The 144,179-nt window shown below is 45.2% G+C and overlaps 1 protein-coding gene and 5 long non-coding RNA genes across 6 annotated transcripts; 3 read left to right on the top strand and 3 right to left on the bottom strand.

The window, feature by feature from the left end:
• Positions 1 to 44,356: 44,356 nt before the first annotated feature.
• On the bottom strand, positions 44,357 to 87,669 carry LOC310681251. Its single transcript, XR_014513168.1, has 5 exons — positions 87,597 to 87,669; positions 56,666 to 56,725; positions 50,137 to 50,242; positions 49,610 to 49,714; positions 44,357 to 46,431 (listed from the first exon to the last, which is right to left on the bottom strand). It is a non-coding gene; the product is annotated as an uncharacterized lncRNA (long non-coding RNA).
• On the top strand, positions 77,745 to 95,109 carry LOC310681273. Its single transcript, XR_014513192.1, has 2 exons — positions 77,745 to 78,854; positions 92,958 to 95,109. It is a non-coding gene; the product is annotated as an uncharacterized lncRNA (long non-coding RNA).
• LOC310681259 lies at positions 81,567 to 84,650 on the bottom strand. The gene is made up of 3 exons (XR_014513176.1): positions 84,578 to 84,650; positions 83,632 to 84,232; positions 81,567 to 81,859 (listed from the first exon to the last, which is right to left on the bottom strand). It is a non-coding gene; the product is annotated as an uncharacterized lncRNA (long non-coding RNA).
• Positions 88,285 to 89,904, top strand: LOC310681285. Its single transcript, XR_014513204.1, has 2 exons — positions 88,285 to 88,411; positions 89,557 to 89,904. It is a non-coding gene; the product is annotated as an uncharacterized lncRNA (long non-coding RNA).
• FOXA2 (forkhead box A2) lies at positions 95,110 to 99,592 on the bottom strand. Its single transcript, XM_083448763.1, has 2 exons — positions 99,184 to 99,592; positions 95,110 to 97,252 (listed from the first exon to the last, which is right to left on the bottom strand). The coding sequence occupies exons 1-2, from the start codon at positions 99,268 to 99,270 to the stop codon at positions 95,963 to 95,965; spliced, it is 1,377 nt and encodes a 458-aa protein (XP_083304889.1). The 5' UTR covers positions 99,271 to 99,592; the 3' UTR covers positions 95,110 to 95,962.
• Positions 99,593 to 100,768: 1,176 nt separating this feature from the next.
• On the top strand, positions 100,769 to 102,352 carry LOC310681822. Its single transcript, XR_014513648.1, has 2 exons — positions 100,769 to 101,526; positions 101,798 to 102,352. It is a non-coding gene; the product is annotated as an uncharacterized lncRNA (long non-coding RNA).
• The last annotated feature ends 41,827 nt before the right edge of the window (positions 102,353 to 144,179 follow it).

The following is a 144,179-nucleotide window of genomic DNA, read 5'->3' on the forward strand; positions in this document are numbered from 1 at the left end:
TTTGGTAGACACCTCCAGTTGGATGAAATTGGCTGGACCACTTGGATACAGACCATGATGTGGTTTAATGGTTTTTCCCTTTTCCCAGGAACTCCTGTGAACTGTAGCTCTGGGGATGAGGAAACAGAGTTGTTAAAATAAAAAAGTTCAGCACCTCAACAATACAGTCAATAATTCCTAGGACCCTGTGGGTGAAGCCATGATTTTGAAAGACTGGTATGCTGTAGGACTCCATAGCCACCGTCCAGAGAAAGATTCCATTAGAACCAAGTTTGGGCTAGTTTGCACCATTAATTATAGCATTTCTTTGACGACAACAACCCTTTTTACCTCTAGGGGTCAAGTCATGACCTTTTTAAAAAAAATCCCAGGCAAAGAAAGAAGGGAAAAAAGAAAGAAAGTTTCTGCCTTTTTTAGTCCTACTTCTGCTTGTTTTTATATGGATGTTGGTTTTATGTTGTTTTATAGTTATTTAATCAATGTGCATTTTTAAATTTTTATAACCCACCTTGTGCATTGTTTTTAAAGTCAAAAGATGGGGAATAAAACTTTTAAATAATAATTAAATGTGCCATGTGTATCAAGCAGCATATTCCTCTGGATCAGGACCTGTGAGTACCCAGAATTCCCTTCTCCAAAAGGAACTGGACCTGTTAAGCCGACCTCCTAAGACTTGGGAAAGAGCTCACTTCACAAACTGTGAGGAGGAGCCTTGCACTGGGAGGTGTTTGGGAGGGCAAGTAGGGGTGGGAGAGAATTGTGCAGTCTGCACTTTTGTGCAAAACTACCCAATTCACATTTCCCTAAACCAGCGGTTCTCAACCTGTGGGTTGCGACCCCTTTGGGGGTCGAATGACCCTTTCACAGGGGTTGCCTAAGACCAGGGGTCGGCAAGCTTTTTGGGGGGTGGGCTCCTCTGCCACCGACAGCCTCTGCCACTCGCAAGGGCAGGCACAGGAGCCACGCTTAGCAGAGCAGCAGCGGCAAACAGCTTGGCAATGCCCTCGGCCAGCTCAGCCCAGCCCCCTTCCTCCTCTCAGCCACGCACAGCTGCCACTTGCCCATTGGCCAGGGCCTCAAACCTTAGCAGGCGATTGGCCGGTGATTTGCTGCACTGGGAGGAGGGGGAGGTTCCGCCGCGGTGAGGGGGGGGGGAAACGGAGCCCGGGCCGCAAAAAACAACAACCACGGATTCCCCTTGCCAATCCACGGAACCGGCCATTCTACACCATGCTTCAAGACAAAATTTCATTTATTTGTAATTAGAAATAAATATTTCACAATATATAATTACATATTGTTTTGTGATTAATCACTATGCTTTAATTATGTTTCATTTGTAACAATGAAAATACATCCTGCATATCAGATATTTACATTATGATTCATAACAGTAGCAAAATTACAGTTATGAAGTAGCAACAAAAATAATTTTATGGTTGGGGGTCACCACAACATGAGGAACTGTATTAAAGGGTTGTGGCATTAGGAAGGTTGAGAACCACTACCCTAAACAATATGCAAATTTAAACACAGCTACCCTGCAGAATTTGAACTTATCAAACCAAAATGTGTAGAAAACGTGCTTAGGGTTGCCGTATTTTGAAGAGCAAGAAAGATGACACATTTGCCAGCTTCTACTTTTAACTATGGATCGCTATGATGACTCTCATTTTACAAACCTATTCTGAAGACAACATGAAATTCCAGTAAGTGCCTGGAACCCCTGAAATTTCACACTGCTCAGAGATTAGGGTGGCATGCAACACCACCCAAAAAATAATTTGATGCTGGGGAAAGGGAAATCTCCAAAGCTGGGGAATGAGCTGTTATCCTATCTTCTGTGTTTAGGGATCAGAAAGGGAAACTCTTAATGGTTGCTGGCTTACATTTCAAGCCACTGGGCTGCTGTTTTTTGCAGCATGCAAGTTAACAGGGCCAAGAGGCCTGCAGGTGGGTGTCATTATTGATCACTGCTGCAGATTAGTGCTTTGAATTTGCATAGCTCAGGCAGAAAAGAACAGCACTTTTTTTATAAAAAAGCATGTTGTGACTTTGAGTCAGATTATCCACACAGAAAAAAGTGCCAATGCTGAATTGATTGGAGGCAGTCCTTCTCAGGACCATGTATGAATAAGCCAACAAGAAAAAGGAAGATCTAACCATGAAGGAAGCTTGAAGATCAGATCAGAAAATGTCCCACCCCAGGGTCTTCCTGGCAGTTTCCTTTGTGTTCTGGTTAAGCGCAGAGAGAGGATCACAGACCCCATCACAGGCCTGTTTACTTAGGGAACAATCAGTAATGTATGAATAATAATGGCACCTTCTGACCGTGACTAATTGAATCACAGCATGCTGGTGAGGCAGGGAGAAGGCTTTGCGAGCTGCTAGTCTATCAATGTTGTTTTTCAAGCAGCAGCAATGACTGATGGATGTATACGCATTTCCATACAAGTCATTTTAAATATTGCAGCATGAGTCTGTCGTTAAAAGAGGGGGCGGGGGTTAAGAAATCCTGAACTGAACAGCAAAAAGGAAGCAAACAGTGGATGTCAAATAAAGAATCACATATACGTTCTGGTGTGGAACGCTCTGGCAGATTTGTACAGGGAGAAGAAGGGCCACATGCTGGATGAAGCCAGAGCCAAAGTATTCCTAGTAGATCAGAAATTGGTTAAAAGAAAGACTATCCATAAATGATCTCCTTATATGGTGGAGAGAAATGAGATGGGAGCATAATAATTTGGTCTGTTCTTGCAAACACAGATTGGGATGGTTCAGGTAGGCAGCCGTGTTGGTCTGACGCAGTAGAAATATAATAAATAAATAAATAAATGTCCATTAGCACCTTAGAGACCAACTAAGTTCATTATTGGTATGAGCTTTCGTGTGCATGCACTTCTTCAGATTGGGATGGTCCTCTTTCACAGCTTCCTTTTTTTAAATGGGGCTAATCCATAATTCTTAACGTTTTAGGAAAGGATATACGAAGCAAAGTGACAGCTTTTGCAGAAATTACTAATTTGTTTCAGATGGTACCAATTTTGATTTGTCCAATGCAAAGTGTGATGAGTTATGAGAACAGATCCATGCCTTCAAACCTTCTAGACCAGAGAATAGAAAGGGAAGGTGGAAAGGAGATGGGTCCCAATCATGGCAAGAAGTGTTTTACTCCTTATATATTTGAAAACCTAGATTTAGAGTGGCACGTAAATAGAAGGAAGGAAGGAAGGAAGGAAGGAAGGAAGGAAGGAAGGAAGGAAGGAAGGAAAATAATTTTCATGAATCATAACATGCACAATTGGTTTGTTTATATCTTGGGTCATGTGAAACTCCATGACTTTGCATTTTAACTACCCATTTAAACTCATCAATTAAAGAATACGAACAGAGTTGAGTTATGCAAGTGCTTTTCTCACTCGCACTGAACATGTTGTCTTAGGTTGTTTGGATTGGCACCTACTCTGGCTGGAACCTCACGCTGTCTTTTATTTTATCTAAGCTTTTTACACATTCCTAATCCCCCTTGCTGGCATTCTAGAAGTGGATACTAAAAGCAGAATGAGAAGAGAAACAAACTGACCTGTGCTCCTTTGTTAAGAGAATTCAGATCTAGCATTAGCAGCCCAAAAAAGCTGGGCTCAATTTCCAGAGCAGATGAAGCATTACTGTATCTCCATCACTTACAGTAAAAGGCAAAGGACCCCTGGACAGTTAAGTCCAGTCAAACTTGACGATGGGGTGCGGCGCTCACCATACAGTGTTGCCATCTGTATCACAGACATGAATTAAAGCAGTAGCTTTGAAACTGTCTACCTATGATAAACCTTGTCTACCTTGACACTTCTGCCAAGAAACCCCCATATACCGGTACATAAGTTGGCATCTCAGTTTGACCTTGAATGTCATTTTAAGGAGGTCTCTGATGAGAACTAATACAGCATAGTGGTAAAAAGAATGAGCTGTGAACCAAGAGATCTCTAACCCAAAAATCAAATCAAAGCAGCCTTTCCAGAGCCAGCCCAATACATTTTGCTGCCTGGGGCAGAAAATCCCATGTGCCTCTCCATGGCAGTAAAGGTACAATAATAATAAATGATACGTACCAATATTTTAAATGAATAATTTTGTTGCACATTCACAGCACTCCCAATCACCCTGTCTAATGGCATGGCTGATCATTAAAATATATATATAGATAGGGACACTTGCCTCACTTATGAAGCTGCTGTAAGGACAGCTGAGATCAAAATCTCTCTGAAGTGCTTTGAGAAAGTATGGAGAGCACTGCCTAAATTTCAAGTACATCATCTTGCTAAAGGTAAGCACTTTTAAATCCCCTTGATTTTCAATGGGAAAGATTTAAGCACATACTGAAGTCAATGGGACTTGAAAGCACTTAAAATCTGCAGGATCTTTCCCTAGGTATTACTACAACTATTACTACTATTACTACCATAACTATTCTGAACCCCTTTCATGAGCCAGAGTAAGGCATTAAAACGTGTCCCTGGAGGCGCTGGCTCAACAATTCTAATGAGTTCCAGGCTATAAAGCATGAGACACTTAGCAGTTCTTGAAACTGGCACTTCGTGTGAAGGCACCAATCCAGCACCAGCCTTCTGTGAGGGTGATATTTTATTTGATTAAGAATAGGATAGGAAGTTCACTAAATTCTGTGTAAACCCTTTCTTTCTCAATACTGTTAAGGGAAACGTTGTGATTTATATCCTCTTTGTGCACTCAGATTGTCAGAGCAGAGGTGCCAGCCGCTGGAATCTAGTCCAAAACAGCAAGCGTGAGGTCTGGGTATAAGTCAACAGAAGCTTTGTTTATACAGTGGAAGCCAAATGAAAATCCTTCATGCTGTGGACCAGCTCTAATTGATCATTCTTCAGAAAGGAAACTGCCTAGTCAAAGTCTTTTCTTCATCCGTTGGCAAAATATGGCAGCTGATAGTGAGGCTTTAGTGATTACCTGGAACAGCAGAAGGCTTCAGGCCCCAAGTGTGTAGATGGCCCATCCAATAACATGATGGACACCATGTTACACCACTGTGTCAAATTGCTTTCCCCGACTCTTATCCATGCATTCAGATCAATCAGAAATCTGTTGCATACAGCAATCCACATGTTGATTCCTAAGCCAAGACTAGTTTTATCATAAACTGAAAGATAAAAGCTTGGATTTTAAAAGGGGGGTGGTTATTCACCATGGAACTGCATTAAGTCTTCCAAGAGGAAGTGCTCATTAATGGTTCCTCATCAAACTTGAAAAAGTGACAAGTGAGCTGCCACAGGGTTCTGCCCTGGGCCTGGTGTTGTTCTACATCTTGATAAATGACTTGGAAGAAGGAACTGAAGGAATGCTCATGAAACTGGCAGGTGACACCAAACTAGGAGAGGTAGCTAATGCCACAGAAGTCAAAACTGGGATGCAACATGACCTGAACAAATTAGAGAACTGGGCCAAAACTAACAAAATGAATTTCAAAAGAAAGAGCTGCACAAATATAAGGTGGGGGACACCTGGCTTGCCAGTAATACATATGAAAAAGATTGAGGGATCTTAGTAGACCACAAGCTTAGCATGAGTCAACAGTGTGATGCAGCAGCAAAAAAGCTAATGTATTCTAGGCTGCATCAAGAGAAATATAGTGCCCCAATCAAGGGAAGTAATAATATCACTCTATTCTGCCTTGGCCAGACTACACCTGGAATACTGTGTCCAGTTCTGGGTACCTCATTTTAAGAGGGGTATTGACAAACTGGAACACGTGCAGGGGAAGGCGACCAAGATGATCAAGGGTCTGGAAACCAAGCCTTCTGAGAAACAGTTGAGGGAGTTGGGCTGACAGTGGAATGGACTCTCTTGGGAGGTTGTGGACTCTGCTTCATTGGAGGTTTCTAAGCAGAGATTTGCTGGCCATCTGTCATGGATGAACTGAGATTCCTGCATTGCAGGGGGTTGGACTAGATGACCCTCAGGATCCTTTCCAACTCTACAGTTCTATGATTCTATGTTTCTACGACATTATATTATTCAGATCTGCCACCACCAAAAGGATTTTGATGCCTTTTATCTTAGGATCTGCTAGCCTGAATCCATGCCAGCCTGTCTGTCCCTAAGATCTCTGTCAGCAGATTGCAGTGAGATTTCATAGTTTCACTGCTATGTTTGACTGAATGTTTCTTTGAGGTATTTGATTGATTATTGATTGTTTTGTGCTGTAATTGCCCTAAAAAGCATCATTTTTTAAATAAGCAAATACTCACACTTGCTTACCAGAAATGACTGCTGCTCTCGCCTTGGTTACTCCCATGTCATAAAAACTCATAAACTATTATACACATGTGGGAGCATCATGGTTAGCAAAGATTTTTATCGCAGGGGAAACAACATCCAGTCATCAAACCACTAGACAATACTACTGAGTTCAGATACTGTTCAATTATTATTTTTTTAGCCAGATTTATATGTGACTTAATCAAGAAAAACCTCTTAAGAGGTTTACAGAAAACTGTTGACTCTGTAAAGAATATTTGGCAGTATTTAATAGTGTCAAAATTTGACAGTGTTTGATAGCTGACAGTCGTTGGCCATCAAAAACATGTATAAATCTAAGATAGCTTATCAAGATTTGTTGGTATCACATGAATTTCCAACACTATGTCTTAATGTCTACTTGCATCTATGGCTCCAGAAACAAAGAAAATGCATGATACACCTAATATAAGTTCATGTTTTTGAAGGAGGACCCCTATCTTAGTGGCAGCACAGACTTAGCATTCAGGTTGTTTGGGGTACTGGGTTCAATTAAAGGCATATCCAGTTCAAACATCCTCTTCTCAGGTGGCTGGGCTGTTTCAAAACCACTGAGGCCTTGGGAAACCACTGTCCATTGGAGTAGTCCAGCCTGGCTCAACCTTGTGTCCTCCTTAATAATAGAAGAGCCTGTTGGATCAGGCCAGTGGCCCATCTAGTCGGGCATCAAGTTCTCTCAGTGGCACAGCAGATGTCTATGGGAAACCCACACGCAGGTTTGGGACTCCAGATGCTTTGGGCTGCGACTTCCATCACCCCTGGCTGCTTGCGCTGACTGCTGGCTGTAGCTTTCAAAAACACCTGGAGGGCACCAGGTTGGGAACAGCTGGACTTGACAACCAGTGGTGTGACTCAATATAAAGCAGCAATAATACCATTTTTAAAACACATCTTCACATCTCAGTCTTGTCAAACAATCCACCTCTTCGCTGGGTTTGTAATTAGTTGGTTTTGCAATTTGTAGGCAATCCCTAACATGATACCATTCATTCCAAGCAGTGAAGAGTAGAACTTAATACTGGCCACTAACTCAGTTTATTGTTTTTGTTGGGTTTGGACCTTAAATGAATCCATACGGGACCAGAATGCATGAATCCAACATCCCTTGCAAACTGAAATTTTCCAGATTATTTTTTATGGTAAGTCTGGGAAAAACATACAATTTGTTGGAAATCAGTCCTGGGTAACCTCCCTTGAAATAAATATAAGTTGTGCAAGAGTCCCAGAGGACCCCAGTGTATCTCCTGTACATTATGTGGGACTGGCTTTGCGCCCCACATTTGATGTCTGTGTAAGCGGCCTTTTGCATTGGCTCCAGGAAAGAAACCTTCTTTGCTGTTCCATTTGAACATGGCCTTGTGGAAACTCAGGACGGCAGGGCCCTAACATCATCTCGACTATATGTACACTTGGTCAGGCTGTGTAAACTTTGACATGTGGATGTCAATCTTTCTCATATTTGCAGATGGCTTTATCAGAGTGTGATTAGTTTCCAGAACAAATTTGAGCAAAAGAAAACATTACCTACAGTATGTAAGCCAACAAGACCCGCTAGTTTTCAGATTTGTCTATTTACATGGGCACTGGTTGTTTTGCTAAGGCTCTCTAAAAGGGATGGTAATTGAATGGTGCCAGTACGTTCATGGAAGCTGATGAGTTGTAAAGGTTTTATAAACAACCAGGGTGGATTTGGCCATAGCCTTTTTTCTCTTGTAATGTTTGTTAATCCCATTGAGCAAGTCGGCACCTAACGCAGAACAAATACTCTAGAATTTGGAGGTGTCAATAGTGTAACTTTGACTGTTTGTAAAATCGTTCTCCGATATCATCAGTAAGTTTACCAAATGTCCCATGGCCAAATATAATAAAAGTGTTAAGTAAGCGCTTGCGGAGATATAAGGGGAAACATCTATTGCTATTTTTAGTTCAGCTGCTGTGTTTGTTAAAGGATCATGGTAGATAAATGGGGCAATGACTAATAAATTCAGTCATTATCCTTATAAGTTTGTTGATGTTGTGTGTGACTTCCCAATTCATTGAACATACAGTGGGGAGTGTATTTACTTTCAATTGAGAGCTCATTCTGTTCACTGTTAGACCATGTATAAATGGCTCCAGGTTTTTGGGGCACCCTGTCAAGGAAGAGAAAAATCATGTTCAGAAACCAGCTGCAGTTTTTTCATTTACAAAAGACTCAGAAGTGCATAGAAAGTATGCCAAAAGTTTGAATTTGAGATATATATGAGACATGGTTTTTAATTAATCTATAGTTATACCTGCCTAATCACATCTTTGTTGAAGCATTTCAATCAAGAAAAATAAATTGGTAATTGAAAGATAGATTAAAATATTTAACAACATGCAATGAAAGCATCCAAAGACTTGCAACATTGATGCATAATAATTCAGAGCCAGACAAAAATGGGTATAGAAAAAAATATTGGCCAAAATCAGGCAAAGGTAAGCACATTTAAGTCTTGTTGATTTCAGTGAGTGAGTTAATTGGCTTAATTTTGACTGGATTATGCCCATTTTTGGTTTGTACAGCACTATCAATGTGCATGGTCTGTTACAGAGTAAGGAGCTTACAATACAAACTTCAGAAAGGAGGGAGAGGCAAAATGTAAATGAGAATAAATATAATCATATGTATGTAGGCTTCAGTAAGGTTGCACAAAGGCATGGAAATGATGAATTTTAAGGAAAGTTTTGAAGAAGCACCGGCCCATCCTAGAGTTCTTCTAGGCACAAAGGAGGCAGCAAGAAGAATGGCTGCACCTATTTGAGGAGAAACTGCAGGCATGGCCCACAATCCAATGGCCCTGTGTGGGAGCTGAAAGCAAAACTGCATGCGCCTGGGGGGGGGGTTGACCACCTTCTGTCCCAGGTCCATTACTTCTTCATGTTGCATCGGGGGTGGCTCTGTGACAGTTGGGAGTTGTCTGGGCTGCACAGGGAGCTGAAATGGAAAAGCCCCTCCCCCAAAAGCCCCCTTACCAGAAGCATCTGCCTTGTATCTGGGTGTTTTCTTTCCCCTTTCCTATTTGTACATGTGGTGCTCTAAGATCAGACCTTCCCACATCATAGTTTTTCTTTTCTTTTTGCTAGTGTAAGATAGGTCTGTAAAAGAAACTAAGAAAACTGGCAATTATGGGCTCAATCTAGCAGAATGTTCTGTTGAGCAAGCCCCACCCAAATGAATGGGTGTAGTATGGTTGTAGCATGGGAGAATTTCTCAGTGGATTATACCTTTGCTATGTTTCATTGTGGATATATATATATAGAGAGAGAGAGAGCACTAGCTATACATGTATACACACAAACATACTCAATTTAAAAATATAAGCATAGTGTTTGCTTGGTGAATACATGTGTATGAAGCTGTTGACAAGAATGCGGCTGCTGGGGGTTAATAAACAGACCCTGCCGTTTGCAGTATTGATGGCAAAAGGAGATGAAATGGCTGTGACATTTAAAGGAGGAATTTGTGAACCACAAATATGAGCATGAGTGACACAGCATGGCAGCACATAAAATCAATACAAATAACCTAAACCTTAATACCTTGATCCCAGGGAAGAGTGCTGCATTATCAGAGACGGCAGAGCAGCATCAGTCCTGGATTTGACTGTGTTGTGTGTTATTGACAATCTCACTCAAAGAGGCCCTGTGCCAGTTAACAATTAGGACCTCCTTTATTGGGAGACGGCCCCGTTTCTTTGATTGGAAAGAGATTTCAGGCTCCTATTCAGTAGCTGTGAGGATATTTCCCAGTTCTCAACCATCATCAGGAGAACAAGGGTGATCTATGTGGGGGGGGGGGAAACATTTTACAGTGGTACCTCAGGTTAAGTACTTAATTCGTTCTGGAGGTCCGTTCTTAACCTGAAACTGTTCTTAACCTGAAGCACCACTTTAGCTAATGGGGCCTCCTGCTGCTGCTGTGCTGCCGGAGCACGATTTCTGTTCTCATCCTGAAGCAAAGTTCTTAACCCGAGGTACTATTTCTGGGTTAGCGGAGTCTGTAACCTGAAGCGAATGTAACCCGAGGTACCACTGTACTCATTTGTTCTGATCATGGAACACCCTGTCTATGGTCACGGATGCTGCGGTCCCTGGTGTATGATGCTTGTGGGCACAATGATGACCTTGAGGTCTTCTTCTGGCACCCACAAAGCTTCTGGCTCACTGTCCCCTTGGTCATGAGATGGTGAGGGTGGCTACCTTTTTATCCCTTGAAAAATACACAGAGGTGAAGTTGGTAGAGTGGTGCTCTTCCAGATCTTCTCTTTCACCTCTATGTACTTTTCCAGGCTCCGAAGTGAGTGTCTGTTTGCCTTCTCTCTGACTCTCATGGGGGGAGGGGCTGATCTAGGGGAGGGGGAAGAGAAGACACCAAAGAAAGAGCTTAAAGCCAAAATCACATAAAGTCAAATCACACTCTCCCTGCACCTCCAAATGTTCGCCCATAGAATCATAGAATCATAGAGTTGGAAGAGACCACAAGGGCCATCGAGTCCAACCCCCTGCCAAGCAGGAAACACCATCAGAGCACTCCTGACATATGGTTGTCAAGCCTCTGCTTAAAGACCTCCAAAGAAGGAGACTCCACCACACTTCTTGGCAGCAAATTCCACTGTTGAACAGCTCTTACTGTCAGGAAGTTCTTCCTAATGTTTAGGTGGAATCTTCTTTCTTGTAGTTTGGATCCATTGCTCCGTGTCCGCTTCTCTGGAGCAGCAGAAAACAACCTTTCTCCCTCCTCTATGTGACATCCTTTTATATATTTGAACATGGCTATCATATCACCCCTTAACCTCTTCTTCTCCAGGCTAAACATGCCCAGCTCCCTTAGCCGTTCCTCATAAGGCATCGTTTCCAGGCCTTTGACCATTTTGGTTGCCCTCCTCTGGACACGTTCCAGTTTGTCAGTGTCCTTCTTGAACTGTGGTGCCCAGAACTGGACACAGTACTCCAGGTGAGGTCTGACCAGAGCAGAATACAGTGGCACTATAACTTCCCTTGATCTAGATGCTATACTCCTATTGATGCAGCCCAGAATTGCATTGGCTTTTTTAGCTGCCGCGTCCCAAGATGAGTGCAGTGGGGGGGGGCGCATGGGCATTTTGCCAATAGTTCCTTTATCCCCAGTCACACACACCCCACTTTTTATTTTTAATTTAGCCAAACACATAAAGCTGAATTTGTACAAGTTAAACATGTGTAAGTTGCAAGTCAACTGTACAGTACAGTGGTACCTCGGGTTAAGTACTTAATTCATTCCAGAGGTCTGTTCTTAACCTGAAACTCTGAAACTGTTCTTAACCTGAAGCACCACTTTAGCTAATGGGGCTCCCACTGCTGCCGCGCCGCCGGAGCACTATTTCTGTTCTCATCCTGAAGCAAAGTTCTTAACCTGAAGCACTATTTCTGGGTTAGCGGAGTCTGTAACCTGAAGCGTCTGTGACCTGAAGTGTCTGTAACCCGAGGTACCACTGTATAGGATATTGCAAACATCTAGTGTTCAGCCTCCTAAATCTTCAGCCGTGGTTTACTAATTCATTATTTAGCTAATCTCGGATCTGTGACTCTGGTATTAATTTGGCATACTAATACTGAAGAGGAGGTAAGGGGGCTTGGCCACAAAGCCTTCATGTTTTGCACTCAGCATCGCGAACGCTGAAAGCCAGAGTCCTGAGAGCAGGGAAGCCAGAGCTGGAGGCACTGGAAAGGTGAAAGCCGCCATCATTGTTTGAGTTCTGTTTGTTAATGTGTGTACAGAGGAACTCTGTTTGTTTGTAGGTCCTTAGTAGAAGTGTGTCTAATGTTGACTTTCAGAGTCTAATATTGTTTGAATTTTCTATCATGAGCCACATCGCCAGAGTGCTCTTTTCCTTCGGTGTTTGTACATTCATTACCTTTTTGAATGTCTTGAAGTAGTAAACAGTTAATTCTCCAAGCTATGCCATTGTTAGAGAGAATGCGATTACAGGCAGCGGGAGAAGATTCCATCTGTGATCCCTTCGTAATAAATAAGTTGGTCATTTAAATCGCACATTCCAAACGGCATTTAACCCAGACTATATAATATGACTATAGGAGGATTATAGAAATACAAAGGTTGGGAAGTCATCACTACAGATGGGGCATTTTGATCCTATGTTTCCAACTTCGTAATTTATTCTTAAACTTTATAAGTGGCTACCTCATTCCTCCCATTCAGAAACTTTGTAAATAAAGTATTTGGGCCAATGTATATGTTGCAATTACAATTGCACTATTAAGAATGTAGGAAACTGCCTTCAGACCATCTAACTCCGTGTCATCTACTCTGACTGAATATCTCTCCCGGATTTCAGATCAGAGGTCTCTCCCAAATCTGCCTCACTATCCCTTGAACTGAGTCTAGACTTTCTGCATGCTCTGCCCCGGGTCACAACTTTGAAACCCTGGAAGTTCAGCCCAGATTGGGGGAGGGGATGATGTTAAAATAACCTTCCCTCTTTTGCCTTGGAGGATAGCGAAGGATTTCAGGGGTTGTGGAGCAACTCTCTCCAGCATTCCTGCAACTTATTTTACAGTGCCGGTGGCCATTTTTATTCTCTCAAAGTGCTCCAAGTGTTGTGCAGGCCTGGTTTACACTCTACAATATACTCAGGGGTGGGTGGGTGGGTGTGATTATTTTTGTTTGTTTGCAATGCAAGCCTATACAGTACATATCTACTCAGAAGTAAGACCCTCTGAATTCAATGGGTATTGTACATGTGTATAGGATTGCAGCCTTCTTATAAGCCGCCTTTCCCAGACTCAAGATAACAACAAACATACTACAATGAAGCAGCAAATTCAGCAAAAACAACAACAATAAAATGTGATTTCAGAACAGTCCCCAAAGCTGCTTGGGAAAGGTGGGCATTGAAGCCCTTGTGGAATGTCCTCTCCGGCCTCTTTAAAGGTGTAATTCAGAGCAACTGCAGCAAAACCCATGCTCTTAGGTCTTGACATTTTTACCTCTCCTAAATACCTTCCAACATATCCCAGTGGAAAACCAGGGGACACATCTTCCGGGGCCGTGCTCCTGTGCAAGTCATGTGGCCCACGTGATATCATGGCACCCCAAAATGTATGTGCTTGGGCACTGTACTTTCATGCGAGATCACGCCCAAAACTGGATGTCCCGATTTAATCAGGACAGTTGAGGGGTATGCACCTAATCACAGCAAATGAGAACAGATTAGAAGTTCTCAACTGCCCCAGGGACTCAATCAGGGGAAGACCATCTCCTCTAAGGTAGCTTGATCCCAGGCCACCAAGGGCTTCAAAGCTAAGTATAATAATAATAATAATAATAATAATAATAATAATAATAATAATAATTTATTTGTACCCTGCTCACCTGGCTGGGTCTCCCCAGCCACTCTGGGCGGCCTCCAACAAAATATTAAAATACAGTGGTCTGTTAAACATTAAAAGCTTCTATAAACAGGGCTGCCTTCAGATGTCTTCTAAAAGTCTTGTAATTGTTATTCTCTTTGACATCTGGTGGGAGGGTGTTCCACAGGGCAGGTGCCACCACCAAGGCCCTCTGCCTGGTTCCCTGTAACTTGGCTTCTCGCAGTGAGAGAACCGCCAGAAGGCCCTCGGCGCTGGACGTCAGTGTCTGGGCAGAACGGTGGGGGTGGAGACGCTCCTTCAGGTATACTGGCATAGCTGTCAAAGTTCCCCTTTTTTAAAGGGAAATTCCCTTATTCTGAATAGGATTCCTCGCAAGAAAAGGGAAAAGTTGACAGCTATGTATACTGGACCGAGGCTGTTTAGGGCTTTAAAGGTCAGCACCAACACTTTGAATTGCGCTCAGAAACGTACTGGGAGCAAATGTAGATCTTTCAAAACCGGTGTTATGTGGTCTCGGTGGCCGCTCCCAGTCACCAGTCTAGTTGCCGCATTCTGGTAAACAGCTGCCCTGGACACAGAATTGACCTGCACCTCCATGGACAGCTGTTAGTCCAAAATGACTCCCAGGCTGCGTACCTGGTCCTTCAGGGGCACAGTTACCCCATTCAGGACCAGGGAGTCATCCACACCTGCCCACCTCCTGTCTCCCAAAAGTAGTACTTCTATCTTGTCAGGATTCAACCTCAATCTGTTAGCCGCCATCCATCCTCCAACTGCCTCCAGGCACTCACACAGGACCTTCACCGCCTTCAGTGGTTCTGATTTGAAAGAGAGGTAGAGCTGGGTGTCATCCGCATATTGTATCAGCATATTGTATCAGTATCAGCACCTTGTATGGAATACCTTGAGGAAATCTACTTGGTAAAGTAGGAAGCTATGCAAATATCTCATATAAATTTATTCTAATACTTTCTCATGAGCATAACGGCCCAGCATAGGTTCATTTTCATCAACCTCTCAAGAGCATTTGTCACTGTAAGGTAAATTGGGAATTTGGCATGGATTGAAGGCAACCTGTTAATCTCAGTGGTTTCAACCTTTGCTGCAGTGATATTCCAACTGCCTTTAATCCAGCAAATTACACTTGGGGTAGGGAGAAGCTTTAGTAAATGGATAAAAATGTCAATAATCAGATATTAAGGTGTCCCCCCTCCGGTCCTTTTATGCACTGTGGGGAACTTTTATGAGAAGCTGGGATTACAACAACAACAACAACAACAACAACTATTTTACCAAAGGTGTCCTGGGCTTTGAAGACACTCGACCTCAGGGCGAAAGGGAGAAATGTGCTAAGAGGAAGCCACGCTTGACAAACCCTCATCGTGATCAACTCCCACCCAGAAACCAATGTCCCCACTGTGGAAGGATGTGTGGATCCAGAATTGGCCCCCACAGTCACTTACAGACTTATTGTTAAAACTGTGTTTATGGAAGACAATCTTACTCAGCTACGAGTGATCACCAAATAATAATAATAATAATAATAATAATAATAGTTGCTGTTATTATTAATTTGTACCCCTCCCATCTGACTGGGTTGCGCCAGCCACTCGGGGCGGCTTCCAGCAATATAAAAACATAGGTAAAGTTTAAAAATTTCCCCCCTCTTCTCCTGCTTCCAAGGAGGGTTTTGTAACTTTAATCGATGAAAATTTAGTACTTTACAAATAGCTTTCCAGACTTTAGCTTGTAATGTCTTGCTTCAAACTATTTACAAAAGCGGAAAGGCAGACTTCCTGTTTAGACCTTCCCGCGCCGGTGCCAAATTACGAAATTTAATAATCCAGTTTTCCGTTCTACTCACGGGTACTTGTTTAGAGTCCAATTTGTCCACAGGAAAAAAGTTAACGCTCTCCGACAACAGCAATGCGGCTTCACTCCGTGAAAAGAGCAATCGATTTGAAGCACCACGCCGCTCACCCCACATCGCTCTGGATCCCCGAAATCGGGTTTCCCCGCGAGTAAGGGAGGCGCAGAAGGTGCCAGCCGAATCCCAGGTCCACAGGCTTCTCCCGCCTGTGGTTTCAATGGGTCTCCGCCTCGCCGTGGTGGTCCAGACCCTAATTTTCATGGAGCGGGTTCCTCCAGATCAGAGGAAGCCCAGGGAGAGAGGGAAAAATAGTGGAAGTGAACAGCTGGCTTCGCAAATGGTGTAAACAGGAACGGTTTGGATTCTTAGATCACGGACTGCAGTTTCTTGAAGATGGACTTCTGGCAAGCGATGGGCTGCACCTCACAACGGTTGGGAGGAATGTTTTTGCCAAAAATCTCAGAAACCTCATCAGGAGGGCTTTAAACTGACTAATGTGGGGGAGGGAGACAGTGCTCCTGAAGGTAGGAGTCTATCAATTGATGAAGATGATCATCCAAATGTCATAGACCAAATGGAGCAAACAGCACGCAGACCTAGTGGTGGGAGGAAAAAATCCTTAAATAAGAGACACGGGGGAATGATTAATGGACTTCAATGTCTGTACACTAATGCGCAAAGCATGGGAAATAAACAAGATGAGCTTGAGCTCTTGGTACAGCAAACTAAATATGACGTAATAGGCATCACTGAAACCTGGTGGGATAAGTCCCACGATTGGAATGTAATAATGGAGGGATACAATCTATTTCAGAGAAACAGACCAGACAAGAAAGGAGGAGGAGTGGCGTTATATGTCAGGGGTGTGTATACCTGTGAAGAGATCCAAGATTTAGAACCTCAAAGCCAAAGTGAGAGCATTTGGGTCAAAATTAAGGGACAGAAGAATAACAGTGACCTCATTGTGGGAGTTTACTATAGATCCCCAAGCCAAACGGAGGACATAGATGATGCTAATTGTTTTAAAACTACAACCCTTGTTTTGCATCAGGGGTGCCAAGTAGGGGGGCCTGGGGGGTTTTGGCCTCTCAAAAATTTTCAGTGAAGGGGTTGGGGCCCTTAAAAGGTCTATGGCGGCCATGCATGCAAGCTGCAGAGCGTCCTTGCATCTGGCACGCAAGCTATGGGGTGTCCGCACAACATGTCAGCACGCCCCATGGCATGTGCGCATGGCATGCCGACATCTCGTGGCGTGGGTCCCCTCAATCATAGGGGCATGGCGGTGCACATGTTTTGGATCTCATTTATAGACAGAAAAGGTAGTGGATTCAAAAGGAAATGTTTTTCAATCTTACGTTAGATCATTTGGAAGTTACTTACAATGATTCCTTTTTCTGAACCCAGTGTGACAATGTCATTGGAGAATATGAGCACACAGAAAACAGGAAGTTGAGGGAGAAAGTAGCCAGTTTATTACAGATGAGATAATGGAAGGTTATGGAAAGGACAGCAAGGGTTTAGTAGACTTTCATCTGTCTTGCTAAGGAAGGGATAACTCCCCTATGTACAAACACATACATTCACACACATGTATGATGGCTATCTAAGCTGTCTACCCACAGCAGGTGTTCTTTATTCATGGTAACTGATTGCAAAGAACAAGTAAAACAGGTATAACTTAATTGACAATAGTTGGATCATGTTGCAAAAAGGGCACTCTCACTATTACTTTGATAGCTTTTGAAACTGAATGGGCCGTGATTGACCACATGATAGTGCTGCTGTCAGTTAACCATTCCTATTCCACGCATGCTACTCATTCATCAGACACTATTCTCTTTATCTTTGTCCTTTCTGTATAAAGGCCGACTTTTCTGTGTTTTTTCAATCCATCTCCAGGCTTCATGTGCTCATAAAGCTTCCAATATAGGCTGGGAAGAGCAAGGTTAGTTCAGATCTGGAGGCAAACTCAGGAAGGGATGGGGCATAAATACCCGACTTGCCATATGCTATAGAATGACATCCAAAACTGAACTCGGTGAATTTCACTGATGTGAAATTACAGTCAGAAATGGGGTGGGGATAGGATTTATAGAATCCATTTTGGTTGCAATGTGCACATGTACAAACTAAGATTTGTGCAGCATTAAGAGTACAAAATCCTCAATGCAACATGGAATGAAGTGTGAAAGTTGATATGTTTCAGGGAAAGAAAGGGAAAGAGAAAATCCAACAGAGCCTTGTTCCCACCTTCCCCCAACAGCTGATTTCCTATTGCAAACTATCACCTTGCATATGTTTTGACTCTATCCAATATCCAAAGCTCTGAATGGATGAACTATTTTCCTAGCACACAATCTCAGAGCACTTAGGTGCACAGGTCTGTTCGGTTGGTGGTGATGGGGGAATCAGAAAGCTGTCATAGGTATAGAAGGGGTATCTAGTGTCAAAGCTGTCATAGGTCTTTGCATAATTGGCACAAGTTCAAAGTTAATATTCTAGTATAGGGGGCTATCCTATCAAAATCTTGAAGATAAATTTCTGAGCTAAGAATTGACCATCTAAAACATGGGGGTCACTAACCTATGTCTCTCCAAAGGCTGCTGAATGACAGTTCCCTCCAGCCTTGGCAAAAATGGCCAATGGTCAAGGATGATGGGAATTGTTGTTCATTAATATCTGTAGAGCCCAATGCAAAGGAGGTCCCAAGAAGCTCCTGAACCAGCAGGACTTGTCCAAGGCACATTACTGTCTCACGTCTGCCCTGTGCGACCCAAGAGATACGCTCCCAGAATCCTTTATTGCTGGGCCAAAATTCAGAAATCACACACCACTGAATGGACACAGGCCTATAAGAGGGCAGGAGATCCTGGGGCACCCTTCTCTAGCGCCATGTTCTTTCTTTGGCACCCATAAATGTATGTTGCTGCTGACCTGGGTAGCCCGTGCTGTTGCGCTAGTCCTGGTAACAGCAGTTGCAATCTATGGGGATCAGCTCAAGGCAGCTGATTTGAAGCAGCCAGAGTCAGTGTACTGTAAAGTTTGCTTGTTTGAATAAGGAAATGTGGATATCAAGAAAGTAAATAACAGCTGTTCCTGATGCAGAGAAGGCTGTAATTATGGTGATATATTTCTCTTGCCTGGTGCCTTGTCTAAAAAAGATACAATATTGGGGTCATAGTCGTGTTAATATGTCTCATAGGTTAAAGCAACTTGGTGGTCAACAGTCCTTTCCACACAAGGTGAAAACATAGAGCTGAAACTGGGACAATAGGGACATGGCAGCAATTTCCATTGTGTGCTTAAACAAAACCTGCCGGTTGTAAATTACTGTTGTTAATAAGAGGAAGGCATGAGCTCAGAGAGCAGCTGTCATGTAAAAGCCAATATTTAAAGGCAATATGTTTGCATTACAATTATATTTACCTTTAACATCTTCTGGGCATTATTAATTTCCTGCATTATTGCCCAGTTTCACATTTTATTTTACATAATGAAGCTTTTTACTCCTCAGTGAACCCATAATTGCTAATTGCCACAGACAAAACTTGGTAGTGTGGTTGTGCATAGGAGGATCACAGATGCTGAAGGTTATATTTCATAAGCTCTTTTTAGATACATTTAATTAAATCAAAAGTATCTAATCCCTTGTGATCCTCACAGGACAAAGTAAAGAGAGATTGGTAAAGAGGACTTGAGGATGACACTTTTAGAATTATAGGACAAAAAAGGATATGTGATTTCCTAGAGATCTGCATTGACCTTTTTTAGATTCTTGAACCAGCACTGGCTGGTGACGTTCAGGCAAAATTCACCAGACAAATGTGAATTTTTTATTACAAAAACATTGGTTTCAGCAAACTTGAGGTCCATAACCAAAGTTCATTTAAAGAGTTTCAGGAAGAAGGATCAATAGAAACACAAGTACAAACCATATACAGTGGTACCTCAGGTTAAGTACTTAATTCGTTCTGGAGGTCCATTCTTAACCTGAAACTGTTCTTAACCTGAAGCACCACTTTAGCTAATGGGGCCTCCTGCTGCCACCGCGCCGCCAGAGCACGATTTCTGTTCTCATACTGAAGAAAAGTTCTTAGCCTGAGGTAATATTTCTGGGTTAGCGGAGTCGTATGTAACCTGAAGCGTATGTAACCCGAGGTACCACTGTACATCCACGGAGGCTGGTCCAGCAGGGCAAATGGGACACTAAGGCAGCCCCCACCTGCCTGACCTCTTCCTTACATCTAGTCCAGGGAAGGGCACTGTCTGTCAGCTTCCTCCCCTGTAGTCTCTGTGTTCCGCTTGTTGTAAGTTACTTTGGGTTGCCTTGGGCAAGATAATGTAGCTAACAAATTTTAATAATAATAATAATAGTGACTAAGCAGAGAGGAGAATTAGTTGTCTCTGCATTGACATCTGTGTCCTGTTTGGGCTCCCTGCTTTCTGCTCTACCAGTCTCAGTGGGCACCACCTACATACATTAAGGAGAGAAATGTAAAAAGCAGAAGCGCCCAGTGGATGTGTCTAATGATCAAGACTTCCGTGCCACAGTCAGATGGGCTGATGCTTTAGGACTTGTAGATGACAAGCTTTCTTGAGAATATTGATTAAAAGTATCAGGCTTTTGGAACTTTGCTTCCTGCGGATCTCAGCTCTTCTCCCGGGGTCAGGGGAGGGCCTTAAATGCATTTCGCTACCCTCTCTTCTCCCCAATGTCTAGCAAACACAGGGTAAATTATGCAAGACAGTAAAACATTGCAGAATTAATTAGGCATAATAAAGAATCATGCTAATTGGCTTAATCTGCATAATGTCTACACAGAATTCAGGTTGTCTTGGCACAGAGTTTTGGTTTACTTTTTAATCTCAGAGAGTACACATAGTCTGGGTCTCCATGCCACTGGCAAGCTATTACCCTTTCTCTACGAAGGAGGGAAAGCAAGTTTCCATTGGAAAATGGCAAATGACAATTAATCATTTCCACCTTGTCTACTGGAGGGCTGACACTGTAACTGCTTCTGTGACTAATGCCTTGAGCCTTATTGAAATCTACATTGAATAAATGGCTGATAACGATCCTCTCTCTTCTGTTTGAGATGACCTTTCAGGGGAGGGGGAACCTGGTGAAGAAATGAAGTCCTCCGATCCTTTGCTTGACACAAACACTTCCCAGCAAATCTCTAAGAACTCCAATCTATCTTCATTTATAGGTTAATTTGCATTAAACAAATGTCCCCGTAAGCAAACGGCAGTTAGCAAAACCATATGGGCATTTGCCTACCAGGGTTATTAATGTTACACATTCCATCTGGAAGCATCCATTTGGAGAGACAATAAAGATCCAAGGTCACATTAAAACACAAAGTTGATTGCAGACAAGGCTCACAATGTATGGGATGAAGGCCATAAATGTTATGACAATTATAAATGACACAAATGCATAATTCATAGCCCTCTTGTAACATGAACGCATGTAACAAAAGAAAATACTGTTTTAGTTGTCAACTATTTTATTACAAACTCACAGTGAAGGGAATAATTCACTGGGGTCTCTCAAAGATTTGCACTGGATTTATTTGTTAATTGTCTGGAATCAGGGGTGAGCAGTGAAGGATCAAACTATGTGGAGATACCAAGTGAAATATCAACCAGACTGTAGGAAGCTCCAAAAACATCTCTCCAAATCAGATGAATAGGCAACAAAATGTAGTTGTGGGATTATGCACGTTGGAACAAAGATGCTAGCCACATACAGTCGTGCTTTGGTTGTTGAACGCCTTGGTACTCGGACGTTTTGGCTCCCGAGTGCCGCAAACCCAGAAGTGAGTGTTCTGGTTTGTGAATGTTTTTTGGAAGCCAAACGTCCTACACAGCTTCTGATTGAGTGCAAGAAGCTTCTGCAGCCAATCGGAAGCCACATCTTGGTTTTCGAACTGTTCTGGGAGTCAAACAGACTCCTGAATGGATTAAGTTTGACAACCAAGGTACCACTGTATAAGTGGGTGGTATCTGAACTAGCATTGGCTAGAGATTACTGGAAAGAGATTATGGGACCATAGATAACAGTTCTAGGGGTGGCTTCCAAGATATATAAAAATATAATTAAACATCAAACATTAAAAAACTCCCCTGTACAGGACTGCCTTCAGATGTCTTCAAAAGGTTATATAGCTATGGTACTTATCTCCTTGATTCGTGGGTCGCATAACTACACACCCTCCAACATTTATCTGATGAAAATAGGGACATCCTAAGGGAGTCTAGGACTTGCTGATCAGAAGGTCGGCGGTTCAAATCCCCACGACGGGGTGAGCTCTCATTGCTCAGTCCCTGCTCCTGCCAACCTAGCAGTTCAAAAGCACATCAAAGTGCAAGTAGATAAATAGGTACCGCTCCTGTGGGAAGGTAAACGGCGTTTCTGTGTGCTGCTCTGGTCCACCAGAAGCGGCATAGTCATGCTGGCCACATGACCCGGAAGCTGTATGCCGGTTCCCTTGGCCAATAAAGCGAGATGGGCGCCACAACCCCAGAGTCGACAACGACTGGACCCAATGGTCAGGGGTCCCTTTACCTTTAAGGAAAAGCGAGAAACCAAGATGACTTCTGTAAATCCAGGACTGTTCCCAGAAAATAGACACACTTGGAGGGTCTGCATATTTGTGACTCCTAGCAACAGATATTCGAAAGTCATCATGCCCCTGATACTGGAAGCAGAAGTTAGCCATCATGACTAGTAACCACAAACTCTTTTCTGTCCCAACGCATTTTATACTTCCATGAATTTACGGAGGCTTCCAGTCTACCACTCAGCCAGTCTTAATCCAATAGTATAGGAAAGGCAAAGAGGTCTCTTCCATGTGTCTCTGGGCAGAAAAACCACATGACTGATATTTGACTATTAGGAGGTGTTTCCTGCTTGGCAGGGGGTTGGACTCGATGGCCCTTGTGGTCTATTCCAACTCTACGATTCTATGATTCTATGAGGACTGAAGGCTTTTAAGCCCCTGATGATATATTTTGTGTCTGTAAAATAGGGATGTGAAACCTCAGGTCCAGGGGCCAAATGTATCATCCAGGCCTTGTCATCTGGCTCTTGGGACTCTTGCCAGAACACACACATCACCAGCCCTACTTCATGCCCTCACATGTTTTTGTAGTGCATTCTTGAAGTCTAATAACAACTCTTGAGAGCCAGTGTGGTGTAGTGATTAAGAGTGGTAGACTCGTAATCTGGTGAACAGGGTTTGCTTCCCCGCTCCTCCACATGCAGCTGCTGGGTGACCTTGGGCCAGTCACACTTCTCTGAAGTCTCTCAGCCCCACTCACCTCACAGAGTGTTAGTTGTGGGGGAGGAAGGGAAGGGAGCTTGTGAGCCGCTTTGAGACTTCTTAGGGTAGTGAGAAATCCAAACTCTTCTTCTTCTTCTTCTTCTTCTTCTTCTTCTTCTTCTTCTTCTTCTTCTTCTTCTTCTTCTTCTTCTTCGTTCCCTGGGTGGAGGGTGTGTGTGAAAGAGGTCAGTCTGAAAAAAGGTTCCCCACCCCCACTATAAATGAAACACATAGACAAATAAATTGCACAATGTCTTCTTCCATTACAGTAAACGCCTTGCCCATTTTTTACTGGCATAAGGCAATATAAAATTCTTACCAGTAGCATCGTACATGAAAACAGTGTTTAATCTTGCCCCATATGAGACTTCACCACACTCCTGGAAAAAATGCCAAAATCTTATTGCTCAGTCTCTTAGACGCAACATAGGAAGCTGCCTTATAGCAGATCAGCCCATTTCTCCATCCAGCTCACTACTGTCCATTCTGAAAGGCAGCATCTCTCCCCGGTCTCAGGCAGAGCACCTTCACATCACCTGCTACCTGAACTTTAGCTGAACATGCTAGGGATTGATCCTGGGACCTTCTGTATACAAAGTACTGAGCTGTGGTTATAGAGAATAAATGGAAGTGAAGCACACTAGACTGGCTTATCTGTGCACACCATAAAAAATAGGGATAGGGATTTATTAGGGAAAGAGAGAGGCTGTTGGAGTACAGAGATAGTGCCTCTATTTTGTATATTTTTAAAGAGGGAAATACAACTCACATGTTTACCACTGTGTTTCAGATACAAGTTAAACCAGGTCAACAGCTTAAATGGCTTCTGTGCAGGTGAGCACAGAAAAGAAAAGCATAAAGCCTCCAAAAGTCTGTCACCAGATCCCTTCTGTTTCCTCAAATTCCTCCAACGTTGTGCTGCATATTTTGATAGAAACAACAAAGAAACCATGCTAGCAGGATGTATTTGGTTTTCACCATTCCCATACCCTCCAAATGTCCTGATTTTCCAGGGACAGTTCTGGAATTATGAAAGCCATCCCAGCTTCTGATTTGATCCTGGGATGTCCCTGTTTTCCCCTCCAGTCCTGCTGCTGCCAGCTCCCTCCCTTGGGCAGCTCATAGCAGCTGCTGGACAGCAGGCAAGGAGGAGGAGAAGCTGCAGCCGCCAAGGCCCAGCCAGGTGTGAAGCAGCCGCTCTGAGGGCAGAGGGCAAGGCCGCCTTGGGACGGGGGGAGAGAGAAGTGGAGCAGAGAGCAAGGAATCTTGATTTTTTTTTATTAAAAAAAGTGCTTTGTGTGTCCATGTCACATCTACCAGAGAATAAAATAAAATAAAATCAGGATTAAGGGGTTTTCTCATGAGGGTGGAGGGTGTATGTGCTGGATCCCATTGGTGTACTGGTGATGGCACTCGTCCTTCTTCTGATTGGACATGCTCTGTGGTGGGGGACAAACAATGGGGGCTGAGGAGGATCAGTTGGGGTGAGGGAGTGAGAAACGTCCCTCTTTTCACCTGAGGAATGAGGCGCAAGGGGCTGCTGAAGAATCCAGGGTGCCTCCCTCTCCTGCTGAGACATGCTCCCCGCCCCCGGTCTCCAATAACACATAGTTATAAAGAGGAGAGCACAACAGAGACTAGACGTGTGTAGACACAGCTTGAGACTGCTTGGAAAACATGTGGGAGAGAAGGAGCCTTTGAAATGGTGGAAGGCAGGGCCCGCCAGTCCTGGCAACTGTTCCATAGGGGCAAGACCTACTGGGAAGGGTTGCTGAGTTGTATGGTGTCTCCTTGAATAAAGAGTTAACTTCACTGGCAATGGAGTCCTGTGTATTTCGTGCTGACCTGTGTCTGACTCCAGCCCTGACACTTGAGGTATTGCAGTAGTTATAAGGTAGACAACATTTTGGCAGAAGTAGCTTATTTATTATTATTTATTACATTTCTATACCACTTTTTTCTTCCAAGGAACTCAAGGTGGTCTGCATGGTTCTCCTCCTCCACATTTTATCCTCACAACCACCCTGTGAGGTAGGTTAGGCTAAGAGATGGTGACTGGCCCAAGGTCCCCCAGGGAGCTTTGTGGCTGAGTGGAGATTCAAACCCTGGTCTCCCAGGTCTGGTCTCCCTGGTCTTCTTTGCCTCAGTCTTCTCCGATAAAGAAAACAATGCCCGACCTGAAGAATTTGGAGCAAATGATTCAGCAGAGAAAACACAGCCCAGAATAACTAAGGAGATAGTACAAGAATACTTGGCTAGTTTAGATGTATTCAAGTCTCCAGGGCCAGATGAACTGCATCCAAGAGTATTAAAAGAACTGGCAGATGTGATCTCAGAACCACTGGCAATCATCTTTGAGAATTCCTGGAGAACAGGCGAAGTCCCAGCAGACTGGAGGAGGGCAAACGTTGTCCCTATTTTCAAAAAGGGGAAAAGAGAGGACCCAAATAATTACCGCCCAGTCAGTCTGACATCAATACCAGGGAAGATTCTGGAGCAGATCATTAAGCAAACAGTCTGTGAGCACCTAGAAAGGAATGCTGTGATCACCAATAGTCAGCATGGATTTCTGAAAAATAAGTCATGTCAGACGAACCTGGTCTCATTTTTTGACAGAATTACAAGCCTGGTAGATGAAGGGAACGCAGTGGATGTAGTCTACCTTGATTTCAGCAAGGCATTTGACAAGGTGCCCCATGATATTCTTGTAAAGAAGCTGGTAAAATGTGGTCTTGACTCTGCTACCACTCAATGGATTTGTAACTGGCTGACTGACCGGACCCAAAGGGTGCTCATCAATGGTTCCTCTTCATCCTGGAGTGCTCTGATGGTAGAATCATAGAATGATAGAATCATAGAGTTGGAAGAGACCACAAGGGTCATCGAGTCCAACCCCCTGCCAAGCAGGAAACACCATCAGAGCACTCCTGACATATGGTTGTCAAGCCTCTGCTTAAAGACCTCCAAAGAAGGAGACTCCACCACACTCCTTGGCAGCAAATTCCACTGTCGAACAGCTCTTGCTGTCAGGAAGTTCTTCCTAAGGTTTAGGTGGAATCTTCTTTCTTGTAGTTTGGATCCATTGCTCCGCTTCTCTGGAGCAGCAGAAAACAACCTTTCTCCCTCCTCTATGTGACATCCTTTTATATATTTGAACATGGCTATCATAACACTCCTTAACCTCCTCTTCTCCAGGCTAAACATGCCCAGCTCCCTTAGCCGTTCCTCATAAGGCATCGTTTCCAGGCCTTTGACCATTTTGGTTGCCCTCCTCTGGACACGTTCCAGTTTGTCAGTGTCCTTCTTGAACTGTGGTGCCCAGAACTGGACACAGTACTCCAGGTGAGGTCTGACCAGAGCAGAATACAGTGGCACTATTACTTCCCTTGATCTAGATGCTATACTCCTATTGATGCAGCCCAGAATTGCACTGGCTTTTTTAGCTGCCGCGTCACACTGTTGGGTCATGTCAAGTTTGTGGTCAACCAAGACTCCTAGATCCTTTTCACATGTACTGCTCTCAAGCCAGGTGTCACCCATCTTGTATTTGTGCCTCTCCTTTTTTTTGCCCAAGTGCAATACTTTACATTTCTCCCTGTTAAAATTCATCTTGTTTGTTTTGGCCCAGTTCTCTAATCTGTCAAGGTCATTTTGAAGTGTGATCCTGTCCTCTGGGGTGTTAGCCACCCCTCCCAGTTTGGTGTCATCTGCAAATTTGATCAGGATGCCCTTGAGTCCATCATCCAAGTCGTTGATAAAGATGTTGAATAAGACCGGGCCCAAGACAGAACCCTGTGGCACCCCACTAGTCACTCTTCTCCAGGATGAAGAGGAACCATTGATGAGCACCCTTTGGGTCCGGTCAGTCAGCCAGTTACAAATCCATTGAGTGGTAGCAGAGTCAAGACCACATTTTACCAGCTTCTTTACAAGAATATCATGGGGCACCTTGTCAAATGCCTTGCTGAAATCAAGGTAGACTACATCCACTGCGTTCCCTTCATCTACCAGGCTTGTAATTCTGTCAAAAAATGAGATCAGGTTAGTCTGACATGACTTATTTTTCAGAAATCCATGCTGACTATTGGTGATCACAGCATTCCTTTCTAGGTGCTCACAGACTGTTTGCTTAATGATCTGCTCCAGAATCTTCCCTGGTATTGATGTTAGACTGACTGGGCGGTAATTATTTGGGTCCTCTCTTTTCCCCTTTTTGAAAATAGGGACAACATTTGCCCTCCTCCAGTCTGCCGGGACTTCGCCTGTTCTCCAGGAATTCTCAAAGATGACTGCCAGTGGTTCTGAGATCACATCTGCCAGTTCTTTTAATACTCTTGGATGCAGTTCATCTGGCCCTGGAGACTTGAATACATCTAAACTAGCCAAGTATTCTTGTACTATCTCCTTAGTTATTCTGGGCTGTGTTTTCTCTGCTGAATCATTTGCTCCAAATTCTTCAGGTCGGGCATTGTTTTCTTTATCGGAGAAGACTGAGGCAAAGAAGGCATTGAGGAGTTCAGCCCTTTCTGTGTCCCCTGTTTGCATTTCACCATCTTCTCCTCTGAGTGACCCCACTGTTTCTTTGTTCTTCCTTTTGCTACGAACATACCCATAGAAGCCTTTTTTGTTGCTTTTAACCTCTCTAGCAAGCCTGGTGTTTCCTGCTTGGCAGGGGGTTGGACTCGATGGCCCTTGTGGTCTCTTCCAACTCTATGATTCTATGATTCTATGATTCTATGATTCTAGGTCATAGTCCAACACACTAACCATTATGCCACTCATGCAGGGCTGAGGAAAAACCACACCTGTTGAAATGTCCTCTTCTATGAAACCATTAAAAGTTCAGGAGCCCTGTCTCCTTCATATATGGTCACCTTACTCATAAATGATACTCTGTAGAGGTCTAATGGGCAGTGGAAGACAGAAGTGCCTGGCGTGCTCTGGTCCATGGGGTCACGAAGAGTCGGCCATGACTAAACGACTAAACAACAACAACAGAGCTCTAATGAGAGGCTTAGATTGTAGAAGGGGCTGTGATGCCTATTGGGAAGTGAGTGAGACTGACTCTGTCTATGCCCAGTCTCTGACGAGTGATGCTCTGTTAGAGGTGATCCTTGTTATACAGCACTCCATCCTTTCAGTCATAAGTAGGAGGCATTCACTCCAGGTTTCAGGCTAAAGCAACAGCTGCAGATCCGTTCTGTTGGGGCCTCACAGGCCAGACAGCGAGTGTTCCTCCCCAAGACTTTCTAAGTTGCTTAGGCTGAGTGCCAGCCCCACCAAAAGGCGAGCGCCACACAGCATAGCTGTTCAATGCCACAGGCAGCTGCCCCATGTCTGTGCTGTGTCTGAAGACACAAAGAGCCTAGATGAATGGCCTCGGCCTGAATTTCTTGAGTCGGTCACAAAGCCCTGGAAATGCTGGAGCTGCTATGAAGCTGAGTGGCTTTTGGGAGAGCAGGGGTATTATAGTTCATTACTGAGATAATGCATCTGAAGCACCGTGAATATGGTAACATTCTGTATACACTTTTTATTATTGCTTTCCTTTTTTTCTTTATTTCCACATTCTGAGGCTGGGAAAGAATGCCAAATTTAACACCAGTCACCAACATATAGTTTCACCTTCCTGTTGCTATAGGCTGCACCACAGATTTACAGTGTGGTCCTGTTTAATGTTCCTTCAGAAGTTAGTCATACTTGGTTCAGTGGTGCTTTTTCATCCGCAACAGTGTTTAGGATTGCAGCCCAAAACTACTTAAATGGACATTCCCTTTCCCTAGGAAACCCTGGAACCTCTGAAGGGGGCCTGCTAAGGATTTTAAAATGGGTCTTTTTAGCACCCTCGTGGTACTATAATTCCCAGGATTCTTTGAGGCAATGCATGGCAGTTTAAATGGTATAAAGCCATTTAGCAACAGGCTGCCTGTGGGACATGTCTTATTGTTCACTATTAATAAGTCCACGTGTTATATGAAGAGGGTCTCAATGTGATCAAGGTGATATGATAGCCGTCTTTAAATAGAATCATAGAATCATAGAATCATAGAGTTGGAAGAGACCACAAGGGTCATCGAGTCCAACCCCCTGCCAAGCAGGAAACACCATCAGAGCACTCCTGACATATGGTTGTCAAGCCTCTGCTTAAAGACCTCCAAAGAAGGAGACTCCACCACACTCCTTGGCAGCAAATTCCACTGTCGAACAGCTCTTACTGTCAGGAAGTTCTTCCTAATGTTTAGGTGGAATCTTCTTTCTTGTAGTTTGGATCCATTGCTCCGTGTCCGCTTCTCTGGAGCAGCAGAAAACAACCTTTCTCCCTCCTCTATGTGACATCCTTTTATATATTTGAACATGGCTATCATATCTCCCCTTAGCCTCCTCTTCTCCAGGCTAAACATGCCCAGCTCCCTTAGCCGATCCTCATAAGGCATTGTTTCCAGGCCTTTGACCATTTTGGTTGCCCTCCTCTGTACACGTTCTAGTTTGTCAGTGTCCTTCTTGAACTGTGGTGCCCAGAACTGGACACAGTACTCCAGGTGAGGTCTGACCAGAGCAGAATACAGTGGCACTATAACTTCCCTTGATCTAGATGCTATACTCCTATTGATGCAGCCCAGAATTGCATTGGCTTTTTTAGCTGCCGCGTCACACTGTTGGCTCATGTTAAGTTTGTGGTCAACCAAGACTCCTAGATCCTTTTCACATGTACTGCTCTCAAGCCAGGTGTCACCCATCTTGTATTTGTGCCTCTCATTTTTTTTGCCCAAGTGCAATACTTTACATTTCTCCCTGTTAAAATTCATCTTGTTTGTTTTGGCCCAGTTCTCTAATCTGTCAAGGTCGTTTTGAAGTGTGATCCTGTCTTCTGGGGTGTTAGCCACCCCTCCCAGTTTGGTGTCATCTGCAAATTTGATCAGGATGCCCTTGAGTCCATCATCCAAGTCGTTGATAAAGATGTTGAATAAGACCGGGCCCAAGACAGAACCCTGTGGCACCCCACTAGTCACTCTTCTCCAGGATGAAGAGGAACCATTGATGAGCACCCTTTGGGTCCGGTCAGTCAGCCAGTTACAAATATCTGAAGGGCTGTTACATGGAAGATGGAGGAAGCTTCTTTTCTCCTGCTCCAAAGGGTAGGACTTGAGGCAATGGATTCAAATTACAATAAAGGAGATTCCAACTAAACCTTAGGAAGAATTCTCTGCTGGGAAGAGCTATTTGACAGTGGAATGAACTCCTTCAGAAGGTGGTGGACTGTCCATCACTGGAGGTTCCTAAGGAGAGGTTAGATGGTCACTTCTCAAGGGATTATTTAGCTATGATTCCTGAACTGCAAGGGGTTGGACTAGATGACATTTAAGGTCACCTCCAACCCTCCAATTCTATTATTCTTAGGAGAAATGAAGCCATGCAGCTGGCCACACTCCTGAGGTCCATGTGTTAGGTGTCAGGGTTAACTCTTAGACAAAGTAGGGTGGCAGGTGCTGCCTCCAGCAGAAGTTGACTGTTCCTCCTGAACCACCTGGTCATTTGTTGGATGGCAGAGCTGTGTATGTCACAGTGCCTATCCTGGACCCTCTAAACTATCCTCCTGCCTCAAATGCACTAAAGAAAACAGCCCCATCACCAGTGCTGAAGTAAAATTCAGCTGCCAGTCAGATGGCTTCAGGTGGCTTGCTTGTCCCTTCAGGCAGCAAAATGTCTAGGGATGGCCCTTTTAGGTGAGGACATTTACATGGATGCTACGTGGGCCCAGTAATGTGTGGTGTGGGCTTCTGACTGTTCTTCAATGCTCCAAAGTGGTTGCAATGAATTTGAGTGCATCTGAATCATACGCCTACATAAATATACGCATGGCCCTATTTAATTACAGTGCTAGGAAGTCAGAATAATTTTTGAACTTTAGTATCAGTGATAGTAACATAAAAAATTTTAAACTTCTATTGAAACAACTCAAGTGCTTCACATTTCATAATAATGTGAAAACTAAGGTCACAATCCACCTGGAAGTTCTTCTGTGCAAATCCCAGTGAGGATTACACAGGAGGGATTCCTTGTGTCTTTCGTTCTTACATAGTTTTGCTTGCATGTTACCCTTCCTCTCTGACTCAAGGAATCAACTTGGGAGAAAAGACTCCCATTTCATGTATGTTGAGAAGTTACCATATGAACTTAGAATCACCGAAATAATTTCACTTGAGAAGTAGAATGGGGTGGGGGGAGCAGCACTCAATTCAGTTTGAGTTTAACAGAAAACACTAAATTAGTTTACCAGCTTTTTTGCAATGGCTAACCCTCCCCCTCCCCATCAGCTGATTTTTAAAAGCAGAAAGTTGTCTGTGGGTTTCTTTTCTCTTGGGGAGTGGGGTGAGGATATGTGAATAGCTTAAAGCAGGAGCAAAAAATGCCTGGCTTGAGACAGTGAGAACTCCAGGAAGCAAAGATAGAGGCAAACAGAGGGGTTAATTTAACCGAGCATAGCTGCTGCTGTTTGTGGTTGTCCCTGACAGCACGGCTGACTCGAAAGCACCTGTGTTTGCTCTCTAGCTTTCCCCAATCTGCTAGAAAATAGCCTGAGCTTGTCACATGGCTGCCAGATAGGCCAAGCACCATGGGAATACAAAAGCCGGAGCTTTTAGCAGAGTTAATCATTAATGCGCCTTTTCTTTGTCCCATTCAGGAGTGCTGACAAGCGCTTTGATATTTCATATTTGCCATCAGGTCAATTTCAGTCATAACCAGGTACTAATTGAACACACTGACTCACAGCCCAGTTCTACCTGAACTGGAGGGTTTCTCTCCATCTGGATTCAACAGCTTTATTGCAGGGTGGGGCTTTATGGGGCTTTTTAGCCGACATTTACTTTTATGAATCCTGCACTCAGATCCAAAGTGAGTGTATATCAACATATTTTTTTTAATGATACTTATTTGTTTTGGAAGATGTGTTAGCCTGCTTTCTGTTTTTTAAAAATTCTCAGAGTGGTGTACAAGATTAATTTTTAAGTAATTGTTTATTATCCTTTTTATGATAATTACTTTATATAAATCTCATATATATATATATATCAGCTGAATCATCTATGTATAAGAAAGTCTTGTTTGAAAAGATAGAATTTGATCCTTGTCTCTATATCATATTACTCTTTAGATTTAATAATCTATCCTAAAATATGTTAATAAAGACCATATAAAGGGGCACAATCCAGCCAAAGTCAAGCACTTTTCAGTCCCATTTACTTCAGTTCAAGACAGTGGAGCACAAGCTTCAGCTTCCCATTCAAACCAATGGGACTTGCAATTGCTTAATTTTGTCTGCCCCAAATCTCAAATCAGCCACAGTCAAAGCAGCCAGAGCAGAGTTAAGCCTCAGGCCCAACATTATCTGGGAGAAGAGAATTGTTTTTATGAAACAGCTGCCTAAAATTGGGCAATGTAGGTACTTGGTGGGCCCTTTGGGGGACGGTGTTCTGAAAATAATGCCAAAGCAGCATTATTCTGATCCCCACAAGCTCCGATTCCCCAAAAGATCAGAACCTTGAGCCAGGCGTCTGTTGCCGGTAGATGCCAAAGTTCTATGAGGTTCCAATGGGAGAATGACATTGCAACAGAATTGCTCAGGTGGCCTGGCCATTTAGGACTATATAGTTAATGAAGCTTGCATTTTGTAAATATAATTGAATGAAGTTTGGGCCGCTGAAGGAAATTAAGCATCCTTGATGAGTTCAGTGGGGGGGGGGTGAGTGAGATTTCCCCACTTGCACTCCAGTCTCAGACTCATGGCAGGGGCTGAAACACTTTGGACTCAGAGACTCGGTGCATCTCAAACCCATTGGAATTAATGGGCCTAGGACAGTTGTGGTCTACTCTGAGTATGACTACTATTGGATACAGCCAAGAGAACGAATGTGGCATTCCGGGTTAACCACTAAGCCAAAAACAATGATGGTCTTATACAAAAGGGAAGGGAAAACAAATTCACCCACAGTGCGAAGTAGGGGTCAGATGAGGGAATTCAAAGGAAACCTTGTGCTACATCCTCACCCCCCCCCCCAGGTGTGGAATTCCTAAGGGCCAGGAGGTGGGGGGTGAATTTCTTCCTCTTCTCTCTGCCCCACAATTTCCCCCTAGCTTCCAACTTGTTTTATATACTTTCTCTCTGTGGGAGTGAGGGGATTTTTATTTTTATGAGTTTTGGAGACATGGTCTGGTTTTACTGCTCTCGTTTTTGTTTTTAAAATCTGTAAACAGCTGTGATATATCTGATGAACAGCTGCATAGAAATAATTTTAAAGAATAATAGATAAACAAAATAGAGCATTGTTGCCATTGAAAAGCAACTTTTATTCTTTTATCTTTTCCTTCTGCTGTTTCTTAGTGTTTTACTGTTATATTATAATTTTTTCAGGAAAATATATTGTTGGTTGCCTAGAGCTCTGTTGAGGAAATATGAAATATAAATGTCTGTTGATAATAATAATGTGCAAAAAGTGTAATTTGCTTGGGCTATGCTTTTCTGACTGTTGTCAACCTTTCACTCCACTCTTTAGGGAAGACAGCCCACAGAGCGTAGCTTTCTGCTGTTCTTGGTTCTTTCTTCGCTTGCCCCAGAGCTGCCCGGCTATCTCAGCTATATAAAATGCATCTTTGCAGTGTTTGTGCAGCACCTAGCATGCAAAGGCACAGATTTAGCCATTGCATCCAGGGAGACTGCCATAACTTTATTAACAATAATGATCTAGATTGGGAAAAATGAATCATTTGACTCTGGCATTTCAATAACTTGTTGTTAACATGAATATTCAAATGCCATCTGTATTTTGTGCTTATTTGCTTCCCCTCCAGTTTTAATTTCATAGTATGAAAGAGTCCCATTGCAGCCATACAGACAAACACAGAATTCACACCCCCTATAAAAAAAGTTTTCCCAGCATTAAACCATTACAGAAGAGGACATTCAAAGTAATAAGTCTTCTTTTAACAATGATACAGTGCCTCATCTCAGATTAATATTTCAGATAAGTAGATAGAGACTCGTTGAAGGAGGACATGGTTTAAACAAAGGTTTCTGTTGAGCAGGAAAAGGTGAAAGACAGATGGGTTGTTAAACATTGTCAGCATACTTTACGGGTGCCATTCAGCGGTCATTGCTAATGTTAACAAGGGGCATTGTACACCGACTCCATTTGCTAATTTCTAGGACTGAGCCAAAACAGGGGGAAGCATGTTTCTCTCCCATGAAAACTGCTCATTTTAGGCATTTGAGAAGAGAGACAAAGCAGATAAATATTCTCATTGCAACACCACTGCTGTACTCCTCTGCACTTTCTCTGAGGTGACAGCAAGACTCCAAAGTGAGCCTTTTCTCAGCTCTGATCTACTGCCACTTTGACACCATTTCTTTGTTCAACTCTGTTTTCTTCTTCGGAACAGTAGTGCCATCACAGGGCCAAGGCGGGGGGGACCATAGACAGTCACATTTGGCTACATAGACAGATGTGTCACTGACCGCAGTGGCCTCACTCTGAATGAACTTTATTTCACCTACTTGAGGTAGCCAAATCTGAATGGCTGCATAACAATATCAGTGTCTGCAGGAAGACCATTTTGAAATTTAAAAATGGCACCTGGCTGGGTGTTGAGATCTTCCAAAGAGGCACTTCTCTGTCTCCACCAACATCTGGTATGTGTTTTGTGCACCCAGACTTTAGAATTCCCTAACAAGGGATGCTGGTCTAGTCCCTGCATTGATGGCCTGCTATTCACAGGCAAAATCACTTTTATTGAAAATGGGTACTTTGCCTACCCAGTTCTTTTATTATTTTCTGCTGCTCTTTGTTTTATTTTGTACTGTATTTTTAATTTAATTAGGATTTTAACTGGCAGCAATTTTGGGGGCTTTTTATCTGCTCTTATCATGTTCTGATAGTCTTATTGTGTTGCTGCTCTTTCTGAAATGAATATTGGCTATTTTTAATTGTTAGCCTCACTGGGCATTTTTTTATGGGGAGGTAAGAAATAAAGGTTTAAAATGCATGTCACATCCCCATGTGATCTAGCCCCTAAATAAGCAAATGCCTTCCAGTTTTGCACAGATGAAACAGGAGCCCTCTGTGCTTCTTAACCCCTCTGTGTGCTTCTTAACTGTTCTCACACCAAGGATCATGGCCTGAGCCTCAATGCTCCCATTCTTGTACAACTCTAAGGCTGTTTACCACCTGCTGTTCATTTACTCTGCAATAGCTGTCCTGCTGCGGCTTTTGAAGCAAGCTGTGTTTGTAAACTGATCCTCACAATTAACATTGTCTTTATCACTTGTAGTTTTGACAGAATAGCTGCAACTCAGATACATTGGGCAACATTTACTAGCTGCTGGACACACAATTGTGGAAGGAGATTCTATGGTATTCTGTGTTCGGATGTGTGCATCCATCTGCACTATAATCATGAGGCATTCACTGCACCATCATTCAGAGGTTAAGGCTCTGCATACATGCTATGAATTTGAAGCACATTTGAAGCATACCCCCCCCCCCATGAATTCTGGCCGTTATAGTTTGCTAAGTTTGATGAGAATTGTACCTTTGTGACGGGTAAACTACGGTGTCCAGAATGTTCTTTAAAGGTATTGTGTGCACAAAATATTAGAGTTCAATCCTGTATCCACTTACTGAAGTGTAAGCCACAGTGATAACAATAGGACTCACTTTTGGGTATACATGGATAGGATTTTGCTGTAAATTTCCATATACACAGAGGCTGGGGGTGGACCCCCTCTAGTACATATAGTGGTACCTCAGGTTACATACGCTTCAGGTCACAGACTCCGCTAACCCAGAAATAGAACCTCGGGTTAAGAACTTTGCTTCAGGATGAGAACAGAAATCGTGCTCCAGCGGCGTGGCAGCAGCGGGAGGCCCCATTAGCTAAAGTGGTGCTTCAGGTTAAGAACAGTTGCAGGTTAAGAATGAACCTCCAGAATGAATTAAGTATTTAGCCCAAGGTACCACTGTACATGAGGGACGCGGGTGGCGCAGTGGGTTAAACCACAGAGCCTAGGACTTGCCGATCAGAAGGTCGGAGGTTCGAATCCCCATGACGGGGTGAGCTCCCGTTGCTCGGTCCCTGTTCCTGCCAACCTAGCAGTTCGGAAGCACGTCAAAGTGCAAGTAGATAAATAGGTACCGCTCCAGCGGGAAGGTAAACAGTGTTTCCGTGCGCTGCTCTGGTTCGCCAGAAGCGGCTTAGTCATGCTGGCCACATGACCCGGAAGCTGTACGCCGGCTCCCTCTGCCTATAGAGCGAGATGAGCGCTGCAGCCCCAGAGTCGACCACGACTGGACCTAATGGTCAGGAGTCCCTTTACCTTTACCACTGTACATGAAATATAATATTCTCTCTCTTTCTCTTCAAAGTTTTCATATCTCAGTATGGAGATATGAATTAAATAATCCTTATAGCAACCCTGTAAAATAGGTTGGGATTATTCTTCCCATGCAGGAGATAGAAGGCCAGGGCTCAAAGTAGATGTTATATGGAGTTCTGATGTTTCCTCTCCTCTTTAAACCCAAAACAATCTGGGCAAATGGTAGCAGAGCTGAAAAATGGCAGTCAGGGAGAAGCTGCTCTTTCTCCTCTGATCATTTTGCAGCTCAAAATCACCTTGTCCCAGCTATTCTTTGTTTTTCCTTTTATATATGGTGGAAAGACGGTGGAGGAAATACCAGGACACTGCAACACACACACACACACACCGCCTTAGGGTGCAGAGGATAATTTTGAGCTGAAAAGGAACAGCCCATGGCTCAAAGTGCTTTGAGTTAAACACATATGTACGTATATGCACATGTACACACATGCAGCCACACACAGGGAGGCAGAGAAGAAGATTCCCAGAAATTTGTGTAACGTGTAGTTTTGAGGCTAAGATGTAAACTCCTAGCCCAAAGTTTAGTCTCTTAGCCACAGTGCTATATCCACTTTTAATGCAAAATAAATGCAGAATTAGGGGGGTGGGATAGTTGTTTCAGATTAATTAATACAGAATGAAGAGGTGTGACCTGGTGGACAAGCCCTTTGACAGCTGCCATTTAATGATAAGGGGAGTGGTGGACATGTGCAATTAGGTCTGGGATGAGAACTGTCACTCAGTAATGCAGGAAATGGCCAGAAGATGGATTATTTCTAGCGTTCAGAGTGGCAGCGACGGCTGGCCACCATTCCCTCTCCTTGCTCACTGCTTCCAGGAGAGATGAAGGAGGAAGAGCTTGAAAATCTGAAACAGCATTTCAGAAAAGCTTGAATCCAAAGCTGGTTGCTTTCCTTTATTACACTGGTATTTATTTATAGGACGTAAGGACAGATTTTCTCCAAGTTTCTCAACTGCCTCTCCACTGAAGGCCAAACTTCATGTGGCATTAAATTATCAATTAAAAATAAAAACTGTGAATCTTTTTTTTGAAATGGTGGCCATCATCCATGGCAGGAGACAATGAGGATCAGGACCACCCTTTCTTTACAGTCCATGATCGCAATGGAAATCTCTCTCACACGTCCACACATCCTTTGGACCACACCAGCAAGGCTGAGAGGTGGGTCTGGTCATCTGCACAGCCCTGGGCATGCCTACACACTGCCCAGGCTTTTGCCCCAGGGAGGTCACTTTGGTGCTGCTAACACAGAGGTTTGACTTAGTGGTGGGAGGAAAAAATCCTTAAATAAGAGACACGGGGGAATGATTAATGGACTTCAATGGCTGTACACTAATGCGCAAAGCATGGGAAATAAACAAGATGAGCTTGGGCTCTTGGTACAGCAAACTAAATATGACATAATAGGCATCACTGAAACCTGGTGGGATAAGTCCCACGATTGGAATGTAATAGTGGAGGGATACAATCTATTTCAGAGAAACAGACCAGACAAGAAAGGAGGAGGAGTGGCGTTATATGTCAGGGATGTGTATACCTGTGAAGAGATCCAAGATTTAGAACCTCAAAGCCAAAGTGAGAGCATTTGGGTCAAAATTAAGGGAGAGAAGAAAAACAATGCCCGACCTGAAGAATTTGGAGCAAATGATTCAGCAGAGGAAAAACAGCCCAGAATAACTAAGGAGATAGTACAAGAATACTTGGCTAGTTTAGATGTATTCAAGTCTCCAGGGCCAGATGAACTGCATCCAAGAGTATTAAAAGAACTGGCCGATGTGATCTCAGAACCACTGGCAGTCATCTTTGAGAATTCCTGGAGAACAGGCGAAGTCCCGGCAGACTGGAGGAGGGCAAATGTTGTCCCTATTTTCAAAAAGGGGGAAAGAGAGGACCCAAATAATTACCACCCAGTCAGTCTGACATCAATACCAGGGAAGATTCTGGAGCAGATCATTAAGCAAGCAGTCTGTGAGCACCTAGAAAGGAATGCTGTGATCACCAATAGTCAGCATGGATTTCTGAAAAATAAGTCATGTCAGATCTCGTTTTTTGACAAAATTACAAGCCTGGTAGATGAAGGGAACGCAGTGGATGTAGCCTACCTTGATTTCAGCAAGGCATTCGACAAGGTGCCCCATGATATTCTTGTAAAGAAGCTGGTAAAATGCGGTCTTGACTATGCTACCACTCAGTGGATTTGTAACTGGCTGACTGACCGGACCCAAAGGGTGCTCATCAATGGTTCCTCTTCATCCTGGAGAAGAGTGACTAGTGGGGTGCCACAGGGTTCTGTCTTGGGCCCGGTCTTATTCAACATCTTTATCAACGACTTGGATGATGGACTCAAGGGCATCCAGATCAAATTTGCAGATGACACCAAACTGGGAGGGGTGGCTAACACCCCAGAGGACAGGATCACACTTCAAAACGACCTTGACAGATTAGAGAACTGGGCCAAAACAAACAAGATGAACTTTAACAGGGAGAAATGTAAAGTATTGCACTTGGGCAAAAAAAATGAGAGGCACAAATACAAGATGGGTGACACCTGGCTTGAGAGCAGTACATGTGAAAAGGATCTAGGAGTCTTGGTTGACCACAAACTTGACATGAGCCAACAGTGTGACGTGGCAGCTAAAAAAGCCAATGCAATTCTGGGCTGCATCAATAGGAGTATAGCATCTAGATCAAGGGAAGTAATAGTGCCACTGTATTCTGCTCTGGTCAGACCTCACCTGGAGTACTGTGTCCAGTTCTGGGCACCACAGTTCAAGAAGGACACTGACAAACTGGAACGTGTCCAGAGGAGGGCAACCAAAATGGTCAAAGGCCTGGAAACGATGCCTTATGAGGAACGGCTAAGGGAGCTGGGCATGTTTAGCCTGGAGAAGAGGAGGTGAAGGGGGGATATGATAGCCATGTTCAAATATTTAAAAGGATGTCACATAGAGGAGGGAGAAAGGTTGTTTTCTGCTGCTCCAGACAAGCGGACACGGAGCAATGGATCCAAACTACAAGAAAGAAGATTCCACCTAAACATTAGGAAGAACTTCCTGACAGCAAGAGCTGTTCGACAGTGGCATTTGCTGCCAAGGAGTGTGGTGGAGTCTCCTTCTTTGGAGGTCTTTAAGCAGAGGCTTGAAAACCATATGTCAGGAGTGCTCTGATGGTGTTTCCTGCTTGGCAGGGGGTTGGACTCGATGGCCCTTGTGGTCTCTTCCAACTCTATGATTCTATGATTCTATGACTTCTACCCCAGAGGCCCACTCCATTGTCTCGCAAGATAAACGAATGCCAACAACAAGACTTACAAGCTGCTATTGGGCACAGAATGGAAACTGCCAGTCAGATTAGCGCTATTTAGGAAAGAATTAATAGTTTGGATGTATACACCCTTCTAAGCAGGAAAATGGCCAGAAAGACATCTCATTCATGCCCGAATGATTAGACCTTATTCAGGCACAGGGATCTTACAGGGTTCCCACTGTTTGGACATGCATCTGCCCAGCCACTTTGTCCCCAGACAAGACAAGACACAAATGGGGAAAAGTAATGCCCATAGTAGTCCTAAGTCAGAGGTCCTCTGTCCTAGGTATGTTGCAAGAGGCTGGCTTATATTTGGATGCTATGGGTGCTGTAAATTCTTGCACTGAGCAAGGAGATGGATTAAAAAACAAAATATCCTTCCCAACTCTAAAACTTTAAAGGCTGGATCCAGACTAAGTGAACTTAACTTAGGTCATCATGAAATTAATGGGAGTTAAATTATGACTAACTTCTTCCAGTGATGTAAGTCCAACTCCTTTGGAACAGAGTTTGGAACAGTATGGTGGTATTCAACTAAGTTTTACTCATAGTCAGAGGCACCAACTTCTCAAGATGACTGAGGGGGCCCAACACGACGTCCTGACGTCACACGTGCGCTGTCACAAGGAGCCGGGGGCAAATTTGAACACCCTCTGAACAGTGAGGGGGCCTGGACCCCTAAAAAAATCATGGGGGTGGGCAAAAGACACACTTAAATTAATGATCATGACTAATTTTCAGTAATTTCAATGGGTCTGTTCAGAGCTGGCTTAATCACTAGGCAAACTAGGCAACTGCCTACAGTGGCAAATTTTCAGGGGTGCCAAAAAGGGGCAGTAAAATTCAAAATCTGGCAAACAATGGGAGGGAGGGGGCCACTGCCAATCCCAGTCTTTTCCATTAACTGAAATGAGGAGCTGCCACCAGGCTGACTCAAAACAGATTTGGGGGAAATGAAGTCAATACCCCTCTCTCAGTGCCCAATATAGGCTCAGTGCCCAATACAGTCATGGAGGACCCAGTACTGGCACCTTAGACCTCAAATCCATGGGGGAGGGGAGATGAGGTGGAGTCTGGCGTGGCAGCTCAGGGTGGGGACTTGCATCCAGCCCCCCCCCCAAAGCAATGGTCTCTCCACCATTTCCAAGTTTGAGCAATTCATGCTATTCCCATGTTCTAAGGGTAGTGGGCAAATTGCTCTAGAATAAACAGAAGAACTATTCATAAGAGAAGAGTGGGGTAGAAACTCAGAGATCACCTAAGGCCCTTATGCGAGCACTGGGTCTACTCTGAGTAAAACTGCTGAATATGACCTGGGTAAGTTACACTGGCTCTCTGTAGTCAAGATTGCTCTTATTGCCTGGTTCCAGCTTCATGAGTCAGTGCTCATCAGTCAATGACTGCAGCATCAGGTGGCAACTTGCACAGGTGAATGAGCCACCGCAGAGCAAACATCATCTCACATCACACCCAGCTTTTCTATGGAGTCAGATCACACTTTCAAGGGAGAGCCAGCAAATAAGCACTCAAGCAATCCCCCGTGGTTAAGGAGTCCTATTTTCATTTTAAAATTATGGTAGTGTAAAGGCTTATTCTATCTATCACAGTTAATCTGTGGTTCTTGAACAAGACTCTTTTGTTGTTTTCTCAACAATGGGAGTAATAGAATGACTCCTTGCAAGTTTTATTTGTGGCAACCAATCCAAAACTAGAAGATAAAAACATCCATGAGGTGTGCTGCATGTGTGAATAAGCCAACACAGATCATACTTCAAGTAAAGAACAAACTCTGAACAATAATTAGTCTGAAATATGAATATATAAGCGGAGTGTGCATTGATTGGGGGGCAAATAACGAGGTGAATCATGGTGATTCAGATGTCTATCCCCTCCTGAGTCAAAGTGCAAAATACAATTTGCCCCCAAGTCAGAGCAGAGCTCCCTCAAGGCTTTGTCTTGCTTGTTCTCTGCTTGCACTTTTCTGTACCAATAGAGCTCTATGTTTCCCAAAGCTCTGAGCACATGTGCTTTGCAAGAAGTGAGGTGATCCAAAATACCACTTGTGGGCATTGAAAAGATACTTACCATTTCTGCTGAAAATTCATGAGCTGCTATTACAAACCATCTGCCCGCAGGGCACCCAAGAATGACTCCCATCCTTTCAGCTGTGTTACACCAGGTTCCTGTCTTTGAATGAAAGCACCATTGAACCCAATGAAACTTACTTCAGACTAAACATGCATAAGAGATTGGGTTTTGAACCTTTGATTTGGTCTATGATTCTTTGAGGCACCTTCTGTTTTTGCTTTCTCCAGTGTTCCCACCATTTCTTAAAAGAACAGGCTCCTATTCAATATCTCCTCCCCACTTGTTCGTGATGTAGATCTTCACTCAACCCTTCTTCCCTGGGGGTGGGGGGTGCTATTGTGTAGTTTGCCACAGGTGCCAGCCCTACAAACAATGCTGTATTGTGTTGCTGTTCTAACAAAAGCAGATTTGTCTTTCCATGTTCAACAGTAAAATGAATAGAAATCAAATTATAATATTAGCAAATGTTTTTCTTTATTTTAAGCAAAGAAGCCATGTCACCTAAAGGGGGGGGGGGAGACACTTAATATTGTATTGAAACCATAGCTATTCATATCTAGCGTGTGTGTGTGTATATATATATATATATATCTCAAATGCTTCCACCAGCATACAAAGTCATTGTGGACTATTTGAACAGTGATCAAAACATTGTTCAAACCCAATGTGTAAGGTAAAGATTTTCACCAGGAACTCCAAACCTTGCAGCCTGGGCTCAAATCAAACTTGGACACAAGCAAAGACCCTCCCCCAAGGAAAAGGTTGCTATTAAACTGCTGGAACAACCTTGGGGCGTGAAGTTTTGCACTTTGGGGCTCTGCTTGTTCTGGTCACGAGCACAAAGCAGGTCACCTTTCATGGGCATTCCCATTTAGTTTCTGAAACATCATTCAATTGCCAGGTCTGTGGTTCAAGTAGCAACTAAGAACAACAACAAAACCACACTGGGAAATGGAAGGTGAAGGAGCCGCCTTGCAAGTCATGGCTCAAGCCTATTGTTGCTTTGGAGGCACCTTGATTCTGCTTTGAAGTCCTTCAGGCAGACGCCTTGCCTACTTTCTACAAAGCCTGAAGGTCATGATTTAGGCACGGAACAAATTGTTCAAAAGCAATAGAAAGGGTTTGGCAGGTGGGAAGGGAAATTAAATTGCAGAATTTATTGCAAATTGTTTTACAATGGACATTTTCAGTTGTCTTTTATTAACGTACTTGAATTGAAGAAACAATTAGAGCAAAATAGTTGCTGCCTTTGATATCAATGTGGGCTGTTCAACGTAAGGTACAGTGTTTCCCAAACATCTGCTAAGTGGGGCACAATTTTTTCTGAGTTAAAATTGGAGGCATGTTTTAGTTGCACTCCTTCAGAGTATTTAAAAGTATGAGCCCATTTCCATTTGGCTTCCCTATGTGCTGCAAACTGGGCAACCAATGAATCAGAGATGACTGACTGACCCAATATACGCACACCCAGAGCAGTGGCTCATACTTTCTTTGCTTTCCCCTGCTCTTCCACATGTACTGTTTTGCTATTCTGTAAATGAAGTTTCTGTAACGTAAGTTTTCTACACACCTCAGTATGCAGAGGTATTTGCAATCCCATAAATTGGCGGGTGAAATATGCAGATAAAAGGAACCATCAGCTGCAATCCATGACGCATGTGCCAGGAAGAAACGCCCAATGAACATAACGCAACTTACTTCCAAGTAGACATGACTAGGGTTGCACAGTGAGTTTCTTTCCTTGATGTAACTCTTTATGCCCTGGGAAGTTGAATTGACAGAGAGGTGTGGCATGGCAAAAAAAATGAAATGTGAATTTAATCATGGAAAAGAGTACCTTCAGAGCAATAGGCATCATCTATAGCTCCACAAACAGTGAAGCCAGTCTGGACTTTGCATAGCACAGCATTTTGGATGTGATGCGTCTCTAGGTCTTTTAGTCCCCTTTAATCCCAAAATGTTAGTTGACCAGACATTCTCTCCAACTCATCAAAGGCTGGGATAAACCAAGCTTTCTCTTTATATGACAGACATCCCTAGCAGTTCAATTATAGAAGGTAACCTACAGGAGAAAAAATACTGCCAGCATAATTTCCTTGAAAAATGAGGGAGGGCTGGTTATTCATTTTAGATATAAAAACAATGACTTTGAGCTACTTGAAAGGAGCTCACGTGGGACAGATGCTTCAACAAGCACTCTAATCAGAAATGCCAGATTATCTGACATTTTTAGACTAGGAATTAAGTCAGACTTATTCTTGGCTGCATATTAGTGTGGTGCAGTTGTTCCACACCACTGCATTTTTAATGAAGGTGCAGAACGGAAGGGAACGGCACAGTGGTAAGCACAGGAAGAATATATATGAAAGAGGGTTTGGTGGGGTGAGGAAATGGAAGGGGGGAGGGGAGCAGAGATCAGGAGACATATGCTGGAGCAGAATAACCTCTGGGACGCAGAAAAAATAAGCGGGGTAGTTGAGAAATGGTGACACAGACAGACCTGTGGAGAATTGGTGGGGTAGAGACTTGGTAAGGCTGTGAAGCACAGAGAAGAGACCAGGCATTATGGAATGGGAAGAGCAGGAGGGATGACTAAGCAGACAAGGGGGGCAGGCAAACATTTTGTGAAGTAGTGCAGAGAAGGAATCAAGTGTGTGCTTTAGGGTGCAGAAAGATAAAGAGGGGTAGCAGAATGGTTTAAAAGAAAAGACAGAGGAAACACTGCATTTTTAAAAAGGCTTTCCAGCACTTAAAATATTTTATTTGTTTCATTCACAAATGTATACCCTGCTTTCTCTCTCCACAAAGGGGTTGCTTCAACTAGTGTACAAATAAAAAGCAAGCATATAAGCTCCAAGGATCCAGCCAGCCCTCTCAAGTTAGCTAAAGTACGGATGTGACTCTCTGGGTGATCTGAGCTGGGTGCTACTGCAAGTGCAATAAGCCATTCTTAGGGCTCCAGAATATGCTTGACTATTATTCCTCCCAAGGAGGAGAGCAGGAAGCTGTCACAGAGCAATAATCTGATGATGAAATAGTAGTAGCATGATTCCTTGTGGATCACAAGGACCTTGTGGAAGAGCAGCCTTTACCACTAATGAGCCTTGAAGTCTAGCCCAGATCTTGCATTATATGGTCAACTGGCAGAAGCCAGAAGAGACTGCCATACACACTCCTAATATATTATCCCTTTGTGTTGAATTATAATTGCAGTGTGGTGCTTTGGGAGCTAATCTGGGCTGAACAGTGCGAGTGTAATTTAGGACTACAGCAAACACTTCACAGCTGCCTGAAGATGGCAAATTCAGGGAGCAGCCAGCTTGTTGCCTTGTCCTGGGGTATTAGGAACCCCAAACCAGTTCATGTGATGCAGAGGTGATTTCCTTAGCAGTGAGCTGCAGAAACATCTGCTTTTCTGTTTATTTAACATTTTAATGTGTGGTGGCAGGCTGCTCCTATCTCCACTCCAACACTTTGAAATGAAACAGTGGCCATCTTTCTGCACTCCCCGTTATTTCCGCTCTCCCAGAGGATGCCGTCTGCTGCTAAGGTCATGCATTGTGAATGACCACTTGCTCTACCTGAACCAGAAATTCAGTTGAGGCCAGCAGCACTTGCAATAGCCACCTACCCCTGTTTTGGAGGAGGGGAAAGTAGAGTCAAAGTTCTGCAGCAAATGCCAGCGCTTCTTAAAGTGCCCCCAACCTAAGTGTTCTCTGTAGAGAAAGTATTTTCAAACTTCCCCTCTTCAGAGAACCCTTTCCATACTGACTTGCCTACTGAGGAACCCCCAACACATCTGTCCTGTGCTGCCCAGGATTTGGGCTAACATTCCTAAGCACGATTCTTGTGAGATATTGGCCAGGCCTGTTATCCATGATGACTGAAACCTAGAACACACCCCAATCTCCTCCAAAGCTGCAGTTTGTGAGGGCAGATTAGTAGGGGTGGGCAAGCAGTTATTAAGGGAAGATTGTCGTTACAGGTCTTTTGATTTAACAGACCTCTAAAAGCTTACACACTTGATCACAAGATGCAGTGCGCAGGTCCTGGCCCACTCAAATATTTTAGGGGGGGGCAAAGGCACTTGGCCCCAAGGAGTTGGCTCCAATGCCCCTCAAAGCCATAGTCTGGAAACCACTGCTTTATTCCACATGCTTTATTCACAAGGCTCTGTACCCCAAAGAGGCAGGAGGATACATGAAGGTATGTCATTTTGCTTACAGTATAAAACAGAATGTCAGCCTCTGTTAAGAAAACCTTTCATGGCTCTAAATGCACAGCCTCATCCCCTGGCTCTCTACCATTCTCTTCAAGGCTCACAGTGGGAGACCCTTGAAGAGTTGAGTTCCTGACCCAGAAAGGGCCACCTTGCCCAACCGTTAAGGCAGGGCAGCCTTCTGCCTGTCAGAGGTGGAACAGAGTTGCAATGGAGGCTATAAATAACTTGCCTAAGGGTCATGTAAAGGCTTGTGCGCTGGAATTGCACTTGCATCCTCAAAGACAATGGGGCCGTTGCAGTTGATTCCATTGTGCTGGATCAAACCCAAAAGCCTGTGATCACAGACAAGCTTTGAACCTTGTATTTTCTCTGAAGTCCCAGGTGCTTCATCTGGAAGTCACGTGTCTTTTAAGAGACCTGAATGCATTTATTCCATCAACTGTGTTTGTGAATGAGCACCTAGAGCTGGCAAGAAACAGTACAGGTTTGTTTTCATGAAAGCACCAACATTTTCAATTACCGTATTTTTTGCACCATAACACTCACTTTTTTCCTCCTAGAAAGTAAGGGGAAATGTCTGTGCGTGTTATAGAGGGAATGCCTATGGGTGGCATGCCTACGGATTTTCCTCCTCTAAAAACTACGTGCGTGTTATGGTCGGGTGCGTGTTATACAGCGAAAAATACGGTACTTTATTCGTTTTCTTCAGTATCATTGCCACCCAGTGTAAGAGGGCAATAAAGTCCACAGCACTTTTTTGTTCCTGAGGCTTCAGTAGTGGAGATGATGTTAATTCTTTTCTTTGCATTCTCATTACAAAGCTTGTCAACAAGCCAACTACCAAAACCACAATTGTGACTGTTTGTTTGTCCCCCAGGTTGATAGAAATGGGTTAAAATGGAGCAAGAAGAATTTTAATCATATTTCATATCCACAGACTGAAGGATTCTAATGGGACAACAGTGTTGTGTCAGTAGGGGTTGCTTCACTCTCAATTAGCTTAATTCACATTTAAAAAATGAGTGGGGCATAAGAAATGTTTTGAAGGAAGTGTCATTTCCACCTGCTGGATCCAGTTGATCTTTTCCCTCTCACTCTCTGCCCTCCCTCTTGATCCGGCCCTCTCATACCATTCCCTCTGACCTTTTTCCTTTCAACCATTCCCTCTCCTACAGCCCATCTCCCCTGGAGTTTGCCATTCTCTCTCGTTTGGATCCCCATTCCAGCCTTCTCCTTGTTCTGCAGTTTGTGTGGAAAACTCTTTTAGACTGGCCCAAAAACCAGAACATCCAGCTTGTCTTTCTAGGAGCTGCACAAACTTGTTCTATGTTGCACCATCCTAGAGAAACCAAAGATCCTAGAGAAACCAAACCTGAAGAAGGGGAAGGGCTGTAACATGGAAGTGGTATTTGGTGCAGTGGAAAAGAAAAGGAAAATGGCAGGTCTTTCTGGTGATTCCTCTTCCCAAGGTGCACATAAATCTATGCATTGACTAGGTAAAAGGTAAAGGTAAAGGACTCCTGGATAGTTAAGTCCGTCAAACTTGACTATGGGGTTGCAGCGCTCATCTCACTTCAGGCCAAGGAAGCCGGTGTTTGTCCACAGACAGATCCAGGTCATGTGGCCAGCAGGACTAAACCACTTCTGGTGGAATGGAACACCGTGATGGAAGCCACAGAAATGCTGTTTACCTTCCCATTATAGCAGTACCTATTTATCTACTCGCACTGGTATGCTTTCGAACTGCTACGTTGGCAGGAACTGGAACAGAACAACGGGAGCTCACCCCGCCCCGGGGATTCGAACCCTTCTAAAACATACATAAGAGATTTGGGCTGTTCAGTGTCACAGGAGGTTTTAAGAAGGAATCACACCACCAGACATTTTGAGCATGAATTTGATGTAAAGATAAAGTAGAATTTTAAAAAATAATATAAATAAGAAGCTTACTCTCCTCATGTCTCAGTAAATAAGCAAGTTTTGCCTTGTCATCAACTAGCTCTTTAGAATGATACGGTTGACATACCGGTCACATGATTCATGGCTTTATTTTCTACCTAACCCTCTATCAAAAATATAAATGTGCTGATACAGGTATCCTTCCTTATATTCAGGGCTCATAAATAAGCATGATCTTGTCATGACAGGATTAGAAGGCACACAGACTTCTCATAACTTTTTACATAAGTATCTATAAGGGCTGAGGCAGAGGAGACAATTTCTATATTCCATCACAGGGTTGAAAGGCACCTCTCCTTTCAGTGATTTCTTGACGTTTACTGTGAAAGGGCAGATAAGTATTCACTTATTCCAAGGATATCAGCATGGAGAAAAATAAGATTGGTTATGTTGCTCTGTTTCATCATCATCTTCACCATGTGATCTCTCCTTTTCTAGAATGGTGACCTGAGAAATGTCAGGTGAGAATTCAACCTATGTGTTACCACCAAACTCTGACTAAAGGAATGAAGAAACTGCAAGAAGACTAGCCATATCAGCCAAGGAAAATCCCATGCATAAACAGGCCTCAGCTGGTCCGGTGATACTTCCCAACTATAAAAAACAGCTTCCAAATCAGATTGCCCCTCCAGCCTGAGCAGAGGTGCCAACTCTATGAGGCCCCCAATGTTGAGAACAATCCATTGCAGAGGAGGCCTATCGCAGAGCCAAGTACAACAGGGAGAGCCTGGTGGCCCCTCCTCTTCCTCCTGCTGCCATGGGCTGGTGATGGTGGGAGGAGGAGGAGGAGGAGGAGGAGGAGGAAACTGAGCACCAGAAAAGACAAGCCGCCAACCATTGAAGCCATACTGCCCCTTGGCTCCTCCAACACCTCTGCATCCCTGCACCATGTGTGTGTCATCGCGCATGCGCATGCCCCCCATCTTTTTCTCAAGTTGGCGTTTGTGAATTTGAGAGACTAGACAAAGGGAGCCCCTTTTCAGTTTGCAACATGGAAAACAAGGGAGCCGGCCATGGAGGAAGATCACTCTTTTCTTCCATGGGAAATTTGCTGTGCTTCTGTGCTATGCGCTGAGAAAGGGGTACCTTTATAATCAGGCAGCATTAAAGTCAAATATGTGTATGCATGAGAGAGAATGTGATGTGTCTATGTATATGTTAAAGGGGGGTGTAAATTGATCAGTTAATAGTCATAGGAATGAGCCATTGTATGAATTCACCAAGCCTCATGGGGAATGTGCACTTAGTCTGCCCATGAAGAGGGAATCGTGCACATTTCCTGGTCAATATACATAAAGTGTTGTGGAATGTGCATAGCTTGACTGAATTTTGTACATGCTCTGGGTAATGTAGAGTGTCCATTCAGTATGTACGGTCTCAAAGAAACATGACTTTTTTCTAGCTATAGTTCAGAATTGTGCTTTCTAGAGCAATGTGGGTTCCATCTTCGAGTTAGATATACATTTTCTTACAACCACTGTGACATTTCTCATGTGTAAGGAATGCAGGTAAAGCCCTCTATGACACATGGTGCATCATCTAAAACCAAAGTCTTGCTTTAGGACTATTGTTTTTACTCATATGCAATGGTGGAAATATAACTGAACAATCCATCAGCAAAGCCGCATTTGATTACAGTGTGCTGGAAACATTCTCTCTCAGAAATCACATTGACGTTGCATACCTTTGCTAAGTTCAAAAGTCAGGTGTGCTAAGAATGGTACTCAAGACTTGGCCTCTTGCTGCAGTCCTTGACTGTGGAGCCATCAATGCCACTTCAGCTTACTTCCTAAAACAGAAAAGGCACATTATATCATAAGAAAGTACAGGGGAGCCCTTTTTTGGCAGTACATTTGAAGAAATTGAAAGTATAAATGCCCCATTAAAAAAGCAAAGAGACCCCCCCCCCCAATCAGGAGTTTAATCTGCTAGCTGATGGAGGCGTGGCATTGGTAATGAAGCCTCTGGCAGTAACTGATTGGCTGAACTTCTCCAATCCTGAGATGATCAGAGTAGAGAGAAAGCTCTAAGGGAAAAGAGGTACAGGTGTGCCAACGTGGCCCCACAACTGTGGGTGCCTGGGGCCGTGGGTGCCCAGCCTCTTCATGGGGAACTTTGTGGGTGCTCAGGCACACAGGCCCTCAGGGAGCTGGCACCTATGAAGGGGTGGAAGAAGTCAGTACCTTATTTCAGAGGTAACTCTTCACTCACCCCTTCTTTCCTGGCCAGGGAAGGGGGCACCATTTTGTGGTTTGCCCCAGGTGCCAAAACGTCTTCAGCCAACCCTGGGCAACATCATGAGCTGCGGCAGGAACATCTTATGGAGTGAAGAAAGGAGACAGAAGACCATTTGCTTCTCTAAGCTTCTAATACCCCTTTACCCTTAAGGGAAGGGAGCTAGGAGCATTGCAGTTGATACAGCCTGAGTATGGTTTTTGTCATTAACAGCACCTGGTAATCTGAAGAAGGTTGTTAAAGAGGCTGCTCATCTCCCTTGCTGCAAGAATCCTCTTGGATTAGCAGGATGTTAATACTTCTCCCGTGTCAGGATATGTTTCATGGGATTTGTCAATCTCTGTCGTTACCCACATTTAACTCTGATCTTATTATTGAATGATATAGATTGTGTGGTATACAGATATTGTAAAATTAAATGCATATAAAACATCCACACCATAGTTTAAAGCCCATGGCTTCCCCCCAAGAATCCTGTGAACTGTTGCTTGCTCCCCTCCACAGTGCTGCAGCACCCTTGACAAACTACAGTTCCCATTGTTCTTTGGGCGAAGCTACATACTTTAAAGGTGCGGTGTGGATAGCCATAGATTCTGTGCCCAGTCCTGCCTATGCTAGCATGGAGCTGAAACCAGCATTCCAGAGGCCAGTCTGGCATGTTGACTATGCAGGGTGAGGCTGCTTTATATCTTCAGGAAGTGAGGGGGGGGGCGATGCGAGTTTCCTGCCAAACCTGTTGATGTCCTTTCTATTAGGAGGGTTTCTTCCAGCCCCCTCTCCAATCCTTTTAGAGCTTATATGGGTTTTATCTAGTTTAACCCGAGTGGAAATCCTGATTAAAACCCTATCCTGATCATATTTATTAAACATACACTTGTCATAAGTGTCACCCCTAATTTAAATGCTGCATAACTGTATTTGCTCCTTTAATTCAATCATTAGGGACTCAGCAGTCTCTCATTGCCTCCTGTTTTGGAAATTAGCATCATAAGTACTACCTATAATCATTATGTCTGGTTAATTAAATGCCAGGAGATAGTTCTGCTTATTCTTCCTGAGAAAGTTCAGCAGCCTTTCTGAAGCTGATTTGCTTCTGAGGAGGAAAGAGTCCTTTTTTTAAAAAGCTGCAAAAATTAATATTAGATGCTGCCATTGGTTCACCACTACGGTTAGTATTATTAACTTGCAAAATACTATCGCAATACACACCACAGAATCATAGCATTGTACAGTTGGAAAATACCCCCAAGGGTCATCTAGTCCAACCTCCTGCAATGCAGAAATCTCAATTAAAGCATCCATGGAAGATGGCCATCCGACCACATTTTGTTAGTTTTGGCCCAGTTCTCCAATCTGTTAATAACATCTTGAATCCTGATTCTGCCTCTATGGCATTGTTACTTCTCCCCCCAGTTTGGTGCCATCTGCAAATTTGATGCGCATCCCCTCAATTCCTTCATCCAAGTCATTTATAAAGACGTTGAACAGCAACACCCAGGACAGAATCCTACATCACCCCACTTGCCACTTTTTCCCAGGATAACGAGGATCCTTAGTGAGTCCTCTTTGGGGTCAGTCAGTCAACCAGCTACAAACCCACCTGACAGTGACCTGGTCCAGCCCTCTTCAAGGTTATCATGGGGGACTTTGTCAAAAGCCTTAGTGAAATCAAGATATACTACATCCACAGCCTTCCCCTGATCCACCAAGCTTGTAACTCTAGTTTTCAAAAAGAAATAAGATTCGTCCGGCATGACCATCATGGCAGATAACCTCTATGCTGCAGGGATGTGGGAGCATACATGTGGGGCAGTATATATTGCACTCCCCATGAAGTGTCTCTCAATGAATGCTGGACCTTGCATTATCAGCTATGAAGTGTGGGTAGGAAGGAGTGGGCAATGACTATGGGCCCTTCTACTAGTTAGAAGAGCAGGTTTTGACACAGTTTTGCCAAACTGAGATAATTTCATCTCATGAAACTTATAGGGAGCCACTAGGAATGAGGGCTGGTCTTAGCATAGACATCTAGGGTCATCTTTCTTGGTCATGGTAGAGTGACTAGTATGAGGTTCTAATATGGTCTCCCATCCAGGCACTTGCAAGATTAAAGTCACGTAACTTTAGCAGGGTTGCTACACGATTGAGGGATTGCATATTGTTATGAATGGGGGGGGGGGGTTAAGGCTATATGCTTGAGTCCTCTTCTTGGATTCAGCACAGATTCAGTTCTAGAATAGCCAGGCTACTTTCCTGGTGAGGTAACATCCCTCTAAGTATGGGCCATTAAGGTAACAAAGGAAGTGGCTATGTGCCAGACAACACATGAGTGGGCCTCCCTCAACTCACTGGTAGTTAGCAAGAAAAAGGCCAGAGTTGAGAGTTGATTTACAGTATTTGTGCTAGAAGTTAGGAGCTGGCAGGCTGCAGGCTGGGCAGCTGGAGACAGAACCATGCCTGATTTCTGATGGAATCCAAGGCTGCGGCTATGAGAGAAGCAAGACCCACTTCGGGTGTTGATGTTGTGAGCTCCTCCATCATAGGTTGCACTATTGTGTAAATAAACCTTATATCATAAAGACACCACAGTCTCTGCTGTCCCTCATTCTGAAGAAAACAAAACATTTATAGTACAATTCATAACTGCAAACATAATTTGGACATAATGCCACCAAATCAGACACCAAATTCATAACTGCAAACATAATTTGGACATAATGCCACCAAATCAGACCATTAGTCTATCTAGCCTGGTGCTGTCTACACTGGCTGAGGCCCCTCCACACGTCCGTTTGTCCTGTGATTTCAAGTGATTTCAAGTCATGGGTCTGAGGGGGTTTGCTTTTTGTTAAAACATGTATATGCAATCCTTCATCCTATTTGGATTTCAGAGTGGTGTACAGTGTAGATAAATACAATAAAACAGAATTATTGGAAGCAAATGAAGATTTGCACAGATAAAAATGCCTAGTCAAATAAAAATGCCTTTGGCTGGCACCAAAGAGATTATTGTGACGCTGGTGCTGAATAAGCACACTCTCTCTACTGGGAGAAGGTATAATTATTCAAAATAATATATAAAGATAGACACAGCAAGATAATGGATATGCAATACATGCCGCTGTTTGTTGGTGTTTTTTGCTGGTAAAATCAATTTAATCTTCTTGTTTTTGGAAATAATGCCCAATCCCATGTACTTCCACTACACTTGATTAAATAAAATAAAAATAAAATAAAAAAATCCTTCCAGTAGCACCTTAGAGACCAACTAAGTTTGTCATTGGCATGAGCTTTCGTGTGCATGCACACTTCTTCAGCTGAATTTTTTTTATTATTTTGTTTCGACTATGGCAGACCAACACAGCTACCTACCTGAATCTTGATTAAATAATTTGCGATGCCACCATCATCCCAAAACAGGTATGGTGCCTTCAAGGGACTCCTTCCTCCCTTATGGTGGAGCTACATATTACTCAAGACATGGAGCTGTTGCTGAAAATAGCATCCTTCTGTCAAGCTCTCCTCCTTTCCCAGATAAGCGGCACATGTTAAGGTTTTGTTATCATTTCAGGTATCCCCGGTCCCCAGCAGCAGCAGTTCTGATGTGGAGGGGGAGGGGGAAATGGTACCTTGCAGTGACATCACATGAATGATCTGCTATATTAGGAGGGAGAGAAATCACATTGAAATCCCCCCGCCATAGCAGCCTCATGTTTTGCGTAATGTGAAATTCTGTCCTTTAGTGAGAGAAGCAAAGGACCTGACTAACTGGTTTCTACATGTGGATCCCCTTGATGAATGAGAACCCCCTGCTCAGACTGGAGGTGTCTTCAGGACTACTCAGGATGTGGTGACAGAGACAGAGTGGGCAAAGATTTCCAGCCATAGTGGAAGTGAGCATCCTGAAAGAATGTCTTGATCAGTGTATGACTATATCTGGATCAGGGCTGATGTGGGGGTTTTCAAAGCACTTTTAGAGATACTCCCCCCGCCCCCGCCAGCCAAGGACCCTCTCTCTGTGGGGGTAGCTTGGTGCTCATAGAAGCAGGGGATAACTGGAGATAAACAGGTGCTTTCTTCTTTTTAGAGGCACGTGAGGTCAGCTGTTAAGACACAGCAGAGGACAATAGGAGTTCTTTTGCCTTTCAGCCTTGCCTCCTGACCACCCAGTAGAGGAAAAATCCCTGCAGTTTCAGAGGTTTCACACTGGAAAAAGTGGTGTGCAAACATTGTGTTTCCTGTGAGGTTACACATTGACTGAGAATGTTCAATTTGTTCACAGTAAATCACTCTCTCGTGTTGCTTTTAAAAAATGACTTTCTACCTCATTCTACACTCATTCAAGTTTAATTAATCTTCTAACTAGCTATCTGGGATTTAAATTTGGAGGAAGAAGAGCCCTATGCTTTTCACTGATGTTATGCTGTAAAGCACTGTACATTGGTGATACTATAGAAGTACAGCTTTAAGGTCAAGACATGGAAACCTATGCAAAAATCAGCACAAAGGCTTCTTATGTTGGTTTACATGAAAGGCAATTGCCCTGGTTTTCATTCCACATAACAGATCATTAGTAGCTTTAGTATTTAAGCACTCCATGCAGATCTGACCAGAAATCAGATACTCAGTGAACTGGAAGTTCTGGACCAAATATAAAAAGCTAACACAGAAGTCAGACCACTTGCACAAGTCCGCTAGTGCAAACAGTTCACATGTTATATTTTAAACTGTGGTTAAGAAAATACCAGAAAGAAAACAGCAAAATATGGTAACAACTATGATAATACTCACACGTAACCATTTACATAAACGTGAATGGTTGGGTTTCCCCAATTGTGGGTGGTGTACAGATACTTTCATTACTTTTGGTTCTGCATTATTGTGGAAGAATGTGCCCATATCACACTGCAGTGGCATCTTTCATGGAAAACAGCGTATAAATCTTTTAACGTAGGAAAAATATGTAAATGCACACATACCATTCATTCACAAACAGGTGGCACTGTATGTGTACTTGGGACATTTACATTTTTAATACCCCAAAATCAATTCAGTTTTCTATATGTGAACCCTGTGTTTTTTATATAACCCTGTGTCCTCATGTACTGTATATGTATCTGTGATAAGTTATTTTGCATATGTGGAAGCATTATATGTGAGGGATCTATAAAAGTCTGTGTGCATATATAAGCTATCGTGTGGGTGTCTTTTATGTGCTGCCAATTACTGAGCAGGAGGGGGGTCCATTTGACACCCTACGCTGCATGTTTCACACCACATATGATGATTATTCCTCAGGAGAATTTTATCTGATTGCCATATAACCACCTCTGAAATCTCTTCACTTTTTCAATGAAGCACGAAATAGGGCACTGCTGAAAACCCATTGCATTCCTATTCAGTATGGTAGACTGGCATTGAAAGTGTTTTCCATCCTACAGACATTTTTTAGCACTAAACAAAGAAAAATTAACTGGAATCTTGAGGACTTAAACCTGCAGTCTTATGCACATTTCATGAAATGTTCTGCAGAATGGGCCTGATCCAGCCCCAGGTAAACACTGTAAATGGCGGAGACTGTGTACTACTCACTCAAAATCGACAAAATTGATATTGTTTAATTTTGGCTGGAACACTAACTAAGCAATTTTAGTTGGGGATCTGGTAAAAACCTCTCTGTGACTCTTTCCATCTCTCTAAGAAAGCAAAGGAAATGGGAAGTAGCAGAAATACGACAAGAAGCTGCAAAAAAAAATATTTCTTTTTCTTTTACAGAATATAGTTCTCATTTCGGAGTGGGAAAATGAAACCTACATTTCAAAAAAAAAAAAAAATAGGACAGGAACTTATGCAGCAAATAAATACAGTAAACATGAATGGAGACTTCTGTGAATAAAGCCAGGCCCAAAGTTAGCTGGACTCTCTGCAGCTGTGTTCTTATCTGGCCGAAGGAAGTAGCAGAACAACAAAAGAGGCTAAGAAGCCCTGGCTGATGCATGGGAAAGCCATTGGCCGGCAATTGTGGCTGCCCTTCTGCTGAGCAAATAGTTCAAACTGTTCACTCCCATCTCCCATTCTCTCCCTGGGACATTGTTTGTGTCCTTGCATTTCATTCTGCAATGAAGATTGCTCTCTGGGCCTATAAGCAAACAGTCCAGAAAAAGAGCCAACTAGCCGCCTCTTTTCCCTGGAGAACTAGCATTTTTAGTCCCAGCTCCAAGCTGTCAATGAGCTAGAGAGTTAATGTCAGTATCCTGAATTAATTGCTTTAAGCTGCAGCAGCCAAAATGTGTGCCACCAAATGTCCAGAAAATGTTTTCTAATAATGTTTCCTTTCATTTCTGTTTGGGGTTTCTGTTGTTGTTTTTGCTCCAAGCACACAGCCCCTCCCTCTCCACTGGAATTGCCTCCCCAACTATAGGTTACGCTGTCTAAAAGCAAAGCACTTATGGTGAATTACAGCGAGGCTCGCAAGGTATCATCAAATGGAGAGAGAAACACTTACGTGTTCTGGGCTCGCAGCTGCCGTTGTCATCCTATCAGATATTTCACATTAGAGCCTTGACTATAGGAAGAAGGTGATGGATGAGAGAGTTAGGAATAAACAAGAGCATGTTTACATGTAAATATCTTTGAAAATTAACTTCCCAAAATGGTGTGGAAATTACAAAGGGGAAAAAGGCGTATGAATGGTAAATCAATTTATGTTTAAACATGCTATATTTTAAAGTGCTCCCCTGTGCGAATGGCCCTCTTTAAGAGAATGAAATAATAAACCAATTTATATACCAATAGAGAGCTGAGATCCTGAGTGCCGTTGTGTAAATTTTCCCCCTTGACTTTTCATTATCTACCTGTGCAAAATCAATCTATATGTATGGGATCAACATACAATTGGAGAGATAAAAGGCGAAATAAAATGTGCTTTGCATATCCCCAAGATAACAGGCACCGTTCCTCATTCTCCTTTGGTTTCCAGGCAGATGCTTCCCCACCACCACCCTTTTTTAAAAAAAAAATCAGGTTGTAAAGGTAAAGGAAAATGGGGGCTGTGTGGTAAGTGTTTACTTCTTCCCCAGAAATGAACTGTGTTAAATGAACTATGATTAATAAGTAACCAAGGAAATACCAGGTTAATTTTGCACATAATTGTACTTCAGGAGAGTGAAAGGTATCTCGTATTTTAATTTTACAGGGTATGCTGCATGTGTTTTAAAGGAAATTTCTATAAAACACAAAGCAAGGGAATAAATCACTATTAAAAGAGCCCCATCTACTGCAACAAGAGAAGTTCAGCACATGCTTAAGTCACTACGCCTGAAATAGATTTGACATAAATCTGCACAAATATAAGATGGAGAACACCTGGCTTGCCCATAGTACATGTGAAAAGGATCTAGGGGTCTTGATGGACCACAAGCTTAACATGTGTGATACAGCAGCAAAAAAAGCTAATACTATCAACAGAAGTCTAGTGTCTTGATCAATGGAAGTAATAGTACCACTCTATTCTGCCTTGATCAAACCACACCTGGAATACTGTGTCCAGTTCTGGGTGCACAATTTAAGAAGGACATTGACAAGCTGGAGCGTGTGCAGAGGAGGGCAACCAAGACGATCAAGGGCCTGGAAACCAAGCCTTATGAGGAACGGATGAGCGAGTTGGGCATGTTCCAACTAAACAACAGGAATACCTTTATGACAGTAAGAGCTGTTCAACAGTGGAATGACTTTTAAACAGAAATTGGATGGCCATCTGTCATGGATGCTTCAGTTGAGATTCCTGCATTGCAAGGGGTTGCAGATGACCCTCCAGGGTCCCTTCCAGCTCTACAATTCTGTGATTCTATTCTGCTGGATTCTGTCCTCTGTTACCTATGCACTCACAGTAATGCTGTGTTCTCAGAGGATGGGGAAACACCATAGGTCCATTGTGTTCAGGCTCCTAAATTTCTTGGCCACTTTTGAAGGTCCATTGGGCACTGGGAACAGGAAACACTAATAATCAGTTCTCACGTATATGTTCATGTTTGGTAGTAGTTGTTGTGTAAAAGAGCATTCACAGATCGAGCACCAGAAAGGAGTGAGTTAAGCTGCAAGGCAGCAAGCATGCAATGGCTAAAAGATACATCAAGAGGTGTATAAGCATTTGTGAACCATATCATTATTTGCCCCTTAGAGTGTGTATGAAAATAACTGAATGTGAATTAATTACCTACTTAACACTCTAGAGTGTGTTTTTAACACGCCCCTTCTTACGGCTGGGGGAAAGCGGGTTCCTCTGGTGCACAATTCCACAGCACTGAGGTCTGGATCTAGATATGAAGCCTCAAAGTGGAGTCAGTCATCTTGGTCCTTCCCACTCAAACACCATCTTCCCTCTCAGCAGGACAGCATTTCAGAAAGACATGTGCAGCTGGTGGCTCCAGTATTGCAATGTACTCTGGCAATACTATATCACTGCTGGGATTTATGAATCAGGCGGAGTACAATCTGAGTGGTTAAAGCATGTTAAAAAGAGAGAGAGACCTTTCAGTTAAGAGGTAGGAATTGTTACATTTGTGTTAAGATGCAAAGGTGAGACCTTATGCATGTAGCCAAAGCTCCACACTCGTACACCTAAAAATATTAGGAGACACAAACTCACACAGGAGATTATAAATATTTCAATAAAATAAATAATATAAAATAGAGTTGTGCCATTTATTAAGCTCCACGAGCCAGAAGTTGCCCCCACATAGTTTGAAGTCTGCAAATCTTTCCATTTAATTCTAATGGGCTGAGATCTTTATTTTCAGTGGTTTCAGATTCCTCCTACACTGGGCTTTAAAACTAGAACACTACATGCATCACCCAGTACTTCAGCATTTGTGAAACTCCTTCCATCTTTCTTATTTGCTTCTTTAGTCTGCAAACCTGCTTTGTGTCAGTCTGGGGTGTGTGGATTGGCTCCCTGCAAACTTCCATCAGCCATCATCACTTCTTGGGCTTGGAGTTTCTCATTCCACCTGCTGAATGTGTGGGTGCAACTACAAAAATCTCTGAAGTGGGACATGGTTGGGAATGACTGAGCCAGCCTCACTGCCATCACTGGGCAACATCAGTCTTCATTTGGGTCCTATTGATACACAGCTATTTGCCTGCCCACTTACCTTCTGACCGGGCCGACATGAGTGATGGGGCTGCAGGCGTAGTAATTTCTCCACCAGTCCGCCATGCCCCACCACTGCAAGGCCAGGGCTTGGGTTGTCCTGCTTCCTACTGAGGGTGGAATCCAACATAGTGCTAAGGCAATCATTCTATCAGCTCAAGGATTTCTGCTTGCACAGCTGAATGTTCTTCCCTTCTCCTCCTGCTGTGCAGCCCCTAAATCTGTTCTGGTTGTTCCCCCAACCCGCTGGAGAAGAACTGGTGGTTTGGGGTGCATGTGCAGGGAGGGGGGGGGACAAGGGAAGGTCCCTTTGCACAACTAGAAATCTTTGCTCTGAGGGAGCAGGTTAATAAAAGACCACCCTTAATTTGTCCATCAACATATGCTCTCTGGACTGGAATGAGAGGCGACACTCAAGTACAAAAATACACCAGTTAAAAATACAAAGACAATAAAATGCAGCATAAGAACTTCCATTTCTAGTGAAGGGGGGAATAAAAGAAGCCAGCAGCTTGGATTATAGACATGCCACAATGGGTGGCATGTTTGGTCTGCACAAGCATTTCAGCTTGCCAAGTGTAAAGATTTCCCCTCTCCTCCCTGTGCGCTTTTTGTGGGTTTCTCCTGACCCCGTGAGCCAATTTGGGTGGGACATGGAGAAGGAGAGGGAAGAGCTCCATTGCACTAGCAGAAGTCCTTGGGCAGGGCTTCCATCGGCAGGACATGTCACGGGAACCCAGTGGAAACTCTGAGAAAGAAGTTGTGTAAAAGTGCTGGGTAAATAAGAATGTCTTTGCTGAAAAGTCCATGGAGGAGAGCCTCATGGGGGAGGGGGCTATGCAATGGCCAGGATGGCACCACGGAGAGGGCCTCTCCCTAATGTCTTCCTGCCACTGTGGGGCAGACAGATCAGGGCTTCTGAAGAGAAAGTCTGGGTAAGCATGTGTGGGAGAAGGCACCCTTTCAAGTAACCTAATCCTAAAATGGAAAGGGGCTTCAAGATTGAAACAACAGCACTTTAAACTGAGCCTGAAAACAGATTGGGAGCCAGCACAGCTGATAAATCAGTGGCGTATTATAATACGAGGTCTCAGTCTGCAAACTTTGTGGCTCCGTTTTGAACCAACTTGTGGTTTTCAGACTGCTTTGAAAGGCAACCCAACAACAAAACACATTGCAATAGTCTCAGCAAGGGATTGCCAGAGCATGGGTGACTATGGCCAAGCTATCTCCATCCAGATATGATTGCAGCTGGCGTGCAGCTAATAGAAGGCATTTCAAGCCATGATGTTTCTGCTGGAAGACCTACTGCCCTGACAATGGACTTTGTGAAGCAAAATACACAAGGAGTCTCAGGTGTATTAAGGAAGAAGCTTTCATGGGCTACAGCTCAGCATCTGGTGAGGTGGGCTCTAGTCCACAAAAGCTTCTGCCAAAATAAATCCAGAGGAAGTTGTGCTGGCCCAATTGTGTGTGCCCTCCACAGCCTGGGATGCACACATGTATTTAATGCATTTATTCATTCATGAAATTCATCTCCCACCCTTCCTCCCAAGGGAGCCCAGGGCAACATGGAGCCTTGTCAGACAATGGGCAGTTGTGCTGATCAGCTGGCTGGTGGAGAAGTGGGGCACAATCCACAGCTAGGCAAATGACTGCTGGTTTTCTGCTTGGGGAAATATGAGTGCAGCCGGAGCATCTGGGTGGGGATTTGGGGTGAACTACGCAGGCAAAACCAGTTTGCATATAAAGTTCCTTTTCCAACAAGGGATAAGCATGTCAAAAGCCTGTCTCACATGATCTGAAACTCAGGCAACCACTTTTACTTTCTATTGTTTTTTTACTGAGAGACTTACGTGGGGGGGGGGGTGCTTCTCAGCTCTGCCCCTGATATCAGGTGAATTTAAAAGTGTCAGACTTTGCTCATTGTTCTATTCATGTCTATTTAGAAGGCAGACCTGTTTATAAATTTAATGATGAGAAGCTGAGGCTGGAGAATTTTGAACCACACCATCTCAGTCTGCAAGTGAAGGTCACATTTCTGAATGCTTCTTCCCTCTGTAAAATGCCTCTTGCCTTGACCAGCACACCAAGGAGACACCTGGACGAAGCCCTGCCTCCTAATTTTCTACATGCAGCGAGGTTTCATTTTTAAAAGTTCAGCTCTCTATCTGTGGTCTGAAGTGGAATACTCCAGAATTCAACTACCTTATTCTGTATAAACGGTGGATATGGCTCTACGAGTAAATGGGCATAGAATCGCAGCTTCAAAGGTCAAACCCTGCACTTTTAGATTCTCTACATAAAATAAAGGTTACCTAGAGACTCTCCTTCAATATCTGCCCCCAAGCAGCCACCTGCCACTTTATGGATCGGATGAAATTTTTAAACCCGTTTTCAAGAGCTGGCCCATTTTAGATGTTTCTTAAAATCTTATGCATCCTGCCTAAATGACAGTGACTGAAAATCACCATGCCTTTATTGTAGTGCAGACCTCATTAAATTCATTCCATTATTTATCTGAACTATTTATATAATTCATTTAAGGGTTCAAACCTGTCTTTAAATTGTTGTATTGAAAGGTTACATAAATTGGGGCAAGGGAGGGAAAGATAATTAGTTCTGGAATGGAAGGAGTTTTGCAGCTTCACAAATCAGACTGACGGGTTTGTACCATTTGAGAAATATTCCCATTCCAATCCAAAGCCTCAAAGGCAATAAACACAATATTTTCCTTCCATTCTACATCCTCTTTTGTGGTTATTTCTCCACATGATCATGTGTATTACTGTGCAATTATGATCCTATTATGATCAAGCCTTCAGTTTTGTGATTTCAGAGTTGACACCCTAAAAATAAAAAGCCTAATCAGCGCTGCAATTTAACTTTTGGAAATGTGGCGTTATCACTTGTCCAAAGTGCTATAACAAGGGTTTGGGTTTTTTTGTTTAGGTTCTTTTTTGGCAGTAATTCAAAGCTGAGAAGCTTTCAATGTGAAATATTATTCCAAAAAAATCAAACTGGAATGCTTTAGACTTGATTGCATCCCTTTGTTTGTTTGATTTTGGCTGCTCCCAGTTAAGTCCTGACAAACCCCAAATGCTTGCATGTCAGATTTCAAATGCTGCCAGTTACATACAACTAGTGTATATTAACTATCAGACCTGGTCAAAATACTACATATCATATCAGGTATGGAATGTAGTTAGATGCTTGGTGCTACTGCATGTCAGCTATCAAATATGGGCAAGTGCTAAATAGGTAGTTAATGACGAGGCTGGAGATTTTTGAACTGCAGCATCTCTAGGGTCATGGTGGTTTAAGGGCCTGACTCTGCAGAATGTCAATCAATGAGTTGTAGTTTCTTTTACCATTTACTTGCAACAGAGAAGATTACACTCTCATGGTTTTGCTTGTTTGCCCAATTCAGCTGAGCGGATGCGATCCTCTTCCTCTGTCAACCCAGCTACCAAAGCAGAATCAAATGCATCTTATCTGCTGTTAACTCAGGCTGTGTTTGCAATATCTGGAGCCACACATCCAAGACATGGGAGGGAGAATCAAGATACAGCAGGTGGGATTGCAGCCCAGAGATACAGCTAAATCCTACCCTCAGCTATAAACTGTAAGTTGCAGGAGGGGCAAGTTGTTCTATAGCCAACAGTGGGAAAGCCCTGGCTGTAGAGTTGCATGACTGCAGCCTATAATGCCTTCTCCACGCAGGGCTCGGCCACCCTTTCTCCTGGTTTATTCCATAATTTCTAGGCACAGGTTCAAGAAGCTTTCTTTTGTCCCACCACCTTCCCCAGGAAAACCCACTCCTTACTGCTGAAACAGAACATACGTCAATCCTCAAAAACCTGATTGTCATTTGTTCCAATTCAGCAGTAAACAGCAGGCTTTTCCTGGGGAAAGCGGCAGGACAAAAGAAAAACAAAAGAAATACCTGTGCCTGGAAATCATGAAATAAACAAATAAACAAACAAATTATTATTATTATTATTATTATTATTATTATTATTATTATTATTATGTAGAAGTGTGGGTGAGCCCTCAGTATACATTTTTTAACACTTTCCCAGTTTATTTAATTGTATTGTGATCCCAGTCTGGAAGTCTTGTGATTCAGTAATGGGGTGTGGGATCTGTAACAATCAAAACCTTGGACTGCCTGATCCCTTACATCCCTGCCCGATCTCGTAAGATTTTTAGGGGAATCTCTGTCGGTGGTCTGCCATGCGTCAGAGGCATGCCGTGCAGGCCTGAGATTAGACAGGCCCCCTCTTTGCTGAACTTCAGGCACATGGCAAATATTTCAGCAGGCATTTTCAGACAGTATTCGGGTTCCGCTTTAGTTTTATGAAAAAAAATCATTGTTTTATTCTCTGTATGGTTTATTTTTATGTACTCCACTTAGAAATGCTAAGTGGTCTATAAATGCCTTAGCTAAATTAAAATAAACTGTTTTCCACAAAATTGCAGTTCCTAGGGCTTAGGTGGGAGCCAGCTGGTCTCAGACCAAAATCTGTGTCATAAGAGCTTGAATTTCTACCAAGAATTTTCAGCACCTTCAGAAAAACCACAATTTTCACTATTCTTGAAAAGGTGTCTGTGACAGTTACACTGGTTTCAAATGAGTTTTACAATGTAAGGTCTTACTCTTAAATGAGAACAGGACAATTTGTTAGTGAAGCTATAACAAATGCTAAACCTGCTTGTTGGTTTTTCAGTATTTGCATCCCACCTTTAAAACAAACAAGCAAAGAAGTAAATAAATACCATGGCTGATTACGATGCATCATAAGCACACAGATGAACTGAGCCATTGAGCAGGATTTATGCCTCCACAAGCACAGCCCAAGTCTGCAAGGGCACTGGCTGACAAGAAGGTCAGGCGAAAATGGGACACTTTTGATTAAGCAGCAGGTTCCAAAGTCAAATGGCTGGTACCCCCTCCTCAAAGAGATGAAATAATAATAATAATAATAATAATAATAATAATAATAATAATAATAATATCTTTATTGTCATTGCCCCCTTCGGGGACAACGAAATTACTTGGTTACTCCATAAAAACACTAATTAAAAAATATAGTAAAATACAGCAGAGGAGATTTGATGACTTTCAAAGTCCGGTCTTCCCATTCAGGGCCGAGATCGCTCTGGAGAAGAAGCTGTTCTTAAGACGGCTCGTTCTAGTCTTCATCGTCCTGTATCTCCGTCCCGACGGCAAGAGCTCGAAGAGACAGTGACCAGGATGCGATGGATCTTTTACTATGTCCAGTGCCTTCCTATGGCACCTTGTGGCATAAATCTGCTCTAAGGTGGAAAGTGGGCAGCCAACAATGCTCTCTGCTGCCTTCACAACCCTGCGCAACCCCATCCTGTCCTGGGTAGTACAGCTTCCGTACCACACACATAGGCCATAAGTAAGCACGCTCTCAATGGCACAGTGATAGAAGGCAAGCAGCAGTTTCTGCGGAAGATGGTTTTTCCTTAGTATTCTCAAAAAATACAGTCTCTGCTGCGCCTTCTTCACAAGCCCCCTTGTGTTGACACTCCAGGACAGATCCTCTTGTAATTCAATGCCCAAAAATCTGAACGTTGTTACCCTCTCCACACAGACCCCATCAATCAAAAGTGGCTGGACATTGCTCTTCTGTCTCCTGAAGTCCACCACAAGTTCCTTTGTCTTCCTTGTATTTATGAGCAAGTTGTTAGCTCTGCACCACTCTGTCAGCAGCTCCACCTCATCTCTATAATCCATTTCACCCTCCCTTTCAGAGATGAGCCCAATCACGGTTGTGTCATCTGCAAATTTGACAACCCTATTACTAGGGTGAGTAGCGACACAATCGTACGTGTAAAGAATATAAAGGAGCGGACTGAGTACGCATCCCTGTGGTGTTCCTATGTTAGTCTTAAGCATATTAGAGGTATAAGGGCCCAACCAAACCCTCTGGGGGCGGTCTGACAAAAAGTCCAATATCCACCCACAAAGTGATAACGGAAGCCCCAGATCTTCCAGTTTAGACATCAGACGTTGTGGTAGAATGGTATTAAATGCCGAGCTAAAATCTAAAAAAAGCAGTCTGGCATAACCCCCCCCCCGCTGCTCCAAATGTGCAAGGACGGCATGGAGGGCAATCGCCACAGCGTCCTCTGTCGATCTTTTCGTTTTATAAGCAAATTGGAATGTGTCCAGTCCCTCTGGTAGGCAGGCAATGACATAATTTCGTACCAGCTTTTCAAAGCACTTCATGATTATAGGTGTGAGTGCTACTGGACGAAAATCGTTCAGATCTTCCGGGTTAGGTTTTTTTGCTATTGGAACGATAATAGAGGACTTTAGGCAGGATGGAACAATAGCCTGGGCTAGGGATTGATTTAAAATCCCAGTGAAAACTCCTGCTAGTTGATCTGCACAGTCTCTCAATACCCTTCCAGCTACCCCATCTGGCCCTGTGGCCTTCCTTGGGTTGATTCCCTTCAACACCTTCCTCATCTCTTCTTTTTCCACAGAGACTACTACATTCCTTTGTACTGATGATGGTAATGGTGGTGATGATGGCAAAGCCTTCACAGGGAGTGGTGGTGGTGTTGGTAAAGCCTCAGCAGGTGTTGCTGCAGATGTTACTTCAAAACGGGCAAAAAAGGCATTCAAATCCTCAGCGAGGGATGCCCCTCCCTCGTCTGCCAGGGAGTCCTTGGATTTATACCCTGTTAATTCTTGTACACCTTGCCACACCTGCCTGGTGTTGTTACTTTGTAGATGATTCTCCAGCCGCTGTCTATACGCCTCCTTTGCTACACGGATACCTCTCTTTAGATCGGCTCTAGCTGAGCTGTACAGCGACTTATTTCCACTTCTGAAGGCAGTATTTCTTGCCTTTAGCAACCCCTGGACCTCCCAGGGCATATAATTCAAATCAGAAAGATACCCCGATCAGCACCTTGTTTTAAAATGGGGGGCGAATGTGCCGATACAAATGTAGGGCTATGCACTGTGGCATCACCTCAATAGTGTAACAGGGTGGCAAATATGTGGTGAACTGCCCTGGGATCATCAGATGAAGGGCAGAATATAAATGTAATTGATTAATTAATTAATTAATTAATAGCTTGCCAGGGCTGCGGGCCTTGAAGTTCCCTTCCTTCTTGAACCACAAGCATTGAACGCCACTCTTTCCCCCTCTCTGGCCATGCGTCTTGAGGAAACATGTCATCATCATATTATATAATACAGAGTAGTACCTTGGAGCAAGTACAGAGTGCCTGTCCTTCACACTCGTAACAGAGGAGCAAAGCTTCCTTCCGGAGGTAGCAAGGCTCCCAAGAGGTCCTGTAACATCTCTCTTATTTAAACAGGAAAACTCCACTTGGTAGCCTTCTGCAAACACTGCCCAGATATTCGAACTTTGGCTGCTGCTCTCATAGCACTGCTAAACATCATGTTGTTGCTCCATACCACAAGACTTGCCAGGGAAGGCATGGACCCCAGGCAACTCACCTCTCTGGAACAGCCCCTCTCTGACATGACTGGAAGCAATTTATTTATTTAACAATATAAAAACACAATACATACCATAAAGGTAAAGAAACCCCTGACCATTAGGTCCAGTCGTGACCGACTCTGGGGTTGCAGCGCTCATCTCGCTTTACGGGCCGAGGGAGCCGGCATACAGCTTCCGGGTCATGTGGCCAGCATGACTAAGCCTCTTCTGGCGAACCAGAGCAGCGCACGGAAACGCCGTTTACCTTCCCGCCAGAGCAGTACCTATTGATCTACTTGCACTTTGACGTGCTTTCAAACTGCTAGGTTGGCAGGAGCAGGGACCGAGCAACGGGAGCTCACCCCGTCGCGGGGATTCAAACTGCCGACGTTCTGATCGGCAAGTCCTAGGCTCTGTGGTTTAACCCACAGCGCCACCCGTGTCCCTCAATACATCCCATAGTAACAAACAAAAACAATACCACAGCGGGGGGGAGCAGAGTTTAAATGGCTTAGGATGACAATACATCAAAAATCACTTCCTCCATGAAAGTCCCAGAGGGTGGCAACAGAAGATTAGGACCTTTTCTGCATTGGCTCCCTGTTTGTGGAATGCTCTCCCCAGGGAGGCTTGCCTGGCAGTCTCGGAGCAGCATGCTGCAGCCCCCAGCATGGAGAACAGGCATAGGCGTGGCTGGCGCGCATCCCGGGGGCATGGTGTGTCGCCTGTGGGGGCAGTCATGGGGGCACCCTTTCCCCAAGTTGTTCTCAGCGCAGGTCGCTGCCCCGCCCCCTTCGTATACCAGACACCTGGCACCTTTGTTACACAATTTTCGGCTAAATAAATAATCTATGACCTTTATCGTTGTTGTTAAAATTTGTATCCAGCCCTTCATCCATAGATCTCAGGGCAGTTCACGGCATAAAAATACAAGATAAAAACAAAATAAATAGTAAGAACAAAAAACCATCCTACAAACACATTTAAAGGGTATAAGATGTTAATCAGCCCAAGGCCTGGCTGAAGTGGAACATTTTTACCTGGTGCCTAAAGGTATACAATGAAGGCGTCAGCTGAACCTCTCTTGGGATTGTAGAATGAAGTGGGAATTTGCATGCTTTAAAACTTTGGGGTGGGGACCACCATGGGAGGGGAAAGAGGAAGTACAAGGTCTGGCTTACCTGGTAAACCCATGCCTAGGGTGTAACTACTTTCCCATTTCTGGGAATCTACTTCAGGCTACTGATACACACACACACACACACACACACACACACCTGCACATAAAAATTAGCACTCCATGAATGGGCTTTGACTTACTTGCTAGTTCTCTAAACAGAGCTGGGGGTTTTTATGGAGGAGTATTTATTTGTGTGAGACCTACCTGTAGTAAAAAAAAAAAAGTAAAAGTAAATGACCCCTGGGTGGTTAAGTCCAGTCAAAGGCATCTATGGAATTGCAGTGCTCATCTCGCTTTCAGGCTGAGGGAGCCACCGTTTGTCCACAGACAGCTTTTTGGGTCATGTGGCCAGCAGGACTAAACTGCTTCTGGTGCAACGGGACACCATGACGGAAACCAGAGTGCATGGAAATGCCGTTTACCTTCCTGTCACAGCAGTACCTATTTATCTACTTGTACTGGTGTGCTTTTGAACTGCTAGGTTGGCAGAAGCTGGGACAGAGCAACGGGAGCTCACTCCATCGTGGGGATTTGAACTGCTGACCTTCTGATCCGCAAGCCCTAGGCTCTGTGGTTTAGACCACAGCGCCACCCACGTCCCCTTCTACCTATAGTATGAAGTGATGACCCAGCAAAACCACAGTAAGAACTTGGCCTAAGCTGAACCTTTCTCCCCAGCCTGCATTCCACAAAACCTCTCTGGAGAAGCACTATAACCATGTGATGCTGCCTGAAAAGGGATTTCGCTGCTTGAATTCAACCATGCAGCCTGATTCTATTGACCATGTGTAGCCCCCCTGTGCCCTGGTCTCTGGGCAAATCAAGTCTCACACTCAAAAGAGATGCAAAGAGACTGCATAGAAAGGGAGGGGCATGAAGGCAGTGCTGATCCTGGTGGCCTATTTGAAAATGATTGGGGTGCTGTAGCTCACTTGATAATGGAAAGCACTTTTATATTCCATTTTTATTTTTTAAACTCTGATAGTTTGTCACAGTGAAACTCCTGAAGCAGCTATCCTAGGCATAGCTTATTTCAAAATAAAGGACTCGAGCAGTTTCTTGCTAGCCTGGTGCATCTTAAGGGGAATTCAGAGACTGTATTTTACCATAACAAACTTCAGACATGGACAAAAGGCACAGAAGGGTGGGGACCATCTCCCGCAGACCATCTACAACCAGGTAAGATTTATTGCAAAGAGCACTGTCCTCTCAGGTCTTCTGCACCTTAAGCAAGAAAACACACTAAGGACACTTTATTTAGCACAGATTAGGGAGGCCTTAATTGCTTTTGCTTTGTTAAATTTAAGCACCTGGGTAGACAAGGAGGTTTCCATTTTAAAATTAAATAAAGTAAACCTGGCAAGACTGAAATCCCACCACCCCTAGAGTAGACCATAAACCTGCTACACTGAAGGCACACCCCTAGGCATATTTACTAGGATGCACGTCCCCTTGGATTCAGTGGGGCTCCCCCTCCCGCGCCCCAAAGAAGTCTGCATAGGATTGCAGCTTTAAACAGGTATTGTCTTTCTTTTCTTTTTCTAAAAAAAACAGGGATCGAAGTGTCTGCGTGAAAACTATCTGAGCCCGTGCTTAAGTTTTCGCTCGTGTCATCCTTGGTGGAGCACGTTCGCGGATGTCAAGTCAGTTACTAATGAGCTAAACAATTGCGCCTAGCAATTAGCCTCCCGGTAATTAAATCGCGTTTATGGGATTAACGCCCCGCGGTTCGAAACAAAGCCGAGACATGATAGGGAAATGCGTGCGTCCCGAAGCCTCGGCTGGATCCGAATCGCCTCTTGTTTGCTTTGAAATCAGACAAAGGATGCGGACAAGAATGTCAATTTCCCGAGACGCCTCTCCTTTAAATGCTGCGCCGTTTCCAGCGAGGCCAAGCGCCCCTTCCGCCTCCTCCTGCGACCAGATACCAGAGGCGACGGGGGGCAATAAACCGGGAGATCTCTGTTTTGCAGGCTACTTATTACTACTTCTGGCTGATAAAAACTTCTACTTTCCACTAATTTCACGGCGGGGACCGCGAGGGAGGCTGCGGGGGGAGGGGGCAAGAAATGTCAACACAGAACTTCCCGGGAAGACGCGAAAGTTGATTCAAACGGAAAACGAGGAAGTTGGGATTGCGAGAAAGAAAACGGTTCCGCTGTAGGAGGAAGAGCGATAAGGAAAGGAGAATTAATAGCGGCTGCTTCTCCGGGGAGACAGAGCTTCTTTCCGATGGACTTCTTGCCCAGTATCTCCAACGATCTCCGCTAGGATGGAAGCAATCATTTAAAGCAAACGACTCTTCTGGCTGAGAAATGAAGGGTACGATCCAGCCATGGCTGAGCATTTTCAATTGCCGAGGCGTTCAGTGGAAGAGAGAAACAAGCGTCTCCGCGCCTCCCACCGAAATCCGCTGAGACGCGCAGCCCGATCCTATGCGTGTCTCTTCAAGCAAATCTCGCCGGATTCCACGCAGGTCGCTCCCAAGTTAGGGTGACAGGACGTGGAAAGTGCTGACTTGCGCCCCAAAAGGCATTGCGATTAAAACACCATAGAACTCTGATAACAAAATGGTGCGGAAATCTAGACGTCATTAAACCGTTCTCAATTCAGCCGAGATGTTCGGTTTCGTTGTGAACTTTGAGCGCTGTGGAGGATCTGTCTGAATCCCTCCCGGGCCCGTGTCAAAGGAGAGCACAAGCTTCCATAAGAGATGCATGGATCGGGAAACAGCAGGCCGGGAGGAGGGCTTTGGCACTTCCTCGCCCTTTCCCCGCGCAGGTCACGAAGGCAGATGGAGCCAAAGCGTGGTTACTGGTTGCACGAGCGCCAGCGCTGCAGAATGCGGATTCATTGACCTCTGCACACCTGGGCCTTGACCCGCGCGGCCTTGGCTCCTCATTGAGTTGCGGGGCTGCTTTTCAAAAAGGGAATTTGGAGGATAGGTTTATGGTCAGTTACAAGTCACAGTGGTGAGTAAAGGGATCCTGCCACAGGCAGAGGCAGAGCCATACTGAGGCAAATGGCAGGCTTGCCCGCTCATGGGGGGCATCTGATGAGCCCCCGTTGGAAGAGCCAGCAAAGCCACCCCTCTTCTGCTCCCAGGGATAAAGGAGGAATAAAGGACGGCCTTCCTTCCCCGGGCCTTCCAACACCTTCGTCTGAGTGCATTCTAATCCGCGTGGAAGACCGATTCACACAACTCGGGGTGGGCATAAAACCGATTAATTACATGGCAGGAAGAGAGAAATCTCCTCCTAAATGCCTCTTCCTGGGGCGACATTATGCGTGTAGAACAGTCTTCCTTTAAAACAGGGGTGTCAAACTCAAATTCATCGGGGGCCGCGGCGCTGCTAGAGGGCAGGCGTTCTCTGGCTCGTAGGCTGCCGCGCATGTGCTGAAGAGGTGTAAAAAAAAAAAGCGAGAATAAAAGGTGAAGGCTGGCGGCCGGCGGCGGCTACACGGGCCACATGACGAGGTCTGGCGGGCCGGATTTGGCCCGAGGGCCTTGTGTTTGACACCCGTGCTTTAAAACTATATTAAGGCAATACCTTAATGGCTATGTCAGCTATGTCAGCCCTCTTTGATAGGGCTCTCCAAGGCTTAGTAGCTGGAGGCGTGTGTGGAATAAAGGGCAGGTCTGTAACAGTTTGCCAGTCCTGATAGAACCTCCCTGTACCCCTGAGCAGGGGACCCTGGGGACACAGAAAGGGTGGGCTTTTACCTCCATGCAACCCCTGTAGGCTTCCTAGAGACATCTGTCCTCCTTTGAAAACAGAATCGCTGCTTGGGTGGCCCTTGGCTCTGACTCAAGTGCTTCCGTTCATCTGTAAACTGCCAGAGATCCACTGACAGTCAACTGATGTCCTTCAGCCATGTGGTCCCCACTGCCAACACAGAGCTTAAGGTCCACAGGATTATGAAAAGCCTCATCCTGCAAAGCAACTACAGATGAGGCAGTCAACCTCTACTTCGAACCTTACATGATGGAATGTCTCCTTCCCTGGCAGATGTATAACTAGCATATCTGGTCAGAAGTCTCCCTGACATGCTTATTTTCTACCTACAGGGAGTCGCTTTCCAACACAAGTGCCTCACCTGCAGTCTGAAGTGGTATAGCCCTGGCGGGGGTTGCCAACACCCACCCACCCCCAATCTCCTAGTTGTGAGAACAGAGAGATAAAATCCAACCTGTAGAAGTAAATCTAAAAGATCAACACTGTCGCTCAATCTAATTTGACAAGCAAATTGAATTAAAGTGGACTGTGATTCACTGTCGCCAGTTAACAGGCTTGGGATGGCAAGAGAATTGTTGCTCTCCGGAGGGCAGTGAAGAAAAATCAGGAAGAACCTAATGAGGAGAAAGACACCATAGAAGAACTTCTTCATCTAGATGATTCCCCACCCCCTTTTCCCTGTGTAGTATTACTATTTCCAGAATATTCATACCCTACGAGATACTTAAAATTCCTTATTCATTTAAACATGAAAGGGATCTTCTTATTCCAGATGCCAGAATATCTCCCATTTGTTGTAATTTCATCAGGAGATCCTAAAACAGTTGTATACCATCCTTCATAGTTTGGGGGATATCAAGGTGGTATACAATCAATAATCATAATAAAAATAAATAATAAAACAATTAACTACAGCCTCCGTGATAGCTGTAAATCAATAATAAAACAATAATCACAGCCAATCAAAACCAGCCTAGAACAAAAGAAGGTGCCTGCATCAAGGAAAACTGGTGCTGGAGGGATTAAGTGGGCATTATTAGACTAATGCCCCCACTTTCTTCTATGGAGCTTAAGGTGGCATACATGGTTATCTCTTCACCAGTTTATCCTCACCACAACCCTGTGAAGAAGGTTAAGCTGAGAGTCAGTGACTGGTCTATGTAACCCAGTAGACGTTTTTATGGCTGGATGAGGACTTGGACCCCATCTTGCGATTACATGGCAGCTCTTGAAGGGGTGGTCCTAAACTGGGGTGCCACGCCTGAAAAAGCATCCTCTTTTGTTGTGGGGCACTGTTTCCTTTCCGATAAAGGAGGTACCCAAAGCAAAGCTGCAACAGAAGATCTCAAAAGCGTGTCAGACAAACCAGAAGAAACATGCCGCTCCAACCTATACAAGGCCCTTTTTGTTCAATGCAGCTTATTTCAAAGTGTGGGTAGGGTTGCAGCTGTAGGAAAAGGAGCTGTTTGATTACTCCTTTCCATCAGTGGTACTCATTGAGCATTGGGCTACCTTGGAGACAGCATGAGACTCTTAATCTCAGGGTTGTGGGTTCAAGCCCCATGTTGGACAAAACAGCCCTGCATTACAGGGAGTTGGACTAGATGACATTCACAGTCCTTTTCAACTCTACAATTCTGTGAAAGGTTCCTTCCACCCTGTTACTGATTAGAGAAAATGATTTCAGAACATCTTCTAGCTATTTCCCAGCCAGTCTTCTAGCTATTTCCCAGCCTTATATTACAGGTTAGAGTAAAAAAACAATAGTAATGAGCTGTTAACTTCTCCTGGGTGAACATGGTTTTCAACTATGAGATTTGAATTGTGGTTGATCCTCTTTTTGAGCAGAAAGTGGAAAAGAACCATTTGTTTTATTAATCATTACATTTATATCCCATCCTTTTCTCTATGGGGCTCAAGATGGCATACATGATTCTCACCATCCTCTTTGAACACCCACAACAACCAACATGAGAGGTAGATTAGGCTGGGAGGCAGTGACGGGCCCAAGGTCACCCCATGAGCTTCATGGTCGAGTAAGGATTTGAACTCTGGTCTCACAGGTCTCCAACACTCTAACCACTACATTACAAACATCTGCAATGCAAATGGACATTCTGGGGATTATTTTCCCCATTTTCATTATAAACCATATTATGTGATGGCAGTGCACATGTTTGCTCAATAAGATATATAGACCACAAAATATGTTGGTATTAAGCTTTGTGTGAGAATACACCTTTGTTTCCAGCATGGAACATTTGGGCCACCATCCAACTCTGTAATATTATACACAGTAAGTCCAATTGGGAATGAAGTCGAAGCAGACTTAGGGTTCCATTGTTAGTTGCTCTCTTTTCTCCCACATGCTTAATGGAAGATGTACACTCATGAGAAACTTCAACACACAGGTACAAAAATAATGTTGGAGGGCATTTCAGGTGTTAATTCACCCTAAGGTGGAGGAGCTGTCTCTGTGGTCCATCAGAGGTGCTTGGACTGCAGCTCCCAAGATCCTGAACCCTGGCCACTGGAGCTAAGGGATGCTGGGGTCTGACAATCTCTGGAGGACCATGTTAGCTATTCCTCACTAAGGGCAGGGCCGGCCCACCCATGAGGCAGGGTGAGGCAACCACCTCAGGCAGCAGGATCCACAGGGACAATAGTTCCCACTGAATATCATAGAATCATAAAGTTGGAAGGGACTCTGAGGATCTTCTAGTCTAACACCCTGCAATGCAGTTGTCCCATAAGGGGATTGAACATGCAACCTTGGCATTATTGCCACTGTGCTCTAACCAACTCAGCTATCTTCATTCTCCCTTTGTTTGATGTGATCTTCATTCCGTCTTTCTTCTCTGGAGGGGAGGCACCATTTGGTGATTCACCACAGCTGCCAAAATGTCTTGAGTAGGCCCTGCCTAAGGGATTGGCCTGGAGGCTTTTGGGAGCAAATGCCCTGGAGATATTGGCAGCCTGTAAGTGAGCTAACATTTTTAGAAACATCACTCAAGCCCCCAGCCCAACCCTAGCTGGTCGCTCTCCCAAGGGAGACTATAAAGGAGGCAGCTCCGCTTTTTAAGAAATTGAGATCCTGTGCACACTTATTAGGGGTGGGGGTGGGTGTGGGTGTGCGTTTCTTTTGCAAACCATGGAAGTTAACTGGTTATTTGCAAGTAACTTCCTTATGACTGCTGATCTCAACTACCTGTTTCTCGATAGACTTCCAGAACTTGGCTTATGGTCACAATGAGCAAGAGGTTAAAAGTCTGTCCAAGGGAGTTAAATTAGCTTCGTTTGACCTGGATCATCCCATGCCTAGTTTTAAATAGACTTTTCAGAGCTACCATTTAACATTTAACTTACTCTTGGGGACGGCGCTTCTCAAACCTCACGAGCAAAATGTCAACGTTATGTTTCCTTTCTCGCGAGAGCTCCGCTAGGTTGCTGCACCTCTAACTGGGTCCTCCCTCTGCGGCTTCAATTGGATTTGCATTTGTTAAAAGAAATGGTTAACATTCAATTTCATGCTTGATTTCTACTGTAAATACTGAGCCCCATCTTCGCTCCCCCTCCGTGCTCACTGGGCCTGAACAAGCCGAAAAATGCTTTTCGGAAAATCACGTTTCGGAGTCTGCAAACGCTGCTATCAGCAGACTCCACCTGAAAAATAGTTTTGCAAGACGGAGCACATCCCCAAAGACATAGTCCTCCTCTCGAGCGTGGCTGCGCGCGGCACTTCTGCGCAAAGCGCTTGGCCGGCGGCGGGGGGGGGGGGGTCGGGATCGCTCTTTTTAACTCTTCGGTAGTCTACGGCTGGGATTGAGTCCGGTCCAACCAGGGGCTGCAAATAAACCTGCATCTCTCCCTCTTGCCCGCGCTTGTCTACGAAAAACTGAGATTTTAAGGTTGAGTTTGCTTGGAAGGAAGGCCCGGGGACACCACGAGAACCTTGCCTCCAAGGAAGCTTAGGAGCGCCCACTTGAAGCTTCATTGGCAGCAGGGGTGCCAACTTGAATAAATTAGCGGGGGCAGGTAAGCTCCATCCCGCATAACTGATCACATAATTATGCACACGCACACCATTTGAATGGCAATGCCCATCAACTGGGGGGAGCGAACCCCTCAAATATTTTATTGGGGGGGGGCTGGGTCTTCATAGGAATTGGCTCCTACTCTGCGCAGTAAACAGCACTGCCCGCTCGTCGAACCTTTCCACCTGGCACAGGCGAGGCCTTCGCCACGGCCAGCACCAGCCTTTGCCCGGGGGCACGTCCGTCAGCTCTAACTGACCGAGCCAGCTAACAATGCACGAAGGCAGGATCCCCGCTGCAAGCGAGGCGGAGAGGAACATTCTGGAAAGGAAGGAGAGGACCTGCAGTGGGCAAGCGTCGAAACTGACGAGACTGTGCCTGCGCTTTAGGAGGGGGGACCCGCCTTTTGGGAAGAGTAATAGGACGTGGACAGGATGGCAATTTCTGTGCATGCCATTAGTAGTTTTGGAGGAGAGGGCGTTTGGGCAGGGACGACCTATCTGCTCCTCAGCAAGTTGCGGTTGCGGTTGGTGTTATTTATGCCCTTTCTAGACAGACCGTCGATCCTCAGATTCCTCTGGGAGGGGCTCCAGAAGTCGATAAACCACACAGATCGAATCGATGAAACAGTGTGGAAATGTGAATGTTCAGAGCGAAAAGAGCCTTGCCCTCAAGTCCAGACGAACCTTTTCCTACTGACAACGAAGTGCATTTCGAAGCCTGAGCGCCGCAATTCATCCCTTGAATGGAAGGGGTTTCAGAGCTGCCCCTTTCCACCCACGGGCGAGAGCTCATGCAGTAACAGGCCACGGAGTACCCGCCCTTCAGAAAGGACTCTGCAGCATGTTCACTCCGAAGGGGTTGGAGAGCTAGCGGGGACCAGCGATGCAGCTGGAGCTACGCTGGGCAAGTCCAGGCCGCCCTCAGTCAAATGACCTCCCAGAGATGCTCGGGGGCAGCCGCCAACACGCCCCGGGGCAGCACTTGAGCTGGCCGTGCCGGGGCTGACATGATTCCTGCAGCACCTTTTCTTCTTCCTTTTTAATAACGCTTCCGTTTTCAGTGGGCAGCAGACAGGGGGGCACGTCCACATAGTTAGAGATGTCCCTCTTATTATGTTTGCTTTAAATATACATTTCCTCCTGCTTTTCTCCAGCAAAATGGTGATTCTTCCCAATAACAAAAACCACCAGTATGGTCCTTCAGCCCTTGTGGCAGCCCCCGCCAGCACCGCCTTCTGTGGGTCTTGCTTCAATAGAAGCGGACAACTCCTTTTTCAGTCCGTTGAAGACTGGCGGAGAACGAAATGAGCACCCTGGAGCGAAGAAGCAGCTCGGCCCGGTGCCTGAGAACGCAGATGTTAAGTCCCACCGACTTCCATGCAGGGTCTTCGCCTCCCATAACGCCCACCGTCAAGACTGGATTCTAAACCATTGTTCATTTATTAAATTTGTATACCGCTCTTCATCTGGAGATCTTAGGGCGGTTCGCAGCACAAAAGTACAATATAAAAACACAAAATACATAATAAAAACAAAACCATCACCCCCCCCCGCCCCCCACGGATGCTTTGGTTAGTTGTCTTCGGTCTGTCTCGGGAGACAATGGAAGAAAAGTGCGCCTTCCGGGGTGAAGTCAAACTGCTGGAGAGTTAGGGCACTTTAATGGGTCGATTAATCAGCTAAATGTCCTGATTAATCGGAGGAAGCCAACCGGCCAGGACGAATTTTAATCCTTGGCTCTCGGAATGAAGCGCATACCTCTGATGATCCCTAGATTCTGTTGTGTTGCTTGTGAAAGCAGTGAAAAAGAAGACACTAAAATGATTTTTAAACTTTTCCCTGATAAACAACAAGCTCACCCACACGTGGCTTAATATGCCTGAGGCACCTATATTTTATTTAAAATGTTTGCATACCTTTTCTTTTTAAACCTTTTAAAGCTGTATTGATTAATGGGATTTGAGCAATATGCTGATATAAAAAAGAAAGAAAGAAACAAGCAATTATTATATTGCTTTAATAAACCGTAAAGTATTTAGTTGTTAAGAGCCCTGGACACTTTGACGCCTTCCCAACCCAGATAACCTCCCCACACAAAAAGTTCCACAAAAGTGAGTACCCAAAATGCTTCAACTATTTGTTATCATCATCATCATCCTCATCACCCTTCTACAGTGGGTTTGGTTCATCCTGACTATTACAGCTCCCTCCCTGGGTTAGCAAGACCCGCTGGGATTCAATATACGTAACAGGGCTGCAGAATTGTCCGCTTCTCTGGCATCAGCACGCGCGCGCAAAACACGCGGAGGACCCCTCGATTTTGCTTTTTTTCTGGCTGCAAACGCTCCTTTTGCAAACCTGCGGGCCCCCTCCCCAGCCTTTGGAAGTAAGCTGGAGAGCCCATGAACGTAACACCTGCCAGTCAGGTGTCAGAGCACCCGCAGCAGCTCTAAATGCCCACCTGCTGGATCTCTCTCTCACCCACGCACATCCATGCACCCCTCTTTGTCCTTAGGAATTCGTCGCGAGACGTTTTAAGAGGCAGCGACCTCTCGGATGAGGGGAGGTGTCGCTTGCTGCAAGTGGCTCGGCTGGGGGGGGGGGGACGAGGCCAGCTCCTTGGCGATGTTTACCCAGAGAGGGTGGAATCTAAAGGACGCTCTCGACAATCAATGGAGCCTTGTCTCAGGTTACCGAGCTGAGCTCCCCTAAATGAGTCCAGCAGGCTGATAACCGCCGGTTAAAGGCACCTGAGATAAACGGCTTCCAGTGGCTTGATGTCAGAGAAGATAAGCAGGGGCGGGGGGGGGTGCTTTTTATCTGCTGGAACTAGAGCAGGTTTTATTCACCGGGTGGCGATTAGAGAAGGATGAGAGTCTTTTGTAAGGTTGCATAGGACGGAGGCCAAGGAAGGATAGCATCGCAATTCTCCCTTCTTCTTGGGGCTCCATGCAAGTGAGGTGCTGGAAAGAGTGGGCTGTCCTCCTGAACTACAGCCCCCCACTCCCTGCCTACTCCTAGGGGCCGAGGTCCCTTGCTCCCCCAACAGGCGACAGTCCCATGGGAAGACCCTGGAAAGCGCCTGCCGGTGGTGCGAGTAAGTGAACTCGATCAACCCTTGGTATAAGACGGGATCATACGTTCATGATATTTCCGAAAACCATGCTATGGAGCGCTTGGAAGGAAGGAGATGAATCTCTTGAATCACTCCCATGAAGTGCTCAGACCTGCGCCAACTAGCCTAAGGGTGTCACACTTTTAGATCTCGCAACGACCTGCTTCAGCGTTCAGCAAACAGTACCTGCGCGCAATCCTATGCATGTTTACTCAGTGATTAATCTCATTGGCTTTGATTGGGTAAGGGCTTCATTAACAACCCTTACCCCAAAAAGTTGTGGGGTTTTTTGCCTTCTGCTCAGGGTTGCAGATGGCTGGCTACTGAACCGGCTAGCGCCTGCCATTTACTCCGAAGCAGACGAATTGACTTTGGATCAGACGTCACTTTGAAATGAATAGCTTTGCGCGTCGGCGCTTAGCAGGCCCTCTATTAAAGTTACGCAGACTTACATTACTTTAAAAGATTCAATCAAAACATGTATTTCCTCAATAAATATCTGAACTACAATAACGGTAGTAGTTATAATAGCCCACCAAATATAAGAATTGTTAAGGCTGTAATACTATGCACGCTTACTTGAGAGTAAATCCCAATTGATCTCACTGGAGTTTACCTTCCAGTAACCATGCGTGTCCAGTTTATTATAACCTTGTTGTGTCCAACTCTTATATAATTGTATCAAGTGGACTTAAGATGCTTGTTTTGGGGTGGGATGTGGCCTTCAGCATCTAAACTGCAATCCTGTGCACACAAACCTGAGGGTAAGCGTCATGGGACTCTGTGAAGCTTACTTCTGAGTAGACTGTTGGTCATAATCTGGTTTGTCCTGCGAGGCAAAACTCACTTGGCTTCAGGAATTTGTGTCAGATCCACATTTGTGGATTATCTTCTCCCCACCACCCGAATTTCGAATTCTAGTGAAAGTCAGCCAGATAGGGGCTGATGTTTTTTCGGAAGCAAATCCCGCTGAGATCCGTAAAATTCACCTTCAAGTCTATAGGATTGCTGCCGGTATTGTTTGTATATACCAAATATGGTATGAAACCTACAGAAAGATGGGATGGGTTTACCACACCTAGGAGCTAAAGCATAACTTCGAAGCGATCCATTGATTTCCACGAAACATTCTTCCCTATTAACTTGCTTAGTCTCCCAGAAAGGCGAAGGCCCCGCGCAGGTGGAAGAGAAAGTGAGGGACAGCAGAGCCGAAGCTGGATCTAGAACGCAAATGAATGAGTGGATTATTCATTCTGAACGGCATTGTTAATTAAGGCTTCCAACTTAAACATACTTTACCAGAAATTAAGTCCCACTGAACGGCTCCTGCATGCGACTCAGTCCACAAATCTGGACTGATGCTGCGGCCACAGGCTACATAATATTTCATCGTGATCGTGTGTGAGGATGCCAACTCATCAGTGGGCATCTGTACCTGCACTTTTAACAGCAGTTCCGTCTGCAGCAAATTGAGATGAATTCCTCTCACCTCCACGAAAGAGGGTTGCAGATCAAGCCGCTGTTAGAGGCACAGCAACCAGATCTGATTGCAAAGTTGGCTGCCATTTATATATGAGATTAATTTTGCTCTAGATAATTCTTGTTCTTTGGGTGCTTGTTTGGCAAGGCCTCTTCCCTGCTGGTAGGAGAATTGCTTCCCTTCTGAATTTTAACTTTTCAAAGATTTGGGGAAAGCAGTTAGAATGAAAAAGTCAGGACAGACAATCATGGCTTTGAGTGCAAATTAACCCAGCGCCTCCACCTTTAAAAATGGTATCAAATTGCACATGGCCCTTGATTTATTGTCTCTAGCCTGGGGTTTTTTAATGCAAAGCTCACTATGTTTTAATTTTGCACCTGTTTGTTTGGGGGTCTAGAGGACTTAATGCTGGAATGCAAACTTTTTCTTTTCTTTTCTTTTCGTCTTCTATCATACCAAACTGACAAAGCGAACTGGCTAGAGGTATCAGTGAAATGAAATTGCTTTTTTTTGGTATTGATAAGGATTAAGCAATTGGAGGGAGCGAATATGTATTTTCATTATTTACTTTCTAAAATATATGAATTTCTATGTTTTTATTGCCAATTTTGCTAAAAATAGTAAAAAAAATCATTTTAAAAAATCCTCGTAGCGAGTTAGCGAGTTCAGTATCATGTAGGCATGTAAAGTATAACTGCTGAAACCAGTTGGCCTTACTTCCGAGTAGGAGTAGGAAGGATCAGACTTCAAAGCTAGCTGACCACTTGCTTCAGTGGGATAGGAAAGATTCCTAAACCTGGACTGGATAGCAGGGTGCGAACCTACATACACTTTCCAAACAGTAAGTCAATGCGGCTTACTTGCAAGTAGACATGGGTAGGATCGCACTATTGCAATACACTCGTATGCTTATCTGCTGAGAAGTAAAACAGAATTAAGTTCAATTAGACTTACTCTCAGGTATATGCGTATAAAACCAACTTTACAACGCAGCTCTATTTATCTGTTCAAAAGAAAGGCCGATTTAGTCTGCCAAATAAGTCTGCTTAAACCAATTGCCATGTACACTAACTCAGGAGTCAGTCTCACTTTGTTCAAGGGCGCGTATCCATTTATTTTACTAATTAGATACATCCAAATGAATTATTGTATTTTCACTACACACGCGCACACGCACACACACACATTAGTAGCAAACTGCTCAAGCCCTTCTCAAATTGACAGAACAAGAATAAGGCTATCAAAAGAAAAATTCTCGCTTCGTTCATATAATAAAATAACAGAGCAAGGGACCATAAATCACCGAACGACATATCTCCCCGTTTAATTTTTACTTTTTCGAAGGTTAGACGTTGCCGAGGTAGTTAAACTGGTGGGGTGAACCCCTTTTCTTTCCGCCCACCCAACCCACAATTATCCGGCTTCCTTCTATGAAGTTTCTAGATTAATATCGGTGGAGCGAAAGGCGAGAGAATTCCGCGCTTGAACGGCAGGATTAGGAATATTTCTAGAAGAAAGAAGAGGGTGTGAATTGACTTTAGCCTGCAATCGTCTAAAGCGGAATTACAGCTTGTAAAATAGGTCTCCATCAGTCTCCCGGGAGACGGGCTCAGTTCGACTTGGGTGTTCCAGCTCCTTCTTACCCCTCGCAATAATTAGCTCCATCTCAGTCCCAAGCGTGTGTCTTCCCCACCCCCACACCAGGGTTTCCTCATCCCCAATAAATGTTGTTGCTGTTGTGCCCGGCCCCCAAGTCCAACAAACTTCTGGGGCACCCAAGGGACTTGCCCTGTTTACGAAGGGGTGGCGGCAAAAGATGCGAGATGCGAAAAAGAAGAAGGTTTTGGGTGCCCAACTCGGAGCTTGCGGCCGCCCTTGGGGGCTGGTGGGTTTGCCTTTAAGAAAGGAGAGAAGGGAGGGGGCGAAAGTGAGGAGTGTGACTTTCTTATCAAAGTGCGGGAAATGTCATTTTCTTTGTGCTTTGATGTCTGGTTGTCTTTCAGCCCATCCTTGCATGTCATTACCAGACTCCCAACAGAGAAAGAGGTGTGGGGCTTTTTTTGGTTTGGTTTTGTTTTGATGGGAAGTAAAGAAAAGAGTTGGTGGGGGGAGGAGAAGACGAGGATAAAATAGGGATGCACAATTAGATGATTTCTGCCCTTCTATTACAGCGGTGAATGGCAGAATTCTTGACAGAGTAGCGAACCGGCGGGTCTATTCTTAACTGGTTGAGTTAACATGTACGGGTGTAAAGCGCCAGGGGCGGGCGGGCGGGCGGGTGAGGTTTCTTCTTATTTCCACCCCACCCCACCCCCAGGTCTTTTTCCTTTAGAGAAAGTCGACTTCTGAAGCAATTTCATCCGTTAAAAAAAGGAAAGGAAAGGGGAAATAGTCTGTTAGATCAATATTGAAGCAATGTTGCATGAAACCAAGTCAGGATTAGTCCAGGGAGCCACGTTGTTTCTGTGGGTCCAATTCAGCCACCCCCAAATCCCAAAATATTGCTAGTCTCGCAGATTTCCAAAGAACTAAATCCCCTCCCTTTGGGTGCAAGTTTACCCGATCAAAACCGTGATGAATTTCAGTTCAGATCAGTGGAGCTGACTCCTCAGTTAGGACACTTGCTTGGGAGTAAACTCGGTTGAGCATAGAGGAGCCTACGTCTGCGTAAGCATGCATAGTTTGGGGCTGCGAAGCGGCAGTCCTTCTTCACCCACTAACCTGCGACTATTGACCTCAAGAGGCATTGCATTTTTGAGTCCATATGCTTACTTGGGGCTAAGCCCAGTTCCACGGGGTTTCCTCCTGAGTAAACACGCATCAGTAGAGGCTGCGTGTCAGTTCGACTTCTCTTTCCAGAAAAGGTTTTAAATGTTCGAGACTGCAAAGCTGCCTGGCTAATCCCCTGGCAGCCGAGCTTTCTGTATACATGGCATTAAACACATTGACGCAGCGCAGCCGCAACGCTCTTTTCTCCTTCAGGATTAATAGGTGTTCTGGACACTTGGACTTAGGGTGAGATGTGTTGAAAAGGAAATAAGACTCATAAACCTCTATGAAAGTTTGAATCGCTGGATAATGAAGAGAACAGGACTCCTGCACCTTCAGTTGCTCCACAGAAAAGGGAAATTTACTAACTATAGGTTGCATGATAAACCCTAGCAGCTGAAATGTCCTCTCTCATGCAGCAACCAAAGGGGCACGAGCGCTGCCTTCTTGGTTCGCCTGACCATTCTTATTACTAGGGAAGTGCATCCCATTGAAATCCATCTAACTTGCCTCGAAAAAACTGCGTTTCCCATCTGGGGTGCGTCTTTTGTGATTCAGGGAACTCCTTCTTTGCCAAAGTCTTCCGCCACCTTACGGTGCCGCGCCGGGTCCCCAAAAGGAGATCCCTAGGTGGGTGGGTGCTGTGGGGGGTTGGGGTTACCCTGAACTGTTCATCGAGGAAAGTCTCCAGGCAGTTAAAGAGGGTCAAACGCTGCTTACACTTGTGCCACCTAAACAGAGAAGAGCAGGAGGCCGAGGGGCATCGGCGGGGAGATGGACAAGGAGGGGAGTCCTGAGGACGGAATGGACTAAACTGCCCTAAGAAGGGAGGCGGTGGCTTTCCGCTTTATAGACAATGCTAGACACGGTTGCCATAGCGGCGAGGACGCCTCAGCGTATGGATGCTTCTTAACGCAGCAACGAGGGCGCAGGGGGGCACCGAGGAGGAGCGGGGCCGGGGACGCAGAGGGGAGTCGGGGGCCTCGTCCTCCTATCCCATCTACGGTTAGCTAGACGAAAAAAGGCGCAGCGCGCTTTCTGGGTCTTGGTTGATCCACGTCGCCTTTGCAACTAAGCGCCCTCGCCTCTGGAATGCAGCGTCGGATTGTTCCTTTGGTGGATGGAATGGAAATGTTTCTTTACAATCAGCCTAGACGTTCCCACCCCCTTCCTCGTTCTACCCCCCTTGCAAAATGCCGCCTTGCGAGCTCTTAACCCTCATTGTATGTCTCCTGTGCCTGCCTTGCCCCTCCTAGGCGCGCCTCGCGCCTCTCGCCTCTAAATTTAGGACAGGGTTCAACTAAAGATAGGCTCCCGGATCCACCTTCTACCACAGCAGGAGATATTTGGGAGATCTGGTTCTCTTTGGCTTGAATGGGGCAGAGGCGCAGCATCCGGTACTTGTAGGCCCCCTGACCATCTCCGCCGCCCCCCACCAAAAATGCTCTAAACTGACCTCTTGGAAGCCTCCGGGCTTACAAGTGCTTAACTTTGGCTTGGAAGTAAAATTGGTGGGAGGGGAATGAAATTTAGATGGTAACCTCCTTGGGGTGGGAACCTAATCCCCTTTACTTATGTGACTCTTGGTCGCCATCACATTATGACGTAAGGGTTAAAAGGACGTGGGGGGGGGGGGTCGAACCACAGTTTGCTTTGGTTCCCTCCAGAACTAGAGGGGATTTCTAGAATGAATAGCTCTGTGGTGTCTTCTGCCTTGACAGCTCTGCCTACTCCACCTCACGCCCCAGTCCTCGGTATGCTAGATGCTGGTTGTGATTATTCAGTTCCTAGAAAAAACAGCACTCTGAACATACTCAGAAGTGATGTGAGCATGTTCCAGAGCGGAGCCCAAATTCAATAATTCGCTGAATTGTCCGAATTCCATTTTATTAATAATCATTAAAAAGGCCGGCGGGGGGGGTGTTGCCAGCCCTGCTGCTGTGCTTTTAAACTGTAGCCTGGCGCAGTCAATTTTAGCGAAGTTTCTTGGTCTGGCTGCACAGGAGCAGTAAAAGAAAATGTTGGCAATCTTGCTTCGAAGGGGAGATTGGTTTCTGCCTAGACGAAGTATATTTACTATTTATGCACTCATTTTCCTTTTTAAAAAAATCTTGCCAAAAGAAGGATAAGGATCGGAAACACAAAATTGCCCATTTGGCAGATTAAATCTATTTCCAAGCGTCGGCTCCTGGCGCTTCCTGCGAGACTCTCGCCCGACTCTTGCCTGCCTGACCGCCTATCACAAACACCGAGCGCCTTTCCCAGCTGAGATCAGGCTGCCTGAGCTTCTTGGAGACGAGGCTGGAGGTGATTTTCTTCCCTCAGCCCTCTATCGAAAGACCCGAAGGGAAGGACGTGGATAGACACTCATTTAATGACAAGTAATTGACAAATCCGAGAGGCCGCATTACGAGTGGTCTAGGGGAGTATTAATTATTGAAAAACCATTAGCCTCTGTGTGTGTCCTGCAGAGATCCCATCTTGTTCGGGAAATATAAGCTGTCACGTCAGTTTAGATGGAGGGGAAATCAGATGAGGAACTCCTCCCCCCTCCCTCTCTCCGCTGCGAGCCCCACCCGCAGGGAATCGGAGACCACAGCGCCAGCGCACAGGCTTCCTACCGAGAAGACCTCTCGCTTTCTTTCCCGAAGTAACTCCTCTGGATCTGCTCGCCTTTCCCCCGACACTGCTCCCCAACAGCTGTCGTGGCCTTGGATGGCGTTAAGGAGGGAGGGGGAAAGGCCTTGCGAGTCAAGGTCACCGAGGCAAGGAGAGTCAAATCCACTGAGGAGATATGGCGTGTCGCTCCACTTTTTCCTAAAATGCCGCCGCCCCCCCAAATAGAGATTGCGATACAGAAAACAGCTTGTCCCCTCTACATCTGATGTTCTGAGGGGCAGAGATTGGTCGACCAATTTAAAAGCTACTGAAAGACGTGGGTCCTAGCTGAGGTTTTTGGGGAGATTACGACTTCACTTCAGTTTTGTATCTGTAAAATGGGGGGAGGGGTCTTTAATAAAGATATATGATAAATGGGCAAAGGGAGCAAAAGCCGAAGTTAATCTCCTTCAAGTCAACGTTGCCTGAATATGCTTGGCTGGGCTGGACTGAATCTCGCCCTTGTTGTCCGAGCTTTCCCTCCGTGCTCAAAGCTCCTTACCACTCGTCTCTCCGTTACTACACAACGTACGACCTTCGGGTGGTGTTGTGGGGCAGAAATAATTCCAAAGCACTTTTCACACACGCACACAAATTGAAAAATACACATTTAACTCTCTTTTTTAACCGGAGCTACTTCGCAAAGTGGTGTAGAAAATTTGGAAATGCCACCGCCCTGCCCAGGGATCATGGCGGCTTCGCGCCAAAGGTTCGCTTCTCTGTACTGTATAAGAAAGAGCACGATCCGGCGGGAAGTTCTGAGCAAACCGAATCGGAATGAATGAGAAATGGGCAAAGGTAGCGCAGAGAGGAGGGCTTCTCGGTGCGCAGCCGAGAGTCACAGTGCATTGCAGACTACGCATTGCCCCAAAGGCCCACGTGTCCAGGGGTTGCGACCTCAGGCTTCCGCGGCCACACAACTGTCCCATGAGCCGCCTCCATCCCGTTCAAGTCCTTTGCAGTCTTGGGAATTTCGGTTTAAAAAACCCAGTTTTTAAGAAGTGTTGTAACTCTTTTCAAGCCATTTCCCTGCGGTGTGATCCTATGCCGGCTTACTTGGAAGAAAGTCCAAATGTCCTCATCTGGGCTCACTCCCAGGTAAGCCTGCACAGCGTGGCGTCCTGCTGCTTCTGAAGCATCAAGGAAGGAAGGAAGGAAGGAAGGAGTCGGCCGAGGGCGGGTGGCTGGCGCAGAAGCCGAGAAGAAGAGCACAGCTGTTAAGACCCGCCAGCTGCTCCGAACGGCAACGAGGTCGATTCCGACAAAGGGAGAGGCGAGGCGGGTAAAAAAGCTCGCCTCTCCCAAGCAAAAGAAAAACCTGCTGGATCAGGCCCAATGGCCCGCCAGAAAGCCCACTGAGCTCAGTGGCACTTGCTTCCGAGTAAGCCTGCATACTCATGCTGCATGATAAACCAGCACCTCTCTCTCATCCGCTTTTTCTGTTCCGCACCCACTCCTTCCCACAACTCCAGCCAGTAAAACTTAAGCAGCCCAGGAGGCCGCTTGAGAATCAGGTCGCCAGGACCTTTAGGGGACGATCCCGGCTTCCTGATGACTATGGGGCAGCCCCCAGCTCACATTCCTCCGCTGGGGAGGAAGGTTTCTCGTAGCCACGGGGAACCTAACGCACATTTTAAACCTGTGGTTCTGGGGTCGGGGGAGATGACCGCTGCCCCCCCTCCTCTAGGCCTGATTCTGACCGGGGATCAGCAGCAGGTAGGAATCAGGCAAGACTCTCAGCTACCTCTCCCGCCCGCTGCCAGCAGCGCAAAACAACAACGACGCGCACCAGCACCACCAAACTTAAAAGTCCCTACCTGATGCCCTGGAGCTGCCGGTGGCAGAAGCGACGGTGACGAGCCCAGACGCCCCGCTGACTGCAGTTCGGCGGCAAGGCATCGCGGCATTTATTGGAGCGACTGTTGACTTTAGCACAAAGCAAAGATTTCACTGCCCGCTAGTTTAAAAATGAATATTTTACCAAGATATCGATCAGCGTTATAAAATTCAGTTAAGCACAATGGCTCGAAAGGAGCAGAGAAAACACACGCACACGCATGCACGCACACGTACACACAGGCAGAAGCGTTCCTAATATCTGTGTAAATTTGCTGAAGAATGACGTGCTGCGTGAAGTTTCCCTCCTGGAATTTGGCGTTAAATATTTAGTTATTTATTTTGTTGTTGTTGTTGTTGTTGTTGTTAGTTTACTGGTTTTGCCTATTCGCAGATGGCGGGGACTTAAATCACCAGCGGTTCAAAAAAAATAACGGGAGGTGGGGTTGAATGAGGAAGGCAGACCGTGTGGTCCTTTGCAAAGCGACCCCGATCTAACGCGTGAAGAGGATGTGAAAGGAGGCCGAAGAGGAAAGAAGAGACCTCGACTCTAAACGACATCTACACGCGCGCACACATTCCTCCCTCTCTTTTTTCCTTTTTAAAAAGGTCTTTTGGCAGAGGTATATATCTTATCGCTCGGGATCAACGGAGTGGGAGACAGCTAAGTAGTTTAAAACGACCGCAGGCGCGATGGGACCGGCCAGGTTAGAGCATCACATTCGCGTCCCATTGTCCGCGCAATCGCTGCCATTCCAGGCCTCCATTCTTCTGCGCGACGGGAGCCTTTTATGTGGTAATGAACACACATTTTCCGCTTTGCTTCACAACGTGTGTGTCCTCGCGGGACACAGGCGGGCGGCGGGGAAGCGCGGCCGAATGGGGTCCTCTCCACCCACAGGCCTGTTTTTTTTAAAAGGTGCCTTTTGGGGGCCCCCCGTCTTCCCGAAAAAACAATGAGGGGGATTTGAGAGGGATTCGCAAGTTTAGATCACTTCTTAAATCTATAAACGTTGTGCGGGGGGTGGGGGTGGGCGAGGAGCGGACAGACTGTTGTCCGGAGCGAAACCAATTGATATTTTATTTAAATAAATACATATTTATTCATTTAAATAAATAAATAAATATCCAAATAAAGCTGCTTCGACGATGCAGCCCGAATTAATGAAATTAGAATGTGGGAATAAGGTTGGCCGACGGGCCAGCTTTCTATGCCCTAGAGAAAAATACTGGCGATCACATTTTAGTTTATTTTTGGATTTCAAAAGCAATCGCGTCGCCTCCTGCAGATTGAATCTGAGGCCTGTAGAGGGAAGAGTCGAGAGAGGTGTGATCACTAAGGTGCAGATGACCAAAGTTTTGATATGATATGACGGGTAGACAGGCAAATATTAGGGCAGAAGAGAAATTTACTAGTAGTCTTCAGTCTGAATGTTCCCTTCATTCCTTTTATGGTAAAAGAGCATTAACCAGGTTGTTGGAGTAAATGTAAAAATAAAAAAAAGTTTATTTCTCACATTTCAGGCTAGGCCTTGTACAGTCCTAAGACATTCTGCTGAACATCAGGATTCACCATATTTCTAACTGTTACCTTAAATGTACCCACATCTATAGATCAATATCTATAAATTTGGGCAAACAACTACACAGGTGGAAATACAAAACTTCACAAACTGGCATCCAGGTAAGAGTGGCACTTTCCTGACAAGGTATGGCTTACTGCAGCCATCCAGGTAGGCCTGGAGCACCCGGGAAGGCTACATTTATGAGGGCCGGTTGTGGTTTTATGGGCCGGTTTTTGTTTTGTTTAAATGCAACTGTGTTACAGTATTTCTCAAGTTTGGGTTCATGGTGTCAAGTCATTTACACCTGCTTTGCATTTAGTCAAAAATTCCAGCAGTAAAACTGAAGTACTCAAATGTCAAATCTTCCCCAAAACAGGGAACCTGTGCACCAGCTGGGTTAAGCCACTTGGTTAAGCCAAATTCTCCTTTGCAGTCAGCTTTCCTGCAGAGTTACTTAGAAGAAGTTGGTCGTCACCTCACTGGAAATAATCTGTTCAACCAGGCCTTGGGCTGATTAACACTCTATGTTTTTTAAAAAATGTGTTTGTGGGAGGGGGTGCTTATTTGTTCTTGTTTGTTTTATTGTGTATTTTGTATTTTCATGTTGTATTTTCATGTTGTGAACTGCCCTGTGATCTTTGGAAGCAGAGGAGTATACAAATTTGATTAATGATGAGCAAGATGTCAATTAAAACAAGTAGGGGCATACTCCCCAGAAAGTTTACTGGCAAATATATGTATATTGTTCTGTCTGCATTGGAAGGTGAAAACAAACAACTATTACAGGTTATTATTTGTCTATTTATGCCAGGGTGGCTCATAATAATTTAGGGAGGTTAGGGCAAATGAAAATTTGACTCCACACAAGTTAAAAAGTGATGGTGGTGGAAATCTGTAAATTACTTGATTCTGTATGTTGTGATGTACACTAGAACAACCTGGATCCATGTGGTGCTGTCACATTTGGTGGTGCTGCAAAAGTGTGAGCAGGCTTTGGATTGGAGTAAAACCAGTGGGACTTACTCCCAATGGCATTTTCTAGAAGAGGGTCATAATCCTCCACAGGCTAAGAGCAGACTTTATGCATAGTCGACTTGAAGACTATGGAAGACTACTGGAACACCAGCCGCTGGCGTGTCTCGACTGGCACCATAGAGGTACATTTCCAGGGGTTAGGAAAGTTAAATCTGTGGTGTTTGATTTGCAGAGGTTCGCAAATATGAAGCTGTCCTCCCCACTTTCTGACGAAGAAGACGATTATTTCCAAAAGGCGATCTTATTAAATTCCGTGAGAATTACTTCCAAGTAGAGATGTAGCTTCCAAGTCCTGGGATGGAGATGCTTTTTCTGAAATAGTTCTGTGCACCAAGTCTACTACTGTTCGTTCTCTCTTGTGCGCCACACATCACCGTCTCGTCCCAAAGTGGAGCTATGATTGGCATGGGGAAATCCGACGCCCACACATTTGTCAGGGAAGGATTTCACCTGCAAGTGAGTGTTGTATATGAAACAACCTTTAGCGAGAACGCAATCGGATACTGATCTTTCAGAATGCACTCCGGAGGAAGCTGGAAGGCTGCAATAGAGCTCTCATTTGCTTCCCATCCATTTATTCGTGAAGCAATTGACCCCCTGCGAAATGAGTTTCCGGATCCTAAACATATCCAGTTTAAAAGACACATGTTCTGTTTATACATCCCACTTTAACCAACCACCTTTAGACTCCCAGCCCTATAATTACCGGTACCTATCTGGAAGACACCCATTGAACTCAGTGGGATTTGACATATGTAGGATTGGAATGCAAACGTTCAGCAGAACAGCATTGTGCGAAGCGCTCTCTTTAATGAATTTACGCGGCGCTCTAAGCCTAAATACTCGGAGGACGACTCATTTCCGTTAAAAACTGAAATTCTATGCATGTTTCTTCTGATGGCGTTCAGACTAACTTCTGAACAAACATGCAAAGGGCAGGATGGGCTACAATCCTAGCAAGACTTTCTGGTAAGTCCCAATGAACTCCACGAACGGGGTCGGGCTGTACTGTGGGAAGGGGATAAACGTCGCCAATTGTGTATTAAAATAGCACCTTGTCCTAAATCGTATTTATTCGCGTGAAGAACGTTTCACCAAATTCAGGAGAGGGGTTCTTCTTTCTCTCTTAAAATAAGTTTGCAACTCTGAAGACTGCAGGGACCAAGGCTTCAAAAACTCACCCACTGATCTGGGAGCAAGTCCCACTGATTTAAAGGACACTCATTTGTAGACGATGATATTTAGTGGCGCTCTCTTTGAGTAACTGTGCTTAGAACCTTTGTTCATCTGAGCTCCAGTCAGGGAGCATTGGAAGAAGATCTCAACTGGGTTCACGCAGGCGCTTGCCTGAATGCATGTAATGGAATCTTTGAGGTGGTAAGGAGGAGTTGCTGCGGTCCGAGTGGAGGCCACAGTCCGCACATGCAAGTCGTCACATGATGAACGGAATCAAAGCCAATCCTTCACTTCTAAGTAGACGTCTGAGTAAAGGTTTCCGTACGCTCTGTGCATCCATCCATTAGGCTGCCCGATTTTGCATTTTCCTCCTTTTGTTCGCGCTCCAAGTGAAATGTCTCAGAACATCAGTCTCGCGCCCTACAGATGTGGCAGAGGCAGAGCACAGTGGCTAGCAAAAAGAAAAAGAAACAAAAAAAACCCCTCAACCAATACGTGTTTATTCGGTAGCGAATTGCCTGACATTCAGTGGACCTTACTCCCCGGTAAGTGCTCATATCCGAGCAGCCTGAGGTAGGGATGAGGACCTCCCCTCTTATTTCTGCCCTGAATTCCTTAAGTGGCAACTTGTGATGTTAGGATCATACTGACCTACCTTGCCAGGCTGGTGTGAGGATTACAAGACAGAGTATTATGTGAACTGCTTTAGAAACTCTAAAGTTATTCTAGAGGGCTGGGGTTAAACTATTGAGTCATGCGCCACCGGCGGTTTCTGCCGTTTGGGGTCCGGAGCGCCTTGGACGATAGCCTGGGAGACCAGGGCCAGAATCCTCACTCAGCCGTGAAGCTCCCTGGGTGACCTTGGGCCAGCCACTCCCACTCAGCCTAACCTGCCTCACAGGGTTGTTGTGTGGCTAAAGGGGGGGGGGGAGCCATGCTCACCACCTTGAGCTCCTTGGAGGACAAGGTGGCATATGAATGTAGTAAATAATAATAAATAGGAAACGAAGTTTTGTTTGACTTCCGTTGGCCAGGTAATCTTCTCTACCTGAGTCTAGTTGGAAACCTTGGGATTCAACCGAGGTTAGTTCCCATGAACTGACCATGAACCCTACACCTGCTTCTTGGGAAGGATGCCCCGTTTATTCCAAGTGGATCGATTCCCCATCCAGTGAGCCTTCGCTGGAAGCCTTCCTCCTCCTAACCAGGCTCAGTGCTGCGTCTTTGAGATCCTGCTAAGCTATGCCCTCGAAAGGCCAACACGAAAACCCCCTTCCTATGGGGGAGCTAGCATCAAATGTCTTCCTTCCGGATGAGCCTTCTGAGCAATGGCGCGGCAGCCTGGCTAGAGGTGCGGCACAACGCGCAGCGCGCGTACTCAGAAGTATGTCCTCCGCAATTCAATAGGTCTTACTTCCAAGTAAGTATCATAAGATATTCAAAAGCCATTGAAGACCTTACTCCTGAGTAAAATATGCATAAGGTGACGCGCATCAGTTTCACTGAAAATCAATTAAATTCTTACAATACTCCGAAGTTAAACTTACCGTTTTCAACTGTTTTCAGGATTGGTGTGAAAGGGAAGAATATAGTTGGCTGCCTTTGAAGAACTGGTTCGAGATCCACCACCGTCCACCACAGGACTGGGCGAGAGTGCTTGTAGTCAGTCGAGAAAATCCACTCTGCCGCAAGCGAAAGGAAGCTCGTAACTCCCCTTCGCCTTCTGACCAGCTCCTGCCACAGGCAAGGCCTCTCGTGTGTATGTGTTGTCACTGTTGCGCGTGTGTTGTGCGCAGATTTCTGCATGAGCAAGATGGGGACTGATTGGAATCCCATTTACTCATCCCTGTTCTCGCGTCGCTAAGAGTCTCCAAAGAGGAGCCCCGAAGTTTATCCAAAGACGACTTAGAGGAAGAAGACAGGCCTTCTCAGTGAAAACGGCTCTGGAGGGCGGACAGAAGAGGAGGAATATAGGAGCATCGAGCTTTCAAACGACTTCCGAATTGCCCAGCATTAGGTTAAAGCCGTCCTTCTTGCTAACTGCGTTTCAAGTAAGCTAGAACCCAAATCTTTAAAGAAAAAGAAGCTACAATTCGAGTCCATCTAACCAATTTGTTTTAAAAGTCCCGAAACTCTTAACCCAACCAGGCGTGTTTTGGTTTCCACTAGGCACTTGAGGCTTCACGCGCTTTCTCTGATGCAGAGAAAGGTTCTAGCAAGCCCCACTCAGTTCATACTGAAAGGCAAGAGTAGTCTCGGTGGGTGATAGTCAACGTTCCTAGTACTCAAGAGTAGACCCACTGAAACCAATGATTTATGCTTTTCAAGCAGCCACCTCCCGCGTGGAGTATGATAATGTGGCTTTAATAGTAGTTGTACTTCAGGAATGCTATATTGGCTGCGATTGTGTGGAACGAGGCTGAATATCAGGTACAGTCAAAGATGAAGCACTTTTAAGACCGGAGATTGAATGAGATATGCGGTTAACATTATAAGTGAAATCAATGAGTCATAAAAATACTTTGGCTGAATACTGTACTATTATGTAAATGATTCCACTATTATCATGATGCCCAGATGTCGAGAATACCCCTTTTAACAGAGGTTGCAATCCTTGTCGTGGACGGGAGTCAGCGGGGATGTCTAGGCAAGTATAACCCGTGGGAGCCTGCCCGATTGCAAATGTGTAAGGTAACCGGTGGGTTTTCCTATCAAATAATGTTCACAGGATCAAATAAACAAAGCAATATTTAAAGTCAAGTAGGCAAAGCAATAATATACATACATAGAATAGGCAGCATCTATATATATAGGCCTCGACTGAGAGCCTAACAACCCAGTCGCGGAATCGTAGCATCGCAGAGTTGGAAGGGACCACGTGGGTCATCTAGTTCAACCCATTACAAGGCTGGAGTATTTTTTTTGTCCAACCTCTGCCGACAAGAAAGTCCCTATTTTCAGTCCGACTTGCCCTAGGACTTCCATGGGCTGCAACTCAGGGAGTTGGCAGACTTTAGGCTTTTCTGATCTATTTTGCTTTTTACTAGAATCGCAAGATCTACCAACCAGATTCTAGTGCCTCTGAGCCCATTCTGGGCCTAGGAGTTGGTGGGCAGTATCAGAACTGAGCTGAGCTTACAGTCCTTTCGCACAACCCCAAAACACCCCCCCCCAGCCCCCTTCATTTCAGCAGTTTACTTTGGACGAAGCGGGAAGTAATTTTGCTAAACAGTTGGGAGTCTGAAACCAAACTGCTTGTGAATCTAGTGCATTTCAGGCAAAGATTTACCATAGATTCAGCTCTGTCTTTACTTGAGAATAAAGTGTATATTTGGGAGTAAAGTTGCAGTCCAATTCACAGTTTAGACGTGGAATGGTAAGCGTGCCAACAAGATTTGATGATGTATGAAACATGATACTCCAGGTTCATATGTGCATTTTAAATACGCATGTTATTCATACAGGCCATCTTGGAGGGGGCCTACTCTAAGCGCAGTAAGCCCCCTGGCAAGCAATATCAAGAGCTAAAATTAGTTCGTTATCTTTCCCGCATCTCTTTGCATTATACTGGAAAATAACAGACAGGTATTATTGTTTAAGTTAAGAAAGGGGGAAAAAATCTCCAACAGCAATTTAATATATGGTTTGTGAGAAGTTGGTCGGTCCTTACCAGAATACACATCTATAAACCATAAATAAAGCGTACAAAAACGATAAATTAATTCGATCGGAGTCGTTTACTCTCCCGGTAACATCAAAACTTCCTGTGTCAAATTACAATCTAAAGTCCATTTTTGGGTACCCCTCTCCCCCGAGTTCACAACGCTACAGTCTTTTTGATCCTCAGTTTTGAAATCTAACACCGGTTCACACACACACTTATTTCTGTGTCACTTTCACCCCCAAAAATAGATATATTTATAACTCCCCGCAACAAACAAAATAAAGAAACAGACAAGGAGACTCCTAAAAGGAAACCTCCAACTCATATAAAATTTAAATCGGTGTCTGAAGAAAAGTGACGGTGGTCAAGAGCCCGCGGAACTGGATGTTTTCCACGCCCCACGGTTGTTGGAGATCAATCCTGTTTTCCCGACGCCGGCGAGAAAAGAGTAGAAGAAAAAGGAGCTTTAAATTACACAACAGCAAACGTCGATTAAATATTACGGGAGCCTTTTCTAAACTAGGAGCGGGGCGCGAAGTCCAGGATTCTTTGCCAAAAGTGGTGCGCGGGAGAGGTGGGGTCAGTGCGCTCCTCATAGAAAGTTGTCTTTTTCATTTAAAAAATAGGGCTAGAGAATCTTTAGTTGATACAAAGGCGCCGGAGCTCCCAGGTAGTGGGTGGAGGCCACCGGATTGTTTGAGTCCGATGGGCTTTGGATACGGATTGGGATCGGGAGGCGACGCCGTGGAATAAACTGACCTGGCTTTGGGCACCGTTTGGATTCTTTCCAAAGTCTACATCATATCTCAAATTTCCTCCTGCCCAGAGAAGTCTCGGGTTTGTCCTGGGGAGAGAAAGAGGGCATTGGCCCTTAGGGGGTGGGCAGAGCCGAAGGGTGGTGTGCCCTTTAGGAAGAGTTCATGATGGGCCTGGAGTAGACCCCTTGGTAATAGGAGGCGTCTCCGGCCAAGGGCGAGGCCTCCAGGGCGCTTTTGTTCGCGACGGAGCCCATGGCCAGGCTGCCGGGCACCGGCGACCCGTAGCTGCTGTAGTGCATCACCTGCTCGTAGGCTTTGAGGTCCATTTTGTGGTGCGGGTGGTGCGGGTGGTGCGGGTGGGGGTGGTGCTGGTGCGGATGGTGCGAATGGTGGGGGTGCTGCTGCTGCTGCTGCTGCTCTGTGGAGGACATCAGGTTGGTGATGGAGAAGGGGTGGTTGAAGGCGTAATGGTGCTCCGCCTTGAGGTGCGCCTCGTGGGAGAGCCCCGCGTGGGCGTGATGCTGCGCCAGCAGGTGCTGCTGCTGCTGCGCCGGCGACGGGGCGGGCTCCGGGTGGCCCTTCAGGTCGGCCAGGGCGCGCTTGTGCTCGTGGCAAGGGGAGGCGCTGGAGTGCGGCGATTCCGGAGCCCCGTTGGGCAGGTCGCGTTCCTGCGGCGCCTGCGAGGCCGCCTTCTTACCTTGCGACGGGGCTCCCGCGGACGAGGCAGGCGAGGCGCCCTGATTCTGCTGCTGCTGCTGCTGCTGTTTGGAGCCCGGCGGCTTGTCGCACTTGAAGCGCTTCTGGCGCCGCAGGTAGCAGCCGTTCTCGAACATGTTGCCCGAGTCCGGGTGCAGAGTCCAGAAGGAGCCTTTGCCCGGCTTGTCCGGCGAGCGCGGCACCTTGAGGAAGCAGTCGTTGAAGGAGAGCGAGTGGCGTATGGAGTTCTGCCAGCGCTGCTGGTTCTGCCGGTAGAAAGGGAACAGGTCCATGATCCACTGGTAGATCTCGCTCAGCGTCAGCATCTTGTTGGGCGACTGCTGGATGGCCATGGTGATGAGGGAGATGTACGAGTAAGGCGGCTTGGCGTGCGTGTAGCTCCGGCGATAGCTCTTGGCGTCGCGGGAGCGGCCCAGGCCCGCCGCTTGCCCGTACGCGCCGCTGCCGCCGGCCCCGACCGGACTCAGCGCCGAGTAAGCGCCCAGCGCGCCCCCCATCGAGCCGGCCTGCGCGCCCAGCGGGCTCAGGCTGGGGCTCAGGTGCGCCGCCATGCTGGCCATGGCCCCCGCGCCCGGAGAGAGGTTCATGCCCGCCGGGCCGGCCGCGTAAGACATGCCCATGGAGCCGCCGGACGCCACCGTCGTCATGTTGCCCGCCGTGCCCATGGCTGGCATGCTCATGTAGCTGTTCATGCCCAGCCCCGCGTTCATGGTGGAGTAACCCTGCAAAGGCGACAAGAGCGGGGAGCCCAGCGGTTAGTGGAGGTGGCCCACGGGTCGTCCCACCCGAGACCCCCAACTCCCTGGCCAGCCCTCAGCCCCAACCACCGCGCATTTCGAGGGAGCTTTCTTTGGTGTAACGGTCTCCTTCCGAGTCTGTGTGATACAATGCCGGAAGGGGAAAGCGCCCAGCGCCCCAGTGAACATGGTCCGGGCACTCTTGGGCCCCTTGAATTTAAATGGAAGGCTACAGCAGGTGCTTGAATCTGGGGGGCAGTTAAATTGAAACCGGTCAGATTTACATCCGAGTAAACACGGCCCGGAAGCTGTACGCCGGCCCCCTGGCCAATAAAGCGAGATGAGCGCCGCAACCCCAGAGTCGGTCACGACTAGACCTAGTAGTCAGGGGTCCCTTTATCTTTACCTTAAACACGGGAGAGGATCGGCTTGTAAATCTCGCCAAATACAATTTAAAAGGGGGCAGGGGGGGCGCCTAACTGAGACTCGGTCGTGTCTATGGTTAGGAGAGGGGCCCAAGCATTGCAAACTTGGATCCCAAATGCGCTGAGCTGATACAGGTCCCAGTGAAATCGATGACATACAAAACAACAACAGCAACACCTGTTAGGATCTGGACCTTAATGCCACAGGAGAAAGTCGACCAGTCTGGTCATAACAGTATTCCTGCACCCTCATTTTAAAAATTCCCGTTGGCTTTAATGAGCCTTTGCCCAAGTAACGTGTTTCTTATTGCGATGGAAGAAAAGGAGGACCCAGGTGCGTGTTTAAAATATTTCCTTGTTCGTTGGCTGGGGAATTGTTCCTGTTAAAACCCAAATGCTAATGCAAATCTACCAGAAAGCAAGCCCGCTCTCTACCGCACACACTTTCCCGGTCTAACCGTGCAATCCTATGCTTGCTTACTCAGAAGTAAACCCCACTGTGTTTCGCGGGACTCACCCCCAGCTAAGCGCGCAGAGGATTAGAGCCTCAGACCCCCATATCTGTCTCCCCCGAAGCCTTTCGGTTTCCAATCCTTAGCGATTCTCTTGGGTTTCAATGCAATTTACTTCCCAAGTCACTTGTGTTATAGTTTCTTAACCCAACAGAAGCCGGGTCCATCAAAACGACTCGATAGAATTTGTGTTTCGTTTCGGTAGGATTCGATTTCAACCCGAATTTCTCATACACTGACTAGGGAATATCCGTCGTGATCTTCCGACAACTTTGTTTCTTTACTGCGGGGGAGGATTGCATCGAAATCACTTGGGGGTCAAGACCTCAGCCCTAGGCAGAATTAAACGTCATGGAAATCGGCGTGGGGTCTCTGTTTAAAATCCAAGGGTAAAAATGGGGCTGACGGCTCCAGGAGGGAACCTGAAATGTGATTTGACTCAAGGAGGGAAAAGATCTCGGTTGTCAAGACCCGGCTGTTTTCTGGAGCAAAGGAAGGAGGCACGCAACCTGGAAAGCGGCAGGAGCTTGTGCGTAAAGCTTTGCTCCGCTCATTCAAGAAAGAATTCTTGTCCGGCTTTGGGTTTCATTTGCCCCCAGACTCCGAGCCCTCCCAGGGCGAGATTTCGAGCAATAAATGCGCCCCCTCTTCCCCTGGTTCCTTATAGCTCCCCCCTCAAACGCCCTTCCTCTCCCCCCCCCCAACCTCTCTCTGCCAAACACAACTTTGTTAGGATAGCGCGGCTAGGCATGGCAAAGGATTTGGAGGCTTCGCAAGTCAATATTTGATCACAAAGTTAATATTATCTCAAGGCTAACACAGTGTTGTATAAAAAGAGGGCGAGAGGGAGAGAGAGAGAGAGAGAGTCCTGTTTTTTAGCGGAAGGAGGAGGCTTGGGGATTGGGTGGGGGACCCACACACAAACAGAGAGAGCGAGAGAGACACCCACCCACGCAAACAGACAGAAGTTGCCATTTACCTCCGGCTCGCCGTAGTAGTTGCTCCACTCCGTGTGCTCGTGTCCTTCCATTTTCACGACTCCTAGCATACTGGAAGCGGAGTGCATGGCAGTTTAAAATTTAACAGCCACAACAAGCGACGACAGAGGGAGAGAGAGCAATCCAAAAAAAAGGGGGGGGGGAGAAAAGGAAAACACCCTCCTCGGTAGCCCTCCCTCCTTCTCCTTGCCTCTCTCCCTCTCCCTCCCTCCCTTCTCCCTCCCTCTTTCCTTCCTTCCTTCCCTCCCTCCCTCCCTCCTCCTTCCCCCTCCCTCTATGTGTGTGTTGGGGGAGGGGGAGGGTGGGCTCGCTTTGCGTGGGGTTTCTCCCTGCCCGCTATTGCTGCTGCCGCTGCCGCTGCTACTACTACTGCTTGGGTGGGTTTCGCTGAGAAGAGTTGCCCGGAGGCGAAGGCAAGGAGGAGGAGGAGGAGGAGGGTGGAAGGAGGAGGAGGAAACGAAGTGGTGCAGTGACGTGGGTGCCGGAGTGATATAGCAGCCAGAGGCCAAGCTCGCCTCCAATCCCCAGGTCCTAGGCAGGCGATTTGAATAATCAGCTCCCACCTAGGGCTCTCCTCGCCAAGACGCCGGCTGCTGCCCTTGAGCACCCGTGGGCGCAACCTGGGGGGAGGCTTTTTGCCCCCCTGTCCTGGGACTAAAATCACCTTCTTATGCTATACCCTGGTCATGAATCTGGAAGGACTACCTCCCGGTTTCCTACTGACTTGGATAGTTTCAATGCTCCAGTTCACCCATCCGCACGCCTCCCTCCAGGCCGTGCTGCTGAAGAACATTTCTACGGTTGCTTTCATGTTTTGCGGTGGATTGCTCAGAGGGGGCTGACCCTATATATCTAGGGATTTTATGTTACGATCGTCATCAACAATCACAACAAACATCTTCCTCCAAGGAACTTGCGAGGTTGAATATAAATGCTTTAAATGTATGTATGCATACAATATAGTCAAACCAGGCACATAGATCGTTGATTACTATGGGGATTTAGACGTTTGCTTAAGGTTGCGCAGTCCTATGCACACTTAGTAGGTGGTCCTATTGGAATGTATAGAATGTATAGGATTGAAATCAATAGGACTGAAAAGTCCATGCCTTAGACTGCATCGCACCATAGGCAGAGAAAAGAAATAAAGTTGATGCTTTAACCATGGTCTGTTTCTTCAGAAGGTAACTAAGGAAAACTCCGGCAGCCACAGTCCATACTTTCGACTTCGGTTGAAATGCTTGGATTTCAAAACTTCCAGAGGAACTAGGCTGATAGTAATCACATTGGCCTAGCCATAATAATTCCCATCCACTTCCCAAACTATTCGCTTGGCATAAAGGGCGGACGGGGGTCGTAAGGAAGGCATTTCATTTCCCCAGTTCTAACTCTGCTAAAGATTTCAATAGAAGATTGATTGGTTCGGTGACAGCTAAAATGGAACCTCTGCGCTCAGGAGCAGTATATCTTTGAGTACCTACTGCTCTGGACAACCAACAGGAAATGGCGTCAGAAACAGAACGCGGCCCTTTGGTGATGCAGCAAAGCAATTCTCCCGCGGCCCCCTTGCGCTCCTGGCCATCCGGAAGGGCCTCGCGCCCTGGGCATCCACCGCCGCCCCGGACCTGCCTTCAGAGCAGGCGGCCAGCAGGAGCTCGCCAGGTGTACCCGGCACCCTAAGGGTGACCCATCGCCAACATTTCGTAACTAAAACAAACCGCCTCGAAGTCACCCAGCTGGGCTAGTGCGAAATGTTCCAGGCGAACCGCTGAAGAAAGACTGGCCAACCGCACTGAGGCGCCCTGGCAGCGAGCGCAAGCGAAGGAGCGGGCGCGCACGAAGAAAGGAACGGTCAGGCGACCCCAGAGCAAAGGGCTTCAGCGGATTGAGGGAACCAGCTTTGAGCCGGCAGGTCGGCCTCACGGAGACCTTCGAGCGGCGACGTTCAAGGGGCCCGAGGCTCCAGGATCGCCACAGTCAACTCTGTTGGCTTCTAGGAACGCAGGAAGCGTCTAGAGAGCGTGACTCCCCCGGCAATTTCTGTTGAAATTGTCGGGACGGGAATGCTCTTCGGAGCTGCGCCATCGTCCAGCACGTTTCAGCGGGAGACTTGGGCGTCTCTCTGCATGCAAAGGCTCCGTGGGTCTTGAAAGTGCTTAGCGTGGAGTTGCACCCTGTGGTGGGCCGGCAGGCAGTGCCCTCTCTTCCGCCAGAAGCAGCTGAAATGCCCTCTTGTTTCAGCAGGAGAGGAACGTTCCATCCCTTTCAAATCTGAGGCCTTCAAAGTACCTACCTCGTTCTGGCTGGATCCCGCACTAAAGCATGTAAGCTCTCAAGGAGAGTTGGGGAAACGGATGACCTCCAGGTGTCGCTGGACTCCAGTTCCCACCATCCCTGACCATTTGCCGGGCGGACAGGTGCTGATGGGAGATGGAGTTCAGTGCCACCTGCAGCGCCACAAGGCCCCCTCCTTTGGTCTAAGATGAAGGCCTGCTGTTCAGGCAGGTCTGGTAGTCTATTCCAGAATTATTATCAAGAGCTGTTGTCGCCGAGCAGGAAATGTATTGCTCAGAGGCGCTTCTTTCTTATTCCTAGGGAAGTACTACCAGAATCAAGGCTGCGCATGGAAAAGATGCTGGAGCTTTCTCGGATGAAAGGAGCAAGCGATCCAGGGTTTGCTTTAATGGGGAAGTGTCTGCTCTCTTGCTTAAAAGATGGCATTCGTGTGAGCAAGGATGCCACTGGAAAGCGAACTCTCCTCGAATGCGGCATTGGCGCTTTCTTCCCTTCAAAGCGCTTCGCAGGCGCGCGATCTCAGTCAGAAGTCACCCTATTACAGCAATGCTTTCCCGGCGGTTTTAGAGGGCAGGAGGCTGGGTCTTGGCGCGGACCTTTCCCGAGCGCCACCAATCGAGAACTTCCTGGCTCGCTCCTTGATCTCCCATGCATTCAGGTGGACTTAACTTCCAAAACCAACCTACAGTATTTGGGTTCGTGGGCAAGGAAGGGGCCACTTCGGACGGGGGAGGGATTCAGAAACTCACCAAGCCCTCATCAAAGTGAACGAGCTTTGTTCAAAAACAAAGCCACAATAAGTATTTGTTGCCTTCTGTTACTTTTTTTAAATATATATATATATATCACAGCAAATAATAGACTAAAGAATTGACTAAAACGTTGAGGACGGGACGGCAGGTAAGTCCCGCCCTGCCTAACCGATCACAAGACTTGGCGCACGTACACCATTTGAATGGCAGTGCCCATCACCTCAAATATTTAAGGGGGGGGGGCTGAAGGGACTTCGGCCCCTAAGAATTGGCTCCTACGTATAGACTCCACTGTGCAGTTCTCTTGCGCGAACCCTAATGAGGCGCATCTCTGATCACTTTAAGTGTGGTTTGAAAAGAACAACTACACGTGCGCCGAAGTTATCAACCACCTACAGTATTGGGGGATCTTTCCTTTCCTTTAATAGTAGGGATCAGTATGTGTAGGACATGTGAGCAGCTCCGAGATTTTGATGCTCCTGAAGTGGAATAATTATAAATTGTCTGAAACCCTCTGAAAAGCGGATCTCCCCACCACCACCACCACCGCGCGCGAAGCAGAGCCACTGGATTGGCTGGCTTGTTGGCAGGGCAATTCAGCGGATGCATCAATGGGCAGGTGCTGCTTCTGCACCTGGAGCACCTGGAGCTGCAAGGAAAAGGGTGATTCTTCAGAGAGGAATCCCATTTGTCTCCTTCCATTGTTCAGACACGGCAGGGGAAAGGCGGGCAGGCAAGCAAGCAGCGCTCACTACAATTTGCCAGGTGTCGTCCACTGAAAAGAAGGGAGCCCTGTCTTTTTTCCCTTACCTGAAAAGCCAGGTCAGTGCCAGCTAGGAAAGGAACGGGGTCCCCCTCTGGTTTTTCTGAAAGGGCCCCTCCACCGCATCACTCCCTTGCACATCAAGGAGCACCCGAGGAACCTAGAGCTTGTAGCATGGCCCTGCCAAAGCAAGCCTCTGAAACTCAGGGGTCATCTCCACATTTATTTATTTATTTATTTCATAAAATTGATACACCCCTTGATTTCTTTTTTTTAAAAAAACACTCTTCAAAAATTGCCTGTACTATAGTGTGGTTGCAGTTATGCAATGTGTACTTTTGTGACATTGATTTTCTGAAAGTGCTATTTACAGCAGGGTACAAGTGTTTTCAAACAAATAAACCTGTATCAGCTTCAATGAAAATTGGAACATTTGTAGCTGAGGCTGGTCTGGGAATCCAATTCCTTTTGTAGATCCAGTGAAGGTTGGATCCATTTGTATTCATGACACCACTCATATCCTTTTCTTTAAATGCATGTGAAAGTTTAAGAAGAAAAGAAAAGAAAACGCCCTGAATTTTCTCAATCAAGAAAATGGATCTCTGGCAGGTGTGAGAAACAAAGCAATTGCAGCAGGAAATTTCAAGCCAAGCCCCCTTTTTTGGTTGAGGAAGTGCAATCTTTCAGAGTCCCCAGGGATCCTCAGAGGTGTTAATCTCTGTTTTCTTTCCAGCAGCTCCATATAGTGAATCTGAGATCCACATCTACAGTGTAGTGTGACTGTTCCAGGGAGTCTCTTTTGCAAAGTGTAAGAATCCATAATGGCTTTCCTGTAAATGGTACCTAGGGACTGATTAATCCTGTTATGGCTTTACATTGCTGTTAGGTCCCAATAAACACTTGTGGGGGGAGGTTTAGCTCTCTCTTTCAAAAAGCTAGAACATCACAGAGTGGGTGGAAATTACATGCTGATAGGCAAACCGTGAGCTTGTCCTGAACTTTGGAAGAAGAAAGGAAAAGGAAACTATGGGGATTAATATACAGAAACCACTGATTACACTGGATTGTGGAGTAGCTTCGATGAGCAAATTGAGGTTGTATCTATTAGCATTCATCTCCTAATGTCTTGCCAGGAAGCTTTCTTTTCCCCTAAAGAAAGGCTACCAAAGGCTAGTGGAGCCCATGAATATCTTTACAAATGCTTCAAAGCTCTTGGGTCTGACCACAGCAGAGTCTCAGCTGCTTTAACATCAAGCTCAGTAAACAGATTGTTAAAAGTTTGAGATTTAAGAAAAGTTTTTTTAAAACGATGCTTTTAATTTTAATATTCTTTATTTAAAAGAAAGAGAAAAGGCAGATAAAATTCTAGCATGATATTAAAATAGCATACAAGGAGAAATGTAACCTCAATAGAATTGCCTTGTACCTTCTCTCTGATGCCTCCAAAGGTTTGCTCCAAAACACTGCTGTTGAGCAGTTCCAGGAATTTATATCTGAGAATTTAAGGGGTCATTCCTGAGCTGACACGGCCCCTTCAAAATACAGGGACATGTGGGGTGTTTTTAAATCCCTATAGTTTAAACCCACAAGGGGCGGGGCTGCCTTTGCGTTGTCATCACGGACCCCTCGGCTCCCCAAACATTTGCCTGATCAAACTGATCAGCTCACACATATCAGTGTTGGCCCACTCAGCATAGAGTTCACCATTATAACTCCATCTTTGTTTCTTATAACTCGGAAACATTTCTCATTTTTTGACAGGTGGAACAGAAGGGGAGTGTGACCGGTTTGCCTCAGGGGTGTCGCAGGGGGCGCTGCAACGATGATGTAGAATGCAAGCTGAGAGGCAGGGTGTGCACACGCCGAATTTTGGCATTGCACAGGTTGCCACTGAAATTTGAGACCCCAAGGTCTGCCACTGCATCCAATGAAGCTGAATGTTGGAAGATTTGGGACATATAAAAGAAAGTACCTTTTCACACAATGCATTGTTAGACTATGGACTTTGTTTCCAAGGGAAGCAGTGATGGCTTCAAAATGGGATTCAACAAATTCATGGAGGTAAAGGCTACCAAGGACTACTAGCCAAGATGCTTCTGAATACCAGCTGCTAGAAGCCACAGGAGGGAAGAGTGTTCTTGTGCTCAGGTCCTGCTCCTGGGCATCCCACAGGCATCTGATTGGCCATTGTGAGAACAGGATGCTGGGCTAGATGGGCACGGGCCTGATCCAGCCGGGCTCTTCCTCTGTACTTATGCATAAATGGTCAGCTGCTACCATAGTTTTTTGTCCTGGATGTTCAGTACAGAGGAACACAGGAAATTGCTTCATACAGAATCAGACACAGCGTTGCATCTATCTCAGTACTGTCTACGCTGACTGGCAGCAACCCTTTCAGACAGTGAGTATCCCCCAGCCCTACCTGGAGATGCTGGGGATTGAAGACGGGACCTTCTGCACGCAAGGCAGACGCTCTTCCCCTGTGCCCTGGCCCTTCCAAGAAAAGAATGTCATAATGTAGTGAATGCATGGTCAAACAACTTACATTGTTACATTGGCCTACACCTTCACTGCATGTTGAGATGTTCTGCTCTGTCCTGAATCTGTATTCAGACCATTTCCATTGCATTTAGGATGTTCCCTCTATCTTCACCCACATTGTAGTGAACCCAGCTCCTCAAGGTTCTGCCCTGAATGGCTAGTTTAGATGCCAGAAGTGGCCAATAGCATTGGGAAGCCACTGATGGCGTTGGTTGCAGGAGCAGCAGCTGGGGCAACAGCAGCAGTTCCATGAAAATAATTGTAAACAAATATCTGTCATTAATGTAAAACAGTCTCTTGCTCTTCATCCTACCTGTGGGACAATAACTAAAATCTGAATGCAAGATTTGTGTTTTATGGGCAGGCAGTGTTTGCATCATGCTTAGGAGGCCAATTTTTCATGGAGCGTAATTTTTTGTTTTCTAAGACACAAACCCAGTTAAGAAGAAGACAATTAGAAAATACCCATTTCTACACTGAGAGAAAGAAATTTGGTGACCATCTAATTAAGAGACAGATTTCTGATAATAGAAATCATATGGTAATTGTCACAATAATACAATAATTATTTCTTAATTATTTGAAGAACTCTACAGCTCAGCCTTTTTTCTTAAAAAAAGCAAATTTCACGTGGGTCATCTTATTTTCGGAACATATTTTCAGAGGTTGCAACCATTATGATCAAACCATTTTTGCAATTTGCACAGACTGGACACAACGGAACAAAATTTATTCTTGGCTAAGTACCACTGAAAGCAATGGAACTGGACTTAATTGTGATTAGTCAAGACGACTGATTTTTTTTTATTTTTAATAATTTTTATTATCCGACCAATCAAATCAAATCAAATCACATCACATCACATAAATTCCGAATTACAAAGCCGAATTTTAAATTTTTGTTGGGGGGACCCATATTTCATGTTCCGAAGGGGGATTCCGATCATCTTCTTGCTGCTGCGTTAATATCCACAAATCTGTCCAAATAATGTTCATAATTCTATCCAGTCTTATCTTGCTGTTTCCACATCTCATCTTGTTCGTATATTTTTCTTTTTTTCTTTATGATCTCTTCTGATAATCTCCTTAAGCAGGTAAACACCAATTATAATCCTGTATGAATTTTTCTGTTCGTCCAATCATCATGTCAAGATGGTTTCCATATATCATCACTTTCATAAATAACAGCACTCTTTCCATCATTAATCTCGCAAATCTGTCGCTCTTTAGTCCCTCTGAGGAGGCTCGCCCACAATATGAAAACAGATCTGTTCCTCCTCCCAGACATAAGTCTTTCGACAGAACTTGCCAAAATGGTGACGCTATTTTTTGCTGCGTCATTCCAAAGCTCTTATGCTTTCCACGATCTTCTTGAAACATGCTTTGGTTAAAAAAGTATCTCCACACAGTCTTAAATCCACAGCTTAAGTCATTTAAACGGCATTTCTGACTTGTGACTTTTTTGGGGGGGATTCTTGGTTAATCACATAGAGAAAAGAAAGGAAAGTCTTCCCCCCTCTCCCATCCAGTCCCGTTGCCGGACATACCAAGCCTTGGTGTCTTCTTATGATTTATTCTTGTTCCTCCGACCCATCTTGTTTATCAGAGATCTCTTCAGTTAGCAGTCTTTACTCCCCCTTCTTCCTTGAAATATGTGCATTAGCTTCCTCCTAATTGTTTCTTTTGAAGTTGCTGCAGCTAGAGGCGTGAATCAGAGACAGCGTCCAGGAGCGCTGAGATCCGCACAAGGGCTTTCTGCCTAGTGCCCCCACCCCCTCAAATTCGGGGGTGGTATAGGGCACAGCAGGCAAGGGCAGTCCCCCCACACGCTTGGGGGGGCAGGGAGGCTGTTTACTCCCATCACAGCCTCTTAATTACCTCGTGTGCGTCAGAGAGATGTTATTGTCAGCCACCTTCCGATGCGCCCCTAGTGGCCCCCCAAGACGACTGATTTTAATGGGGCTTAGGTCAAGTTTTAATTTCATAGTTTTGGGAACAGTATGAATGTTACATCTCCATGGCTTCTTACTGATACAGTACCCTTGAGTGAGCCAAAAGGGTAGACTTACCATTTCTAGGGGGTGGCTTCATGGTTTCAAGAGTGTAATATCCTTCTCAGAGTTTCCAAGGGAAATTCAGCAAAACCTAAAGAGGTGAGTTATTTTACACAAACAAGGCCCATTACCAGCCTTCACGCTTATTCCTTAAATTTACACACCTGCTTTCTACATTACATTCTTCCAGTCTCTGAATTTTTTCCTTTTTTCTTTCTACAGGAAAGATTGCCTGAGAGGGGGACACTAACATAATCAATTCAATTTATTGTATATAGACAAAGGCTGTGAACAACAGAGGGCAAATATTAAGACATTCATCTAAATCACACAACATATCTTTAAAATTACACAGCATAAAATTTTGAAATCACAATTCATTAACATAGCTGGAGCAAAGCTTCTTAGCTGCCAGAGCAAATTTGGCCACCAGATGTGAAATTCGCAGGTATTTATCAGCTAAGAGTTCAGCCATCACTTGGGGGGTATCTGAGACTGAGTAGAGAAAAAAGATAAAAAAAATTATCTGGGTGCCATATAGAGATAAGGATGTGAAGACAAGTGTAATAAATACATTTGAGGCCCCACAGAAAAGGAAATTATAACCCTGTTGTGAGGCTACCACCCTAAAATCTGCCAGACCCGCCCCGTTCTTCTCACTGACACCCCAGGCTCTGTTCCATGGTGATCTGGTAGTGTTGTCACTCATCCCTCCTGCGAAATGTTAGCACTGGGATTTCATTTTTCAATATTTTATTTCTTATGAGAAAATATTGGCAAGCTTTATTCATATTATTCATCAATCAATGATTAATACATGTTCTACTTATAGATGAACAAATCTTCCAAAACAGGAGCAATCCATAAATGATTATGAACATTGCTTCAGGAAGGGAGTGCCAGAATATGTGCGGCTCTGATGTTGAAGTGGCTGCCAATCTCCATTCTATGCTCACCTTGGCACACGGGGCTCTCTCTCCTGGAGTTCCTCCATGGACTGTCGGTGGCAGGCACCCAACGGTTCTACTCAGTGCTTTTTTCCCTGGGGGCATGCAGGGCTATGCATACCCCTAAACATTTTGTGAATCTTTGTACTTTTGTCCATTTACTGTATCCCCCCCCCCCCCCGATTTGAACTATAAAATGGTGATTTTCTTGAGTCAAAATGTGAGTACCCCTAAACATTTTTTTAAGGAAAAAAAAGCACTGGTTCTGTTCCTTCTTCCAAGGCCATTTATAGAGAGTAGCAATAGAGGGATTTTAGCAATGGGAAGTGACCTGCAGGATATCCCTCCTCGGCTGGATGACGACATCATCAGGGGTTTTGGAATGAGGTGCCATAAATACGCTGATGAAACCCTGCTCTTTCTCTCTACTGCATCTGCATGTGGAGAGGTGATTCAGGCACTGGAGCATTGCCTAAGGCTGTAAGGGGCTGGATGTTGGATCCAGACACAATGGAGGTACTGCTGTGTATTGCTGGTTCGCAGGTGCAAGGAATGGGACGATAACCTGGTCTGAATGGGTTGCCCTCCACTTGAAAGAGCAGGTATATAGCTTGGCTTCAGGACCTATCTTTGTTGCTTCAAATCCAGGTATCTCCAGTTGTGAGGCATGCCTATATGCAGCAACAGCTGGTTCACCTGCATAAATCAATTCTGGCCACAGTTACTCATGCTCTGGTCATATTGGAATATTGTAATGTGCTTTTCACAGAGCAACCCTTTGAGACAGTCCAGATGTTGCACCTGTTGCAGTATACAGCACCCTAAACACTGGTGTGCACTGTTGACCAGACAGCACTGGTTCTAAAAGATCTGCATGAGTTTGCCAATTTGCTTTCTAGCACAATTTAATTTGCTTAGGGTTGACACAAAGAGCTTTCAGTGTCTTGTTTCCAAATACCTGAAAGAGTGCCTTCTGCCATATCAACCAGGTTTTATGATTGGCAGGGGAAACCGGACTTGTGATCTCACCCCCAAGTTGAGCATGGGGTGGGGTGATGGTGTTTGAGAAGGCCTTGATGGTGGTGCCCCCCAGATTGTGAAATGCCTTTCCCTCTAAGGTGCATTATACAAGGTGCACCAACATTATATACTTTTCAATGGTAGGGAAAGATCCATCTCTTTGCCCAGGCCTTTGGGGATGGGTGAAGCAGTCTGGCCATATATTTTGAAGACAACCACCTCCTTCTGCAGAATGTTGCTTTAGTTGTTTTACTACTATTATGCATGCTTAATGATGTTTTGCAGTTTAGATCAATGCTGTATTGTTTTATTTAAGTATGTACTCAGACCTGGAATCATTTAGTGAAGGGTAGGTTATAAATGTTGTGATTTAATTCAGTTTAGTTAAATACAGGTAAGGCAGGGGAAGCTGGGGTCACTAGGAAGAAGAATAAATTGTGCTGAATCGTCTTTCCAAGTTACATCTGCAGAAACCAATAGAATGGTAGCTTTCAATATTAGTAGGCCATTGCAGCAATTTTTACACACACACACACAAACACTGAAGAGTAATCTATAGTTCACAAGCCAGCACTGTTTGGCTTCATGGCGAAGTCTGACATGACATAAGAAATCCCAGTCTCCCCGGATCTTTCCCTATCCATCAAATCACCTGTGGGATCAGAGCTGTAACAGCAGGGAGGGAGGAGTTTTGAGTCTTTCCCTCACATTGTGCCTTCATTTGAAACCACATACAGTACACAATCTGAAGCTGTACCCATCATGGAAGAGCAGCTGATAGCAGCTTTAGAGGGGAGTTTAAATCTGAAAAGTAACGTGGGGGAGGGTTAAATAAATATCTCCCCAAGCATTCCATCCTTTCCCAAAGTGCCTCTGCACAGATCTTCCACATCACATCTGCTTTGGTCCTCATCCTCACCATTCACAAACTGAGATTGTACCCGAACACACCCAACACTGTCCTTTATGTGTGCAGTGCAGGAGAAGATCAGTTGTGGTCAGCAATCGGTCTTTCAAGGGAACTAGTTCACCATTACCATTTTTCTCAGGTGCCTGGCCAAGTTTATAAGGCACCCAAGGGTGTTTCATACACTGTTTGGAAACCTCTGTGCCAGTACAATGCATTCAGTTTGCTTCCAATAGCAGATGCCTGACACATACTAGAATTTCGGAAATAAGCACAGAGGGTGTGTGCGTGTAAATTGTCTCTGAGTTTGCCCGTAAGCAAAACAACCATTGGAACTTATGAAAAATTATGAAAAGCCTCCAAAACAAAATAAATAGCATCCATCTGTTGGCTGTTTACTGTATCCCACATGACTTCCACATGTCTGATGCTCTCATCTCACACATTTAGTTAGGTAAACAAGAAACGCAGAAGGCTGGTGCAAGGTCCGGAACAAAAGATTTGGTATTAAAAATGGAAAGTTAACACACTCATCTCGGGACTGTGTTATCTCACTGAGCATTTTGAATGTTAAAGTGCCACATCCTTGTGTGGTATGAGAGATGTTTTGTCCTTCTAATCCATGTTAAGAGCTAATCACAACAACATCTCATTTCGTTCACCTTCCTTCCTCTCTCATTTATAGCTACCTTTCAAGTATAGAAACTTTTCATCCTCTTGCTTTCATTTTCAACTGTAATCTTGTAAACCCGATAGAGTAATAACAGCTTTGGCTTATTCATATTAGAAATAATTTGAAGACAAACAGGAAGAAGTTGACAAATTCCAGAAATATAGCCATTTTGGATGAAAATCAGCAATGTATCTCCTGCAATCTCAAAGACTGTAGCTATGTCCCTATGTCCTTAGCCTAATTTCATGTGAGTCCACAGGGAGAGGAGGAGGGCAGAACGGAGGGAAAACTGGAACGGGGGAGCAATATAAACTGTGGGAGGAGCTGCTCTGCAAGTGATCAGTTTGGACCTCTAGCAAGTGGGGAAAGAGAAAGAGGGAGCATTTCAGAAAGAAAGAAGAAGTGTAGCCTCACCCACATTTTACGCCCTCACTTCCCTACAGGTGGGCGGGGTTTGCGGCACCGAGCGGGGGCTTACCTGGATGGGTGCCTCCCACCTGCTTGGCTTGGCCTTTGACCCTACATTGCCAGGTTTCGCCTTCCCGTGGCATTTCGTCACAACCTTGGCAGTTTTAGGCCTTGGCAAGGTATTCTTTAGTCTATCATCAAGTTGAGGGGGATGCATTCATGCTCCCTTCCCAAGCGGCAGCATTTGCAGGGCCTGTTAAAGGGCAAAAACCAGGGGTCCTTGGCCCTAGAGCGGTGGCATGTAAATCAAACTCCCAGGACAAGGTTAGTGGAAGGGCATGCTGTGTAAGTTTGTGCTTTACAGTCCCCTTTCACTGCATCTCATCAGCCTGCATATCCTCAGCCAGACGGGCTGAGAGGGTTACCTGCCAAGGCCTGTGCCAAGTTTCCCACTCCCAAAGCTCAATAAAGTTGTGGCCAATTTGAACCCATACTCTGGTCTCTTGTCTCATCCTTTGGGAGAAGGGGTAGGCACCACAGACAGGGTTTAGCGCGTGTGCCCACAATTGACTCTGGCTCCACCACCAACTGGTTTCAACATCAACTGCAACTTGTACACAGCCCCCAAAAGATTATCCCCAAGGGAATGTGGTCCTTGACAGAAAGGTTTCCCCTATTCACACTTATTGTTGCCTAAGTTACATTCAGCTTTATGAAGATAGAATAACAGCATGTCAGGTTAAGTGGTGCCGTTCAGGGATCGCTTTACAACTTCTTTCTCCTAACTATATAACTATATAACTCATTCCTAAGGCCCACTGAAATTGGTGGAACATGCATTTCATTTTGCACTTTTGTCCTCCTCTTAGTCCACCAGGAAGTGCAGTCTGATGATAAATAAGTCCTGCAGATTTCAATGGGGATTACTCCCAGGTATACATAGAACTTTTCCAGCTGCAATTACAATTAACTCTCACTGCAGCTCCACATACCTTGCCTATTAGCATAAGCCAACCTTCTCCAACCCGTGCTCTCCAGAAGTTGTGGTCCTCTGACTCTCATCCCCACGCCCATTCTTATATCCAGATGGCTTTCTAAAGTAGTTACCCCCTTCAAGCCTTTCTTGAATTTTTACACACAAACTGTATCCAGGATTAACGACCAGCAATGGAAAAGTAGACAGGGTAATTTGCCGCTATGCCAGGGCAGTCCCTGGCTCTGCCACATGTTCTGCTAACAGTTTGTAAAAGCAGCCAAGATAAACTGGAGACCATCTGCCCTTTCACAGTTAAAGCCAGCAGCACTCAGACTGTCATTAGTTATGGCCACAAATGTAGTCATATAACATTCATAGTGGCTGCAGGAGTGTCCCCCTTTTCCTGACTGTATCCTCTTGCAAATACTTCTCCATTAACTTAAATGAAGAAAGGGCAGGGAAATACAACAGGATCTACAGGTTGAAGTTCTCCTCCACCCTAAACACTGTCATCCCCACTATCGTGTGTGTGTGTGTGTGTGTGTGTGTGTGTTGCAGGGAAGAAATTGCCCATCAATGGCTCCTTTCTCTTGTTTCTTCTCATCTCCACCTTCTTGCTTCTGCCAAACTACTTGATGGGTGTCTGGAGTTAACATGCAACTTGAAAGCCTAACTGAATACCAAATCACTCATTACCCTGCGTGTAATCTCACAGAGACTCTGAGCTTGGAAAATAACAAAGCTATGTTTATTAAAGGAAATATATGCTTGATAGGAAAGATCCTAGTCCTAGTTGTGTCAACCTAAAGTGGAGATGCAAAGAGCCATGATTGCTCTTTCATTTCTGTTGGAGACACACACACAAATATATTTCCTCTCCCAAGGTAAGGATGAAGAAGCAGGAAAGTAGGGTCAGCATCCCTAACACTGGTACAGTCTAAATCTGGAGGCAACATTAAAGGTAAAGGTAAAGGTACCCCTGCCCGTATGGGCCAGTCTTGCCAGACTCTAGGGTTGTGCGCTCATCTCACTCTATAGGCCGGAAGCCAGCGCTGTCCGCAGACACTTCCGGGTCACGTGGCCAGCGTGACAAGCTGCATCTGGCGAGCCAGCGCAGCACACGGAAACGCCATTTACCTTCCCGGTAGTAAGCGGTCCCTATTTATCTACTTGCACCCGAGGGTGCTTTCGAACTGCTAGGTTGGCAGGCGCTGGGACCAAATGACAGGAGCGCACCCCGCCGCGGGGATTCAAACCGCCGACCATGCGATCGGCAAGTCCTAGGCACTGAGGTTTTACCCACAGCGCCACCCGCGCCCACACGGGTCAAAGGATTTTAGCACAGGTTAAAGGATTTTAGAACATTAGCACAGGTCTAGAGAAGTTGGATGTTTCTTTATCTCCTCTTTCTGACACAGACATATCTGCTTCAGTGCAAATTGAGTTGCATTCCTTTTTTTCCCCAAATTTTTAAAATTGGTTTTCCCAACATTATAAACAAACAAACAAACAAACAAACAAACGCATAAGACAAACAAACATAAATCATAGATTTATTGAAAATTACACTTGTTAACATTGTTAAGTGACTTCCTCACTTCCCCTTGGTTGAATTTCATTGCATATCCTTTTAACGGTTTTCGAAATCACAGTTCTTATAAAATTTAACTTAAACATTAACATCCTTAGATCTTCACATTATGAAATTAAACATATTAATTCAACACTTAACGTAAATAAAATCCTGAGCCAATTAAGTATCTGCAAGCTGTTTTCACTTAATTTAACTTAACATATTAAACTAAGTAATCATTAAATTTAATCCACTCTTCCTGATACTCCTCCTCTTTCTGGTCGCGGACTCTTCCGGTTAGGTTGGCTAGCTCCAAAAAATCCATCATCTTCATCTGCCATTCTTCTATCGTTGGTAATTCTTGGGTTTTCCACTTTTTAGCTAACAAAATACACGCAGCAGTTGTGGCATACAAAAATAATTTAACATCTTTCTTGGGAAATTCCAAACCTGCTTTTCCAAGAAGAAAGGCCTCTGGTTTATTTATAAATGTATATTTCATCAATTTTTTTAATTCATTATAAATCTTTTCCCAGAAGTCTTTCACCTTGGGACAGGTCCACCACATATGATAAAAGGTTCCTTCCTTTTCTTTACATTTCCAACATAGATTGTCACAGTTATGATAAATCTTTGCTAATTTTACAGGAGTCAAATACCATCTGTACATCATTTTCATGGTATTTTCCTTTAACAGAGTACATGCGGTGAACCTGACCCCTTTCTGCCAGTCTTTCCCAATCCTCAAACATTATATTATGTCCCACATCTCTTGCCCAATCTATCATCACAGATTTAACTTGTTCATCTTTTGTATGCCACTCCAACAATAACTTATACATTTTAGATAAATTTTTACCTTTAGTATCCAACAACTCCATCTCCAACTTAGATTTTTCAAAAGCAAAACCATTTTTCTTATCCAATTTATACAATTCATTAATCTGGTGATAATGTAACCAGTTTAACTTATCTTTAACGTCATCAAATGGTTTTAATTTCTAACCTTCTTCTTCTTCCATTAATAAATCATAATATCTCAACCATTTGGTATCCATATTTAATTTTTCCTGGGCCTTCGCCTCCATTGGTGAAAGCCATCTGGGCATCTTTCTTTCTAAGAGATCTTTGTATTTTATCCAAACATTATACAACGATTTCCTAATTACATGGTTTTTAAATGCTTTATGGGCTTTTACCTTGTTGTACCATAAATATGCATGCCAGCCAAACACATTGTCAAATCCCTCCAAATCTAATAGATCTGTATCTTCTAATTGCATCCATTCTTTAATCCAGCAAAGTGCAGCAGGTTCAAAATAAATTTTTTAATCTGGCAGGGAAAATCCCCCTCTTTCTTTAGAATCTGTAAGTAATTTATATTTAATTCTGGGTTTCTTCCCCTGCCAGATAAATCTGGATAATGCTTTCTGCCATTCTTTAAAACATTTGACATTATCTATAATTGGGAGGGCTTGAAACAAAAAAAGCATCTTTGGCAGCACATTCATCTTACTCACAGAAATCCGGCCCATTAATGACATTTTTAAGTTTGACCATATCCCCAAGTCTTTTTTAATTTCATTCCATAATTTCTCATAATTATCTTTATATAGATTCAAATTTTTCCCAGACAGGTTCACCCCCAAATATTTAACTTTTTTCACAAAATCTAGGCCTGTTTTTTCTTGTAATAGTGTTCTTTCTTCGTTATTCAGATTTTTCTCAATTACTTTGGTCTTGCTCTTGTTAAATTTAAATCCTGCTACCTGACCAAACTCTTGTATCACCTCCAGTGCTTTGACTGCACTGGAGTCTGGATCTTGTAATGTCAAAACTAGATCATCAGCAAAGGCTTTTAATTTGTATTGTTTTGAACCTACTGTCATACCTTTGACTTGTTCATCCTTTCTAATCATATTTAGCAAGACCTCCAGGACTGAAATAAACAGCAGAGGGGAAAGTGGGCACCCTTGCCTGGTTCCCTTCTCAATTCTAATTTCCTCTGAAACCACATTATTTACATTAATTTTGGCTTTTTGTTCTAGATAGATTGCTTTAATACCATTTAAAAAAACATGGCCTATCCCCATGCTCTCTAAATTATGTAACATAAAACTCCAAGATACATTGTCAAAGGCTTTCTCTGCATCAATAAACATTAACATTGCTTTACAACTCTTTCCTGCTTCTAACTTTTCCAAAATATCCACCACATTTATAATGTTGTCTTCCATAGGTCTTCCAGGAAGAAATCCTGCCTGGTCTTTATGGATATACTCAGATAAAACCTTATTTAGCCTGTTGGCCAGTATATTTGAAAAAAAAAATGTAATCCACATTGAGTAGGGAGATTGGTCTGTAGTTTTTAACATTGGATCTATCTTGACCCTGTTTAGGAATCAGAGTAATATAAGCTTCCTTCCAGGTTTCAGATGCTTTGCCCCCTCGCAGAATCGAATTAGATACTTCTACCAGAGGTTGGATAAGCCAGTCTTTCAATGTCTTATAATATTTCGCTGATAGACCATCAGGTCCTGGTGTATTGCCAAGTTGCATTGAGTTTATTGCCTGTTCCACTTCCTAGTTTGTAATTAGACCTTTTAGTAGGATCTTTTTATCCTGCAGAATCTGTTGCAAACTATTAATCTTTATAAATTGCTCGATTTTTCCCATGTCTTCTTTATCCTTTTTATACAGTTGTTTATAATATTTATAAAAGCATTTTCTAATGTCTGCAGGGTTCTCTACAGATTTTCCTTCTGTAACAATGTTTGTAATAATACTTTGTTTTTGTCTCTTCTTTAATTGCCAGGCTAATAATTTCCCACATTTATTTGCAGATTCAAAATTTCTTTGTCTCATCCTTCTTATCTTCCATTCAATTTCTTGATTGTGAATATTGAACTGCTCAATATTCAAATTGAGTTGCATTCCAACATTTCCAACATCCTTGTAATGGTTCAAATGTCTTCCACCTCCTTTACTTCATCCCTATCTGCCTGCACCATCTCTTAGTCCGAGTGGCCACATCACCACCACACCTGGGACTTAGCTCTGTTCTACATGCAACTGGGGCCAGCTCACTTTGTAGCACTTTTTGGAATGACCACTATTGTCAGTTGGCGCTGCTACTGGAGAAGATGAGCATCCATCTGCCTCGATCCGGGAAGAGCTCGTTGGACACCCTCATCACGTCATTGGTAGTTGATCAAAACATAGCTACTCCAGTGCCTCCATTTTTGCTGCTGTTGAGAATAACAGAGCCAGGAGTTGGTTCTGTCTTGCCCTAGGGAAGGTCTACCCCATACAACATTCAGCATTCTTGGGACTTTCCCCCATGTCTGCCAAAGACAGTGGTTTCCTCTGCTGGTCACCACCAAAGAGTGACCATTAGGAATCTCACTACAGAGGTAGAACAAGTGCAAGTGAGAGTATGCATGGCTCCGTGCCTTTAATGGTGTGTACAGGGTGAGAGAAGCCTATTTTGTTGGTAGCCATCTGGTGAGAAGAGTGAATTGGGAGTTTGATATCCAGGTGACAGCTGGATGTCAATTGAATCCAGCTGAGAGATGCCAAATTACAGTTTTTGAAACAACTAGTCCCCTTTATTCTCCACCCCATTGGAAATACTTTGAAGACATGAGACCTATTTTATTATTTACCGCTCACTTACTCCTTTCCAACCTAGTGTTGTTTATATATTGGTTATTCTTTTAATTTACCAATTCATTGTTACTGCTCTTCCTGTTCTATCCTAGCCATATCTATTCATTAGTAAGTCTTATTTAATTCAGTGAAGCTTACTCCCAGGTACCTGGGGTTAGGATCACAGCCTTAAGTAAATATCCTTGTAGGTTTTGTAATGGATTTTAATTGTTGTGAGCTGTTTGGGAGCCAATTTGGGCTGAAAATCAGTCTCTCTTCCCCTCCCCCACTCTCTCACTCTCTGAAATGAATATGCCAGAAAACATTAGCACAAAAAGCTACAAGCCTCTGCTGTGTAACCAGTATGTGCAAAATATACTGCCAAGTCTTCTTTACTTGGGTGAAGCTGCAGAAAAGTATTTGCTGCCCATAGCCATCAGCGATGGCAAACATTCCTCAACAGAATAGGCACTTGGATGCATCGTTATGTGGCACAGCTGTGACAACCTTGGTTGGTTCTTGGTTTAGAGCCTGTCACATGTGTTTACCTGCAAATGAATCTCAAAGGCCACAGAGATGGAGCCGTATCCAAGAAGATCCAAAAAAAGCAAGCCGCTATTTTAAAGCAAAAGGATGGCACATCTTGACCATTGACTTCCTATTCACATGAGCAAACAGCTCCTATCTCAGCAGTAAGGGGTTCCCCCAAATAAAAATTCTTTGCATTTAAAGAGATTCTTTCTTGGAGAAAGAAAGCATCTTGGATGGGATGTGTGTACAATTAAACAAAGCAAACATTCAAAAGGAGACAAGTGCATTTATATTCTTCTTTTGCCTTCCCAGGCAGAAAGATGTAAGTGAATCACAGGCCCAAAAGGTCAGGAAGGGCCAGAGCTCCTGCTGGGGAAAACTCGCTATGAGATAGTAACTACATAAGAATCAAAGTAGCAATTTCAAGTAGAAAGTGTGGCATCTTTACCCTCAATCAACTATAGTCATTGGTGTTGTTAAATATTATTATTTCCCTTTTTTCAAAATAACCTGTGGACATTTCTGCATGTGTGTATGTGTGTGTGTGCATAAGTTTCAAATCCAACAATAAACCACATTTTTATCCTAGCTTCCTCCAAGAAGTTCATGGCAACATGCATGTACCTCTCCACGCTCGCCATTTATCCTCACAACAACCCTGTCAGGCAGGAGAGAGAGAGAGAGAGAGAGAGAGAGAGAGAGAGAGAGAGGTCACCCAGTGAGCTTGCAGATTATCAATAATTTGATCTATACTGGGTTTAGTGGTTGCCAATTAACTAGAAAAACAAGCCAAGCTTGCTACTATGTTTTTAACAGCAGCTTCATCAAATGGTGAGGCTTTCTGAGACATATTGTATCAAAGGCACAGGAGCTGGGCAGTAGTGGAGGGTTTTTTTTCCAGTGGAGAAGGGAAACTGAACTGATTTGGGATATCTAAAATAAATAAGGGCATGGTTCCATTCTGAGTATTATTTTCTATATACATGCCATATTTTTTGAGCCTCTCATTGCAACAGGCCAAAAAAAGTACTAAGCGAATTCCCCTTCTGCGGCCTCTTCCCTGCACCCTCACTTTGCATTGGAAAAGCAGTGGTGAGATTTCAGAGGTGCCCATCCAATTTACACATGCGCTTCCTGATCCAGGAGTGTTACATGCATGGCATAAAGCTTGCTTACATATGCAGATCTCTTTGGCTGGATCCGAGCATCTGTGCCTCTGCTGTCTCTCCCACAGTCTACGTTTCGATTGTAAGCTTCACTATGCTCCAAATAAGTGGAGATCTAATTATTAGAGTGATAGACCACCACTCTTGACACTGCAATGTCACCCAACATGTATTTACCCAGCCAAGCCCCCACTTAGGTTCACTCCAAGGGCTGCTCTTCTCACTTCTAATTTTATAGCAAATGCAGAAAAGACACTCAACAGTCTCTGCACATTAGCACCTCATCAGCTTCCTGCTGGCCCCAGAGCCTTCCTTGCTAAGGAAATAAGGTTCTCCTTGTAATGCGGATGCGATCCTGCGGAGAGGAGGAAGGGCGCTTCCTGGCTGGGCTTTAAGCACAGCTGCCTTCTTTCCCTCTGCTGCCAGAGGTTTAGGAGTGATGGAGACAGAGTGTGATTCAGGTGAGCAAACAGTATAGGGGAGGTGAAAATTACACTTGGCAATGATGTATATTCTGTCTCTCTAGAAAAGCATTTGGAACCTTCTGTAGTTTGCAGCAGCGATTTTCTTTGAGGGAACATCTTTTTCCACATTGACCTGTCTACCTGGGAATCCTAGGAAGTGTGTGTGTGTGTTGCAAAGAATTCTGGGAAATGCTCCAGGTCAGGATGCGCACTTGACTTGCCTCCTCCTCCATTATCTCCCAAGATGCCAACTCAACTCCTAGCAGCTACACTTTGCAGGGAAAGTTCAGGTGTCTGATCAGGAGGATCACAGACTTCCAAGGATATTTGTTCACCACTGTTGGTCTCCGTGAGGAACTCCTGGTGGATCCCCAGAGATCTGGGGGAACACAACACAAATGACCATTCTGACCATCTTTGGTTTGAAGCTTGCATTACAAACAGCCTCATTAAACCTTATGCTGAAGGCATGCTCTTCTGTTGCAAATACTGCAGGAAACTGTAACCGCATGCAACGTCAGCTTTAACTGCAGCAAGGTGGTCAAGTTGCTGTGCAAGTGCCCTTAGAAGACACTCTTTCTGCTAGCTCCAGACAGAAACTAACTGAGCACAGCATTGACTGGCTGGCTCTCCTGATATTGCAAATCCACCTCTCTTACTCCTCAAGCAGATGTGCAAGTTTAGCAAAATGGATTGAGATTTCTTTTTTAAGGATGATGGACTTAATTGTCCTAATTTGCAAGGAGCTTGTCTGAGGCGGGCTGCTTGAAGCATGGGGTCAAACATAAGAGGGAAATAAGTTGGATTCGGAGGCACTAAGCACATGCCTTGTTTGAGGAGTGATTGAAGATATGTCAGGAGGGGGTGGACAGATTGCTCACCCAGAAAACAGAAAACAGAAAACAATTGCACTGGGCTCCTGTTTGTCTGGATGCACCCAAAGGCCAAAGGTCCGCAGTCAAAGAATGGTGCGAGGGCACTTAATGCTGCTACATTGTTGCAGATTAACAGGGTTTAGCTTGGTCAGTTCCTAGATGGGAAACTGCTAGGAAACCCATGGAAATAGGTGAAAGCTGACATAAGACAATAGCTAGGTGGCTGAGCCAGGATGTTGTTCATGCAAGATGGCTCTCCTGTGCACATTTAATTGTGAGTAAGCCCCACTGAACAGAGCAGTACTTACTTCTGAGTAAACATCAATGGGATTTGGCTGCTGCACTTCCCAGCTGTAAGTTCACTGTCAGACCTTGACAAGCCACTATTCAGTCTGCCTTAATTTCCATCTGCCACAGGAGGATAGCATTCTCCATTTCACAGAGCTGTTGCAATGTATATAAAGTGTTCTGACCACTTTATATAGAGTCATAGAATTGTAGAGTTGGAAGGGACCCCAAGCAGTTGGGGATATCCAGTACGACCCCCTGCAATGCGGGGAACTCAACTAAAGCATCCATGACAGGCAGCCATCCAACCTCTGCTTAAAAACCTCCAAGGAAGGAGAGTCCAGAGGGAGTCCATTCCTGTTTGAAATTGTATTTAAAAGCATTGACCAGGCAACTTGGAACTCCTTTCCTTCGTGCCCCCCCCCCCCCGTCTTCTTTCTTTCTGCACTGGAAAAACACAGCTCCAGGCCCCCTCCAGCACTGGGATGCTGAGCGCTCTGCTAGGATCTCCATAACTGATAGTTTTGTGCTTTTAACTCTCTGAACAAGCACCTTTGGACAAGGAAACGGCGCCTTTCCTCCCGAGTGCCACTGCCAGCCTTGTTTGAATGAAATAATTCTATTTGACTACGATAGTCTATTTCAACAGTTTTAAGTTGCATGCAGTTATTTCAGGTTGATTCTGTTTTAATTTAATCACTTTAATGGAATATTGCATTTCCAGATATAGGAAACCTCCAAATTGTCTGATTAACATTTTAGAATCAATACATTTAATGGGAAAGTATACAATTACCCAGCCAAATTACCCCAAAGATCAGGTGGGCGCGAGCTTTTCTGTCACTTTGGGAAGATGCAATAAGGTGAAAAACTTCAGCCATTCAAACCAGATCCTACTTTTTTGTAGTTAATATGACAGCAATGTAGAGATACAGTATCCCATGTATAGAGCCATATGCCTGTGCCTTACAGGATCAAAGCAGATCTATAGGGTTATAGATTCATAGACACAACAGTAGTAACCTTAAAAAGGCAGAATTCTGATAATAAAGTATTCACTAGTTTTAAATGTTCACTTTCAACCTTTACTTGCTTACCAAAGCGAAGGGGCTGCTGAGGTATGACATGGCTACTCTTACAATTTGGGTCCTTAATTCAGAGATGTTCTCTCTTAGTTGGCTAAGCTATTTGCTGGTGTTTATGACAACAGAGAATAGGGAGGGTTGTTACTGTTACTGTTATTGTTTCAGATCTGTGGCCAGTCGGTCGATACCCACCCTGCCACCTCCCTGCCAGACAGACCTATAGGCTTTATGGATTTTGACCAACTTGCTCTTCCTTGAGAAGGAAGTTGAATTTATGGCTGCTCCAGGCAAACCTGAATTCCATCACATACATACATACATACATACATACATACATAATTACACAACCAAAGTGAACAATTTCCACATAAATAACAAGATCTAAAATAAAGATACAAAAAAACCAACAGCAACAATGCCCCCCCCCCCACAAAAAACCTCCCCCAAACAACACCCCAGCCCAAGCGTCTGTTCAGCAGCCTCAGCTTTTGCAGCTGGAGTCAATCCAGGCCCCACCCTCCCAGGCTAGGTGGGGAAAGGCCAGCAAGGCAGGGAGCCGGTTTTCAAGGAAGACTCAATGGGAGCTCCGCTGGTACTGAAGAGCCTTCCTGAGGGCAAAGTCCTACCTCTCTTTTTTTTAATGGTGCAAGCCCAAGTAGCCATTTTAATTTAGAAGCGCTGAGCAGGTGTCGTCAGTACTTCATTCCAGACACGACTTGAGGACAAGCCTAGCTAACGGATCTTAAACCCATAAAACATGATCCTTGGAAAGATCTCCAAAGAGCAAAGCCTTGTTGTCCCTGCTGCCCAGGCAGATCCTCCTCCAACTCTGGCCAAGTTAGGATCTCAAATAACCATCAAGGTAATTCAGGATATTTGTTTTATTGCGTACATTATTTGTAAACCTTCACAAGATACCTAGAGCAAAACAGGCCGGAAAAGTGCAGCACTGGAAATTATAAACAATTATTTTTTTTTTTTATAAATATTTATTAAGTTTTACATAAACAATAAAGAACAACATAAACAACACATAACACAGAAAAAATACACAAACATAAAACACAAAAACAACAGTAATAAACAATAAAAATAGAGAAAATTAAAAAAAAAAAAAAAAAAAAAATACCCTTTTTATCTTCATAATGACCTTGCATTTACTTGTTTCTGCGACTTCCCCCAACCTCCCTACTCTGTATTCCAAATCAAATGTTCTGTCTGCAAATTCTTTCCCTCTATCATAATTTAAATTTCTCATCATCTTAAATCCATATCCCATAATTATATTTCCTTCAGTCTAGATTTTAGATCTTTTTCTGTTCACCTTTCTTGCTAAAAACCAGTCACCTTCAGTCCGATATCTTCAGATGTTCGTTATCTTGCAGTATTTCTGTAAATAGTCTTTAAATTTCCTCCAATCTTCCCTCACCGTCTCTTCTCCCTGGTCTCTAATCCTGCCGGTCATTTCTGCTGATTCCATGTAGTCGATGACTTTCATCTGCCATTCTTCCAGAGTGGGTAATTCTTCTGTCTTCCAATACTGTGCAATAAGTATTCTTGCTGCTGCTGTAGCATACATAAAGAAAATCCTATCTTTCTTGTGCACCTGTTGGCCAACCATGCCCAGGGAAATTATAAACAATTAAAAGGTTTTTGGGTTTTTTTAATGTTCAGGAAGATTCTTGCCAGGTTCACACATTCACGAGAAGCTGTACCTACAACCTTTAAAGCTGCAATTTTCTCTCTCACGAGCTTGCAGGACTCTGTTTCACCAATGCTCCCGAAAAGGTACCGGAACTCTTCCTGGGGTAAATAGTTGACTCTAAGGCTTGTTTCGCTGCCTCCGTAGTAGCCCAGCCCCAGTCTGCGCAGGGGAGGGCAGTTCCTACTGTGAGCATCAGGTGCAGTGGTTGTATTGAATTGTGGGCCACTTGACACCTGTGACTCCATGGTGCTAATGATCTAAGTGGAAGAGATCCTGGCCTCATTCTGATCCCAGCAGAAAGGGCCCTGCTGCAGTTATCAATAAATCTGTCAAAGTCTATGCTTTTGGAATGTGGACTTGGTTAAATATCTCCACCTAGGGGCTTATCAAGAAAATTGCACCTAATACATGGTCATGGTTAATTCTAGCACAGAAATAATTGTGCCCCAAAATTCTCCCTTGTCAGTTTTGATGTCCTATATTCTCCAACAGACACAGGTGGTGCTGTGGTGTAAACCACTGAGCCTTGGGCTTGCCGATCAGAAGGTCGGTGGTTCGAATCCCCGTGATGGCGGTTAGAATCCCCGATTTCGGTCCCAGATCCTGCCAACCTAGCAGTTCGAAAACACATCAAAGTGCAAGTAGGTATCGCTCCAGAGGGAAGGTAAATGGCATTCCGTGTACTGCTATGGTTTCGCCATAAATGGCTTAGTCATGCTGGCCACATGACCTGGAAAAACTGCGGACAAACATCGGCTCCCTCAGCCAGTAAAGCAAGATGAGCACCGCAACCCCAGAGTTGTTCACAACTGGACTCAGGTGTCAAGGGTCCTTTACCTTTGCCATTTATTCTCCAAGCACTATTCAGAATCAGCATTTTTGCAGCCATTTTTGCCGCAGATTTCAATTTATTTGTCTAACTCACAACTGTCGTGCAGCAGCAGTCAGTATTTGACAGCTTCAGAATTGCTGCATTTAGTATGACAGTATCTGAGAGCTGACATGCAACAAATCAAATGTCAGCTTTTGACAGCAGCTGACATGCAGCCATCAATATCTGATAGTATCTGAAATCCGACGTTCAAGACAGTTTGGTACGTTTTATACTACATTTATTCAAGCAACCAGAATACATCCCCTTGAAGCAATGAACAAAACCCAAATGGCCAATGCTTGCATTTTGAGCTCAACTTTCCATTCTGAAATTTGAGCACCTGAGCAACAAAACATGAAAACTGGCCAAATTTGGACTTTTGTGGAATTTGGTTAGTTCTCTACTCCAGCCTTTCATATCATTGACCCCCATGTTGTTGATGGTGACATGTCAACATTAAAACAAAATTTAAAAAAGCTCTTCTCATGTTGTGTTTTTGAGGACCTTAGAGTGATCACCGTTTGAATCATGCTCAAAGTATTGTGGGATGTAAAACACAGGAGCAGTCAATTACAACATTCCTAGAGTGTACATGTTGAGACATGGGGAGGAATGTCTGTCCAGCCAGCAGGTAAACTTCCTGGGACAGACTTCCTCCGCTTGTGACCAGAGGTGGGTGTGGCCTCACCTGTGCAGGTAATGATAAAAGCACAGGGCAGGACAGCCATCTCTCTCTTGCCTCTTGCTCTCTCTGCCATCTTCCTTCGAAGAAGCCACATCTGCTAAAGATGCCCTCTTGGCTCCCAGCCGAGAGCAGAAAGGGACTATCTTCCTATAAGATAGATTCTAAATGTATTTTACCTTTTTTAAGCCTGTCTGCCTTCTGGGATCTATTGTGAACAGAACGTGAGTAAATTATTTTATACTTTTATAAAAGACTGTGTCATGTCTTCTATTTTAAGAGGGAACAAAGGGGAAATTACCAGAGTAATTATAATAGAGGTTCTAGCGAACCAGAGCACACGTTACCGTTGCGAACTTAAAAAGGGGAATGTCTAACTCTGCTGATATTTTGGGAACTTGTTAGCACAAGTTGGATAAGGATATAATCACACAATATATCCTCTCCGGCATCCCTGAACATTCCCACAAGTATGCCCATTGAAACCAATGAAATTTATTTTAGTGTGTTAACTTTATGACTAATGTTGGATACTACCCATAATTCAATGAAAAGAGCTGAGAAATGTACCTAGAGCCCCAGTCACTTTGAGGTGCAGCTCACAGAGCACAGAGGGAACCTAGGGCACCAATTGCAGCCTTGAGCCCTCCAGACCTGCTGAACTGCAATTCCCATCATCACAAGGGCCATCGAGTCCAACCCCCTGCCAAGCAGGAAACACCATCAGAGCACTCCTGACATATGGTTGTCAAGCCTCTGCTTAAAGACCTCCAAAGAAGGAGACTCCACCACACTCCTTGGCAGCAAATTCCACTGTTGAACAGCTCTTACTGTCAGGAAGTTCTTCCTAATGTTTAGGTGGAATCTTCTTTCTTGTAGTTTGGATCCATTGCTCCGTGTCCGCTTCTCTGGAGCAGCAGAAAACAACCTTTCTCCCTCCTCTATGTGACATCCTTTTATATATTTGAACATGGCTATCATATCACCCCTTAATCTCCTCTTCTCCAGGCTAAACATGCCCAGCTCCCTTAGCCGTTCCTCATAAGGCATCGTTTCCAGGCCTTTGACCATTTTGGTTGCCCTCCTCTGGACACGTTCCAGTTTGTCAGTGTCCTTCTTGAACTGTGGTGCCCAGAACTGGACACAGTACTGAGGTCTGACCAGAGCAGAATACAGTGGCACTATTACTTCCCTTGATCTAGATGCTATACTCCTATTGATGCAGCCCAGAATTGCATTGGCTTTTTTAGCTGCCGTGTCACACTGTTGGCTCATGTCAAGTTTGTGGTCAACCAAGACTCCTAGATCCTTTTCGCATGTACTGCACTCAAGCCAGGTGTCACCCATCTTGTATTTGTGCCTCTCATTTTTTTTTTGCCCAAGTGCAATACTTTACATTTCTCCCTGTTAAAATTCATCTTGTTTGTTTTGGCCCAGTTCTCTAATCTGTCAAGGTCGTTTTGAGGTGTGATCCTGTCCTCTGGGGTGTTAGCCACCCCTCCCAGTTTGGTGTCATCTGCAAATTTGATCAGGATGCCCTTGAGTCCATCATCCAAGTCGTTGATAAAGATGTTGAATAAGACCGGGCCCAAGACAGAACCCTGTGGCACCCCACTAGTCACTCTTCTCCAGGATGAAGAGGAACCATTGATGAGCACCCTTTGGGTCCGGTCAGTCAGCCAGTTACAAATCCACTGAGTGGTAGCATAGTCAAGACCGCATTTTACCAGCTTCTTTACAAGAATATCATGGGGCACCTTGTCAAATGCCTTGCTGAAATCAAGGTACGCTACATCCACTGCGTTCCCTTCATCTACCAGGCTTGTAATTCTGTCAAAAAACAAGATCAGGTTCGTCTGACATGACTTATTTTTCAGAAATCCATGCTGACTATTGGTGATCACAGCATTCCTTTTTAGGTGCTCACAGACTGTTTGCTTAATGATCTGCTCCAGAATCTTCCCTGGTATTGATGTCAGACTGACTGGGCGGTAATTATTTGGGTCCTCTCTTTTCCCCTTGTTTGTTTTGGCCCAGTTCTCTAATCTGTCAAGGTCGTTTTGAGGTGTGATCCTGTCCTCTGGGGTGTTAGCCACCCCTCCCAGTTTGGTGTCATCTGCAAATTTGATCAGGATGCCCTTGAGTCCATCATCCAAGTCGTTGATAAAGATGTTGAATAAGACCGGGCCCAAGACAGAACCCTGTGGCACCCCACTAGTCACTCTTCTCCAGGATGAAGAGGAACCATTGATGAGCACCCTTTGGGTCCGGTCAGTCAGCCAGTTACAAATCCACTGAGTGGTAGCATAGTCAAGACCGCATTTTACCAGCTTCTTTACAAGAATATCATGGGGCACCTTGTCAAATGCCTTGCTGAAATCAAGGTAGGCTACATTGTTTATTTTTTTTTTTTAAATGTCATTGTTTATTTTATGTCATTGTTTATTTTTAAAAGCCATCCACTTGCTATCACTAGATTTTATGGTAGTATCTTCCATAAGTTAATCGGCCAGTGGCTGGGGATGATGGAATGTGGAGCCCAACCACTTTGTGGGGCGGAGTCCTGGTTTCCCACCACTGCTATAAAGCATCACACATATCAATAGACCTATAAAGATGAGATCACTGTTCTCTCGTATGGCAAAGCACGGCTAGGGAGCCACCTAGTGGCCAGAAGTGAAATAGAGCTTTGTCTAAAAAGCAAGGTTTTTCCCCAATCCGAGGGACTGGACCTTTGTCACGTGGCAGTGATAATCTTCCTTGAACAGCGTCGACAGGCAGGATGCAGCGCAGTCCCCTCACTTCTCAGGTAACATCCCTGGAATGTTTTGCACAAGAGCAGGCAGCGACTTTGCTGCTCAGTTTAGACAATTTATTGGATCGGGCAGTGCCCTAGCTGGGGAGGGCGGGCTTTAACCAGGACTTTTGCTCCTGGTGAAGCCCCCAGAAGGGCGCCCTTGAGGCTCCCAGCCTGTCTGATGTCCCCGGCTCATTTGCAAGGGGAGGCAGACAGTGGGAGAGAACAGCTGGAAAACCTGGAGAGGCAACAGGGAACTCTTTCCCCTTTCCCTGATGAATAATATATTGCCTACTTTTTATGCCCTTGAAAAACAAATGTGTTGAGGTTTGCACACGTGCGAATGTACACGTGTGTGTGTGTGTGCGCGCGCGCACCAAACTGAGTCTTTAACCCGGGTAAAAAAAAAGTCTCGTTTCTCCCCTGAGGTCAGCCTTGAGCTGGGTATTTCAGTCTTTGGTTCTGGTATCACAATCCTGGCTCTTGCCTTGCTAACTCAGTGCAACAGTTCATGGAGCTGGGCTATTAAAAAGACAACCCCAAGTTCTTACTTGAGGGCTGCTCATTTATTTAACCCCACCCTGAAACGTTTTGGCTTGTTCATATGGGAAGTTCAAACTGCCTTTGGCAGTTCACACCATATATTCACACCATATATTGAAAGTATATTTAGTGTACAATTAGAGCACACGGCTTCTCCCAAAGAATCCCGATAACTGTAGTTTCTCCCCTCACAAAACTAGAAGAGTACTCTTTGGGGGAACCATGTACTTTAAATGTGCATTAAAAGTGCTTTAAATGTATGGTGTGTGAATGATCTTACATCCTGCCTGCTGCTCATTAGAGGAAGTGGAGGAAAGATAGTTGTGACTTGGGTGGGCATTCCCAGTTGATGGAGGCTGGTCCTCATTCACACTGGAAAGCTGGCCAAAGAGCAAGAGACATGACCATTGCACTTCAGAGCCTTTCTGTGTTCTGCAGTGTAGGCTTTATTTCTGTGCTCTCCCAAGCCCACATTCCCAGCATGTTCATTCTCCTGTCTCAGCAACATCTACTCTGGCTTGGTCATATCCACAGAAAGGAAGATGGCAGGCTCCCTAAGGACATGCTGTGGGACAGCTGACTTCAGGCACCAGGCCCCTTGGCAGACCAACACCATGTTACAAAGATGTCTGCAAACATGTTCTGGAAGCTGCCACCATGTGGGAATCCCTAGCACATGACTGCAGTGCCTGGAGACAAACAGGCATCTATAACATCTATTTCAGTGACCAGAGGACGGATGACTGCTGGGAGGAGCACAGAGAGAAAAAACGCCATGGTGCATCTGCAGTGGCTCAACTGGATGCCTTCCTCTGCCCCAGCTGCAACAAAACATGTCTCTCCCACATCGGTCTCTACAGCCACAGCAGATCTTGTAACCTTCCAGCAGTTTGACTTTACCCCCAGAGGTGCACTCCTCCATTGTCTCCTGAAACAGAGAGATGCTAACCATTCCTGTTAGCAGTTTTGGGCAATTTTAACAGAAAGGTGGGATATAAAACAAAGGAACAAATAACTCCTGAAAAACAGTCTGCTTCTTCCTGCAGTGTCCAGTAGATGGAAGCAGTGCATTGCAGTTTCTTCTCATTAGCTGAGTGAACTCCTAGATACAAATCTTTTCTCCATAGGTCTCAGCCAGCTTCTTGCTATTTAAAGCCCAGCCACTGCTTCTTCACTGCAAGCCTGGTAACAACACACACAACGTAACAGGATGTTTTTGACTATGTAACTCAAACACAATTCAACATATAATATCTCACAAAGTATAATTCCATAGACCAATGCATCATGCAAACAGAACATAGCAATAGAAATTAAAGTCCAATGGATGGTCAGGAGATAAAGTCCATTCGGTTCCTAAATTGGACTTTATCTCCTGACCATCCATTTATGTTGTGTGTGTTGTTACCAGGATTGTATTTACATAACCTAAGGTTTGGTAGTGTTTTGCGCCTTCACTGCAAGCAGCAAATGCACTTTGCAGGAGAGCATTAACCCTTCTCTCCTAGCTGGCTCCCTTCCCACCACAACAAATCCTCCAAACCAATTGTCTTTCATCTGATTATTATTATTATTATTATTATTATTATTATTATTATTAAAGATTTTCTTGTTTTACAGAAGTATGTGTAATGTCTCTCGTATTTTTTCCATGTAACATTTTTACAAATCAGTTTCATTTGTTGAGACGTTGGGAAGAAAAGGGGTGGAGGGGGGGAAGATGGGTGGGGGTCGGGTGGCGATGTTTCTATTTTGCTTAATGTATGTGGGGTTTCGTGTCAGCGTTACTCGTGCCAGTTCTCTGCTGTTCACTTGTGTTCCTTTGGTGGTGAGAGAGGTTGGGGTTGGCCTAGGGTGTGGTTGTTTGTTTGTGATTGCCTGTGGTGAACTTTGTTTTTGTGTGTGAGTGGGGTGGGTGGGTGTTTTGGATCAGGTTAGCCATATTGATTTGTATGCTGTTGGTGGATTGTTGTCATTGTCTTGTTGGGCTGTGTATGTGATAAAGGGGAGTCATAGGATAAAATTTAAAATATTAACTGATGTTAAGGAAAGAGGGGGCTTTGCCCTGCCAGACTTGAAACTTTACTATGAAGCAGCAGCTTTTTGCTGGCTAAAAGAATGGCTACTTCTGGAAAACACCGACATATTGGACTTAGAAGGATTTAATAATGCTTTTGGTTGGCATGCATATCTATGGTATGACAAGGTTAAAGTGCACAAAATGTTTAAAATCCACATTGTCAGAAATGCACTGTTTAAAGTTTGGATGAGGTATAAAGATTTGCTTGAAAATAAGACTCCAAGGTGGTTGTCCCCAATGGAAGCAAAAGCACTAAAAAAACTCAATATGGAGGCCAATTGGCCAAAATATTGGGAGATTTTAGAGCAAGATGGTGATAAAGTGAAATTACAGAGTTATGATAAATTAAAAAGTAAGGTTCGAGATTGGCTCCATTATCATCAAATAATGGAGGCTTTTAAAATGGATAGAAAAATTGGCTTCCAGGTGGAAAAATCAAAATTGGAAACAGAACTGTTAGAACCTAAAACTAAGATTCTGTCAAGAATGTATAACTTGCTGTTGAAATGGAATACACAAGATGAGGAAGTGAAATCAGTGATGGTTAAGTGGGCCCAAGATTTGGGTCATAACATAATGTTTGCTGACTGGGAAAGGTTATGGACTACTTGTATGAAATTTACAGCATCTAATGCCTTAAGAGAGAATATTATGAAAATGATATACAGGTGGTACATGACACCAGTCAAGCTTGCAAAAATCTATCACTTACCTGACAATAAATGTTGGAAATGTCAAGAGGCTGAAGGTACATTCTTTCACCTTTGGTGGACGTGCCCAAGGATAAAGACATTCTGGGAGATGATTTATAATGAACTGAAAAAAGTTTTTAAATACACATTCTTGAAGAAACCAGAGGCCTTTCTTCTGGGTATGGTTAGCCAACAGGTGCACAAGAAGGATAGGACATTTTTTATGTATGCCACAGCAGCAGCAAGGATACTTATAGCACAGTATTGGAAGACCCAACAGCTACCCACACTGGAAGAATGGCAGATGAAAGTCATCGACTACATGGAATTGGCAGAAATGACCGGCAGAATCAGAGACCAGGGCGAAGAGACGGTGAAGGAAGACTGGAGAAAATTTAAGGACTATTTACAGAAACACTATAAGATAATGAACGTTTGATGACATCGGATTGAGGGCGGATGGGTATTTGGGAAAAAGTGATCAGAGAAAGACTTAATATTTTGTCAGACTTAAGGAAATGTAACCATTTACTAGACTTTAAGAGTATTAGAAAATTAAAATATGACAGAGGAAAAGAATTTGCAGACAGAATATTTGATTTGGAATACAGAGAAGGAAGGTCTGGGGAAGTCGGAGAAAGAAGTCAATGTAAAGAATATAAGGAGACAAAAATTGTTTTTAATATGTTTATTCTCTTTGTTGTATTTTGCTGTTTTGTGTTTGTGTGTTGTAGTATCTATTTTTCTGTTTTTTTCTTTTTTTCTTTTAGGTGCTGTTGTGAGGTGGTTTGTTTATCGTTGTTTTAAGTTTTTGTCATAAAACTCAATAAAATATTATTTAAAAAAAAAAAGATAAAGGGGAGTCATACTGGGGTGAAGGCGTCTTCTTCTGTTTGTCCCAGTGTCAGTTTCAGTTTGTTGGTTAATTTTTCTAGTAGGGCTGTTTCCCATACTATTTGGTACCATTGGTCCATGCTTACTCCTGACAGGTCTCTCCAGTATCTGGTTATGATGTTTCTGGTTGCTGAAAGTAGGTGGGTTATGAGTGCTTTGTGGTGTAAATGGGCATTGTGGTCTTGGAAGATGTTTAGTAGGGCCAATTCTGGGGTGATGTCTAATACTTGCTTAGTTATTTTACATATTTCTCATATGGCTGTTGTCCAGAATAGTTGGATTTGGGGGCATTCCCACCACACGTGGAGGTATGTGCCTGTGGAGGTGCACCCTCTCCAGCATGAGGTTCCTGGGTGTATTAGCGCTAGTTTTCTTGGTGTTAGGTACCACCTGTAGGTGAGTTTCAGAGTGAGTTCTTTTCTTTTCATTGATATGGATTTAAAGGGGGGTTTAGACCACATTCTGGTCCATTGAGTGGGGTTAATCTCATACCCTATGTCATTCTCCCATTGTTTTTTGATTGCGTCTAGGGGGTTTGTGGGATTTTGGAGTAGTATTTTGTATATTGTGGATACCATCCCTTTACCGTTTCCCTTTGTTGTTAGGAGGAGGTTTTCGAAGGTTGTCAGGGGCCTAGTTGCTGCTGATTTTACTGTTGGTTTGTTTAAGAAGGCATGTAGTTGGTGTTGTGCTAACCAGGGCATTTGGGTGTCTTCTAGTTTGTCTTGTATTTCTTGTGTTGACAGAGGTTTGCTATTTTTATAGAAGTCTATTAGGCAATATAAGCCTTTGGTTTGCCAGGTTTTTATCTGGAGGTTTTGTACTGCATGGTGGAATAATGGGTGGTACGCCAGGGGGCTTAGTGGGGATGGGGTTGGGGATAGTTTCCCAATTTCTGCTTTCCCTGGTTTGAGCATGGTCTATGTGTACCTGTTAAGTGTTGTGGGAATTTTCCTTAGTTTGTTTGGGAGGAGTGGGTATGCTGTGCTGCAGGTATTTCAATTGTTTTCCTCTCTAGGTGTACTCATTGTATTGTCTCATCTTCCAGTATATATGGGCTTAAATGGCGTATTTGGTTGGCAATGTAATATGCTTCTATGTTGGGGATTCCCTATCCTCCTTCTGAGGTGGGGAGGTGCAGGTATTTGTGAGGCATCTGATCAAGGCCTGTATTTTAAAATGAGCTTTAAAATATATTTGCAAATGTTTGTATGTTTCATGCCAGGCAGAAACCAGCTGGCTAAGTACTCTGGCAGTGTTTATCTTCCTGCTCTCCTGAACAAGGCCCCCCTCCCCTGATTTATAGCAGTAGCAGGAGACAAGTTTCTCAAAGTTGTAAAAGGGAATTACAGGCTGGGAGCAAAGGTTATACTGACCCTACATATTACAGAATACAATCAAGCTGCAAAAACACTAATTAAGAGTTGGTAAATAGTAAGATTCATTGTTTAACAGAAAATAATACCATGTTCCTCTCATCAGATTCTAGCCATATTTTCCCAAGGTTTAAGGTAAAAAAGCCAATGCAATTCTGGGCTGCATCAATAGGAGTATAGCATCTAGATCAAGGGAAGTAATAGTGCCACTGTATTCTGCTCTGGTCAGACCTCACCTGGAGTACTGTGTCCAGTTCTGGGCACCTCAGTTCAAGAAGGACACTGACAAACTGGAACGTGTCCAGAGGAGGGCAACCAAAATGGTCAAAGGCCTGGAAACAATGCCTTATGAGGAACGGCTAAGGGAGCTGGGCATGTTTAGCCTGGAGAAGAGGAGGTTAAGGGGTGATATGATAGCCATGTTCAAATATATAAAAGGATGTCACATAGAGGAGGGAGAAAGGTTGTTTTCTGCTGCTCCAGAGAAGCGGGCACGGAGCAATGGATCCAAACTACAAGAAAGAAGATTCCACCTAAACCTTAGGAAGAACTTCCTGACAGTAAGAGCTGTTCGACAGTGGAATATGCTGCCAAGGAGTGTGGTGGAGTCTCCTTCTTTGGAGGTCTTTAAGCAGAGGCTTGACAACCATATGTCAAGAGTGCTCTGATGGTGTTTCCTGCTTGGCAGGGGGTTGGACTCGATGGCCCTTGTGGTCTCTTCCAACTCTATGATTCTTCTATGATTCTAGGTATCCTGAGAAAGTTAAAGGGCAATAAATTTTGGGAAGGGCTAATGGGAAAAGCAGCTGGCTGGGAAAGGGGGGTGTAAAATGAAGAGGCTTCTTTTTACTGAGTTCCTTTTACTTTGCAAAGGCCTTTTCTTCTAAAAAGCTATCTATGTTATGTATGAGATTTATTGGCTTAATGTAATTATGCAAAGGATTTAGAAAGTAAGAAATGTTAGATTCTTATGTTAGATTCTTATTTCATTGATGGTGTGTGAGAATGTGAACCCAAGATCTCTGTTTAGATAGAATTTAATACCATGAGCCATTTGTTTTGGAATGCAGGGGCAACAGGGGCAAAAGGTGATCTGGTAATTAAGGTGCCTTGTTGAGGCAAATGTAAGATATATGGCTACTTGTCTGCCATTTATGGATAGAAGGAAATATAGCTCTTTGTCTCCCATAAAAGGTAATAGGAAATGGGTGTATCTTTTATGATTGGTTCTAGCAAACAGCCAATAGGAATTTCAACCAGGCTGATTGGACAGAGGCAGCCAAAGGAGGAGCAAGGGGGCTGGGCTGAGGAAATATAAGTGCTGGCCATCAGGGCTGGTGTGGGCAGAGCTTTGGTAACCATATACCACTGTGCCTATCATTTATTTGTCTGACAAATAAATTATTATTTTAATTTCTCTATTGCTGCGTTGAATATTTCATTCCAGCTAAGCGTTAACCACAAGCAGGGTGCTACATTTGGGGCTTATTCTTGGTTTTTTATATGAGAAGATAAAAGAGTGTAGTTTTCTCTGCCAACTGCGGAGTTGGGTTGGGGGGATCCAAATTGGGAAGGTTTGGAATAGGTAGGTTAGTTTTGGGAGGGTGATCATTTGGATCATGGCTATTTTTCTGAGAGAGTGAAATTCATGTTGTTCCATCTCTTTAGGTCTTTCTTAATTCGTCGCCACAGAGGCTTGTAGTTGTGGAGGTACAATTTATTGAGGTTTCTGGTTATTTGTACCCCTAGGTATCTGAACTTGGTGTGGCAAAGTTTTATTTTGGTGACCTTAGTGAGTTCTTTTTGGGCATGAGGAGGGGTGTTGAAGCACATAGCTTCTGACTTTGTAAAATTTACCTGTAGGCCCGTTGTCTTTCATCTGTTCAGGGACGTTATGGTGGGCCTGGAATGAAGGCTGGGGTAAAGCAGTCAGTAGTGCGAAGGCTTGGGCTCTGCTGTCCGCAGTGCCTCCTCCCACAGCCATACAAGAAGCACCATCCATCACTTGCTCTTCAGGCATCATTTAAAAACATATATTTTTGCCAAGATTTTCACTGACCCATAAAGTGAGACATTAGTATTACTTTATATCTATTTTTATTTCTGTATGACACTGTTTTACTGTTTATGTTTTTGACACTGCTTAGATATATTAAACATCAAGGGGTTCAGAAAGGCAAATCATTTATTTATTGCGGCATGTTACGGCAGACACCTGCAACCTCTATATTAAGAGCAAGAATGTCTAGTCAGTAGATCCTGGGAACAAAGTGGTATTGCAGGTGCTTCTGTTTCACCTTCTGTTTTTATGGTCTTTTCAGCATCTCCCAAGCTTTGCTTGGCTTTCAGACTTTTTGACCAATCAGGGAATTTGGGGCCATATGTGTCTACCATGTTTTAGGTATTTGGGGTTTGTATGGTTGAACTTTAACTAATACTGGGACGTGGGTGGCACTGTGGTCTAAACCACTGAGCCTCTTGGGATTGCTGATCAGAAGGTCGGCAGTTCGAATCCCCGTTGCTCAGTCCCAGCTCCTGCCAACCTAGCAGGAAAGCATGCCAAAAAGTGCCAATAGATAAATAGGTACCACTCCAGTGGGAAGGTAAACAGTGTTTCCATGCGCTGCTCTGGTTTCCGTGTTCCGTTGCGCCAGAAGTGGCTTAGTCATGCTGACCACATGACCCGGGAAAACTGCCTGTGGACAAACACCGGCTCCCTTGGCCTGTAAAGCAAGATGCGCACCGCAACCCCAGAGTCGTCTGTGACTGGACTTAACTGTCAGCGGTCCTTTACCTTTACCTTTTTTTTTGCTTAAACTATAGGGGGTCCATGTCATGCCCTCCACACTCTAGAGGAAAAGTTGTCTGGACTTCTCCACGACCCCTCCCCTCTGCAGGGAGGTGGGACCGATTCCAATGGTCCACCCCCACCACTTAATGGATCCAAATGTTTTCCAGAGAGTGGTAGGGGATGTTTTATCCCCTGTTGATGGCCTTTCAGCTGATTCCCTGGTGGCCCGCTGGAATGTGGCGTTAACCAGGGCTATCGACTGTCTGGCTCTGAAGTGCCCTCTCCGATTGCATGGAGCCCAGACAGCCCCGTGGTTTTCCCCAGAGCTGAGGGTGATGAAACAATTGCTGAGACAAGTAGAGCGCTGGTGGTGAAAAGCTCATTCTGAATCGGACCAGACACTGGTTAGAGCTCAGCGTTGAGCCTACTAAGTGGCGATAGTGACAGCGAAGAGGACCGTCTTCACTGCCTCTGTTGCATCTGCAGAAAACAGCAGCAGGAGACTCTTTTGGGTGGTTTGCAATCTAACAGAACCACATTCACCATTGTGGCCCGGTAAGATCTCCTGCAATGATTTTGCAAAGTTTTTTTGCAGATAAAGTCGCTCAGATTCTGAAAGTGATAGACCACCGTGGGAGCAGGGCCAGGGTGGGAGAGTGCTAGAGTCCTGTATAAAGTTGCATGGGATCAATTCCAATCTGTTACCTCCAAGGATGTGGACAGGCTGCTTGGACAAGTGAAACCGACCACCCGTCTCCTTGATTCTTGCCCATCCTGGCTCATAAAAACAAGCCGGGAAGGGCTGGGTGATGGACTGCAGGGTTGTGAATGCTTCTCTCTGTGAGGGAGCCTTCCTAGACCCATTGAAAGAGGTGGTTATTAAACCACTTCTTAAAAAAAATAAAAATCTTTAGACACGGCCAATATGGCCGACTATCGCCCAGTATCAAATCTTTCATTCTTGGGCAAGGTGATTGAGCAGGTGGTTGCTGAACAACTCCAGGCATGCCTGGAGGATGTAGACCCATTTGGATCCCTCCCAGTCGGGATTCAGGCCTCATCACGGGACTGAAACTGCCTTGGTCGCACTGGTTGATGATCTCCGGCGGGCTAGGGACAAAGATGAAAGCTGTTTCCTAGTTCTGCTGGATCTCTCAGTGGCCTTTGATACCATTGAACATAACATCCTTCTGGACAGTCTAGAGGGGCTGGGAGCTGGGGGCACTGTCATACAGTGGTTCCGCTCCTTCCTCCTGGGCTGTGTTCAGAAAGTGGTGTTGGGGGATGAGTGTTCAGACCCCTAGACTCTCACTTGTGGGGTGCCTCAGGGTTCTCCCCCATGCTTTTTAAGATCTACATGAAGCTGCTGGGAGAGACCATTGGGGGTTTGGGCTGGGTGTTCATTAGTCTGTGAATGATACCCAGCTCTACCTCTTTTAAATCAGAACCAGTGAAGGCGGTGAAGGTCCTGTGTGAGTGCCTGGAGGCGGCTGAGGATGGATGGCAGCTAACAGATTGAGGTTGAATGCTGACAAGACAAAAGTACTGCTTTGGGGGGACAGGGGACAGGTGGGTGTGGAGGACTCCCTTGTCCTGAATGGGGTAACTGTGCCCCTGAAGGACCAGGTGTGCAGCCTGGGAGTTATTTTGGACTCACAGCTGTCCATGGAGGTGCAGGTCAATTCTGTGTCCAGGGCAGCTGTCTCCCAGCTCCATCTGGTATGCAGGCTGAGACCCCACCTGCCCACAGACTGTCTCACCAGACTGGTGCATGCTCTAGTTATCTCCCTCTTGGACTACTGCAATGTGCTCTATGTCGGGCTACCTTTGAACGTGACCCAGAAACTGCAACTAATCCAGAATGCAGCAGCTAGACTGATGACTGTGAGTGGCTGCCAAGACCACATAACACCGGTCCTGAAAGACCTACATTGGCTCCCAGTATGTTTCCAAACACAATTCAAAGTGTTGGTGCTGACCTTTAAAGACCTAAATGGCCTCGGCCCAGTATACCTGAAGGAGCATCTCCACCCCCATCGTTCAGCCCGGACACTGAGGTCCAGCGCCAAGGGCCTTCTGGCAGTTCCCTCACTGCAAGAAGTGAGGTTCCACAGAACCAGGCAGAGGGTCTTCTTGGTAGTGGTGCCCACCCTGTGGAACGCCCTCCCATCAGATGTCAGGGAAATAAACAACTATCTGACTTTTAGCCCTGTTTAGGGAAGTTTTTAATGTTTGACATTTTATCGTGTTTTTAATATTCTAGAATCATAGAATCATAGAGTTGGAAGAGACCACAAGGGCCATCGAGTCCAACCCCCTGCCAAGCAGGAAACACCATCAGAGCACTCCTGACATATGGTTGTCAAGCCTCTGCTTAAAGACCTCCAAAGAAGGAGACTCCACCACACTCCTTGGCAGCAAATTCCACTGTCGAACAGCTCTTACTGTCAGGAAGTTCTTCCTAAGGTTTAGGTGGAATCTTCTTTCTTGTAGTTTGGATCCATTGCTCCGTGCCCGCTTCTCTGGAGCAGCAGAAAACAACCTTTCTCCCTCCTCTATGTGACATCCTTTTATATATTTGAACATGGCTATCATATCACCCCTTAACCTCCTCTTCTCCAGGCTAAACATGCCCAGCTCCCTTAGCCGTTCCTCATAAGGCATTGTTTCCAGGCCTTTGACCATTTTGGTTGCCCTCCTCTGGACACGTTCCAGTTTGTCAGTGTCCTTCTTGAACTGTGGTGCCCAGAACTGGACACAGTACTCCTGGTGAGGTCTGACCAGAGCAGAATACAGTGGCACTATTACTTCCCTTGATCTAGATGCTATACTCCTATTGATGCAGCCCAGAATTGCATTGGCTTTTTTAGCTGCCGCGTCACACTGTTGGCTCATGTCAAGTTTGTGGTCAACCAAGACTCCTAGATCCTTTTCACATGTACTGCTCTCAAGCCAGGTGTCACCCATCTTGTATTTGTGCCTCTCGTTTTTTTTTCCCCCAAGTGCAATACTTTACATTTCTCCCTGTTACATTTCTGTTGGAAGCCGCCCAGAGTGGCTGGGGAGGCCTGGCCAAATGGGCAGGGTATAAGTAATAAATTATTATTATGTCCCTGTCAGGGGTTCAGGAGCAGAGTCACAGGAGAGGGAAGAAACGGAGAGCGAGGGGGAGGAGTCGGAAGGAAATGTCAGCGGCGACAGTAGTCCAAGGTCTCTGAGTCTCTCCAGTGACTCGGAGGATTCACAGAAAGGGGCCCCCATGGTCAGGGCAAGGGGAGTGCCCAGGGGGACACCTCGGGAAGAAGGGGCCAGAGGGGACTCAGAGAGTAGCAGCTGGAAATCCGGACCAGCGTCCCCCCCAGAGTGCAGTAGGGGGGAGGAGTCCAAGGCATCGGGATCAGGGAGCGCGCAGGCAGAGGGAGAACGTGAGGCAGGAGTGGCCACACCCTCGTCAGGGAGCGAGGAAACGGTCATCCGGAAAGTAAAACGCGCGCGCGCGCCAAGTTCAAATGTACAGGAGGGCGGCAAGGTGGGCAGCCCGGGTAGGGAGCCAGGTCCTAAAGCCCGCCGAAGAGAAGGGGAGGAGTCAGAGGGGTCAAGCTCTGCGTCGGAAGAGTCCAGGAGGAATGAGACCCCGGGGGGTAGTAAGACCCAGAGGAAGAGAGAGAGAAGGAAGAGGTGGAGTAAGATTAGAGTCTTAAACTGGTGCACAGGGGGTGGAGATCCAGACAGAGCTTCGCCGGTCTAAAGTCCAGACGTAGGGCTGGGACGCTGAGACTTGTAAATGGAGACTATTCTTCAATAAAGACTTTGATACTGTACTATCGGCTAGCGTTGGTCCTTGGTGAGCTGGGACCCGGAGCCAGCCCTGACAGTAAGCTCTGTCTCATTTTAAAATTTTGGCACCAAGAACCTCGCCACGTGAGTCGGCGCAGCGAGGACAGAGGAGGGGTGCTTACAGAGCTCACAAAACTCAGGCAAGATGACGACGGAAGAGCAGATAAAAGCCCTGCAAGAAGCGGTGACACAACTCAGCACGGAGGTAATTGCATCCAGGAAGAGAGAGGAGGAGATGGTTACCTCCTGCCGGGATCTCCAGGCCAGGTTGGACGTGCTTTCCAAACAGGGGCAAACGGGATCCAAGGCAGAAGGCATAGGCTTGGGGAGAAGGGGAGGAAGCCTTGTATCGCATTTCGACGGGAGTTTGCAGCAGTACCCCAACTTCAGAGCAGACCTGCTGTTTGCGCTGGATTTACTTGACAAAGACTTTAGAGATGAGAGAGAGAGTGGGGTTTATCTTGTCCCATTTGCATGGGGAAGCCAAAACGGAATCTATGGAGGGACAATGATCCAGCGCTCCAAGATGCGAAGGCTTTTATTAAAGCAATGGACTCATGCTTTTTATCAAAGGTAGACGTCGATCTTGCCAGGAGGGACATACATGGACTTAAACAAGGCAAAGCCAGCGTGCGGCAGTACCATACTCGATTTTTCGGACTGGTTCATGCCCTGGGGTGGGAAAAAGATTCTGCGCCAGTCAGAGACCTCTTTTGGGAGGGGTTGAATGCAGATGTAAAAGCGGAGATTGGAAGAGGGGAGAGACCAAGGAGCACCCAGCAGGTAGTCCAGAGGGCTCTGGAGATCGGGGTGCATCTGGAAGAACGTCCTTGGAACAGGGAAGAAGGGCGTTGGGGGAGGGCACCAGCCAGAGCACCTCCCTTCTTTCCCAGAGAAGCAGCGCGTGTGCACTCCACACCCTCGCAGGGAGGGGGAGAAGAGCCGATGGAAATCGGAGGTGCCAGGGCTCAGTCAGCTAACAGAGCCCTAACGCCGGGAGCAGCCAAAACGAAGCCTCCTAGAGGGAACAGGAAGTGCTACATCTGCGACAGTGCTCAACACATGGCGAAAGAGTGTCCCCAGAGGCTCCACAAGCACACTGCAGCCTCCGCAACAGTCGCAGAAGCAGCTCAATTGAAAACGCAGCAACAGTTAAACGACGGAGTCTGGCTGGAGGAAGAGGCACTGGGGTCCAGCCAGACAAGTCAATGAAACAATCCCCAGCACTTTTGCAACCCACAGACCCCCTCCCACCCAAACCAGTGGTGCAGCTTACAGCGTCTCTCCAACTGCCCAATGGACGCACTCTGGAGGTGCCGATCACCATTGACTCCGGCAGCAACGCTGACTTTATAGGACTGGAATTCATTCAGCAGCACAATATACCACTGCTACCAGCCACGCTGCCCCTGAACGTTGTCACGGTGGATGGCAGAGACTTGTTAGGGGGGCAGGTGGTGCAACAAACGCAACCAATGGTGATGCGGATTGGAAATCACCGAGAAGTCATCAGCTTTAATGTCACACACCTGTCGGACACGCCTGTAGTCCTCGGCATGAGTTGGCTGCACAGGCACAGCCCAGCATTGGCGTGGTACCAGCGCCAACTGACCTTCGGCTCCTCCTATTGCGCGGAACATTGCATCCTTCCTAGCCCGGAAGAAGGAGGGGACGACCCGCAGCTACAATTAGGCACGCTGCAAGCAGTGCCGCGCAAGTACGCAGCGTTTTTGGAGGTTTTCTGCGAGAAGGAAGCGGACAAGCTGCCCCCCCACAGGCCCTATGACTGCAAGATTGACCTCCTGCCAGGAGCGACGCTGCCAGCCGGGAAACTGTATTCCATGTCTGAGGACGAGCTGCAGGAGCTCAAGGAGTTCATAGACCTCAACTTGAAGCGCGGTTTCATCCGGGAGTCGAAGGCAGCGGGGGGCAGTCCTGTATTCTTTGTGAAGAAGAGGGACACGCCCCAAAAAAGACTTGTGGTAGACTTCAGAATTTTAAATTCCAGAACCAAGCCCGCGGCCTTTCCCATGCCCAAGATAGATGACCTGCTGGCGACGGCGAGGAAAGGACGCGTTTTTACAAAGTTGGATCTGCGAGGGGCGTACAACCTGATTCGCATACGGGAAGGAGACGAGTGGAAGACTGCCATGTTCACGCCCCTGGGCACATATGAATACAGAGTTATGCCCTTCGGTTTACAAAATGGCGCCCACTGTTTTCAAGCTTTCATGCATCACGTCCTGGCGGGTCTCCTCTACAAGACATGCGTCTGCTTCTTGGACGATATCCTGATATTCTCAGAATCTGAGGAGACCCACGAAGGTGACGTCAAGGAAGTTCTGCAGAGACTGCAGGAGCATCGGCTGTATGCCAAGCTGGAGAAGTGCCAGTTCGACAGGACGGAGGTGGATTTCCTGGGCTACAAGCTGTCGGACAAGGGGCTTGCCATGGACAGCGCCAAGGTTCGCGCAGTGTTGGACTGGAAGAGCCCGCGCAATCGGAAGGAGGTCCAGCGGTTTGTGGGGTTCGCCAACTTTTACCGCAAGTTCATCAAGGGGTTCGCGATGCAGACGGCGGCCATTACTGACACGCTCAGCTCTAAGAAGAAGAAGTTCATCTGGACGGAGCAAGCGGAGCAGTCCTTTCAGAACCTTAAGCGTCTCTTCTCGTCCGAAGGGCAGCTACTGCATGTGAATCCCAGCAAACCGATGAGGGTTGAAACAGACGCCTCAGACAGAGCCGTGGGCGCCGTACTGTTGCAGGAGGACCCGCATGGGGACTGGAGACCGTGTGCCTTCTACTCTAGGAAGCTCAGCAAGTCGGAGCAAAACTACACCATCTGGGACAGGGAGTTGCTGGCCATTCATGCAGCATTCAAGGCGTGGCGACACTTCCTCGTCGGGGCCAAGCACACCGTGCAGGTCCGCACGGATCATAAGAACCTGGAGTACTGGCGCACGGCAAGATTCCTAAACCAGCGACACATCAGATGGGCGGAATTTTTCGCGGATTTCGACTTCAGGATAGAATACATCCCAGGCGACAACAACATCATGGCGGATGCACTGTCCAGGAAGCCGCAATACCTCGAAGAGGCGGCACCAGCAGCGGCCAAGCACATTTTCGCTCCGAAAGCGTGGGCGTGCGCTGCAGCAACCGTGGACTTGGAGGCGGTCCGTCGAGCACTGCAGAGGGACCCCTTTGCACAAGCCAAGATGGAGGAGGTGCACAAGGGCACGGTGAAGGACGCCGAGTTCCAAGTACGAGACGGATTGCTCATCCGCAGAGGGGCCCTCTACGTACCGGGAGACGACCTCCGGGCGAAAGTACTGCAGCAGTTACACGACGCACCCACCGCCGGGCACTTTGGCAAGGAGAAGACGGCAGAACTCGTTGCCAGAGATTTTTGGTGGCCCAAGATGCGGGGGGAAGTCGCGGAGTACGTCTCGAGGTGCGACACCTGCCAAAGGGCCAAGTCAGTGCACAAACCTCCGGCGGGACTGCTCGAACCGCTGCAGACTCCGAGCGAACCGTGGGAGAGGGTGGCCCTGGACTTTGTCACGGATTTACCCAGCTCAAGGGGTAAAACGGCAGTGCTAGTGGTGGTGGACATGTTCACTAAAATGGCCCACTTCATTCCGTGCGCGAAGGTGGCCACGGCAGAACAGACCGCCAAACTGTTCATAGACCACGTCTTCAGAGTGCATGGACTGCCACGGTCTATCTTGTCCGACAGG

The sequence above is a fragment of the Podarcis tiliguerta genome (genome assembly GCF_965153285.1).
Source record: "Podarcis tiliguerta genome assembly, chromosome: 7".
Taxonomy (NCBI): domain Eukaryota; kingdom Metazoa; phylum Chordata; class Lepidosauria; order Squamata; family Lacertidae; genus Podarcis; species Podarcis tiliguerta.

Bases quoted from the DNA above. Each gene is read 5' to 3' on its own strand.
- FOXA2 (XM_083448763.1), bottom strand. From the start codon at position 99,270: ATGCACTCCGCTTCCAGTATGCTAGGAGTCGTGAAAATGGAAGGACAC. The intron at 97,253-99,183 runs GTAAATGGCAAC...TCGCCTTTGCAG, and splicing joins ACTACTACGGCGAGCCGGAG to GGTTACTCCACCATGAACGC.